General features: G+C 47.3%; 2 protein-coding genes and 1 pseudogene across 2 annotated transcripts; all 3 read right to left on the reverse strand.

Moving 5' to 3' along the window:
- Positions 1–18,249: 18,249 nt before the first annotated feature.
- On the reverse strand, positions 18,250–29,396 carry Efnb1 (ephrin B1). Its single transcript, XM_027431776.2, has 5 exons — positions 29,269–29,396; positions 20,650–20,927; positions 19,597–19,689; positions 19,285–19,410; positions 18,250–19,052 (listed from the first exon to the last, which is right to left on the reverse strand). Exons 1-5 carry the CDS (start codon positions 29,394–29,396, stop codon positions 18,640–18,642), a joined length of 1,038 nt encoding a protein of 345 aa, XP_027287577.1. The 3' UTR covers positions 18,250–18,639.
- Positions 29,397–29,439: 43 nt separating this feature from the next.
- On the reverse strand, positions 29,440–89,846 carry LOC113832007 (annotated as a pseudogene).
- A 726-nt stretch (positions 89,847–90,572) lies between these two features.
- Stard8 (StAR related lipid transfer domain containing 8) lies at positions 90,573–103,290 on the reverse strand. Its single transcript, XM_035450242.1, has 13 exons — positions 103,227–103,290; positions 100,268–100,349; positions 99,264–99,327; positions 96,737–98,181; positions 95,997–96,170; positions 95,092–95,251; positions 94,431–94,629; positions 93,870–94,080; positions 93,500–93,614; positions 92,260–92,484; positions 91,138–91,355; positions 90,856–91,032; positions 90,573–90,690 (listed from the first exon to the last, which is right to left on the reverse strand). The coding sequence occupies exons 3-13, from the start codon at positions 99,318–99,320 to the stop codon at positions 90,573–90,575; spliced, it is 3,099 nt and encodes a 1,032-aa protein (XP_035306133.1). The 5' UTR covers positions 99,321–99,327; positions 100,268–100,349; positions 103,227–103,290.
- Positions 103,291–144,179: the final 40,889 nt, after the last annotated feature.

A 144,179-nucleotide genomic window follows, 5' to 3' on the forward strand; every position in this document is an offset into this window, starting at 1 on the left:
GGATTTGTGCCGTTATCACAGGAGTAGGTGTGTCTAGATCAGCTAGTTATAACGGTGAGCTTGGCCTCCTCTTGATCTCTCATTCCTGCCCTTTTGTGCCCTTCTGCCTTTGCCATGAGATGACACAATGTGAATGCCCTGTCCAGATGCTAGCACCCTGCCTTTATACTTCCCAGACATTCAGAATCACACATTAATTAATTTCTGTCCATTTAGAATTATCCAGTGTTAAGTGCTCTGCTATGGCAGCAGAAAACAGACCACGATAACCCCACAGAGTGTCAGGGTGATTCCTGGGCAGGCCTGAAGGAGCTTGCTCTTGCAGTGTTCACTCTTCTCTATGTGTTGGAGAAGCTCAGGTAAATCTGACTGTCTCTGGCTGGGCCTTCGTGTCCTCTGCTGGTGCCAGATGACACCAGTCCTTCTTGAGCTTAGGGTGTAATCCCAGATCATAGGACAGAAGTTCCAGGATAGCCGCCTTCTGAATAGATATCTCTTGTCAATTACAGTCTAGTAGAGAGCTGTATGTTCCCACTTGAGAAACACTCTCCAACTGAATGCTAGCTACGAAAATGCCTTTCAGTTGCAAACTGTAGTTGTCTTTATAAGAAAATTTTGTTTCATCTATGATTGAAACAAAAGCAATAAAAAAATCTCATCCTTAAAGAACCCGTGCCCAGTCACGGTGGCACAGGCATTCACAAGGCTGAGGCCGGAGCACCACAGGTTCAAGTTCAGTGTGGACTACATAGAGCCAGTCTAAGCTATATGGAAGCCCTTATCTCAAAAACCAGACCAAACAAACAAAAAGGGGGGATGGCAGGAGAGATTGGGGGCAGGGAAGGAATGGAAAGAACTTGTGGCTCCTAATGATACAGCAGTAGACCCCCCAAGATGCCACAAACCGTAGAGAATCAGTGGACCAAGTGCTTGCCAATATGCTTTGGACAGAGGCCCACTCTCTCAATCTGTTAGATACGTGTATATTTATATCTGGGGACCTAGCTATTCCTTCTCTTCATGTCCCATTCTGTCAGTCCCAGTCCCTCTGGCAAGCTAGACAAGACAGACCCCCAGTTTTTCTACCAGGGATCCCAGAGAAGGGCTGGGCTGGGATTAAAGATAGGCCTGAGTCAGCCTAAAGTCCGACCTCTCACCTCCCAGTGGGGCCAGGTCCTGTGTGGTAGACCAGTCCCAGTAGAGTTTCCATACCCTGCAAAGAGGAGAGAAGGTCTCTGAGGCTAAGCCTTCTGCTGCTCTTCTAGGTATATCCTCTAGAAAGTGGCCACTGGGCTCCAAGCGCCCTCCTCCTTCCCGTGTCGCCTGTCTCCTTCCATGCCAGGTGAGCTCACCTGGGGAAGACAGAACTTGTTGTGCAGGTGCTGCTGACAGGAAGGAGGGAATATCAGAGAAGGATGTGACGGGGCAGGGAAAGATGCCTTTCCTTCTCTTTTCTCTTTCCGGGGGAGCCCTAGCCTAGCTTGGGGAAAAGAGTGCGGAGAGGTTCTAAGGGAGGCTATGTGTACCAGAGAAGACTGGCTCACTCAGCCTCAGTCAGGGACTGGCTGTCCTATGACCTCACTGTCAGGAATGTCAGGTTATTCCTTGAGAAGTAGACAGGATCCCTGTTGCTGAGCGACTTGGAGAAGGTTACTAGTGAATAGGTCCTTTGGAAACTACAAAGCAACGTGCCCTGAGCATAAATGTCAATTCACCTGGAAGCACAAACTCCCAACTTTCTGTGGGAAGTCACTCCTGTACCTATCTTGTGTTCATATTTGAGCAGGCTTCAGAAGCCTAGAAGGGCTTGCTAAAACACAGACTACTGGACCCCACCCACATTCCTGACTCAGCAGTACTCGACCGGAACCCAAGAGTGTACGTTTTCAACGTGTTCTCAGCACCTGATCCTGCCACCCTGGGCCACACCATTGGGAAACCACTAACAGCCCCTGCCTCATGTATCTGCTGATGTTCCAGCTCAGGAGCTTTAGCTACTCTTAAACACAGGTAAACCAAGTCCCCACACAGGCATGCCAGAAAGGTCTCGTGGAGAATTTGCCCTGTCCCCAGGCAGTTCCATGGCAGAACCTGAAACAGGATCTGAAAGTAAGTCAGGAGTCCTGTTGACTCAACCTTCAGCCACACTCACACACTCAACCACAGCACGCTCTCGCACACACGCCCATCTCACACCTGCATAACCTAGTGGCTAAATGCAAAGACACGGGAACTAAACTGCTAAGATTGGTCAGGTGCCCAATTTTCTGCCGTGTGTGTGTGTGTGTGTGTGTGTGTGTGTGTGTGTGTGTGTGTGTGTGTGTGTGTGTGTGTGTGGCCTTGGACAGGTCGCCTAACCCCTCTGACTTTTTGTTTCCTCATCAAGGAAATTGGGGGCAATAATAATACCATGCAGTGTTGCTGGAAGACTTGGTGAGATAACAAAGGGAAAGCCCTTGAAACACAAGGTCAATGGTGACTGTAGCTTTGAGCAGTAGGCTGCAAACTCCCAAGCTCTGGTAAGGGAAAGGAGAAGCTGGGCCCTTGGAATGCTATAGCTCAATACAGACTCACTTGGAGGACAAGGGATGTAGACTCTAATGGCAGAGAAGTGTCTAACTTCCTCACTGTGTACCTACAGGATGGTCCTTGAGCTACCTAGGTCTCACTGTCCCTACATTGCCTCACAAGGTGGAGGCAGTATCCACAGAACCATAGGTCCAGTACATAGCCCAGCTTTATCCTCCCCTGGAGCTACAGATGCTGCTCCTCCTTCCTCAGCAAGAGACTATCAGAGACTTGCCTTCTCTTTCATAGCTCCTCGAAGAGCCCTGAAGGGATACTGCAGAGGATCCCCAACAAGCACGTGCAGTCCCTGACCCTGCTTTTTCTATCATGCACGTAGCATCTTCTCAGCATAGCCCTGGGCAGTAATGAGCACAAAGGACTATGGAGGCTTCCAGAGGTGATTCTCGCCTGAGGTACCAGAACATGAAATCCCATGTTTCCTGCCAAGGGCTATGGAAGTCTGGGAAGCAGACGTGAGAACAGCCCCCACATGGCCTCCACTTTCTTCAGGTTTTGGCTTCAGTATCATCTTCTCTATAATACTTCAAGCCAGCCTTGTCTCTCTTTTCTTTTTCTGCTGGGGAGGCAGAGGCAGGCGGTTCTCCGTGAGCTCGAGGCCAGCCTGATCTACAGAGCGAGTTCCAGGACAACCTCCAAAGCCACAGAGAAACCCTGTCTTGAAAAACATAAAACAAAAAAATCTTTTCCTTTTTTTGTAGCTCTTATCACCTTCTCTGTTAGTCTATAAGTTACTACAATGTTCGCCATTTATTATGCATGTATCTCTTTCCATATAGGAAAGTAAGCTCTCTGTGGGCAGGAACATATTCCATGTTGTTTATTTGAAAGATCAACACATACGATAGGCCGGGGCATGGCAAGAGCAGCCTGCCACATTACTCTGAGTGTATGGAAGACTCTAAAATGCAAGCTTGACCAGCCCCCATTCCTGCTAAACCTCTCCCCGTAAGCTACGTGATAATACTTCACTTGCCTGGCCCTCCTGTACCACTCACTCCCACAGCTTCATCTCTTAGGCCACTAACATATAACATACGCCCTGTCCTCTAGGAAGCTACTCTCATGCTTCTGCCTTTTCTGTTCTCTTTCTGACCCTCAGCACCTCCAAAGCCTCCCAAACCTTTAATCAGCCTCGCCTTTCTGCTCAGCTTCCCTCTTGGAAGCCTTTTCCAAAGCGAGCATGACTTCAAGCACTCTCTGCCTCTCTCTGATCCACCCTGACCCTTGACTGCCTCAGTGCTTCCCAAACTCCCTAAAGAGGCTTCAGCCCACGGTTCAGGTTCTTGGCTCAGGGCATCGGCAATCTTCGTGTAAATCTTCCTCAGAGTCAGAGGCCCCTTGAGGGTGGGGACCCACCACTTCTTAGTGATCTTTAGGTCTCCAATGCCCAGCCATACTGTAGTTTCATGACAGAGCCATGGCTGAAGGACTAGATAGATGTCCATAAAGGCTGCCATGCACAGGCACTGTCATCTACATTAGCAAACATCCTCAGGGAGAAAGTGTTTCCTAATGGCAATATCGTGTGTGCTAGGATACCAGCTTCTTTTGCCTTGGGCTAGAATTCTATCACCTGGATGAGGCCAGTCTCATTATTATCACCTGGAAAACCATCATGTCTTCACTTTGCTGCCTGCCGTCTCGACCTATTGTGCCTGCACATATCTATCTATCTGATCTGTCGCCTGTATGCATGCATCCCCTAGATACTGCCTCTGGACCTGTCTTCTGTGAATCTGAGACAGCTCAGGAAGGGATAGACTCAGGCAGCACAGGTGTATTCCCAGACCCATGAGCCAGATGGATTGATGTGGCAACTTAGAGCTTTGGAACCTCAATGCTCTCGTCTGTAAAAGGTGGGGGTGACAATGATCCCTTCCTCATTGAGTTGTGAGATTAAATCAACTGGCTCTCCATAAGCCCTGGTGACAGTAAACATTTGTTACATGATGGCACTTCTTATAACAGTCATTCATATCATGTTATTCATGAAAAGATTTGAACAGCTGAACAAATGCAATAAAATTGAAAATGATCAAGTATGTATTTGAAAAGAAATCAAGATAAAGTAAAATGAGGTTAGGAAAAATAATCAACCTGGAGACATGGCATACACATATACAAGATGCCTTCGGCCTTGGCTTGCCTGGAAGTCACCAAAGCAAAGGAAATCTCATCGGTTATAAGCGTCAAGACATCTGGGACATGGACCAAGGATTCCTGAGTAGACCTCTCCTGCTCCTTCACAGCAGGGTACCAGGTTGACTTTCACATGATGTTCCCCCCCCCCGAACTCACCTACTAGAAGGACCTGTGGCAACTGTTCAAGAAAAATGACAGAAAATGATATCGACCACATACGATATGCCAAGCATTAAATCCCAAATAAATACAGGGGGCAAGTGCTATTATTACCTTTGCCATACATAGAAAACCAAGGTCTGGTAAAAAAATCAGTTGCCCAAGGACACACGGGCAGGATGTCATAGGAGGTAACCCATGTGTCTCTGTTACTAGAGCCCAGTTTGATAACTACCATCTTCTTCTGCCTCCTGAAAGGTTCCACGTGGCTCAATGTGCAACTCTTTGCTAAGACTGGTTATGTTATGTTAAGGATAGCAGGTGACTTGAGGACAGACTCCACGGCGTGCCTGATAGTACTCTATGCTCAATACTATTTCTTCAAGCTGAGCCAGCAGTCAAGAAGGGGCATCAGGCATTTCCAGACTGAGTTTTCTGAAGCAGTCCTGCACCTTGACAGTTGTGAGTTGTTCATGCACAGCAGGGTCCTGGGCACCTTTCCGAGCTAGGCAGAAGGGAGCACTTAGACGGATGAAGAAGTCCTAGGGGAGATGCTCACAAAGGACCAAAGGGTAATCCTAGACAGGACATTTCCCCACTGAAAACAGTCTACAAACCCTCCAACGTGCTAAATTCCCTACCATCGAGCCAGGCCTGCAGCTATTTCTGTCTGGAATGCTTTCAAAGCAGGCGTTACCAATTGCCACTGTGGCCATTTAAAAACTCTCAATAAAACACCCCTAGAACATCTAATTTAGGCAATATAGCTTCCCGGTGAACCCTCCAAGATGAATTAGTTGCAAATTGCACCCGCAGGTAACTGAATGATTTGACCTGCTGTATTAAATTGTTGGAGAAAAACCAATTGAATGCTGGGGGCCGTCTGCCAACACTGATGATCTCGGGTTTCGGGTAGTTGATCTTAAGTCCTGCTTTCTGACAATAATTGGGCAGTAGGATCAATTGTCTGTTACAGTCAATCCTTGAGCACGACAATAAAGCCATATCAACAGCAGAGAGGAAAATACTGATCTTTCTCTTCTCCCTTGCAGGGGGCCCAGCACAAGCATCCAGTATGCCCAGAAGTCACATGGAGTCATTCAAACTCAAGTTCTGAATAAAGGGGGGGGGTTGGTGGTGGCAAAATCTATATACCTCTTAAATGTGGTATCTGATTTCCCAGGAGACCAGCCTTTCCTGCTAGCCCTGATTTATAGTTTCAAATGCAGTGTTCAGTAGACAAGCTTCTGCAGAACCCTAGCCTCTGGGTCACAGAAGAGTGGAGAGGAATAGTTCCAAAGGGCAGGACTAGGTGCCCAAATGGTTAAGGGCCTTTGTACTAGGCCAGTTCTAAGGTACCATTTAGCTTCATAGGGATGATCACACTTTAATGACCCTCTATATGCCACCCCTGGGACTGGCCACAGGTACAGTGCTTTAAGATGTAAGCCTTTGTAGAAACAGGCTTTGTAGAAACAGGCATGTAGACAGGGAGCAGGGACAGGGGGTCATTCTATGTGGTGGGAGCTGCTGGGAAATGACTCGAAAGCAAACAAACCACTTGCGTGTTCCTGGTGCCCTCAGTCCTGCAGTGCATTGCAGTATGAGGAACAAGAGGGAAAGGGGGAACCTGGGGTGACAGTTAGGGAAATTCAATTATGCTGGAGCTACCGAGGCGTCAGGGGTTTCCAAGGAAGGTTAAAAAATGACAGTGTGGTTGAGAGGCCAAATGTAGAGTCAGACAAAGTGTCTTTGATGCTTGCTCTGCAGGCTGCTAGCAAGGTGAACCGTGGTGAGTTGCATAATATCTCTGAACCTCAGATAGTCATCTAAGAAATGAGACAACAGCAGTGATGCCACGTAAAATTGTTGAGCTTACGTAAACTACTCACATGTTTAGAAGAGTGCCTGGTGTAGTCACTGCTCCCTCAGCGTTGGCCTGCTTCTTGATGAGCAGGCTACTCAGTGACACTGAGCAGTTGTGCTCGTTCTGGCCTGCCCCTTGAGCATATTCTGAGCATGCTCCCCACTCACCCACAGAAATCCATGAACTGGGCGTGGCTTTTCTCCCACTTTATAGATGAGCAAACTAAGGCTCAGAGAATGTAAGCAAGTTACTGGAATGTGAGGAAAGTAAGCAGGACTTCCGTGTGTAGAAGATAAGTTAGAGGGGTAACCAGGAGTAGGATGAGCCTAGGGGACAGGCAAAGGAGAGGCAAGGCATGTGAGAGGCTGTGGGGAGCCAAAGAGCAGCAGCAGCAAGAAAGAAAGAAAAATAGGAAGACTGGGTGTGGCCCGGGCCTCTGCTCCTCTAGGCTGGAGCTCTTAAAGGCCTACCTGGGCCTCCACCAGCATTGAGAGAGTTATGCCCCATAGGGGAGGTAAAGAGCACTCCCTTCTCAGCAGGCACAAGGATCTAGGTTTGAGTGCCAGCAATGAAAGGAAACATGACACTTCCTGTGAACACCAGGAGACAGAGGCAAGAGGATTTCAGGTTCCAGGACAGCATAGGCTGTATAGGGAGATCATGTCTCAACAAACAGGCCTTGTCAAGAAGCTAGACAGAAATGGGGACTAAGTAGCTCTGTGTTCCAGCTATGGCCAGGACAGCTCCAAGCAGGAGAGGAAACATAGAAGTGGCATGATTGGAGCCAATAGCCACTGACTTAGTGTAACAGCCTAGTCCCGTCAGCCCTCAGTTTATCTTATAAGTTTAAGAGATAGCTCTCTGGTGTTTCTGACTAGGGTTGAGTGTGTTAGCGCTGTAAGGGGAAGCAGAAGCATGTGAAAGCACCAGGTGGTGATGTCCTCAGCCAACCAAACTTCTATCTGCCTGTCACTGATACAGCCTATACCTTGTTGCCAACGCCCGTGCCCCCTTTGCCCCCCACCCCGCCCTCAATCACTGTCTCCATGAGACTGGGACTGCCTTCCTCTTTCCCACAGAGATTCATGGTGTGTTGGGGCTGAATATCAAAGGGTAGGGATGGATGAAGGAGAACTTTTTCTGGCCACCACCAACAGCCACAACTCTTGCTTGCTTATCCCCACCCCCATCCAGGCTAGCTCCCCAGTGAAGACTGAATAAACACAGTTATCTGGGCCATTTCTGGTGTTTGGGGTAGGGCAGTGGAGAGCATGCCACCCCTTGAGTGTGGGTGCAAAGAGAAACCTCTTCCACACATCACCCATGAGACAGCAAGTGAAAGGAGTTCATCTAAGCGGCAGTAGATCTAGGGCCCAGACTCTATTCACCGTTTCCTTTTTAGTGTGGATACTAGGCAAGTCTTTTATCCTCTCTAAGATGTAGGATTCTACTAAAAGTTGATGGCTCATTTCTTCCCCCAAAACCCCAGCTAGGATGCACTGGAAGCATGGGAGAGTGGCTGTCCCAGACCCTGGCTCTATGCAATGTCCATGGCTCTTGTCTTTATCTGAGTATCCACAGACAGAAGCCATTCTCAGCAAATCAGGTTGGGTTTGAAAACAGAGAGCCCTGGGTTGGAAACTCCAGCTCTGTCACTAAATGACTGTGTGATCCTGTGTGAATCCTGGGCTTTCTCAGCCACAGAGAGCCCCTCTCAATAACCAGGGAGAATACTACATTCCTTGTAGGTTTAGGGAGATTTGAAGAGACAGTGTGTTTAAAGGACCAAAGTCATTTCTGTTCACCCCAATTTTCAATTAGCTGGGGATACTGTCACATCAAAGAGCAAGCTTGGCAAAGTAGAGGACAATAGTAACTGCTACAGACTTCCAGGACCTCTACCTCAACAGAAGGCAAAGGGCATAGTGAAGACCTCGAATGCAAATGGAGAGAGTTAGCCACAGGCCTGAAGAAGGGGAGGTAGAGGAAAAGGGGACCTTGGAATGAAAAGGAAGGGAAAGGGGGATGGAGAAAGGAAGTTTATTATTCTTCTTGCAGACCAATCACGGGACTCCTGGAGTGTCGAATTCTAGCTCCTGCAGCCAGATGTGACCTGTTCCTGTTATCATGGAATATTAATCAGAGGAGCCCTTGGGTAATTGGGGAGTTTTGATTAGAGAACTAGTCCTTATAATAATAAGCAGGCAGGAGCCTGGGGATAGCCACCCCACCCCTGGCCGCCCACCTCTTAAGCTCCTTGCTTTTGAAGCCCAAGGCCCCAGACTATAGTGTCAGAATGCAGAGAGGGGCATGGCCCCATTGCTGGTGTGGGGACCAAGATTGGATGGGGGTGATGGAGGCTGCAGGGATAGTTGTCTACAAGTTGAACTGTACTGGAGTTCTGAGGGCCTCTGGCCTGGCTCCACTCACCTCCCCATCAATCATCACATTAGTTGTTCTCTGGGATTTCCCTCTCCAGGCCCCTTCCCAGTCAGCCCTCTGCCAGTACTGCTGCCTCAGACTCAGGCCCTACTGGGACCCCAGCTCCATTGCAGGCTGCACATGGCCCCCGGGCTCTGTATATTTAGATGGTTAATGAATCTTCCTGTTTGGCAAGGCCATGCTAGAGCCCAGGATAGCGGGAATGAGAGCTAAAAATGGGGAGCGTGCAGCCCAATTGGCCCAACCTTGGACACTTTCTCATCATAGGGAACCCAGAATAAAGATGCGAAAGAGTCAAGGATATCCAGCTCCAAGAATATAGTAGGTTGCTCCTCACCTGACACCTGTTGCCCCAGGAGATCACAGTAGAAGGACAGACCTAGACTCTCCAGTCCCAACTCTTCTTCTCTCCTGAACTTTGGTGGCCTCTTCTCTGCATTGAAGACACCAGGTAAAGTTTATTCTTTGACCAAACTCACTCAGCACTTATCATGTACCAGGCTCAGTATCGGGCAGTGTGGAGCACCAAACAAGAAAACTACACTTGGAGAGAGCATGCTTTAATGACAAGAAACAGACCCATGGCCATCCAACTCATGTTGCGATTGTAGTTGCAATGGTAATATTTAGCAGTTATGATGTGCCCAGCACTCTGTAAGGGCTCGACATGCACTGTTTCTTAGTATCTTCTAGCATCTCCAGGTCATAAGCGGTTACCAAGAGGGCCTTCTATTTACAATCCAATGTGAGGCAAGTGACACACATGCAAATCTCCTGAGGGGAACCAGGAGGATTTTTATAGGTGGTGTTTATTATATGCTACACTGACTTTTTAAAAAGTTACTGTCAGGAGGTGGTGGTACACACCTATAATCTCAGCACTCAGGAGGCAGAGGCAGGTGAGCTCTATGAGTTCGAGGCCTGCCTGATCTACAGAGCAAGTTCCAGGACAGCCAGGGCTACACAGAGAAACCCTGTCTCAAAAAGAAAAATAAAGTCACTAGATGTATGTGTACACACAGACATATACATGTACTTATTTTTTTGTGTATGTATACACATATATGTGTATACTCTAGTCTGTTTATATGTATATGTGTTTGTGTGTATATGTCAATTACGAAAAGCATTTGGAATGACATAGGAGAGGTGTCTTTCAAGATGTGTGCCAACTTTATGATATTAGAACAACACTTCCAGATACATGGCTGTGACAAGAATCCCCATATACATGGTCTTCTCTGGTGCTGGGCCTGACTCTTACTATCCAAGTAGCCTTCAGAGGGCCCTCATCAGTTCAAAATTCATCAATGTGACAGTATAGAAAGGAGCCAGCTATTGTAGTGACATCCATCAAACAGAACCTAAAACTCCAGTGTCCAGGGAAAGAAACAGTCTCTGAGTCCTACATGCAACTACACATCCTTTTTTGCCCTCCCAGCAGAATTCAAGGATACTCTGGGTGCTAATGTGCCTGCTTTAGTACTGGTATTCTGGCTGTAAGAGGCTGGCTAAGCAGGGAGTAGGTGGAGAACATATTGGCTCATTCACTATGGACCAGCTTTTTCTGAAGCCCAGGCCCACTGCTCCAGAGGTGCAGATATTCTTTTTTTTTTTTTTTTTTTGGTTTTTCGAGACAGGGTTTCTCTGTGGCTTTGGAGGCTGTCCTGGAACTAGCTCTTGTAGTCCAGGCTGGTCTCGAACTCACAGAGATCCGCCTGCCTCTGCCTCCCAAGTGCTGGGATTAAAGGTGTGCGCCACCAATGCCCGGCTTTAGAGGTGCAGATATTCTAGTAGGAAATAGTGGCCCCTCACATGGATGCACACTTGTTGCTTGCTACAAGGGGGTTCTGCTAACACCATCCTATTCCTATTCAACAGATGTTAAAAGGCAGACCTGAGAGAAGAGATGACATTTGGGTATCTGTGGCAGTCATATCTAGAAGCAAGTCTCTGGATCCTGACTCCAAGCTCTTTCGAGGGGCACAGTAGCCTGGGAGTACATCCAATCTTGCTAAATTGGGGCCTAGAAGAGCTTGCAGCCCACCACTTCTGCCCTCCTTCGTCCCCACTCTAGTGTGTGAGGTGGCAACTTATCTCAGTCCTATCTGCTGGATGTGAAACCCCAAATGCCGTAGGGGTTAACTAACTTGACTGATAATACCTCATTAGAGCACAGCAAAGCTGGTGTGTGAACCACGGTAGCCTGATCCAGACATTGGACTCTTAACTACCACACCACACTGCTTCTGTAACCATATGGCCGCAATCAAAGGTCTGAGTCCTTGAGCCTAGCCCCCATCAAGCTGATAACAGTATTTTGCTTCACTAGTCTAAAATTTGAACTCTGGATTCAGGTCTTGTGGGTTGAAACCCATGCTGTAACTTTCTAGCCAGGCTCCTGAGAGCAGGGTACTTTCCCTCTCTGACTCTCCATTTCCTCAACCATAAAACAGGCAAATCATAGTCCTGTCTCAGATAGGGACCTCAAGGAGAGACATCAGTATAACAGGAGGTGTCAATGAAGGCATACACATGCAGGGTTGAGCAAGGTGCCTGGCCCATCCTAAGTATTCAATAAATGTTAGTGTTTATTGCAGGGTTATATAATGGGACACTGCTTCCCTGGATTGGCTGGACAGCAATGTGAGCAGTGGAGGGCAGGAACAAGGCCCAGGGATGACTGCCCCAGCCCAGCCAAGCCCTTCGACTGAATCAATATTTCAAAGGTTTATTGCCTTTACACCAAGCTGTCTGCTGAGTATCCCTCAAGGTGAGAAGAAGTTGGAAACAGGTTCCTGCCCTCTAGAAGCACACCATCTAGTATAGGCAGATATAGGTGCTGGCAGCCAACATAAGCAGAAGTGCTGGGAAGTCAGAGACGAGTACCGGCCTGGCTTTCAGGAGTGTGAGACACAGCCCTGAAAGATCAGTGGGAACTTTTCAGGCCAAGGGCCAGGAACTTCTGGCTGTGGAAAGCATGGAGGCTTAAGGTTAGGTGCCATGAGTAGGTTGGTGGTGCAGCTGTGCACGTGTAGGGAGGGGTGAGGGTGGAGGTGAGATGCTAAAGACATGAAAAGGTCTAGGTAACCCAGGGCCCTCTAAACAATGCTGAGGAGTGGAGGGATGACTGACATTGGAAAGTAAGCAGAGATGGACAAGGACCTTCCTCTCTTTTCCTCCTTTGGTGTTCATTTTTATTTCCTTGTAAAGTTCGTTTCAGAAAATTCCTCTACCTTGTTCAGCTAAACTGAATAAAGGGACTTTTTTTTTCCTTTTTTCCATATGTCAGCTGGAACCAGAGTTCTCAGGACCTGGGGGCCCCTGGCCTTGCTGGTAGGAGCTCACTGGAGCAGTGAGAATGAACACACCTGGGGAGGCCACGGAGGCCCTGGACTGGAGCGGTCTTGCTGGGGCTCAGCAAGCCTTCCGGGCTAGGGGAGGAGTAGTTTGGCCTGGATCAGAGAATGGGAGGCAAAGAGACCAGCTATCAAACCCTCCTGTTGCCTGTTTCAAAGGAGAATAGCTCCCTTTCCTGGGCAATGCCCTAAGTCACAGACACCTCTGGCCTTTTCTTTCCAGATTTCACACTCCCAGGCCCCACGGAGGGGTGCCTAGGAGAAACTATAGTGCCAGAGAGAGGGATCCCTGAGCCCATAGTAAGCAAGCCAGATGGGAGGGGGACTGGTGGGTGTTGAAGAGGCAATGGACTGGAAGTCGGGAGACCTGGGTGCGGGCCAGTCCGGTGAACTCTCTGCGTGACTTGGGCAGTTCCTGGCCCCCCCTCTCCAGGCCTCAGTTTTCCCATCCATCTAACAAGGGGGCTGGACTCCAAGGTCTCAAAATGCCCTAACAGCTTGAAAGATTCCATTCTCTTCTCTGAATCTGCCCAGGGGGAGGCCTTGGGGGCTGGGGCACCGGCAGGGGCTGAGAATTCCATAGCAATTTGCATGTGAAAGCATGTTACTGCCATGGCTATTAGTGTGTGCAGGGGGACTGAAGACAGGGCAGGGACAGCTAACTGTCAGACTGGCCAGAAAAGCCCAGGAAGCCTGGTAGGGGGATGGAGGGAGCCTGCCCTGAGGTGTGCTCCAGGAGGCTGGACAGCAGTTCTCAGCATCCTGGGGAGCGGGAGGCCACTGGATCTCTAAGCCTCTGCTTAGCTGTGGATTGCCCAATTCAGAGTCTGCCACAAACCAGTGGGTCGAAGGCCCTTACAGATGTTGTCAAGCTGTTATGCTGATGAATGGCTTCAGAGCTGTGTGAGGTGCCCCAGAAGAGCGGTCCCCAGGGAGAAATGCATACTGTTAGTGCACTTTTTAAGGCAGCTTTGAACCAGGATTAAGTCTCCCAGGGCCACATTTGTTCAGGTAATCACCTTGAACAAACTTACCCAGTTTGTCAATATAAACATTACACATATGCAGATGTGGTTGGCTCAACCCCCTCCAGCCCCTTGATTATTCACACCTGCCCCCTCTGTCTGGTCTCCTCTTCTCCTTCCCCTCCACCCATCTCTGTCTCCACCTCCAACATAAGAAGTGAGCGCTTGTGTGCCCATAGGAAGAGTCTTCTAGTCTCTGGGCCTCAGTTCTTTTGGTCTAGAGAGATGATCAGATGCTAAAATTCAGTCAATGTGGTCATCCCTTGTTTCTCCTGACCTGGAATCGTCACATGGACCCTTTCTCTAGGGATCTGGTCAGAGAATGGGAAGTTCCTCAGAAACCAGCTCCTCTCCATCACCTTCAGCCACGTGGCTGCTGGGAAAAGCAGGCTGGGCAACTCCTTCCCATGGGGCTATAATGGTGGGAGGTGCACCAGATGAAGCACACTAGTATGAAAGCACATCCTAGGAACCTTGCAAGAGGCCAGCTTTGGTCAGCTATGAAAACTCTATGTAGAGCACCAAGGTAAGGCAAACTATCCACTACCCTGCTCTCTGAAGAAGCTGCAGTGTGCTGTTTGTTGGGGAACAATATATGCATGAATGAAAGACTGAGGTTAGAATCCCGGTACTGAATCTGCATCTGTTTAAGCTGCCTCTCACATGCCCATCAGCCAGTCACCAGGCGAGCTGAAATAATTTAGCCAAGCACTAAAAGACTTTTCTAGAACATGGGACGACTAGGATCAGGAATCTCCCTTATGTTGTTTATGACTGTAATCGTTTTAAGAAAAAGAACAAATCTAATACTACCTCTACCTTATCAGAGAGGGGAATTAATACAAAAAAAAGCTCACAAACCTGGAATACTTTCCTCTGGATCAAAAGACCAATGGCAAAGTCCTTTCACCTTCCCATAGACCTTCATAAATTCCTTATTCCCCACAATCTCCAGCATTTCCTCTTCCCCTTTTCCTTGCCAGCTGAATAACCAACCACTGGAAACAGAACCTACAATTATTTTCTCCCCCATGCCCTTCGATTGCTTTCATTTGGGGCTCTGTGACCCCTATCTTGGGTAGCTGCTAGTTTTCCCTCTCAGCTGTTTCCTAAAGGGGGAGCCAGCAGAACAAGTACCAACTGGGACCCTGGTTCCCCTGATCTGATGGCCAGCTGTACAGGACACCAGCAGCAGATGGACAAGGACAGTCTTCAGGCTGCCTGAGCTGGGGTGCCCCTAGGATTGTGACACGTCCAAGCAGGACAGGAAGCCAGGCAAACAGGTGGGTGAGCTTGATTTTCAAGAGTGATTGATGCCAGCTGGCCAGAGGGCCACTTGCTTAGCAGGGTCCAATCTAGGACATCCCCAAGTGGGTCGCAACCCTCCTTTGATTTTTGGACCTATTTTTATGCCCCATCTTAGAGGTTACCAGGCCATCCACATCCCACAAACATTGGGAATGCTACCTAGGATCTTCAAATTGCCTGGGTGTCAACAAGTTCAAAGAAGCTTTTGGCCTTCAATTCTACAAAGCCTGGCCCTTTCGGGGGAACCAAGGCCTGGGTAGCACCTGCTCAGTTCAGTTTCATAGGTCAATTGGGTTCTGCTTGCAGAGGAAGCCAGGCAGCCCCACCCTCACCTGGGAAGCATCCTCTAACCCTGACTCACCAGGAGCTTGGGCCTAGCTGGGACAGGAAGGAAAGTAGAGGGTGGGGCTGCTCTGGAGCTCTACCATGGGAGGACCACCCCTTCTGCCTCCAGCTAGCTAGGCCTGGTCCTTCCCTGACCAGACAAGAGAGTAAGGGAACTGGGTGAGGACTCTTGCTCCTCAAGGCCTGCAGGAAGACAAGAGGCAAATGGGGGAGTGGGGAGCAGGAGAGTCATATGTTTCCACTCTCAAAGAACTTCTATTTAAATCCTTATACCCCTCTTTACCTGGTGGATACTTTTGGCTAACTTAAACACCGTGGAGGGTTTCAGTTCCCTCAGTCAAATATAAAGCAAGTCATTTCCTTACCTGCCACCTTCACAGGGCATCTTCTGCAGCTCAGAGTGCCAGGTGGGGTCCTGGTGAAGGATACCATACCACACAGTGTACTAAGCAGTTACCAGCCACAGCACTCATGGCAGGGAACGAGCTTTCTGGGCTTGGGTAGACTGCCCAGACTTTCCTTGGTCTCCTGCTAATTTTTCTTTATATCCCCACATCTTAATTCCAGGATCCTAGCCTCCATCCCTGGCCCACCCCCATCACACTGGGGCAAAGGCAACTGACACCCTGGGCCAGATTAGGCGACTGCTAAGGGACACTCTACTGGGGAAGCATAGGTAAGGCTCACCTGACCTGAGGTCAGGCAGAGACCCCAATCTGCTGAGAGCTGGCCCTGGTCAGAGACCCTCGGCCCAGGCTGGGCCCCACTCTGGGCAAGCAGTCAAATAGCAGAGGCCTGATCTGATCCAAGCACTTCCTTTGGTTAATGAGAAACCAAATAAACAGACTCTGCCCCAGCTGGCTCCAGCAGCACCCCAGGCTGGCCCAGCCCTTTTCTAGCCCAGCCTCTTTTCCCTCCTCTGGCAAGTCCCACAGTCTCAAGGCCCTCCTCCCCCTTCCTTCTCTATGTGCTCCCCACTTCCCCGGGAGTTGGGCTGTTGTGTGCCTGCTCCACTAGGCTTCCTGCTCTGGATCCCTTCCTCACCCTCCTCTTCCTTCCGCCTCCTCCTTTCCTCTATCAACTTGTTACCCAATTTTAGCTGGTGGGATCTCACTTGTCCTCCTCCCCTAGTATGTCTTAGCCAGTGCCAGAGGCAGTCCCCTGACAAGGCCTGCAGGCTGCTCTGGGCCCTGCCAGTCTCCACCTCTTGTCAAAGGATGGAGGCCAAACCCTGTTTAGGGCCCTTACCACACTCTCTGACCTGAACAGGTTGGTTACTCATCTGCAAGTGGAAGGGAGCCCAAGCATTCAGGGCTGCTCTAGCTTCAGGGCCTCCACTGCCAGCCACAAGCCATCAAGTACAGCATGGTGGCACCTCTGATGTGGCCCCATTGTGAAGACAGGAAAAGACTTGTTTTGGCTGAGAGGTGAAATGGGCAGTCTGAAGTCACCCTAGTGCCCAGTGGGCCATCTTCTGACATTGTTTCTCTCCAGCTCCAGGGACAGGACAGGGTTGGAACCTGCCAGCAGGTTCCACATTTAGCCCCAACCAGCTGGTGACAGTACCCGAAGACACACCCGGGTTCCCCATGGGAACACCCCCTCCCCATCAACCCTTTCTGGCTGAGCCTGGTGCCAGACTGGGCAGATGCCTATGGCCTGTGCCACAGAGGTGACAGGATAGACAGGGTGGAGGGATGGACTCAGGTACCAAGACAGAAGAACAAGGAGGCAGAGACACTCAAGTGGTGGGAAGCAGCAAGAAGAGCATGGGCACTTGAAACACCTTGCTTCACAGGACAGCCACCTGCCCTGACCACCAGCGATTAGGCAAAGGAGATCTCTCACATGCAACTGCAGTCACACACACAGACACACTAGCACACCTCATTCCCCGACATCACGACACTAGTTCACACTCATTTCTCCATGTGGTTAATTTTTTTTTTAGTTCTCATTTTTTTCTAAGAAAAAAGCAACAAGAAAATAATTCAGAGTTTATACAAAACATCTTTACATTATTTCTTCCAAAAAGACTAGTATTTACACAAATGGCAACAGAAACAAAAAACAAAAATCCCTTCCGACTGCCACCTGGAAGGGGCTGGCTGTTTTGCTCCCTCTCCCACCTGGCACTGGGGTGGGCAGCTGGCCAGGAGGCAGTGTGGAGGTGGGTGGTGGAAGGCCCAGCTCCTTCCATGGCAGCCCTGGGAGTGCCTGCAAGGCGCAATTGAGTGGCAGTCTATTAGCAGCCGTGCTAGCAAGGAGCTGGGGTCAAAGTGCACTGCAGACTGGCCCAGCCCCAAGCAGCCTCTTCCTCTTTCCAGGCCCCAGCTCAAAAACTAGGGGGGGTGGTGGGAGCCAAATTCAGTGAGTGGGTGTGTGTGCTTTCTCGTACTAGAGCCCAGAGAAGGAGTCGGCCACCTGGCCTTACACCCGCTTAGATCTCCACCTTGGACCTCTGTTTCCCCACAAAACTAAAGATGCCGAAGGTGAGGAGAGAACAGGGTGGTGGGGGGAAACTCCCAGCTCTGCAGGGCAAATAGCCACCTGGGCACCTCACCTCCCTCCACCCCCCATGAGGTCATCTGCCTGCAGCAGCTCTCCTGTTCCCCAGGCAACAGCCAATTAAGACATTAATTACCGTGAGAGTGAAGGAGGCAGGAGATGCCCAAGAATCCCACAAGGAAGGGATTTTTTTTTTTGGTAGAAGGGTGGTAGTACTACCCCACTGCTAGGAACAGCATTGTATTACGAGGGTCAGGAAAGGAGGGTGGGACACCTTGCCCAGTGGCTCTCTCCTCTTCCCTCACAGGCAGAAACAGCCCTGGTGTGCCCTCCCCCACTCCCCTGAAATACTGAGGAGTCTATAAAAGAAATGCAATCCTATGCTTCCTGGCTGGCCACATCCTGCCCCGGGCCCTCTTACACTGGGTCATGCCAGGCTCAGAAAACCTGGGGAGGGGCTGCCTTGTACATTTTTTCCATAAAACAGATGAAAATGAGTTGACAGCTAAAAAATGAACACAAAAGCATTAAAAACAGTGATGAGAGTGGACAAGCAGTCCTGGGAATGGGTAAAGGGGATGAGGAGGGGGCAGGGCCAGGGGGCGGTCTCCCTGCCTGCAGTCCATCAGTGTCCAACCCTGCCCTCCAAGAAAGGGCGCCCCCACAGAGCCCAGAGGCCTGGCCAGAGGGGGAAGGCACAAGAGCATGGGGATTGGGGGTACAAGCACCCCCCTCCGAAGCCCAGGGGGCAGGAAAAATGGGGGATTATAAAAGCCAAGAAACTACAAAACTAAATACAAAGGTGGGCACAGCTGGCAAGGGGAGGGGTGTGGGGGAGAAAAGAGAGGCCAGTCCAGGCCATGTGTCCTGTGGAGCCTGAGGCCATGTCAGACCTTCAGACCTTGTAGTAGATGTTCGCCGGGCTCTGAGGTGGCATCTCCTGGACGATGTAGACAGGATGCCCGTAGTCCCCACTCACCTTCTCATAGTGGGGGCAGTAGTTGTTCTCTGTAGTCCGTAAGGGGATGATGATGTCGCTGGGCTCAGTGCCTGCTGTACCACTACCCCCTTTGGGGCTGGCTAGGGTACTGAGCGAGAGGGCGGCCGCCCGCTGCTGAGTATGCTTGCGATGTCGCTTGCGTAGCTTGAGTAGTAGGACTGTCAGGAAGATGATGATGAGCAGGAAGATGACACAGCCAGCACCCACAGCTGCGAACAATGCTACCTTGGAGTTAAAGAAGCTGTCGGAGTCCCCGCTGCCACCACCACTTGCACCTGGGCCACTCTTCTCTTCCTGGTTCACAGTCTCTGAGGAAAGGGAACGGGATCAATTGTCAGTCAGCAGAAGATGACGCAGTCAACATAATGGCAGCAAGCAATACTGCAGCTGAAGAGACTATCTGTGTCCCTGCTGCCACCCACTTCCACCAGAGATATACAAGTCTCGGGGAGGGAAGGGCAGCAAGAACTTCTTCAGGTATGAGACAGACCAAGAGGGTGTCTGAGAAATGCCCTCTGCAGAATACCAATGTATACTTACCATGCTTGCCATCAGAGTCACCCGGGGATCCCCGACCAGGGGCCTGTGTGGCTGTCTTGACAGTGTTGTCTGACTCCTTGCTTGGCCGGCTGGTAGTCAGCTGCTCAGGAGTCACAGCATTTGGATCTGAGGGCAGAGAGAAGACATATGAGGGAGGACTGCCAGCATGGATGTGTTTGCCCTCAATTACCTTAGGTGGGTTCAGACTGGCCTGACTATTAGACCTCTGCCTCTCCAACCTTCTGACCACTCCCCCACTACCGACACACCCCCAACCAGCTGCCAGTACCAAAGGCCTAAGCAGTCACTCACCTTGCCCAACCTTCATAACAATCTTCATAGTGCGTGTACGGCACACACCTCCCTCCCGGTTCTCCAGCCCTTCCAGGCTCCCATTGGATGTTGCTGCAGAAAAAGGAAAAAGAAATCAGAAACTGAAGTTTTCAGTGTATCTTTTTTTTCTTTTTGGACAGTATCATCGAGAGAGAGAGAGCAGAGAGAGAGAGAGAGAGAGAGAGAGAGAGAGAGAGAGAGAGAGAGAGAGAGAGAGCACCAAGAACAACCATTAAGAGTGGAGCATGTCAAACAGCTCCTACCTACTTACCCACCCCAAATCCTTCTCCTTTCCTCCCAATAGGAATTAACTCAGTCCTACTAGGCCCATGAGCCCCTCTGCTAAGGGCCAGGCCTTGGTCCTGGGATAGCACTAAGGTATACCTTCTCATCGGGAGATGATGCTCAGAACAAAACAAATGGAACTGGTATCACTACAGGGGCTTTCCTAGATAGGCAGGAATCCTAGATAAGTGTGAGGAGAACCAGGCTAAAGTCTCCATCTTATCCTATCAATTCCTTGTATGATATAAGGCAAGATGCCAATAAACCTCTATGGGGGGGGGCGTCAGAGGAAGAGGGCAGTGGCTAAAGATTGAGCCAGGGCCTCACACATGCTAGTCACACATTACCACTGAGCTATATCCTCAACCCTATTCACCTCTTGGGGCCCTAGCAACCCCCCCCCAACAAAAGGCAGAACAGCTGGCTGATCTCAAAGGATTCTGCCAACTCTGCCATTCCCAAGAAAGAAAAAGAAAGCAACACGGCTAGGAAGTCTTTCCCATCAATGCCCTAGAGCTGAGGCAAGCTGCTGTGTGATGAATGTTGGGGCCAGAATTCCAAGGCCAGGCTTTCAGGAGGGCATGCAAGTCTTCAAAGAGGATCAGATCAGGCAGCACTGTAAATGAGAGCAGGTGGTATCACCGTACTACTCAGAAGCTGCCACTGCTAGCCCATGGGCAAGGAGGCTTCGGGAAGGCAGAGCTAAGTCTAGTGAGAGAGCCAGAAATGGGTGGATGGGGGACTCACACGTAATGTAGTAATCGTGATACTTTTTGAACTCCAGGCCCATGTAGTTGGGGCTGAACTCCTGGAACTTAATGGTAAAGCGGATTTCCTGCTGTGGCTTGTTGCAAGTGACCAGTACATTGGGATCAAGCACAGTGCTGCAAGCCGCTGCCTGCTCTGGCCGCACCAGGTACAGCTTGTAGTACTCGTAGGGCCGCCCTGCTTCTGCTCGGGGGCAGATGATGTCCAGCTTGTCTCCAATCTTCGGGTAGATCACCAAGCCCTTCCCACTTAGGAACCTGCAGAGAAGAGAGAAAATGGTCAACAAGGTTGGGATCTCTGGCTATCCCCAAACCAGGGGTTATGACAGTGAAGGCCAGACCAGTCCTACTGGGTGGAGATATCAAATCAGCCTTCTGTCCTTCCTCTATCCTTAGGCTGGGGGGGGGGTGGCAGGGAGAGAATCATACTGCCAGCAGGGTGTGGAAGGGGTGGCCCATAGGCAAGGCTGCCAGGCTTTCAGTGCTTTGCAGGGTGGGGCAATGCCTGGCTAGGGGAGCCCTTTGTCCTAATGGGGCATTTCCGCAAGGGGGGGGTGACGTGGCCAAATGGGCCATGTACCAATGTGTCAGGCCCAGGCTGCCTGGAGGTGGTGCCCTGTTCCCCATACTTCCCAACACACTCACATTCCTTCAAAGGCTACTGCTGCTATTTACACACACACACACACACACACACACACACACACACACAGAGAGAGAGAGAGAGAGAGAGAGAGAGAGAGAGAGAGAGAGAGAGAGAGAAAGAGAGAGAGCAAGCCCACACATGTCTTAGCCACCACCCCCGCAGCTCCCAGCCAAAGGCTAGGGGAGCTCAACCTGCCTGGAACCTGCCCCCCACCCCCATCTTGGTTATCTTGGGCATGATGGAGAGATAGGAGCAAGCAATGGAGCCAGGATCTGACGGCCACCATCTCTTGTTAGGAGCAGTTCTATAATATCATTCTGGAGATGCACCCACCCCCACCCCCCCCCACCCCACCCCCACCCCAAGAGCCTAAGTCCCCAAATTTATCCAGTCTCTCACTCTTAAGATATCTAAAGGAAGTAAAGAAAGGTTACTCCTGCCAAGGACAGCAGGTATCAGACAGGACCTTAGGAAGCCCACACACCTGTAATCTAACATCTGACGTCTACACTGCAGCTACTACAGATCCCACTGTCTAATCTGGAAAGCACAGTGAAGACACGAAGCTCTGTTGGCCATTTCTCACCTTGTGCAGGCAGAAGCTGAGAGCAAGGAGAAAGAACACATGTTGGAACCAAATTCCAAAGCTAGGCCCTTAGGAGCTCTATAGTCTTGGCCGAGCTACACAGTCTCTTTGAACTTCAGTTTCTTCACTTATAAACTAGGGCCCCTAACACCTAGGACTGGGGGTGGCTAAGCACCTAGAATGCAGTGGGTACTCAATAACATTGAATCCTTCTTTGAAATAGTCCGCCAAGAGGCAGGAGATCAGATACCAACATTAAGTTCTGTGGTTTCTTAGGCAAGATCTAGGAAGAGAAGATACAATTTGACTCTCATGGACTTGATTATCTGGTTTGGTTCCAAAAAGTAAACAGCCCACACTCTAGCCATAGACAGCTCCAGGCTATCTGTAGGTTACATGTGAAGACGGTGCTTCACATAGGCTGGGGGAGGGGGGGTGGAGAGGCATCAAGAGGAAGAAGACAGCCCTTCTAACCATAATACCATGATGCTCTGAGATGGTTTCATACACAGATCAGGATGAAGGTGGGTACTAGGTAAATGATAAAATGTCAGTACATAGCAACAGTGGACAGCAATGGGTGAGACAGAAGCCAGGCTTGCTGATGACTCATACAACCTGCACAGGAAAGAGTGAGAGTGTCAAAAGAGGTGGAAAAGATATCTAGGGCTAGATGGAAATTCCTCAAGAGCCATGACAAGCATGTGGGTTTCATTCCCTTGGTGACAGACCCTTCTAGCAGAAAGAACAACGGGGCGCTAAAGGCAATGCATACAAAGAATAAAGTGAAGAGTGTCATTCAGTGTGTTGGTGCAGAACCCCATTTCACAGGTTACTACAGTATGGTTCCATTTGCTGAGAGCCACAACACAGTGGAGACAAGTGTATTGAACGCTCTGGGCAAATGTCTTCACATTGTCAGATATGTGCCCTTGTCCTGACACCTCGCTAGGCAAGGAGGGGATCTGACTAAGTGGCTGAAGTAGATGGGAAAAAAATCCACACAACTACTCCTCCTTCTATGTCATGTGATGTTCCACCAAGCTGAGAAGTGCCATCTTGATGTACAGGACACTTGCACTTTGGGACACTTTGTCCTTTGGTCTCTACCTCTATAGAGCTGCAGTGGACAGAAAGTAAGCAAACAGGACATGGAGGCCCAAGTAAACATCTGAGATGGAATGGCCTCATCCCATGCATTTTACAAAGCCCACAAGTTTCACCAAAGCTTCTCTAATTCAGAGGGCACTTTTCACTTTCCTCCGGCTCTCCCCAGGTGGCAAGAATGAGACCATTTTTAACATTTCAGAGCACAAAGGAACCCTAGAGACCAAGCCTAGACTCTTAATATGAAGAAATGGACGATCCGATCAGAGAAATGCTCCCATTGATGAAAGTTGCTTAAGTCTCTAGGGCTCTAACAGGACCCCAACAGTGTCTGATCCTTACTCAGCTGCACCTCAGCACGACATATGAGTGTAGCTTCACAGATGACATGAACATGGGAGACCGACCAGTTCACTTCTAACCACTCGTCCCCAGCTTTCTCAGAGAAATACGTCTGCTCTGCTACACTCTTTCATTGCCACCCACCCAGACTCTGAAGCCCAGGACTGAACAGGGCTTTTAGCTACTTGGGGTTCTACTTTGAACCCAGACACATTGAGGAAACAGATGTCTGCATGGTGGGGGGAGGGGGAGAAGAAAGGACTATTGCCCCCAACACCCCTTAGAGTGTCTCCAACCTCAGTGAACAGACTTCATAAATATTCATCAACTCATTTGCATAGCAGCCGGCAGAAGAAAACTCACCTTCTCCTAAAGTGTGGAAGGGAAAGGACTCTAATGAGGCCTGTATCCCTGACCCCCAATCCCACGATTTCTTAGCATCTTTCTCTAACTGGACAAATTTCACTTAGGCCCATGAGAAGTCCAAGAAACTACATGGGATCACCACAAGGGTTGGGTGGCTAGCCAGGGAAAGCAAAGCCCAAAGCCAGGCAGTGTTAGTGATGCTTTACAGGGTCACCCTGCCTGTCTCCCCCTTTTCTCACCAAGTTGTGAGTGGGAGAAGAAGAAAATGAAAAGGCCTCTAACTTAAACTCTCTAGGTACCACCTTTCAGAAAAGACTATACCTCCCCATCATCAAGCCAAGCTTTCCTGCCTGGGGCCACCCCCAGACAAAGCCCTTTTCTAGAAAATAAGGGGATTGACATGGCCCTGCAGGAAACCTAAAGCAGGTCGCCATGGCAACCCGAGGCCTTCCCTCCCTAGCCTCTGATAGCCTTGAGACCCCAGGGAGCCACCCCAGGGAGCAAAAGGACTTTCAGAAGGCAGCTGGAACTAGTTCACCTCCAGTCTCGTGGCCTGCCCTCTCCCCTATTCCCTAGCCCAGGTATCTCCCTCAAGCTTTCTGATTAGAAGTGCCACTGTAAACTATGAAAATGGCACAGGCTCTGGAGACAGTAGCCCCCAAGGCCCTGAAATGATGACACTAAAAGCCCTCATGCCTGCTCCTTTAGTCCAGATGAGCTCCTCTCTGCCCTGCTGTATGCCACCTATACTACAGGGAGAGAGCTCCCAGCTGGGACACTTGCCTAGAAAGCTATTCTTGTCCCACCAGGCCTATACTTCCTCCCTCCAACCTTTTCTTCAGGCTCTAGCAGAGAGGTTTAATGGGGGGGGGGCAGCTGATCCCCAGCCATGGAAGTATAAATGTGATAGAAGACTCTAGCCACAACTTTGGTTTGGTGACCCCACCACTACCACCCCAGGCCTGCTCTCACCCCAGGATGCTAATACTGATGAGGGACAGACCCCAAGCCAGAACTCAAGTCTGCTCTCATCCCTGCTAGGGTGGGGAGCCCCCAAATTAAAGGCTCTTCTTTCACTCCCCCAGCTCCACCCAGCCCCCGAGGCAGCAGGAGCAGGCCTGGCGTGTCCCAGCAGTGCCCGCCCAGGCGTGGGTGGGCAGGAACAGCAGCTGGGCCCTGGCACACACACAACTCTGTTGGAGGCAGGCAAGCCAGAAGAGTGCTAGAGGAAGTCACTCTCCCCACCTACATGAACTATGCCCGCCTCTTTGTCCCACCTGACCAAAGCTAGTCTCCTGGGGTTTAGTCCACCCCCTGCCTTGCTTTCCCTGGAGTTCCTAAGAGGAAGAGATTCCTGGCCCAGAGAGGAACCAAAGGAGCTACTCAGAGCTGGGAGGGGCAGAGTGCCAGTCGGTGAGTTGGGCTAGGTCACCTGTGCAGGGTGCCCTCAGAGCTAAGCCTAGGAAAGGTAAATGAAGAGGCTGGAACACTACTTACCCTACACAGGCAGGGCCTGAGTCAGACAGCAGATGCAGGCCCGCCTGGGAAGAGAGTAGGGGAGAACCAAGGGGCAGCAGAGGACTGCTTCAAACCCCATTTTGAATTTCTAATCCCTGCAGCAGGATGGCATGGAAAGAATGGCATACAGCACAGCTTTGCCCGATTCAACAAGTCACTGGCTGACCTCAGACAAGTCATTTCCCCTTTCTGGGCATATGCCTCCTTCTCTGGAAAATGGGGCCAATGCCGACTTCCCAGGGCTGTTGGGAGCACCCGATGAGATCATATATGAGAATACATTGTAAGAAGCAAGGTACTACCTGCCTATTACTTAGCATGCCAACAACAGTATCATTTAGAAGGAGCAAGATGAAAATGCTCACACTTCTGGTTGGCTGGCACCCTGACCCCTAACCACCACCACCACCACCACCACCACCACCACCACCACCACCACAAAAACACACCGGGGAGAGGGGACTTTCACAGTCTCAAGATGCTGCTGGAGAGCAGCCCCCACTTAAGATCCCCTTATAACCACAGAGTGATCTGTCCCTCAAGCCTGGTATTCCCAAGGCAACCAGCAGCCTCCTGGTTGGCCCACTGACCCCCTATGTAGCCCTAACCCCAGAAATCAGTGCTACACAGCAAGCAGTATCCAGGGCCCAGCCATCGCCATGCACCCAAGCTGGTAAGGCAACGGACGGCCCCCAAGAGCCCAAGAGAAGAAAGGGAACCCCCCAATTCAGTTCCCATAGAGATTCCTATGAGATTCCTCATAGGTCCTTCTGGCCCTCGCCTAGCTTCCCTGGGTGGGGTCAGGGAACAGGAACCTTTGGGAACTGCTGGGTTCCCAGAACTCTCAGGCTCTCACCTGTGGCCAATCAGACATAAAGTAGAACAGTCAGGTCCCTAGCCACTATGGAAAAGGAGTCCCTTGGGTTGGCCTCCCCAGGACTATGAACTAGAACAGCTGTGAGGGGGCTGGGGCCAATACTTCAGCTTGGAGAAGGCAAGCATGAGTTGGGGTCTGCAGCTGCCCCACCCATGCTGGATGGAGTCAAGGGTCCTGGATGCCAAACTGAGCCCCCTACCCCACCCCCATTGTAGGGAAGGTTTGTAATGTGATCTCAAACACATCCCCACTCCTTAGAGGTGGAGGAACCTGAGTGGGGGGCAGTAGAGGATCAGAATGGGACCCAAAGACTGAACTGCAGCAGCTGGACTTGGCTGAGGACTCAAGTGTGAGGCTTACCGGCTGCCCCAAGTTCCCGAGGGGAAGCAGCCGGGGGAGGTGGCTTCCCTGAGACCATTTTGGCCATGCTCCCCAGGCCCCAAACATACTCACTCTGCTTTCCACCCATCCCCAGCGGGATTAAACCCATCTTCTCACCCGGCACTCTTGGGGCAAATCTGCCAGGAGGGGCCCAGGCGGCAGAAGCTGCCATCACCCAGGAACTACCTACCACCCAGACAGCCCCTAGCAGCAGTTCAAGAGACTGGGAGTCTTAAGCAGGCTCTTCCAGCTCCCCAGGGCTGGGGCTGCGTGTGCCCTGGAACCTAGAAGCAGACCCCATCACGTCTTTATTTTGATTTTTTTCCCAAGGAGGAAGCAATTAAGCAGGGTTTATAGGCACTGGGAGATATTTAGAGGGAGGGGTGCCAGCTCCTGACAGGGCTGAGGAGAGGGACCAAAAAGCTAAGAGAGAAAGAGGGGAGGGATAAGAGAAAATGAGCCTGCGAGGGAAAGCACGGGCATGTGCGAGAAACAAAAGGACTTGAGAAAAAGAGGCAGAGAGTGACTAAGAGTGAGAGGGAGTGTGAGAAAGAGGGAGAGCAGGCGAGCCTAGCTGGAGAGGGAGGTGAGCTCCACTCTCACGGGGTATTAGAGGGCAACAATGCCGGCCTGAGAGGGAGAACTCAGGCTGGACATAAGAAAGCAGAAAGACAGACAGTGTTTATTAGAAAAAGCAGTGGCAACCCAAGGGTTGGGTGCGGTGGCACAGGCAGCCCCCAGAGCTGAGGGCAGTGCCTTGGTCCTGTCCTCCTGCCCTGCACCTGGTGCCAACAAACGCAGACATAGACTGCATTCCAGACCCCTGAGTATAGATGAAATGGGGGTGGGGGACCACCAGGATCAGTCCAAACTGTTCCCAGAATCTGCTCAATTACAGAATAAAATCCAGGCAGGTTCTACTGAGGCCAAAGTCAGTCCCATCCCCAGCCCAGAATGCCTGTCCTCAGCTTGAGGTGGACAGGGTGAGAGCCCAGGGGACACAGCCTTCTCAAGCTTGTAAACCGCTCTAGCGCTCTAAAGGCAGAGAACACAGAAAAGAGGGGCGCTCCCATAGATCTGGTTTCTCCCAGCAACCTCAACTCTGCAGGAGGGCTCTTCTCCAGCTGTGGAGTTGCATGGTATCTCAACCCAAGAGAGCAATTAGGTCACTCCCATGAGCCCCTAGGATGGGCTACCCTAGGGGGATTGCAATTCTCTTAGCTAAGGAGCATTTCCAGCCTCCAGTGAAGAACTGGGCACTTCACAAGCTCTCCCATGGGCTTAAGAGCAGCCTAGAGGGGTCTCATGAACAATTGGAGCCCTAGCAGTTAAGGCACAGAGACCAAACTGGCTTCTAAGTAAGGTAGAAATCCTTGCCAGTCCCTTACCTTGTATGGAGACAGAATCCTTCACCCTTACCCCTCCTTTAGCCACCAATGGGTAATGGGACCCTACCTTAACCCAAGGAGAAAACAAGAAGCCCTCTTCTCTCACTTTTGGGATGAGAGATGCAACATCCCTGGGACTCAAGGGATGAAGTCAGGCAAGAACCTAGGAAGTTAGCAGAGAGCCCACAAGAGTGGACAGGAGGAAATTCCAGAAACAGAAACCTGGGAACATGGAAGGAACAGTCACCCTCCACCCCAGTTTTCCACTAACTGTGTTGTCCTCACACTTCCCGGACTGCCAGAAAATGGGAAGAGCGATTATGACCCTGACTTCCAATCTGAGTCCTAGATGCCAAAAGAGAAAAGGGTCCAGAGGTCACAACAGCCAGAAACCACTGAGCCACCGCCCTGAAAGGTGTGTGTTGTTTAGAGATGGGAGGGGGCAGAGTTAGGAAGGGGAAGGAGAAGAAAGAAAAGGACCTCCTTTATATCACTGCCCCCTAAACCATTGGAGAAATCTAAGCAAGTCTCCAGTCTTGTGTGTGTGTGTGTGTGGGGGGTCGACTAGGACCTGCCTGGACAGGAATCACACGTTCCCCACCCACCTCCCTTGCTGGCTCCGCTACCGTTCTCAGCCCTGGCTGGCTCTCGAAGAAGCTCTGCTGCCTAGCTCAATTGGACCCCCGACGGGCGCTGGATGGAACCCCCTCCTCAAACAAACCCTCTTCCACTCCGCCCTTCTCCACCCGCCGCCTTTGTGAGCCTGGAAGCAGCGCCAGCCTTTCTACCTCCCCGGCAGGGAGAAATGGAGGGGGGGGTTGCAAGAAGAGACGGCAAAGAGAAAGACAGGGAGGCAAACAGACAGGGGAAAAAGACAAATGAAAATGGGAGAAGCTGGAGAAGCGATACAGATGCTACCACTCGCCCCGGGCACTAGGTCCCGAGCCGCCCTGACACCTAAGCAAAAGAGGAACCCTATGATGTGGCCTGGTCCCTCGTTCAGGTCGATCTCACCCCTGGAGTGGCTGTGAGTGAAAACCACCACGTTCCCAAGGGCCCCGGAGTGGGCTGCTTACTCGCCCCCACCCAGCTTTCGGGTGCGCTCTCGAGCGCCCAGACGTCCTAATCTGCCTGGTGTGACCATCGCGACTCGATCTGGGACTTGAGGAAGCTAGGGCCGAACCGAAGGATCACAATCCAGCCAAGTGCTCCCACCCCACCCTTCTGCACCCTGCCCTGGCTGCCCCGCAAGAAAACATTAGAAAAGGCCAGATATAAAATCGGGCGCCGCACCTTCTACGGACAACCCCCCACGCACTTGGGGGTGCACGACCTCACCCCAAGGAGTGCCTCCCACCCTCAGGGACCAGAGCAGATAAGTTACTCACTTAGGGTTAAGAGAGCTCCAGGACACGGGCTCCAGGTTCTTGGCCAGCGGCGTGGCCAGCCGGCAAAGCGTCAGCACGACCATCGCCACAAGCCACTTGCTGAGCCAAAGCTGCCCAGGCCGGGCCATTTTCCCGGGGGCAGGATGCACTTCAGGATCCCCTGGCGCCTCCTCAGCAAAGCTCGCCTCGCCTGCCCGTGCCGCGCAGCGCTCGGAGCCACTCAGGCGCCCATCCTCCGCAGCCGCCGGCCTTGAAGCACTCCCCTCCCGCCGGCCTCGGGGTCGCTCTCCTGCGCCCGGCTGGCCAGGAGGACTCACTGGGCAGGCGTCCCCAACCCGGGCATGGGCTGCGGCCTCCGAGGACTCTCTCCCCTGGCCTCTCCGCCGCACGAGGCGCGACGGGGGCTCGCCGCCCCCGAGTGATCCCGCCGGATTCCGCTCGGCTCCCCCAGACTGTTTGAGACCGCGAGTCCTTTTCCCGACGGGGTCTCCCCGCAGAACGTTCAGTGGTTGCCCCGACGCCTCGACGGTCCTGGGATTGACGCCTCTGGGAAGAAAACGGGGGTATCTCCCGACAACGCAAGCTCGGTCCCCAGGCTCCCGACTGGGTTCCCCTAGCACGGACTCCGTTCCTCCGGGCCACAGTGGGACTCCGCGCCGCGCGTCCCACGACAGCTTCTACTTTAGCACCGGCCCCTCTCTGTGTACTTAAAAGACTAGGACGACCCTGCTGAGCAAACCAGTCCCATCAATTTGCGCTTCTGAAGCCTCGGCCGGGTAGCCCGGCAGCCCGGTCGCCAAGTCCTTAATCCCCGGCTATTGAGCCCGAGTGTCTGCAGTCAGTGCGAATCTCACACACCCCCCACTGCTGTCCAGCGCGCATAGACTCCCTCCGCGGCCGCTGAGCTTTCTACTCTCCTGCTCAGGCGAGCACAAGGCCAACCCTGCTCCGTCGAACCAATAGAAAGCTCTGTGACGGGGTCCTTGCCCCATACCACGCCCACAGAGCAGGAAGGGGCGGGGCTTCGGGGAGCTCTTAAGGACGCTGCGCTCTCGATGGCACGAATCTGAATGTGCGGCTCTTGCGGTTATGCTAGGGGCCCCGTTTAGTCTCGTTCCCAGGGTGTTCTGGGGAAGTTGGCGCTTCGCAAAAGCTGCTGGCCTGCTCTCCTTTACACACACCTGGTCACCATCCGGCCCACCGACCGAGACCAGACAAGCCCTGTCCCAAGCACCTCCAGAAAGCACAGTTCTTGCATTCTTTTTCACACAGGCGCGCGCGCGCACGCAGACACACAAGCACACACACACTCACACACACTCACACACACACACTCGGGCGCGCGCACACACACGCACGCACACACACCCCACATACGCATACACATACTCGCGTACCAGCCGCAGAATCCCACTCTGTGCTCACTTCTGTGGCCAAATCAGTCTGCCTGCTCCTAGTCCAGTATCCACAGTCCGTTGGACCTTTCTGTCCACGAAATGCACTCCTTCCTTTCATTGACCACAACAAAAGTGTCAGTTCTGGGTGGTGGAGACTCGGAAAAAGTTCCGTGTCCAAAGGGAAAAGGGAGTTCATCTAGAGACCAAGCCTTTAAGAATCTCATCCCTGACAGTAAGCCCTGTGGGGGGCACCCCCCACCGCGCGGGTACACAGATTTAGAGTTAAGTCTTGTCTGAAGGCACACGAAAGGGCCTGGGGTAGGCGAGTAGGGACAGAAGGTCATGGCTATACAGAAGGGCTGGAGGGCAGAGAGGAAAAGAAGCAGAGCAGAAACCTTTTGAAAGAGCATAAGCGGGCATCTGGGCCCTGAGATTCGGGACTCCAGCCTTTCTCGGCCTCGGCCTCACCATCTGGGGCTTTGTCTCCCAGCCCTGGCCCATTCTCTCCGCCCCTCCTTGTCTCTTTGCTTATAATTTGGCTCAATCCCATAGCACAGACCCTCCGGTCTGACCTACTCGCCTTCTTCAGGTCCCAGCGGACGTACCCACGTGCCAATGTCTCCCCCTGCTGGCCTTCTATAGAGTTGCGGGCTCCCGGGACAAGCCCAGGCCTCCTACCCAGAGCTTGACATACAAGCCTGGCACTTGAATTAGAGCACACAAACAGGGACAGGCCTGGCATTAGCAAGAGCCGTCCCTCGGTGTAAGAAAGATGGAAAAGAGCTAGGGGGAAAGATCTGGATTTGGGACTTGGTTTGGGAATTGCCAAGGATAGAAAGACTTGCTGTTAATGCTCTTCCTCTCTCCCCTTCTCGGCTGCCTACTCTTCCTCTCCACTTTTCTTTCTCTTTTGAATGAATCCGGGTTCGAACCTAGGGCCCCAGACTTACTAGGCAAGGGATCTATGAGGAATTAAGTTCCAGCTCCTCCTCACCGCTTTTCTATGAAGATAATTGGCTGAGCACCTTTCCATCCTCTCCCTTGATGGGAGCTGGAGCTACCAAGTAGTCTTTCACCGCATGGTCTAATGATCTCTGTAGTTGTAGTGGGGACATCTATGTAAGGGAGCGTAGGAAGGAAGAAGTTGAGCCCTTCCCACCTTTGGAAATGGAGACCTTGCAACACCCAGTGGCTCTGGGTACACAGTCTAGGGTCTCTGTGTTCCCAGATGACCTCTGCACTGGGATGTAAGCAGAGCAGAGAGACATGACAAAGGGAGAAAGACACATCAGCCATCCACCTGAGAGCCATGCCATCAAGAGGACACCACGAGTGACTCTGAAAAGCAATTAGCTGCTTGCAAAGTGCCTACTAAGCATCAAGAGCCACGTCGGATGGTTTTCTTTTCCCACCCTTTGAAATTGTCTCTGCTATCCCTGTTTTTACTTAAGAGGGACACTAAGGCTAGGATTGAAGAAGCAAGCGGCTTATCCCTGAGGAAAGAGAACTCAGTTCCTCGTGTCTCTATCCCCAGTCTCCTTTACTTTAGCACTCTGGTGGACAAGGACATTTCTTGGCCATTCTCCTGACAATCCAGATGGACACGCTTGCAGCCTCTCCATGCTTACTTGCTCTCCTTGGTTCATTGGGAGCAGTGAGCTGTGTAGTGCCTGAAAAACAACCGCCCCCAGCATGGCCAGACCACTGCTCTTCACTCATAGGTCCCAGAAGGTCACCAGGCCTGGGAGAGGTCACTTTCTTTGTCGCCAAGCTAAAGTTCTTCTCAGACAAGATTACCAGGGCTAAGCCAAGATTGGCCTCAGTCTTCCTCTCCCTGACCAACATGTCCTGTGCCCCTCCAGAGGACAGTCCCAAACTAAGTGGAAGCTTCAGGAATGTGACTTTGCCACCAGACTTGGGGAAGCTGGGACGACAGTAGTTTCTGAGTGTGCCAGCATCTAATTCTGGGAGGAGGGGACAGTGATGGAAATGAGGAGAGGACTCATTGCTCCACACATTGCTCACCTCTGGTCATGGCATGGCCTGCCCACGCTAGCTATAGGAACTCCATGCTAGCTATAGGAACTCCATGCTAGCTATAGGAACTTCAGGGACATGGCCAGACCCAGTCTCTGCCTCAGCCAGAGCTGCAGCTGAATGTTCCCGCCCATGCCTGACAATGGCAGGTTCTCGATTGGTTGTAGTGATCCAGGTTCCCGACTGGGGGGAAACAATTATTCCCTAAGGGAAGCCCCAGAGGCCTGTGGGGAATGCTATTCTCCTATCCAAGGCCTTGCCAATCCACAGACTGCACAGCCCAACACTCACAGGTCACTGTGTCAGCACACACACACACACACATGCATGCCTGGGGCCAAGACCTCTAGTGTTTCCTGAGTGCTGGCCAGGCGAGGGATCTGAACAAGCCTTGTCCATGGGGGTGCCAAGCATTGTGGGGCTTCAGGCCCAGGTGTGTAAAAAACATATGGTAGCAGCAGGAATCCTCAGACATTGGGCAGCATGTATACACACACACACACACACACACACACACACACACACACACACACACACACACACACACGCCATGGAGCTGTGCCTTCTGGTCCCAGATGCTCACACCCATAGGAGGGAAGGGGTGTCTAACTTTCAGCTCTATCCCCTTGGGCAAATCACCTCACCCCTGTAGGCTTCTTACCGTTCTTTGGCCTGGAGGTCATTCCTCCTTCACAGCCCCCTGCCAATACTGAAGGAGCTAGTGTGAAGACAAGGCTTAGCCTCTCCCCTGGCCTACCAGGGGGCTTACTAAATGGAAATTCTGTTCTTCCATAGAGCCTCTCATGGAGATACTCTCATCCCTAGTGGCACACATTTGCACAAGTTCACACATGTTTTGTGTGCCACACACAAACTTTCCAATTCCTCTCTAGTCTTATACACACACATCCACACTCACATACAAACTCTCCCTCCTTGCTGAGTAGCAGCTGGCAAGGTGAAGTTCTGCAGGCATCTAGAGTCCAATCCTCTGGCGCTGGTATTAATTGTGCCTATACTGGTGCAAACGTTACCTCCTTTCTCTTTCTGAGGGTCTTGTCCTTGACCTCCCTCACCCACCTTAGACACAGAGCAGGGAAGCTATTCACACAAGGCCACACTGCCAGAAGTCAGGCCATCTGGACAAACAACTTGACTTTCTTTCTTTTTTCTTTTTCTTTTCTTTTTCTTTTCTTTTTTTTTTTTTGTTTTTTTGAGACAGGGCTTCTCTGTGTAGCTTTGGAGCCTATCCTGGCACTCGCTCTGGAGACCAGGCTGGCCTCGAACTCACAGAGATCTGCCTGCCTCTGCCTCCCGAGTGCTGGGATTAAAGGCATGCGCCACCACCGCCGGGCACAACTTGACTTTCTAATCACCTATCTGTGGCTATCCCAGGGCTCTGGGCTGAGGAGTGGCGTTTTGATGAGCCACCAGGACAGGCCAGAGGTAATACCTGGAAAAGCAACTGAAGGAGCATGTATCGTGACTCTAGATGCCATGCCAACTGGTGAACCCAGTGAGGCTGGCCACCCGCTGATCTCAACAGTCATCTCTGGCACCCCTGTGCTTCTTGTCCCCTTAAAATACACATCATCTGCCTGCACCCTCCTACAGTTGTACACACCCCTTCCTTCCAGACAAAGAAGAGCCACCTTCATTAGACACCTCCCCAGCAAGAAATGGCAGGTGACTGTTTTCACCTGGTGCTGCAACACATTTGTTTAGTCCTCACAACATTTCTGACATCATGCATTGCCCTGCTTTCAACATAAAAAGCCCGAGGCTTGGCATTCAGTATGGCTGAATCCTGCGTTCTGCTCTGCCATCTTTAGTTTGCAAGGGCCTCTATTTCTTATGGAGCTTATCGCCACTCCTACAATGCTTCCCATTGCCTCCTAGCTGAGGGCAGCTGGTCTCCACATTGGACCCAAGCTAATTTGCCTCCTCCAGTGAATTTCCTAGCTTGTCCCAAGTGACTGTCTCTAGATCTGTCTCAGGGTGGGCACAGGCTGCTCCCAAGCCATCTCACTCTCCCCCCCACACCTGTTCCAGGACCCTAAAGCTGACTCACACAGAGCCAGCCCTAGGCTACTTGCTTGGGAAGTATGTTTTACAACAGTCGCCAGGGAATGCGGGGGGGGGTGGGGGTGAGCGGGGGGGGTGAGCGGGGGGGGGTGATTGCAAAGGCCAAAGGTTCAACCACTCTCTACCCCTAATCCCTCCCTGTTTCTGCTCCTGCTGCGTGCTTGGTTTATGGGTGTTTGCACTGAGGTCACCCGGATCTGTCAGGTGACAGCCTGGCTGTGGTCAGGATGCTGGCAGGATGAAACCAGGCATGAGAAGAGCCGCCATCAGGCCCAGTTCCTTGTCCCCGCTATGTCTCTATCCCACCCCCCTTGTGTCCCTTTATTCCTAGACACCTGATCCAATCTTCATGTCCCATTCAGGCAAATGGCCTGACCTTGTACCCGAAAGAGCTTGGAAAAGGCATAGGAAGAGCATAGGAGAGTCAGTGCCCAATGGGTGGATGAGGTTCGGGCTTGCAACTGGGAGCCTGGGCTTCTCTGAGGCACTGCCCCTGGCATCTCAGCCTTGTATCTCTCTGAGCTGGTCTCAGCTTCCTCTTCAAGGTCCTATGTCCTGTCTGCTCTCTGGTGCAGCAAGAGGTGACCCAGGTGGGGGAAGCCTGGAGCACTGTGGCCCGGGCCACCTGTTGCTCCCTCACACTGGTTACCTGGGGAATGTACAAGGAGGGGCAAGACATTCATCACTGTCTAGGGCTCAGGAATTCATGGGATGGGAACAGCAGCTGTCCCCAATTGTCATTGACCCAAGCCTGGCTCCCTATCTCAGAGGAGGAGAGCAATGCTGCCTGAAGAAACAGCACCTTTGCCCAGGCGGAAGAAAACACGGGACACACCAGGCTCTGTGTTTACAGAGAATAATGTTGCTGTGGAGGAACAACCCAGGTTGAGCAAGCAATGGAACAGTCTAAGGAGCTGCAGCTGCCTGCAAGAGCTAAGCCCACATAAGCCTGTGCACTAACTTCTTGCCTCACACCTCAGCAAACAGGCTAAAGGGTCAGATCCTAGGGTTTCTTCACCGATAACCTCAGGCCTGTGGGAGACAGGTCACGAGATACAAGGGACTTCCTTGGACAGATAACAGCCCAAACCCACTTTGCCAGATAACTACTAGCAGATATGGGGCCCTCAGGGCCGCTGCCCTCCTACTGTTCTTGAGTCAATTCAGACAACATGGCTGACACAGGAGCCTCCCTTCCTAGTTCATAACTTAGCCCAGGTGGGGTTTATGCCCCATTTCCACCTCCACCTACTCCCCACAAGACCCCAATTTCTTCCTAGACCTTTACTCTACCCACCAAGTCCCCGCATCCAGGCCTCTACCTCCACGAAACTGCATATGGAGGTGAGGCTGAGGGGCTGATCTCAGTTAACAGCCCACCTAGGGGCTTCATCACGGAGAGCTTATACTCACTTCCCAGGCCTGGCTTGTCTTTCACAGCCCTTCCTCAAGACACAGGGCAAAGCAATGGCAGCCTCTGCCTTATGACAAGGGCATGTGAATGCTCTTCCAGGGAGTTGTCCTAGGTTAGAGGTGTGAAGGTAGAATGATTAGGAACCCCTGAATGGAGTGTACCAGAGTGAATTAGAGTTCCAAAGTAGGAGAGGGAAGAGGTGGCTCTCAAAGATGGGAAATCAAAGAGATGGACTCCTTGAGGAAACACTTTCCTTGCCCCAGTTGCTTCCCTATTCTTCAAACTCTGTCTCCCTCCAGTGGTCAGTTTGGGGATTGCACTCTCAAAGTTGACCCAGCAGTGAGCCTGATCCCTCACAATCCAACAGTAGTTCAGGAGCCTGCCAATTTGCAGTGCTAGCTGGGTCTGAAAGAAGCCAGGAACGTACCCCATTTTCTCATTAGCCTCTATCCCAAGATGGGAAATTAAATTATAAAGTCTTAAGCATTCACTTCTGCATGGCCTTCTTTGAAGGTGCTGGCTAGTCCTGCCTCACAGTACTGCCTGAAATTGCCATTTGGACTCAGGTTATTTATGTGAATCTTACCTATCCCATTAAATACTGAACTGAAACAGAAACCTCTGACTGTTTCTTCTTTACCTGTTGTGCCAAGGTAAAGTACAAGGACCAACATACAGGGGGCACTCAATAAATGCTAATAGTGATGATGGTAGTGCTGACAGTGAAAGCTACAATTTACTGAACACCTACTATGCTCCAGGTGCTTTGTATACATTCTCTCAAACAAAATGTATTTTATATACAGACAAGGAAGTCAAGGCTCTCAGAAGTCAAACAACGTAAACAGCATCTCCTGCCCAAGGAGAAGCAGAGCCCGAGATTTGACCCAGGTCTCTCTGGTTCTTAGCTACAGGTATCTCCAACTTCTATGTGACAAATACTTCCTTTACCCTTGAAAGGGAGGTAAGGATGACTATAACTCAGTTCCTAACAACATAGCTGATGTGATCCCCAGGGAGGCTTGTGTGGTACCCAGCACATGGAGCAGCTTGACATACTTAACTTCCTTCTGTCTCCCAGCCCAAGGCAACTCTGCTCTACTTTGATCAATTGGCTGATGAACAAATCTCAGCTTAGATGCTTCGTCTCCCTGATTTGCCAAACAAGGAGGCTGTCTGTGGTCAAAGACCCCTACAGTCAGCGTACCCAAGAAAACATCAAGACTCCAGGGCCAAAGAAAGTGATTCTCTGAGTTCGTTCCAGTCTCCTAGTGATCAGCATGGGTACAATACACATACACTGCTGGCCTTCCGCAGGAGCCTACAGTGTTCTGAGGCCTGAACCCTAATGAGACAGATGAGAACCAGGGTTGGTGATGCATGCTGGTAATTACAGTAGTTGAGCTACGAAAATAGGAGAAATTAGAGGTTCAAGGTCATCCCCAGCCACATAGTGACTTCGAAGCTAGACTAAGATACATGAGGTACTGTCAGAGAGAGACAGAGACATAGAGAGGAGACCGACAGAGACAGAGAGAAGAGACAGACAGAGACAGAGAGATGAAACAGAAACATTGAGATGAGACAGAGACAGAGAGACAGAGACATTGAGATGAGACAGACAGAGACAGAGAGACAGAGAGATGAGACAGAGACAGACAGCAGAGAGTTGTATGACTTCCCTTTCTTGATGCTATGCTTTTCATTAATATTCTCAAGTCAGCAAGTACCACACAGAAGAGGCCCCAACCAATCTGACCTTACTCTTAAAATCTCTATTTTATGTGAATGGGCAGACTTTAAGTATTTCTGTACAACACACAAGTTCCCAGTGCCCACTGAGGTCAGAAGTGGACATTAGGCTCCCTAGAACTGGAATTAGAGACGGCTGCAAGCCCCACATGGGTTCTAGGAACCAAACCTGAGGCTTCTGCAAAAGCAGCAAGTGTTCTCAACTGCTGAGCCATGTGTCCAGGGCCCTGAAGCTTCCTCTCACCTGGCCTCACTTGAGACATTTCTTTAGTGAGTAGCCTGCTAACCCCGGAGGAAGCCGAGGCAGGTTACTCTTGCCCAAGGAAGCTTGTTCATGAAGATCCCTTCAGGAGCTCAGTTATTGGTAGACCTTGGCAAGAAGACTGCATGCTTTGGCATGAGCCAACTGTGAGGGTGGAGGTGGGCACACCTCCTTTCTCCCTGCCTCCATACTGACTTTGCCACTGCCTGGCATTAAGGCCCAAGACACGGTAACTGTGATCCCTCCACGCTTTTTCTTCATTTGGTGAGGAACACACTGATTACTGCAGAAAATCTTGGCTCTACCCCCTAGAGTCTCCCGGGACCCACTGCTGAACAAGAGTGCATGGGGTCACACTTTCAGAAGGAACAGTCCATCATTGGCAGCTCGACTTCCACCAGTGACTGACAGTCTCTCTTCCAGCCTGGCTGATTGCTAAGACTGATGGCACTTGCCTGCCACTCTGAAAATCGACACTTCAGGTCAGGTACTCATTAGAGAAGATGGGCTTGCATGCTGCTGCCTGCTCATAACGGAACCTCCAGAAAAAAATAAAACACACACACACACACACACACACACACACACACGCACGCACGCACGCACGCACGCACGCACACACACACACACACACACACAGAGAGAGAGAGAGAGAGAGAGAGAGAGAGAGAGAGAGAGAGAGAGAGAGAGCTAGCAGCCTGCCCAAAGGGCATTCAGGTCAGCAAGCCCTGCTCACACACTCACCCACGCCTGATGAAATCAGGTCACTGGAATCAGTAGTGCCCAGGTGGACATTACGGGAGCACATGTCACCCCACACAGCTCATCAAGGGTTCTGGACAGGGAGGGCTGCTACCCAGGCTTCATTGTGAGGGGATAGGAGCTTACTCCACAGTCACTGTGAAGGTTGAATGACCTGTGAAAAGCATTTACCTGTCACATGTCATAGGAAGGTTGGACCTTCTTAGCTGTCACTGACTGCTTCAAATATTTGTTCTCCATTTAGATCTCATTCCTGCTTTTCATTTTCACTGAAACTGGGGTTTGGAGTCGACATTACTTTGCATCATGGTTTTTCAGGTTAGTCCTTATTTTATGACAACTTTACAGAGATAGAATCTGTATGCCATAAAAGCCGCTCCTTTAAAGTGTACAAACCCAAGGGCGAGGGCATGCCTCACCAACAGAGTGTTTGCCTGCCATGTTAAAGGCCCCGGGCTTCACCCCACAAAAATCAGCCAGTCAGCCAAGTGATCAATCAGCAGTCTTTAGACCCGTGTGTTTCAATGCACTTGGATCTCTGTGTAAACATCACCATAGACTAATTTTAAAAGGTTTCACTACCGCCCTGATAAACCTGAATCCATTATTGGGCACTACCTGTCTCATTCCTCTTTCCTCACTCCAACTCCAGACTCATCTTGTTTTCTTCCTCAGTAGATTTGCTTATCCGGAATACATTGTATAAATGCTTATACTATGTGGTCTTTGATGGCTTTTTATGTGGGATTTATTTTGGAGATTCATCTATGTTGGATGGTATTGCTACACGATATTTTACTGTATGGATTGATGATATAAGTTTACCCCTTCATCACTTCGTGAACATTTGGATGGTTTCTGCTTCTGGCTATTAATCACCACATTGTGGGGCTGGAGAGATTGCCCAGTGGTTAGAAACACTGACTGCTCCTGCAGAGGATCTGGATAGACTCCAGCGCCACATAGTAGCTCACAACTGTCTGTAACTCCAGTCTCAAACAATGCAATATCCTCTTCTGGATGGAAATGGACACACACACACACACACACACCACACACACACACACACACACACACACACACACACACACACACACACACCCTTCCAGATGAGGTTCATCTATCAAGGATGAACATTCAAGAACAGATGAGAAAGGATTTGGGAAGTGAGTGTATTGTAGGCAATTGTTTTTATCTTACAAATAAAAACATTAGAAACCATGAAAAAAGAACCCAACATCTCCGTCTGAGTCCTGAACCAGAAAGAGCCAGTGTTTCCACTGAAAACCTCCAGGAAGATGCTGTTACTTAGGCAACGATCAGGCAGGCCTTTGTTCTCCTCAGCAGACTTTGAGTGATTGGATAAATCTCATCCACATTAGGAAGGGAGTCTGCTTTATTCACTATACCCACTTAAATGTTAATGTTGGGGCTCCAGGGTTAAGAGCTCCTGCTGCCCTTGCAGAAGATCAGAGCTGGGTTACCAAACCAACATGTTGGCTACGGCCATCTGTAGGTAACATCAGATCCAGGGGATTCAATGCCCTCTCTCTTCTGGCCTCCTCAAGCACATGGCATGCACATGGTGAACAGGCATACATGCAAACACTCAGACATATTAAAAATTAACTCTAATATAATGCACAATCCTCATAGAAAATTTCTGGATAATTGTTTGAGTTTGGTGATATTGCTATTTCTTTTGTCGGTAAACTTCAGGGCTTTATTATACAGAGAGGGATAGGTTCATGCCTTTGCCCACCTACTCCAAAGTTTAAGTCATTACTATTCTGAGATTCCCAGCAACCCCTCATGATTTCCATGTGAATTTTGAAGACAATGTAATCAGGAAAACTCTTACATTTTCTTTACTTATACAGAGATATCATTATTCACAGAATTTACTTTTGTATAGATGTTGAAAATTACACTAGAATTTATCACTAACCTAACTTCATTCTGTCCTTCTTAAACCTTTTCACTAAATGTCTCCACTGTCCCATTGATTTCTTGTTCTTCATTTCGTGGTGAATAAAATATCTATGTCTCTCTTTGGATTTTCTGTACCATTCTTGTGAAAGAAGACCATGAAGACCGTCCAGGAGATGCAGATGCAGAATGATGGAGACAAAGTCCAGATGATGGAGACAAAAAGTCTACTCATGTTAAGACACAAAGACCTCATGTGTCTCTAGACTCACTGCAATGGCAGATGGACGTCACTAGTGAGCCTTCAGCCAACTGGACAGGTGATATGGACATAGGAGCAGTTGAGGGCACCCATGCCAATGTTAGAGGCTCAGAGTCAGTGAAAATTTGTGACTTCTAGGACTCACAAGGTTTTGGGCAAGGCTGTCCTTTGAGAAAGGGTAGTAAGTAAGGGAGGAGCTAGATGAGCACAGCAGCAGCAGCATGCTGTCAAACTTGTTTCTCAGCCCCTCAGCACAGCAGTGAGCTCACCAGAGATGCCCTAGTGATTAGATGCTCTAGATGGAACTTACACTCCAGGGAGAGGAAAGAAAATGAAATGAAGGGGGGACCAAGACACTTACAGATAGTCATCTGTGGGAACCTATCTTTGTGGGCCTTCAGTCGGATGCAGCCGCCTTGCCTGGTTCATACTTAAGAGGGGGAGTGTGGATTAAGAAAGAGCAGGTAACTAGATGCTTAAGAAAAAGATAGAGACATGGGATCGCGTCTGGAGGGTAATTCAGTGAATACTGAATGCCCCAAGTTTATTCTTCAACATTCTTAAGTACCCGAACTAAAAGGGGGGACATGTCAGAAGACTTCTATTGACATGTGTAAGGAGCAAAGAGACTTTTTTCCCTTAATCCTCCAAGCATTTGGTAACCACACCTTTTATCCCACCTTGAGGGTCAAGAGTAAACACACCTGAACCCAAGTCTGCATATTTAGATATGATATATGCTGCCAAGTCCAAAACATCCCACAGTAGCCAAGCCTTAGACTTCTAGGTCTTTTGATTTACTAAAGGCAGTTTTGAACTGTCTGAACTTGAGGCAAGATGAAGCAGAGCCATCTTTATGGGCCCCAAAAGTCATCAACAGTCTAATGAGGATAAGGCAGGAGAATGGAACAGCAAAGGCTGGAAATGGTGGGTGGGATCCCTTCAGAAACAGGCATAGTGGTACCCTTGGGGAGCTCTTGTATGAGATGAGATAAGGACAATAATGGAGAGCTGCATTATCACTACAGTTTACCTACACCACAAGGATGCCTATGAACTCTCACTGTAGCCCAAGCTGGCCTTAAACTCACAGCAATCCTTCTGCCTTGGGCTCCCTAGTGCTGGAATTACAGGCATATACCACCATTCTTGACCTTGACTAATGACCTTACTGTGGGAGCGCCCTCTTTCTGTCTCACCTGGCCTTTCTTGTCCTTTTGCCGTGTTACCACACCTGAGGGCCTTCAGGTATAGACTTTCAATCTTTCCTCGTTTGTTTTTGTTTGTTTGCAAGTTGTTTAGTTTCTTGTCAATATGACACAAGTAGGTCATCTGGAGAGAACCTAAAATGAGGAAACAACATCATTATACTGATAGTTTCTTTGATTAATGATTGATAGAGGACATCCAAATCTACTGTGGGTAGTACTACCATAGGCTGGTGGTCCTGAGATAAATAAAAAGCAAACAGAGGGAGCTGTGGAGAGCAAGCCAGTAAGCAGCATTCCTTCACTGTTCCTGCTTCCAGGCCCCTGCCTTGAGTTCCTGCCCTGACTTCCCTCGGCAATTGTATTAGTTACTTTTCTGTTGCTGTGATGAAACATCATGGCCAAGGCAACTTAGAGAAGACAGCGTTCATTTGAACTTACAAATGCGGTGGGTTAAAATCCAAAATAGCAGTAGGCATGCAGCTGAAGCAGCAAGCTGAGAGCTCACATGCTGAACTGCAAGAACGGAGCAGAGAGAGAAAGACAGCACTGGAAACGGTGTGAGGTTTTGAAACCTGTAGGCCCAGTGCCAGGGATATACTTCCTCCAGCAAGGCCACACCTCCCAGACTCCCCCAGACAGTGCCCACCAACTGCAGGCCATGTTTAAAAAAAAAACACGGGATTCTGGGGGACATTCTCACTGAAACCACCATAGCGATGGACTGTGATGTGGAAGTATAAAGCAAATAAACTCTTTAAACTCTTTTCTCCCCAAATTGTTCTTGATTACTGTGCTGATTAGGCTTTTATTTCCAACTTGATATGAACTTAGGAAGAGGGAACCTCAATTCTGAAAATGCCCCCTCCAGACTGGCAGATAGGCAGGCCTGTGGTGCATTTTGTTGATTACTGATTGATGTAGGGGTGCTGTGCCTACCAGAGCCTGGGCTGCCCTTGAGCAAGTGCTCTCAGTTTATAAAAGAAAGCAGATTTAACAAGCCATGGGAAGCGAGCCAGCTAGCAACACTCCTCAACAGTCTCTCTGCTTCAGTTCCTGCCCTGCTTGAGTGGCTGTCCTGACTCCCTTCAATGATGGATGTGACTCAAGAGGTGTAAGCTAGACAAACCCTTTCACCACCAAGTCGACTTTGGTCATAATCTTTATCACAGCAACTAAACTAGGACAGTCATGTTATTTATCCTATCAATAGAGCAACCTAACTGGAACAGTTTGTTGCGTCCTGTTTTTTGAGACAGAGTGGCCTCAAATTTACTATATAGCAGAGGTTGACCAACTCTTCATCCTTTTACCTCCATCTCCCAAGTGCTAGAATGACAGGCATACAAACCTCCAATCTTGAACTTTCCAGCCTCCGTAACTGTGAGAAAAGTAAACATATTTTTAATGTTTTGTTCCAGTATGGGGTATCCTGTCACTGCAGCAGAGAACAGATCAAAATCACCTCTTAGTGTGTGGTAGGTACCAGGAACATGCAATTGTCTTCTTTTGTATCCTCATTGATATTTTAAAACACTAACAATTCATTTGTTTGTTTTGGATGCTATACATCCATCATAGAACATATGGGACACTTTGTAAAGTTGAATAACAACCACCCTCATAAACTCCCGCAGGCCCAAATAGACCATATCTCCACCTTTTTGTGCATTTCCAGCCAGGTTTCTTTCTGTGTTTTTTTTTTCATTCCCCCCCAAAAAAACTTATTTAATCATACTTTAAATACCATAAAGTTCATTTTAAATGTGTGATATGGTGGTCAATTACTATATTCAAAAAGATGTATGCTCATCATTATTATCCAGTTTTATGTTTTATCATCCCAAAAGGATATCGTGTTCCATTAGCGGCCACTTCTACTAGCCTCTATTCTAGCCTCAGCCCTACATAACAATGCATCATTTGCTTTCTGCCTCTAATCAATTTGCCTGTTCTAAATATTGAATATAAATGGAGTCATATAGTTGTGACCCTTTGTGCCTGGCTTCACTTAGAATGAGTTCAAGGCTTATCTGTGTTGTGGCATGTATCAACATTTCATTGTTTTCTTATGGTCAAATATAATATCCTGATTTATCAATAGACCATATCACACTAACTCCTTTTTTAGTTGACAGACATTCAGATTATTTTCTTCTAGTTGTTATGAATAATCCTGCTGTGAACATTTGTGTTCATGTCAACATGTATTTTCATTTCTCTTAGGACTGGATTTTCAATGTTGAATGCTAAATGTGTTTAATATTTTGAAGGACAGGCAGACAGCCTCTATTTCTTTTCTTTTTATTTTTTGAGACAGGGTTTCTCTGTGTAGCCCTGGCTGTGCCAGAACTCCCTCTGTAGACCAGGCTGGCCTTGAACTCATAGAGATCTGCCTGCCTCTTCCTCCAGAATGTTGGGATTAAAGGAGTGTGCCACCACCTCCCTGCTTAACCTCCATTTCTTTCTTCATGGTTCTAATGATGCTGTAACACAGCCCACAGCACTAGCCTCCTGAAACTTTCTTGTCGCCCCCCCCCATTTCTTGGTGAGAACTGATTTTTTAAATCATTCTCTCAAAAAAATCATATTCAGCTCAATATTGAATGTTCTAAGCCTTGGACATGAACATCAGAATAAAAATGTGTCATACAATACAGAGGGTAAGTAGACACAGCTGGTTAAGTTCCAAGTGACCTCAACTATCACAGAGAGGTAGGCCAAATGCTGAGAAAACACAAAGGAAAAGGAGAGCCAAAATGCCTGTGGCATGCTAAGGAGAACTTGGGAAGGAAGGGAACACTGGCAATCCTGGTAAGATGGGTGTGGGCCTCTGGAACAGATGGAGGAGAGATGTGCATTAATTTGAGGCAAGAAGATGGGCGATCTGCATGTGGCGGCACACGCTTTTAACTCCAACATTTGGAAGGTAGAGGCAGGTGGATCTCTGCAAGTTTAAGGCCAGTCTGGTTTACACAGTGATTCCCAGGTCAGTCAAGACTACACAATGGGTCTCTGTCCCAAATTAAAACAGTAACAACAACAATAAAGACTGGCAGAAGCATGGAGGACTCAAGAGAATGATTTCCAAGAGGCTGCAAATAGATTGGCAGCATGGCCAGGAGTCCTAAGTCCTTTCGGAAAGAGCTAGTTATGGCATTGGCGATGTCCTAAGTTGAGATGATGTCGTGAAGGGATCAAAGTGATACATGAAGGATTCACTATGTAACCTACTTAGCTTTAGAAAGAATATGGCCGGGAGTGACATGGCTGGCTTTGCAGACTTTATGACATCTTTATTTGCATTTTTATTATTTTTTTTACATTCCAATCCCAGTTCCCTCCTCTCCTTCCACTCCCCACCCCATTCCCCTCTCTTCCCATCTGCTCCACGGAGAGGGTAAGGCCTCCCCTAGGAAGTCTACTAAGTATGACATCTTTTTAAAGAAGAGTAATGTGTGTATGGTTTAAAAATCAAAGAGCAAACGTTGTTTACGATGACAATCAACAGTCTCGCTCATCCTCTCATCTCTCGTGACAAACCTTCCCTTCTCTCGGCTGCTTCTCTTGGTAATGAGTTCCATTGTTTATCCCTACGAATATGCTTAAGCTGTTGCCTCTTAATGTGTCAGCTGAAGATATAATCTCCGCTACTGCTATCTTCTCAGTGCACACCTTATCCTTCGTTCCTTCATTGCTTTATGTGGAGCTTCAGCTAGTATACTTAGGCCTATATTTCTTGTTCTGTCAACCCAAGACAGTATCTCTTGACTCCCCATTCTATGAGATAAGAATGCTCAGCAGCCTGGCTGGCCCTCAGCTCTATTCTTCTTTTCTACATCTTATCTTCAGTTGCACGCACTTTAATTTAATTTTATTTAATTTCACATTGTTGACACTGTATTTCTGTAAGCACAGTTAAATCACCCACGGCTTCTCCATAGCTTGAGTTCAGAAGTTGGAAAGAAGGACATGGAAATGTGGCTCAGAGGTTACATTCACTTGCTGCTCTTGCAGGGGACCAGAGGGCCAGGGTTCAATTCCCAACACCCACACTGTGGTTCACAACCATTTGTACCTCCAGTTCCAGGGAATCAGACATCATCTTCTGACTTCTGTGGGCACCAGGTTGACACATGGTGCACATACATACATTCAGACAAAAAAACCACTTCTACATGTAAAATAAAATACACAAATCTTTAGAATTTGAAAAATAAACAGTAGGTGCATGATTGAGGCTTTATATTTTGGTCCTTTCATAGCCCATCTGTATACTATGCAATGATTTTCATGTCTTCCAGTGTTTTGTTTGCCTAGAATTTTCTTTCTTTGCATTGAAAAATGTACTGTGTTAACACCTTTTTTGTTGTTTGTTTTGTTTTGTTTTGTTTTTGAGACGCCCCCAATATATAGTCCAGAGTGACCTGGAACTTTTCACTGTGGCTCAGGCAGGGCTCTAGTTAAGACCTTCCCACCTCAGCTTTCATGTGCTGCTTTGAAGAGCGCATACACCACCACAGCAGTTGTAGCTGGACAGTATTACTGTACATGGAGATGAAATGTACTTTTTATCCCCTCATGTATAGTGGACATATTGGGCATTTCTACTTTTTTGCTAGTATGAATCATGATGCTATAAACATTCATACACAAATGTTTGAACATAGGCTTTTTTTTCCTTGAGGTACATAAGAAGTGGGATTTCTAGGTCAAATAGTAATTCTAGGTTTAACTTACTAAGTAGCTGCCAATTACTTCCACACTGGCTGCTTCATTGTACATTGCAGCAACTACATAGTTCCCAGCAACCCGTGTGTGTGTGTGTGTGTGTGTGTGTGTGTGTGTGTGTGTGTACATGCATGAGTGTAAGTGCCAGTGCACATGCATATATACATATGTGTATGCACATGTTTGTATGTTTGCATATGCATATTTTTATGTAAATGGAACATGACAACTTCTAGGGTGATTTCTCTAGAAAGCCATCCACTTAACTTGTTTATTTAGTTTTGGACATAGAGTCTTTCACTGGCCTGGAATTCATCAGGTAGGTTTGGCTAGGTGGCCAGCTAGCCCCAAGGATCTGCTTATCTTCACATTCCTTGCACCACAATTACAAGGTATTTATTCACTTGTATTCTAGAGATCAAACTCAGGTCCTCAGTCTTGCAAAGCAATTACTTTTGCTGACTGTCTTCCAAGTCCACCTTTTGTTGCTTTTGGTTTTTAAAAGTATGACCACTCTAGAGGAGGAAAAATGATAGCTCTTCAGCTGTTGTTTGAATTCTCCCAAGGACTAATGATATCGAACATCTTTTCATGGACTTGTTGGCAATTTTTCTATTTTCGATCTTCTCCAGAAAAAAAAAAAAACCCAAATGTGAGTTCTCTTTATGTTTGTCTGTTTCATTGGACTGTGCACACACTGAAAAGGGGGCTGTGAAATCTATGCCTGTAACCTCAGCATGTCACACAAGGCAAGCATGGATGGGCTGTTCAATGGCTGGGAAAGTTGGGGACCAGCATGGAGAAACTTTAAACTTTGTGCATTCCTCAGCAGAGCCTCACACTGACCTGCTTAAAGTGGAGCATCAATCTCCTGACCATTGGTGTCCTAGGAAAAGGAGAGGTTAAGAAGAAGCAGGTCCCACAGGGAGCCCCAGTCTGGTAACTTTGGCCATGCTCCTTTCATTTCTTTAGACACTCTAATAACTTTCCACCATGAGGTGTTAGTGTGGACCATATTGGGAATTATTTCATCCTTGATTTGGGTAAGTCCCTCTGTATACTGGAAGATTTATTTCAGGGCCATTTCTTCATAGAAAATGTCTTTGGCATGCCCAAATCCCACTGTCTGAATGTGATTCCTCTCACTAGTCTCAATCAAAGCCTACCCCTGCTCTCCCGTGCACGTGCGCACGCGAGTGCGCGTGTGTATGTGTGTGTGTGTGTGTGTGTGTGTGTGTGTGTGTGTGTGTGTGTGTGTGTGTGTTGCATGTGCGTGTATGTGTGTTTTCAGAGCATTCATCACAGTTTATATTTAGGGATCTTTCTGAATAATTGCTTGCCTAATGTCTGTCTCTCCTAGCAGGCCAGAGTTCCATAAGGCAGAATGTTAGATGCCCAGTCTTTAACACAGTGCTTGACCCATAGCAGGCTCCATAAATATTGATTAAATACAAGGAAAAAATAATGATCAGGAGAACAAGGGCCTGACTCTAATTCTTTTTCTTTCCACTAACCCATTGTGCCTTCCTGATGAATATTGTACCTGGCAACCAGGTGGAGCTGAACAAAAGTTCATTTCTTCTCCCCCTCTCACCTGAATATCCTTCATCTTTTCACCCTCCAACCCCAGTTCCTCTTTCCTCCCCTATTTCCATTGCTAACCAGTTTTCCAGGAAACTCCTGAATGGTTTGCAGATGCCAAACCACAGTAAGTCTGCCTTAAGTGTCCAAGACCCATCACTCACCTTGCAATCAGAGCCTGGGTAGAGAACTCAAGTCTATGAGGCAAGTATGGAAAACAACAGGGAGATCAAGAACTTTCTTTGACATTACTCATTAGCCCCAAATGAAATCTAGATAAAGTTTCTGGAGAACTGAGCTACACTGTGAATCCAAAGGGAAACCACATGGAAAAACAACTAGACAGCATCTCCATGTTCCAGTTCTAAATCGGGAAAGAACACAGAAACATGTCTACTTTTATTCTGTGTTACCAGCCTCTCAAGCTCAAGTCACTCTAAACATCCCTAGCGACCATTGTCAGGGTTTCTGCTTATGTAGCTCCAGACACAGGGAACTCACTACTATTAAAGAAGGTTATAGGTGAGTCCTCTCTTGTGTCAATTAGGTAGTCTTTCTCTCCATATTATGCTATCAAAGTTCAGACCCCATCTCCATAGGATGACACTGGTTCTGCAGAATGGTCTGTCCCTTAGTGGGCCCATCTGAGTGGGAGGACATAAAAGTTTGAAGGACTCCGTACATATGTATATCTATATCCATATCCGTATCTATATCCATAATATCTGTCTGTCTATGCCTAATATGGAAATGAAATACACTAAAATGTTAGCAATGTTTACATTGGATATAGTGAGGCTATTTGTAATTTTTTTTCCTTCTCTGTAATGATCAATACTTGCTAACTTTTGTGCATTAAATCCATGAGATAAGAAAACAGTGGCCTGGGATATACTATGAGTGAACCTTAGTAGCACTGTACTATTATAATGGAAGAAACTAGTCACAGAAAGCCATCTATTTATTATAAGACACCATTTATAGAAGTTTCCAGCATGGGCTCTATTGTTGGAAAGCTAGAGCATATGGGGGGAGGCTAAAGGAGCTGCCTATATGGTGTGAAGCTTCCCTGAGATGAAATGAAAACATTCTTGACTGTTGTGTTGGTTGGTTTTTGTCAGCTTGGCACAAACCTAGGCATATCTAGGAAGAGGGAACCTTAGCTAAGAAAATATATGTGGTGGTTTGAATGAGAATGGCCCCTGTAGGCTCATATGTTTGCATACTTGGTCCTCAGTGCGGGAAATGTTTGGGGAGGATTAGGTGGTGTGGCATTCTTGGAAGAGGTGTGTAACTAGGGGTGGACTTTGAGGTTTCAAAAGTCCTCAAAGTCCACACCATTCCACTCTCTTTCTTTCTGCCTTATTATTATGAATCAGATGTAAGCTCTCAGCCACTGCTCCAGCACCATCCCTGCCTGCCTGCTGCCATGCTCCCCACCATGAAGCTCATGAGTCTAGCCTTCTACAACCATGAGCCCCGAATTAAACTTTTCATTTATAAGTTGCCTTGATTGTGGTGTGTTTTTTTTCATGGCAATAGAAAAGTAAGTAACTAAAGCAATGTCCCCATAAGACTGGCCTGTATACAAGTTTCTGGGTCCTTTTCATGATTAATGATTGATGTGGGGGGGCATCATTCTGGAGGCAGTGTTACTCCTGTTCTGTTTGTCATGGGCACTATAAGAAAGCAGGCTGAGCAAGCCAGTAATCACCACTTAGCCATGGCTTCTGCTTTAGTTCCTGCCTTGAGATTCCTGGCCTGCTTTTGTTCCTGCCCTGACTTCCCTCAATGGACTGTCACTCAGGATGGGTAAGCCAAATAACCCCCTTTCTCTCCACATTGCTTTTGATTATCTTTTTCACAGCAATAGAAATCAAACTCTGATAATTGTGATATGTACTGAACTCTGCAAATATAATAAAAACCATTAAACTGTATACTTTCAGTTTACAAAGCATACACTGCATGGCTTAGGAAATATAATTCATATTATATCTCAAAAGGATAATGAATATAACTTTTAAAATATGTGTTGTTTTTAGAATCTGTGAGGATGTACTGAAGTTTTTGTTTGTAGTTTTCACTGTATAATTTGGTTTTTTTTTTTCAAGAAAGAAAGGTAAGCATGGAGAAGAAAATCAAGAAAGAACAAAACAGGATTTAGAGTTCTCAGCTATGATATGGAGATAATGACACTGCCCCACAGGGTAGCTGTCAAGTCACTAACAAGTTACTCAGCAAGGCATGGTAGAAACTGTCTAGTCAGGCATGATAGCCTATGCCTGTGACCTCAGCACTTGGGAGACTGGGGAAAGAGGATTGCCACAACTTGGAGGTGAGCCTAGACTACTTAATAAGTTTCAGCCCAGCTTGGACTACAGTGTGAGACCCTGCCACAAGAAATATGAAGAACAGGAGATAAGAGGGGAAAAGAAAGAGAATGTGGGGGGAAAGGAGGAAGGAGAGAGGAGGAGAGAAGGAAGGAGGGAGGAGGGAGGAAGAGGAAAAAGAAGGGGAAGAGAGAGAAGAAAAGAAGAGGAGAAAGAGAAGAAGAGGAAGAGGAGGAGGAGGAGGAGGAAAGAAAGAAAATCCAGGGCTGCGTGAGCAGGGAGCCACCAGTACGTGGCCACTCCCTTCCCCTACTTTAGAGGCAGAGCATCCAAGGGCCCTGGCCTTGCCATTTCACAGCTTAACTTTTGGAAGATGGCAGAGCAGTGGTTGTAAGGGCACAGCAGCCAATCTATGTTAGCGCTTAGTGAAGCCATTCTGCTCCAAGTGCTGAAGGCTTCCATTTGATTCACTGCCTCACTAAATGTTTCCATGAGCCTTGGAAGAAGATGTTATCTTCATCATCAGCAAGGTTAGGTGACTAGCCAGCAAGTGGTGGAGACAGCTTTTGCAAGGCTTGGGTCTTGATGTCACATGACTGACAAAATAGAGTTGGGGCTCGAAGAGTATGAAATAAGAGTTGGGGCTCAAAGCAGTATGAAAAGGGCTGATCAGGACAGTCTTCAGCAGCAACCAGGGCTGATTGCCTTTGAAGATAAGGGGACAAAATTTCAATTAGGCAAGACAATGGAAAGCAAAGCAGAAAAAAACAACCCAAAGATGTGTATAATGGTCAATAGAGCCTTGAGGGAAGGAAGCCTAGTCAGGAATCAATGCTACGGCTCTAACCTTTACTGCTGACAGTTTCTCTTACTTCCTTAGACTTCAGTTTTCTCATCTGCAAAATTGAGGGGGTTATATAAAATCCTTTGCAAAGCTGTTAGGTGAATTTGATGAGAAAATTCAGGTACGACTCCTGAAATACTATCCATCGATCCATATTCCTTCACAGCGGTCAGGCAGGCAAATCAAGGATGGAAGTCACAACCACAGGTGCACTCGGAAATTTTTCCTGGAAGAGAATGGAGAGCTTGATGATTTGCAAATCTGGGAGTGTCTCCAGCCACAGCTGCATTCTACAAAGATCAGATTAGTGCAATCATAATAGAGACTCTCCTACTGAGGTCAAAGAATTCTGACATTTCTTTGATGTCTGGACACAATGGAAACATTTTGTACTTGTGAACTGGATAGAGTGAAACAGAGTACCTAAAACATCTGCTCTGGAACCGGTGTCGTGGGAGGAGGACAGCCAGAGGTGGAGTCCTTCGATGTTTCCTGTGCCCTAACCTGCTACAGCTTCCTAACAATCAGAAAGTCAGGCACACTCATCTTTAAGTGATGAGGTCTCATTTTACTTTTTTTTCTTTGGATCTGACACAATGAGAGAGACTTGCTGAGGATACTAGAGGCTGAGAAATCAAGAAAGTGAGGTTGAATGGGAATAACCAGTCACAAAGTGGCAGGAGAGAGGCTGAGACTGAGCCAATGAAGAGAGGTAACGGAAAAGAGTAGGCTAAATTTGGATGTCACTCTCTCAATATCAAACTACTCCTGAAAGAGTGACACCAATTCACTGAGGAGGTCTTCATGTTCACGACCCATTTACCTTCCATGGAGCTTCACTTGGCAATCCTGTTGTTCTGGAGTCTAGCCTCCAATACCCTAAGACAGGACAGACTCCTCACCATAGCAGAGAAACTGTTGAAAATGTAATGTAACTCCAAGCTCCAGTCCCTTCAAGTTTCCAAATGAACCCTATGGGTCATGATTCCTCACAAATCAATCAGGCTGTCTGAGTGTTCCGGTAGCACTGCTTCAGCCTGTACCACCACCAACCGCAGAAAAAAACAGATGGAATGCTCACCAATTCTTGCTCTTCTATCATCTCCTTCCATTGTTCTTCTACATAATCCTTACTGCCTTTGGCTTTTCCTGGCCATTACTGCAAGGAACCATGGAAAGGAACCAGGTGAACAAAAAAATCAACAAAAAACACAAACAAAAAAATAAAAAATTAAACCAGTTAACCCTGTGGCCTTTGGGGGGACAGGAAGGTAGCATTTGACTGGGGGAGTAGTATAAGCAGGAGTGGGCTTCCAGGACACAGTGGACCAGTGCATTGTTGTAGACATGGGCATACTGGGTCTTCTGTACAAGAGTTACCTTAATTGCCCTGACAATTAAGGATGAGCATCAGCTACCAGTGGGTTAATGAGACAGATGAGGAAGATAGGGCAGGCTCCTGGAAGGACCAAACAATCCACCAATATTCTATATGTGAACCCCAACTACAAAATGATTTTATTGCTACTTCAAAACTGTAATTTTGCTACTGTTATGAATTGTGATACAAGTATCTGATATAAAGTTTGATCTCCCAAAGGATTCTGGAACTACAGGTTGGAAAACACTGCTCCCCAGTCAGGGCTAGGCACCCCATCCCTCTTGGGCCCAGGACCTGCCTGGTGTCACCAGGCACTCAGAGTTGCCCATAGTTCACAGCACTGCACGCGCTGGCATTGACCCCTGAGCTTGGATGACCACAAGCAGCTGTGCACACACACTGTGGGATGTGGTCTCGGTGGGTGGTGCAGGCACGACACAGACACTGTTGGAAAGTCACAGACCCAAAAGGGAGGAAAAGCTTCCTGGGCTGTGCTTGCAGCTGCCCCTAGCGATAGAAGCAGCCTAGTAGCTACCTGGACTAAGCAGCCTGTGAGGACTGGTCTTCTGGATGGAGGGGAAGCTGAAGCCAGGAGTCAGCTAGACCTTGGTATAGTCCACAAGAGGGCAGTAGTACTCCGCAGGGAATGTGGGCCTCAGGGGCCAGGAAGCTGCTGGAAGTAAAACCCACCCTCACAACTGCCCCCACCCCAGACTTTTCAGGGGCCACTGGTTTCTAGGCCTTTCCCTTCTCAAGGCTATCCCAACCTTGTTCCTTCTCCTGCCCACTCAGTTCTGCCCAAGCCCTTGAAATAACGAGGCCCCTTTCATGGGGGCCAGTGACTGGTCCAACAAATATTTACTGAGTGTTTAATATGTAACAGCCCCTGTTGTTACCAACAGACATAAAGCAGAGACCAACGTCAGTTAAGAACCCCCACACTTGCTGAACAAGGACTCTACATGAGGAACACATATAGTAAGTCACCAAAACAGTGAGTGTGTTTGAAAGTGACCAGTTCTTTGGCAAACAGTAAAGCATGAAAGAGGCAGGCAGCAGGGACTGTATTGTGCTTCCACTGATCCGTCCGTCCATCCATCCATCCATCCATCCATCCATCCATCCATCCATCCATGCACTCAGTCTTCCTCCCACTCCACCATTCATCCATCCATCCAATTACCCAATCATCTGTCTATCCATCCATCCATCCATCATCCATCCATCCATCCATCCACCTACCTGTTGTTGGAGAGTTTTATGTCAACTTGACACAAGCTAGAGGGAAACTCAATTGAGAAAATTCCTTCATAATATCCAGCTGTAAGGCATTTTCTTAACTAGTGAGTTAATGGGGAGGGTCCAGCACATTGTGGATTGTGTCATCTCTAGGTGGTGGTCCTGAAGTGTATAAGAAAGCAGGTGGAGTAAGCCACGATGAACAGTCAGTAAGCAATGTCCCTCTAGGCCGCTGCATCATCTTCTCTTTCCTGGTTCCTGACAAGTTTGAGTTCCTGATCCGACTTCCTTCTGTGATAAGCCATGATATAGATGTATAAGCTAAATAAATCCTTTCCTCCCCAACTTGCTTTTTGGTCATGGTGTTTCAACACAGCAATAGAAACCCTAACTAAGACACCACCCATTTAATCATCACCAATCCGTCTGTTTGTGTGTACATCTGTCTGCCTGTTGATCCACACATCATCCATCCACGTGCAAATTCAGTTGTTCATTTACCACCCATACATCCACCCAACTACTCAGTCATCCATCTTTCATCTACCTACCCATCCACTTGTCTGTCCATCTAATCATCCACCCATCCACACATCCATCTACCATCTGTCCATGCAGTCTTCTACCTACTAATCCACCCACCAATCCATTCATTCACTTATCCATCCTTTCACAGACACTCCCACCCAAATTTCTCACATTTGTTCATAAGCTTTCTCAAGAGTGGAGGAAGGTAAATAGCAAGCATGCCGATGCACAAGCTGTGTTCAACTACGCCGAGGGCTATGAATGTGATTAACCAGGGTGAGGTCATCATGGGTGGATGTCTACTCTAGTAGGGGGTCAGCAACAAAGTCTCTGAGGAGCTTAAGTGCTTGAATAAGACTTCCAGAAAGGAAAAAGTTATCTACACAGAGATGCATGTGGGCAGAGGAAATAGTGAACAGTTATAATGGTCCTGATGGGAATGGGTGAGCATTTTCAAGAACCAGCAGTCAGCAAGGCTGCTGTCGAGTTGGAGGGGTCAGTAGAGCCCCTGATGAGATGGACCCTCATGAGGTACTGGCCCGGTCCTGCTTGCCCTTCTTCCATAGCTTCTTCTGTCCCCAGCCCCTGTTCTCAGTGTCCGATGCTCCTTCATTTATTCTGTTTTCTTTCCTTCTCTACTTGGAAGAGATTCCCTCTTTCTGCTTTCTATTCTGCCCATTTCCACTTATACTGCTTCCTCTTCTATCTGTTAGATGTTTAGACTTGTCTCAGGCATTTCTGCCCCTGAAACCATCATTTCCTCCACTCTCTGCCAAGTGACCACCATACTGCCATTTGGGATGCCACCAGGGCTCTTCCCTGTTCACTCGCCATTACTGAGGGAACCCTGATTAGTTTCTTTTCCTCCCCTGACTAATATGCTTAAATTCAGCGGACACAACGTCTGAACTGAGGTTGTGCCTCAATCAGAAGTACTTGGGCCCCCCACAAGGGGCACCAGGGAGCCGGTCTTCCGTATGCCACATTTCTGGCGCCACTGCCGCGTTGTGGGGATTGGAAGCTCTCATCTCCGTGTCCAGGGTTCAATTCCCAGTCAGGGAACCATCTACTATAGGTGCTTCGATTAATCCTTCGCTCCTATACCCAGGTCAGAAGACTGATTTGCATGTCAGGACTGCTACGGACCTCCACTAGAGTTTCCTTTGGCTTCGCCCTGCCCAGGCATAGTTCACCATCTTTTGGTTCCTCGGCAGACTGGAGAGGCCTCGATAGAATCCTGTACTGTTATTTTTCGTCACTTCCTCCCCGACTTGCCCTCCAATGTAACCCTCTTTGGCCACCACATCTCTCCTTTTCATCTCCACCTCTTTACTTGACAGTATTGGGCAGTATCTGCCACGGGTGGAGGTAGGACCTTTCTTGAGGTCAGAAGGCCCTCTGTCACTTTTTCATCTCTGGGGCTCTGACCAAACTAACTATTCCAAGACTCAGTTTCCCTAGGAATTAAAAAAGACTTGCAGTGTGCATCTATTACTTAGCAATGTGTGCTGTTTATTTCACAGTGTTATCAATCTGCCCACAGGTTACTTATTTTAAGGCCTGCTGAAGCTATACCCATCTGATAATACAGAGCTCAAACACTTCACCTTTAAGTCATCAGTGAGGCTTCCAGAAAGATATGAACCCCAGGTTTGTCTGAATGTTTATAATTATTTCATATTTCATCCGGGCTCCACTGTGCTTATGCCCAATCCCTGGCCCCCCATACACACACATTCAAATTAAGGTTCATATGATGTGTGCTTTTCCAGTGAAGACATGAACAAAATTCTACTCAGTCCAGATAGAGTAGCAACAACAACCAAAGAAACAATTCCATGTGTAGCTTAGTCAGCAGTTAGTTTATTGGGGTTACTTAGAGGAATATGGGTGACTTGTACTTACAAGAGCATGGATGTCTCAAAGGCAGCTGCATCACCAGAAATCTCATCCAAGAAATCAACAGTACTCCAAAAGCTGCATCCCTGGTGCTACCTCCATTACTCATCATACAGCTTTGGGGTCAAAGCATCTCCTCTCTCAATTATCTTTGCTTTTATAAAATTTGGAGGGGCCTGTGGGTTTTGAAACCTTCTGAACCTTCCTAAGACTTGTGAGGTTTGTTTACTTCCTGAGCCTTGTAAGTTTCATTTACTTACTGAGTCATAAGGAGCCACTTTTCTCCCTTGGGGAAGGAATTTTCAATACTGGGGCAAACTCCCACACAACACATGACCACCCTTCATATAGCTTAGAAACATCTGGAATAAGGTGCCTTTAATGTCCAACCCTGAGTCTTCTACCCTGTCCAGCATAGTGAAGTAGGTAGCCAATTACATTTGGAGCTGCCTTGAGATGTGTTTACATTCTGCTTCTGCTACTTGTTACTAGTCAGAACTTGTCCAGACCACATGATTCTCAGCAGCTTAGTTCTCTCATCTATAAATGGGCAAAGGAGTACATGAATTTTAGGGTGTTGGCCAGACTCCATAAAACACACAGGCACCTAACAGGTTGCCCAATATGATCCTGGAGTAAAGCATGCATTTAATCCCTATTGACTGTGCTGCCTCATTCGCTCTAGGGTTTTGCTCTACCAAGTCTCTTCCATAAATGACACAACCTCCTTCACCCTCTGTAGGATCCATACACTTCAAGCCCTTAGGCAACCTTTCTTGGTCAATTGATCTATTACTCTGTCATGTCCTGTGTTGGGTCTCAAGGATAAGCACAGGGAAGTGTTTTCTCATATGGGAGTGACCAGCACAATGTCTGCTGTAGAGAAGCTTGTGCAATCCACCCAGGGAGCTTGGGGCAGGTTGCATGCACATAGGTTCAATGGAGGCAGAGTCATGGCAGAACAGGATTGAGGTGCTGTCATCTGGAAGCAGAAAATAGGGCTGAAACAAGCCCAGGGAATGCTGGGTGAGGATGGCATCCACGCTTCTGTTGCATATGAGGGAATACATGAACACTAAGTACTGCTGCATGCCAGGTGCCATGCCCTGCTCTTTCCCACTGAGAATTCCCTGTCAACCTCAAAGTTCACTTGTGAAGTGTTGGTATCCTCTTACAGATGGAGATCTAAGAGTATGGGCAGCAGAGAACTGAGGCCCACCCTTCAAGCCCGCTTTCTTTCCATGGCAGCCCAGTGCAAAAGATAGGGAGGAGTCTCTGACCTCCTGCTGAAGATTCTAGAACGGGTACAGGATCATGTGAACAAAAAGTGGTACTTGACAGCCATTGAACATTGAGTAACTGTATTTCAACAAGGATGCCAGAAGCCAGCTGGCTGAAGGAAATGGAGGCAGAGCAAAATTGGGGAAGGGCTGCTGTATGCACATTGCTCTGTGTTATAGAGGCTGCTATCCTTCTTCTCAGGCCACCCCTAAAGCTGTCTGGAGATGGCCTAGTCTACCCTGTCCCTTGGAGTCTAGCTATCACCAACAAGGGCCCTAAGGTATCCTGGGACTGCTGCAGCACCTCAAAAAACAGGCAGAGAGTAATGGACCTGGGATTGCCACGAAGTCCGGTGGTCACAGACTAACTTTCACAGGCCATAAGTTATTTTACTTTCATGGCCCCTTCATTCATCAATAATATTGACACTGCACTTTATAACTGCATTGATACAAAGGTGTCATCCAGCCTATATTTATCATTCTATATTGATTATTACTATGTTATTTTTTTCTGGTGTTCACTTAAACTAACACTGAAACATTTTCGTGCTGGATTGTGCTGAGTGGTAACTTTGACTGGCAAAACTGGCATTGCTGCTTAGAGGACAGAAGTACTTACATGGGGACAGCTACATGTCATTCTCTACTCTCTGGGGACAGGAAGCACATGGGCTCTCTCAGCATTCCTTGCATCCCTCACTAGGGTATAGACACTCTTTCTCATTTCTCCCTCCCGAGTGAGTCTTAACCGGACCCCACTTTAGTTGGGTTCCATGATCAGACAAGAGCAGGCATGTTCAGAGTAGTCTTCTCATTTCTCAACTGTAGTCCAGAGTCTGTGCAAGCAGATGCCTGTCAGGGCCTCTCGCCGTCACCAGGGATCTTGGGCAAGCTTCTTGCTGTCAGCCGAGAGCAATTTATGGCACCTGAGTGGGCAGGGCTGAAACAAGGCATGAGGAAGCTTGAGGGAGAACCTAAGGCTCCCAGCCTTCTCCCTTCTGAGGGGTGGGGGATGAGCTGCACCAACTTGAGGCTGGCCTCCTTCCAGTCACCTTCAGGGCCAGGGGACATCTGAATCAGTGGTGGTTTCAGGCTGTCCATGAACTGGAACACATTGTCCAGGTCATTGAAAAGCAGAAACATAAACAAGCACAGGAAATGGCTGTGTCCTGGCCTGTGACAGCTTTATGAGAAGGGGAAGCAGGGAAGATGGCAAAGAGTGTGAGAGAGAAGTCAGGGGACTGTGGCGCTGACAAAGGACACAAGTTCCAGGGCTCAGGGAAAGAGGGAGGCATCTCAGAAATAAAACAAACAAACAAACAAACAACTCTCCAGTATGGTTAACATAACTTACCCACCTATTTTCCCATTGGATAACTACAATCCTTTTTAATTCTCATCTTAGAATCAGGTTCAAAAGGCAGTGGGAAAACAAAGTTTGCGCTTTATATTTATATATTTATATTTATATATTTATATTTAGTAGCGAAGCTATATGTGAACAAATAATGTCTGGTCGACTTCAAAGTACTGGGTAGGTGGGAAATCAATCAAATGCAGCAACAGGACTGAGGGTGAGTGAGACAGAGTGCCTTTTCAAGACTTCACACATCTTGGGAGTCAGATCCATCTCTTTCCTACCTGTAAAAATACATCTGACTTGTTTCCAAAAGGTGGGTATCATCAGAGCAACTAGCACTCAATGCCTAGAATATGCCTCACAATACATACATATGTGTATATACATACACACATATACATATTGTCTACACATTTACAAACCTTTTCTTATGATGCTAGGCACTAGAGCCTGGCATCTGCATTGGCTCACCTACTTTTTATAGCAATTCTGTTACTAATGGCCCTGTTTTGTAGGTGAGAAAAACTGAAACCCAGAGAGGCGATGAAACCCCCATTAGGTCAGTCACAGTGGTAGCATATGAGGAAGCCCAGATTTGATGATTGGTCTGGTAAAGTCCGATTCCAAAGAAAAGCTAGGATTGTGCAGGATGGTGAGCATTAGAGACAGTGGGAAAATTCAGTGGTAAATGGAACACTGCCATAAAATTATCAGTGACAGCCAAAGCATGGCAGATACACCAGGGAGCAGGCATGTTTAGAGAGTGACAGGAATTCACCCGAAAGAACGGGTATAGAGGAGAGATTACTTCAAGGTAACACTAAGAGAGAGCTCGAGGAGTGAGCAAAACTGGAAAGGACAGAGTCAGTCTTTTGGAGATGAAAGAGACGCCACGTAAAAATAAAGAAACTAATGGAAGTCTATGAATAGTCTCATAAAAATAAATTCAAAATTATCATATAAAAGAAGTGTCATGAGTTACGAGGATACAGATAGCCAACTAAATTAAAACAGGAAATGATATTTGAATAGAATGAGAATATTAACAAAGTGATTCAAACTATGAAAAAACAAGTTCTTGATTAAAGAATAACTCATCTAAAAAATTTATATAGAGCTTACACATCAAACTTGATGAAGCAGAAGAGAGGAAATAGAGACTGTGAAAATAGCTCATTTGAAGTTATCCAGAATGGACGGGGGTTCTATAGGACTTATGGGTACCATAAAGTGAACCAATGTACCTGTCATAGAAATTCAAGAAATTAAAGAAAAAGAGAAAAGATGGAAGAAAAATTATATAAAGAATTAATGCTCAAAACTTGCCAAATTTGGATAGGAAAGTAGGCACCCAGATACATGAAATGGAAAAACGAACCTGCATATAGATACATTAAGATAAAACTATCTTTTTATGTAAATAGATTTTAAAAATTTATTATTTGGCAATTTCAATGCATGGATATAATACATTCTGTTCACAACCTACACTCTTACTCCTCCCGTTCCTGCCACTCCCAACTGAATACCCATATCACTTCCATGTCCTTTTATTTGTTTAAAGTTCAAAGACAAATGAAGACTGTGAAAGCTTGAAGAGGAGCCTGACTAATCGTGTGCAAAGGAGCCTGGCTGAGTCTATCTGTATAGATTTCTTTTCAGACACATTCTAGACTGAGAAGGGATGGGGTGATGCAAAGTATTGAAAGAAAAAAGTAGTCAGCCCAAAGCTCTAGGTCCAGCAAAACTGTTCTTTCAAAGGAAGTGAATGAGAAGGACATTCCTTCATCAACAAAACCAAAGGTATTTGTCTCCACTTGGCCCGATTTACAAGAAATGCCAAAGGGAGTTCTTGAAGTTCAAACAAGAAGTTGCTGGACAGCAAAATCAAAGTATATAGAACTGTGAAATGACATAAAGATTTCAACAGCCACTTTCAGCAATGACAACAAAAGACCCATAAGAGAACTCAGTGTGAACTGAACTGGAATCCAGATGCAGAGGACGAGTGATGAGCAAAGGGGTCCAGACTGGGCTGGTGAAGCCCACAGAAACAGCTGACCTGAACATTGGGGAACTCTTGCTCCCCAGACTGATAGCTGGGATACCAGCATGGGACTGATCCAGACCCCAGGAACATGGGTTTCAGTGAGGAAACCTTGGAAATCTACGGGACCTCCTGTAGTAGTTCAGTACTTATCCCTAGCATAGGTGTGGACTTTGGGAGCCCATTCCATATAGAGGGGTACTCCCTGAGTCAAGACACACAGGGGTGGGCCTAGGCCCTATCCCAAAGGATACAATAGACTCTGATGACATCCTATGGAAGGCCTCACCATCCAGGGGGAGCAGAAAGGATATGTGATAGGTAGGGTTTTAGTTGGGGGTGGTGGTGGTAGGAGAGGACAGGAGGGGGAAGGGAACTGGGATTGTCACATAAAACGATCTTGTTTCTAATTCAAATAAAAAAATCTGAAAGAAAAAAAAAGAGAACTTAGTGTTACAATGCTAGAAAATAAATGGATTAACAGACATACTCAGAGCACATCTCTCAGCGATAGAAAACGCATTCCCCTCCAGTAAACGCGGGCCATTCACCAGATGATAGATTACACAGTAGGTCACAATATAACTGTTAACAATTCGAAAAAGACTAGTGATACCAAATTGCTGGTGCTTCCTCCTCCTCCTCCTCCTCCTCCTCCTCCTCCTCCTCCTCCTCCTCCTCCTCTTCCTCTTCGCCTCCTCAATAGACTGAAACCCAATTATGTGCTAATTAACCTAATGATCTTTTGCAAGTTAATTATTATTTGTGCGCAGTGCTCTCACCATGGGAGAGGGTGGCCCACATGCTGACAGTGTGCATGTGGAGGTCAGAGAACAACTTTCTGGAGTCAGCTCTCGTCTACCTTTATGTGTGCTCATGAGGCTCAAGCTCAAATCATTAAGGCTTGCCTCATCAGGCAGCAAGTGCCTCTACTGCTGAGCCTTCTGGCTGGCCTAACCTCATACTCTCCAATAACCAGTGAGCCAAAGGAAAGAAACAAAGGAGAAACTAGAAAATATGAAATAAAAATTAAAATACAATGTGCCAAACTTACAGGACACAATAAAAGCAGTAGCGCAGTAGTGAAACAATTCATCTCTCTTCCCCTCCCTCCCTCCCTCCTCCCTCCCTTCCTCCTCCCCTCTCTATTTAGATGATGCTTGGGATTGAACTCAGGGCCGCTCACACACTAGGTCAGCCTGCTACAGGATAATTATTTCCCTAGTCTAATGACATCAAAATTGAAACATGGGTTCACTAAGTTGAAGTCACTTGGTAGGCTGGAGCAGGATATTAAACCTGTGGTCCTCCTGTCTCAACCTCCCAAGTAGCTGGAGTTACATGCCTGCGCCACAATGACTGACTCAATATAGATCGGGGGATATAACTCTCTGTGGTAGATTATTTGCTTATCATGCATTAAACCCAAAGTTTCATCCACAACAACAACACACACACACACACAGACACACAGACACACACACGCACGCACGCACGCACGCACACACGCACGCACACACCTTCCTGCACACATGTGCACGTACACACACTCAAGATTGTTAGGAAAACAATAGTTAAAAAAGATCAATGAAGCTGAAGAAGATCAATAGACACACTAACATGGAGGGGGAAATCTCAAACTGATACTAAGAACTGCAGGCTACTAAGGAATGCTGAGAGTTGGAGAAATAGTTACCCAGGGATAAGCCTCCCCCAATTGGTTATTCAATAGCAATTAGTCAGCCTTGAAGAAACATTATACGGACTGAAGAAGTTGTAGTTAGTTATATGTTTACGCATGTATATGTTTATGGAAACACACATATATCACAAAGAAAAAGAGACCATGAATTGCAGAGGGAGTGAGGGGACTTGGAAAGATTAGAGGGAAGGGAAAGGAAGAAATGATGTAATTATATCTTAATTTCAAAAATAAAGAAATAATTTTAGTGACAAAATTCAATTTATTCAACTAGTAAAAATTCTCAAAAGGTTAGGAATAACATGTACTTCATTATAATAAAGGTCACATACAACAAGACCACAGCTGTCATCATGTTCAGTGAAAACCGGGAACTTTCTCTAAATTATGGAATAGGGCAAAGATATGTACCCTCGTGGCTTCTAGTCAACATACTACTGACAGTTATAGCCAGAACAATTAGGTAAGCAAACAAAAGAAATGACATTCAATTGGAAAGGAAGAAATAAAATTACCTCTTCTCACACATGACATGATTTTATATATAGGAAATATAAAAAAAAAACCGTCAAACAAAAAAAAAACTAGAACTGATAAACAAATAAATTTCCAGAAGAAAATGTCAACATACAGGAGTCACTTCTGTTTGTGTAGACTAGCAATGAACTATCAAAAGGTAAATAAGGAAAATCTAATTTAAAGTACCATCATATATAGCATAGCATTTGGAAATAAACAAGAGGCCAAAATACTCCCCCCCACACACACACACTGAAAACTGCACTAAACTGGTTAAGGAAAGTAGAGAGAACACAAATGGAAAGATACTCCTTGTCCAAGGACTGGAAGACTTAATGTTAAATTATTCATATTAACCAAAGCAATCTAAAGGGGCCTAGAGAGATGGCTCAGCTGTTAAAAGCACTTGCTGTACAATCTTGAGGACCAGAGTTTAGATCCCAACACCCAATCCAGCATCCAGTGCAAATACCTGGAACCCCATTGCTCACTGCTGTAGGTTGAATAGACAACGTTCCCTCCAGAATTAAAACTGAAACTTCATCCTCAGTGCAAAAATGCTAAGAGGTGGGGCCCTTGAATTTAAGGGCTCTCTATCCTCATGAACAGAACTAACATCTTTATTTAAAGGGGTGGGGTTTAAATATGGAAGGCATTCTCTTTTGCCTCTCCATCCTTTCTGCTACTTGAAGACACAGGTCTGGAGGATGAAGCAACCAGGTGCTTTCTAGGAAGTAGAGAGCTGTTCTCACCAGCCACTGACCCTGCTGACACCTTGCCCTTGAACTTTCAAACCTTCAGAACTATGAGAAATACATTTCTATTACTTGTGAATTATTCACTTTGTGGCATTTTGTTACAGTAGCACAGACACTTACTAAGGCCCTTTCTATTTGGGAAAAATAGTGATTTATATTATTGTTATTTGAATTTAATGAGAAACTGTATAATCCATGATTTGAATTATATGCTGAGAAAGTTTTAAAATTATTTTTCCTTTTATTGAAAATAGATTTTTTTCACATAATATACCCTGATTATGAATTCCCCTCCCTGTGTGCCTCCCAGTTCACCCCCACCTCTTCTCCCATCCAGATGCTTTCCCTCTCTGTTTCTTTTTTTTTTCTTTTTTTTTTTGCTTGAGATAGAGTTTCACTGTGTTCCTCGGGCTGATAGCAAACATTTCTTTTTCTTTTTTTTCTTTCTCAAGACAGGGTTTCTCTGTGTAGCTTTAGCACCTATCCTCTCTCTGGAGACCAAGCTGGCCTCAAACTCACAGAGATCTGCCTGCTTCTGCCTCCTGAGTGCTGGGATTAAAGGCGTGCTCCACCAATACCCAGCTCCCTCTCTGTTTCTCATAAGAAAATAAACAGGCTCCTGAAAGATAATAATAAAATAAATAAGACAAAACAAAAAAACAACACATAAAAATTGGACAAAACAAACAGAACGAAAACAGCCCAAGAGAAGGCACAAGAAGCAGAGATCCACTCATTCACATACTCAGGAATCCCATAAAAACACTAAACTGAAAGCCATAATATATCCAAAGAACCTGGTGCAGACCTGTGCAGGCCCTGTGAATGCTGCCCCCATGAGTTCATATGAGCTTTGATCATGTTGGATTAGAGGGCCTGGTTTTCTTGGTGTCCTTCATCCCCTCTGGCTTTTAGACTCTTGTACCTTGAGCCCTGAGGGGAGGGATTTGAATGAGACATCATCCCATTTAGGTTGAGTGTTCCAAGGTCTCTCACTCTGTGCATAATGTCTGGCTGTGGGTCTCTGTATTTGTTCCCATCTGCTGCAGGAGGAAGCAATGCACTGATCTATGAGTATAACAGAATGTCATTAGAAGTCATTTTAGTGCTTTTTTTGTTGTGCTTTTAAGAACAGCAGTATTTGGTTTTACTCTAGGCCCTTTGGCTATCTAGTCTCAGGTTGTTAGTTGCCCAAGTAGTGTCAAGTATGGGTTCCATCTCATGGAGTGGGCCTTAAGTCAAATCAGATATGGGTTGGTTACTCCCATAAGCTTTGTGTCACCATTGCCCTATCGTATCTTGCAGGTATCACACCATTGTACATCCAAGGGTTGAGTTGGTATTTACCTTTCTCTTTTGGTAGCATTTAGAGTTGCTTCCTGTACCAAAGATGCTAGAATTTTGAGTCCCTTTCTCAGCATTCCTTCATTTCCCTCAGGCTTCGAAGGAGGGAAGCTACTTGAGGCCACTCCATACGTGAACAATGCCGAGAGAACTGTGGCATAAGAAGGTCTTAGCAGAACCAACTTCTTGGGTCATGAGCACTCTGAAGAGCCCCTGAGGGCTGGATAGTGTGGAAAAACAACATCTGAAGAGTCAATTTAAGTATGGTTGAAAAGGGACTTAGAGGATGGCTCAGTCAGTGCCCATGGAAAAGCCAGGTGTACTGGAGAGTGTGACACCCAGTGCTTGGGTATGGATAAGGAAGGTGTCCAGAACTCACTTACCAACCAGTGTAGCCAATAAGTAGTTTCCAGATTCAGTGAAAGACCCTGTCTCAAAAACTAAGGTGGGGAGCCATAGAGGAAAACACCAGATGCCAACCTCTGGTGTATACATACACCCATGTACACAATACACAAACATACATATATTACACATGAACATACATATACATACAATTAAAGACAATTAATTAAAAGGGGAGAAATACTAGGAAAATTCTTAGTTGTAATAAAAGGCATAGATCTATTCCCCTGGTGAGTTGTACCACAATAAAAGAGCTTTTCTTAAAGGTTCCCAATTAGTGTAAACATTCCCATTGCCTCCTTACAATAACACCTCCAAAAGGGGGCACCAGCTCACCATTGGCCAGAGTTGCCGGTACAGCAGGTATGAGAGTGTTTTGTGCAGCACATCCACTTGCCAGAGACATAGCTCAGTTCTGTTCTTTAAAACAAGAGTTGGGACTGAAGCCTTAGTCATCTTTCTTTTTTTAAGATTTTATTTATTTATTTATTATGTATATAACATTCTGCTTCCATGCATATCTGCACACCAGAGGAGGGTACCAGATCTCATAACAGATAGTTGTGAGCCACCATGTGGTTGCTGGGAATTGAACTCAGGACCTCTGGAAGAGCAACCAGTGTTCCTAATCTCTGAGCCATCTCTCCAGCCCCTAGTCATCTTTCTTAAGGAAGGTCAGACACAGAGGGATACAATAGATGTCCCTCTGTGTCTGACCAGTGATCCCTGGGAATCACAGATTCTTGCACCCTGTGCCATTTTTAAATGGGAGCTGAATATCCTCTATCCAGAGGTGATAGCCAGTAACCAGCAGGCTTGGGAGTTTTCCTAAGGAAGCACCATGGTCCCTTCAAATGTAAGCTATTCTCTGAGCTGGGTGTCCTTCTTTCAATGGCTGTCATGTTTTTTGTTTATTTGTTTGTTTTTTGATAAACAGTCTTTATATGAAACCCACATTATCTAAAAAACACTAGGAAATCCCAACATTCCCCATCCCTATCCCCAAACCACCAGACCTGGACTCCATCTTGGAAAATTGGCCCTCAGCACTCTCCCGGGTCTGACAGGCTTATGGAAGCTATGGGAGCAGTGGGTGAGAAGGAAATGTCTAAAGGAAGCTGTGAACAGTCACACAAAGGTGCTGTGCTCTCGTGTCTAAAGAAAACCAAGGTCTCCAAAGTGGTGCCTGCCACCATAGGCTCTCTGCTTTCTACCAGGGTCTGTCAGAAATGTGGCTCATGTGTGTACTTCTCCAAGTCAGTGAGGACCTGCCCTGGCAGTGGGCCTGCACTGTGCAGGTAGGAAGTTAATGAGCTTTGCAGACTTCACTGTGTCCTGCAGCTTGGGTGTGATTGCCTATTGTGACCAGCAGTGAGTGAAAACTCCACTCTTCCAGTTGCTCAGGGAAAACCTGGGAGTCATTCAGGTCAAACCTTCTATGCTCACAGCACACTCAGAGCCTCAGCATGCCTTACCCACTTTACCAATATTCCTCACTTGGATGACTCCAGAAGCCTATTGGCTGGCCTTGCTCTTCCACTCTAATCCATTAGGGAACATGAACTCCAGAAACATCTAGATTTCCTCTCTGCTCAAAACTCCATCGGCTTCTGATTTCACTCAAGTATATTACAATAAATCTTTCTGCCAAAAGCTGCCAAGCCCCATCGCCACATGTGTGCTTTACGCCAGCCGCCCGCCCGAGTTACGGCCCAAATGAATACACAGAAACTTGTATTGAGTTAAAATGCTGCTTGGCCAATGACTAGGATTCTCATCTGTTAGCTCAGTCTTAATTATCATAAATCTATATATTTTATAAGACTTATAGAGGATGCCTTCCGCTGGCACCCTCTCTTGCCGGTGGCTCACATGGCGACGCTGGAGGATGCGAAGGAGGAAAGGGGACACTTACTGTTTCTCCTCGCTTAAATATGAGTATCCTTGCTATGTCACTTCCTGCCTGGATCACCACTTCTCTACTACATTTCCCAGAATCCTCTTTGACTCCTAGTCCTGCCTAACTTGCTGCCTCATTGGCCATACAGTATTTTATTTATCATCCAGTAAGACAAACACATACACAGAAGCACTTTCCCCATCACAAGTACCTATCATTGTTTACAAGGAACTGCCAGTTTTACTGTTTGCCCTATCTCTAACTACATGTGCCTTCACTCCCTACCTCTAGTGCCATCTGCTTTGACAATAGTGGCCCCTTCGCTGTCTCGTGAGCATGCCAACAGCATTCCCACCTTAGTGTTGTTACCCCTCTCAGTTTCCCTGATAGCTTCAGTGCTTGCTTTCTGCCCCATGCAGAGATTCTTATACTCCAGTGTAGACCGCCTTGTGTGAACGCAGCGTGCATTCCCTTTCCTGACCCAATGATTGTCACTGTGTTATTCCCATATTTTATCACATCTGATGGACTGCTTAATTTACATGTTTATGTTTATTATCTCTCTCCCCAACTACAGCCAAAGTCTTAGGAGGACAGGGGTTTCTGACAAGTTTGGTCTTTGCTGCTTCTTCAGTATCTAAAGCACAGTGGCTGACACACAGCACATACTCAAAGACCAAATACTGAATGCATTCTTCTGCCTGTCTGGCTGAGAAACTCTGCCTCCTGGGCAGATCTCCAACAAGGAGCTAGAAGTCTAACAGAAAAGGACTGTACCCCCATGGACACAGTGCCTGAGGCACCAGGTGTATCAGTATTTGTTCAATGGCCAAACATGGCAGGAAGTTGATCAGAACACATACAGGGACCAAATGCTGAGTTTTCCTACTTGAAAAATGTTTGTATTTCAAAGGTGAACCTGTAATAGTGGAAATCCAGGACTTGTGACAGGCTCAAGGAGCCATTCTCTAGAACTATTGAAGTCTTTGGAGTGATGATCCAGCCTTCATGCTCATATCCTTTAGTTCAAGTTCATTTGCCCAATGCTTACTTATTGAGTATTCGCCACATGCTGGGTTCTGTGCTGAATGCCCAACCTCATCCCCCAAGAAAACACAACCAAATCCTCATCTTGACTTTTGTAACTTCTGTAATTTCTCTATTTTATTACTTTCAGTGTCAGAGCCTAAGAGAAGTGTCATGGGATATTTGTACACTGAGTGATGATGTGTTGTTGTGATTAGTGTAATAAAAAAAACTAAATGGCCAATAGCTAGGCAGGAGAGTATACGTGGAACTTCTGGGCAGAGAGAGCTCTGGGAAGAAAGGAGTCTCCAGCCAGATGCAGGGGAAGCAGGATGAGCCGTATAGAGATGAAGTAACAAGCCAGGTGGAAGAATGCAGATTTAAAAATATGGGTTAATTTAAGTTATAAAAAGTAGTTAGGAACAAGCCTAAGCTGAGGCCAAGCTTTCATAATTAATGATAAGTCTCCATGTCATTATTTGCAGGCTGGTGGTCCTGATGTGAAAGTACTACTTCATATGCTACCCAACGTCTGGCTATGTACACATTAGGCCTGAGCAAGCAGCTTCCTGGTGACAGTGGTCTCTCAGGTAGGCTTGGCAACAGAGGCACTGCTCTTTTAAGAGGCCCTGCTGTGCAGCTGAGCACTTGAGCAGCCTGCACTGGATACAAATGCCTGCCACAGGCAGACACAAGAAATTCCCAGAGTTGGGGTAGTAGATGATGCTCCGGGGATGGTACCCACCAGCATAAGGCTAGGCTCTCACAGAATGAAGGGAGCAGAGCCAGCTGCCAGTGCCATGTGCTGCTACGTGGAGCCCTAAGGCCATAGACTCGGAGTTTAAGATTTGGCTGCAGATGAGCAGAAAGTTAGGTCCAGACTGAGAAAAACCTCTGAACAGATATAGTATGTTTAAAATGTGTTTAGATGCTGAAAGAAGAAAGTGGGTATAGACAGTCATAAAAATAATAATTAGTTTAAAATAACAAAATAAAGTCTTTAAAGAAAGAGTCATAAAAATAATAGTTTAAAAATAACAAAATAGAGCCTTTAAAGAAAGAGTCATAAAAATAATAGTTTAAAAATAACAAAATAGAGTCTTTAAAGAAAGAGTAAATTATTATAAATGGAATAATCCATGTAAAGATGGAAAATACACAGGGTGCCTAGATCCTGAATGGTGCTTTGTTAACTTAGAATTCTTTAAATGCTGATGAGTGAACGGCAGCTGCTGAGAGACAGTGGAGTGTGTAAGAAACTGCTGAATAAAACCATCCTATATACTTTAGGGATGTCTTGGCTTCAGAATGGAAATCAGGCAATGTGTTGTGTTTACAGAGAGGTTGTGCTTTTGTTTCCACAGGAAATGAAAAGCTATGGATTTCTTCAAAGTTAATAAAAATCAGATTTGATCAGGAGAGACCCCTGAGGATCTTAGCTACAAACATGAAGGGAAAAGCCAAGAAAATCTACAAGACAGGTGATGTATATGCTAACCCCTCTACATGGGAACAGCTCTGAGACTGGATGAGACATGATAAATCTTATTGGCTACAGAGTCTTCATGACAGTTCGGTTACACAGTTCAAACAGATTTATAAAGTTGACAGATGTCTTTTACCTGCTCAAATACAGAACAGAGAATCATCTTTATCTATTTTTGCATTTTGCACGTTCCATACTTGGGTTCATGCAAATATGTATGTTACCTTTAAAATCTCATGTGTTTTCAGAAAAAAAGGGCCAAACACAAATGAAGACAAGTAGCCCAGGTGATCCAGACTCTCAGAGTGCCTCTGTTGCAGTTTCCTCAAAATTCTGCATCCAGAACAACTTCAAAGCTGTTAGCTGAAATGGTCCAGCCTCACAGACTACTCCAGCCAGGACTTCAGATAAGCTCCACACTTTCCCATCACACAAAAACTGAACAACAAATGATACAACTACCTCTCCCAGGAATTGAGCATCATCCCGATTTTCTTAGGGTCTCCTAAAGATGCTGTCACCTTCAAACAACAGGAAGCAGAGAACATGTCTAGAGAACATGACACCCACATTCCCAAGAGGTGGGGTGAGTGGGTTTTGGTCATTTGGTGGATTGCAAATGTTTATCATCATTTAGGGGTTTTGGTTGCAAGTTGTTGTTGTTCATGTCAAGGAGATGCCATGGAGAAACTGTAGAGGTTGGATGTATGGTACAGAGTAGAGGTAACCGAACCATGTGGCTGAATGTAGATAAATAAACACAGATAAATTTGAGTTATGAGTCAGTGGGATGTTCCTAAGCTAAGGCCAAGCTTTCAAAATTAATAAGAAGTCTCCATATCAATATTTGGGGGCTGGCAATACGAAGATAGCCTGACAAGAAAACATTGCTACAGAGAAGGAAACATACCCAGGGACGAGAGGTGCATCACGAAGGGCCAGGATATGCCTCTGACTTATATGGAAATGGGTGAAGCCCAAGGCCTTTCCTTCCCAGTTTGTCCCCAAAGAGGTACTGACAATAGCTCAAAGATATGGCCTGATTACTCCACATGCTACTCATGGCCCAAATATGGGCCACCTTCCTGGGAGTCATCCTCCTGAGTTGTGTGGTGCACATTCCTCAATGAGTATCCTGTCCTGTTGTGCTTCCTTGCTGTGGTGTGGGAGCCTTGAGTATCATGTAATAGACAGTGCTTTATGTTAAGTCCACCAGACAAATATGGAAAGAGTTTAAATCACAGAAGTGATTTACAAGTCAGAGATAAGTACAGGGCACAAGACTAATGTACTTTAGTCCTACCTGGACAGTGGAGGGTGGGTAGTGTGTGGGTTTCTTGGAAGAAGCACAGCCTTAGAGTCATGCCAGTCCTTAGTGTGGCAATAGGGAGAGGCTAGGAAGGGATTCAAGTTGTAGGCAGTATGAACGAACATGATGGGTTGAAGAGTCTTGCAGATGCTGGCTTTCACACTGCATTCTGGATGCTGTGTTCTAGTGGGAAGATGGATTGGAAAGAAGTGGGGCAACAGGCTTGCCTTAGACTTCTCTTCTTGGTAAGCCTCAGGAGACCTTAGCATAGCTAAGATGTTGGTTTGTTCTGCAATCAGAATGTTTTATTTTCTTTAAGGGAACCAGAGGGGTTCAAGAGTCTTCCTAATATATTTGTCGGGTTGTCTTTAGATCATAGTGAACATCTCGGATCACATAGGAAATTTTGCCTCAGGTACCTAGCAAAGGGTTTTAGATAGGGGGTGATATCCATGGGCTAGTGTTTCAGAAGGCTCTCTCTGGACCAATATGGAAAGGAGACAAAGAAGGGAAAGAAGAGCCACAGGAGAATCAGCAGAGATGACTGCCAGTAGACAGGAGCAAGAGAAACAAAAGTCCTACCCACAGCAGTGGTGCATGAGGGATGGCAGTGGAGTTTGGGGCTGTCTTATCTTTGAAACAGATCCTATCAGTATACCATCTATCATGTCAATATCCTAGTGCTGAGTCTCCTTAGTCCCCCAAATCCCACCCTGGGCTTGGTCTTTGCATCAACCAGTCCCATTCCAGCATCCTCACTTGATCCCTTCCAGGCTGCATAAGACAACTGTGTGGTGTCACTGGGGGGCTGCATTTCTGGCCTTGTTCCAATCTGAAACCTCAATAGGATGGGGTCCTGTGAAACCCACCGTCTACAATCAATTTCTTCCTAATGGAGCTTCAAGCCTTCTCTTTTATGAAGCTTTTGATGACTTCCCATTAGAGGGGATTTGCTGGAAGGACTGGCTGGTTGCAAGACAGCACTGAAATGATGAGATGGGAAAAGGTGCCTGGACTAGAATGAAAGGCAAATAGTGACTCTTGTTCCAGTGCATTAGCCTCATTTCCTTGCCACAATGAAGTGGAGAGTCAAGTCACAGGGTGACACCCCTTTGCCAGACTATTTCTATAGGCAAGGCTGACAGATACATCTCTCCACATATATACACTGTGTAAGCTGAACAAAATCTCACAGGCACACAGCAGAGATTTGAGCTGTTCCAAATGTTCATAAAAGGGAGTCCATGGCTCCCCCATATGCTTGGAAGTAGGCACATGCAGTAGCACACACACACAGAGAGAGAGAGAGAGAGAGAGAGAGAGAGAGAGAGAGAGAGAGAGAGAGAGAGAGCATGGCATTTTGACCTGACTGCTTTTGATGCATCCATTTAGACACAAGGAACATTGTGTTCTGACGGCTTTGATGAGATGGCTTTCACACAAAGAGATTTTTATAAGGCCTAAAATTAAACCATTAAAGTTTCAGCTTCAAAATGAGCATTATTATCCAGCACTATTTGAAAAGGACATTTCCATCTTGCCACTTAACCTCACTCTGTTGATGACCTTAGCACTGATAGGCCTTGATAGAGGGATTTAGGAATCAGTAGGTCTGTTTGGGGCTTCCGGAAGAGCACATCACCTGACAATAAAAATAAGGCCATCTGGTGAGCAGTGTTGGCAGAATGGTCCCCAAAGTGTTCTTGGTGCCTCAGTGTGCTACAAATGGCCATGCAAGGATATGCAAACCACACCAACATGTGTCCACACAGCAGCACAGAAAAACCCCGGGCACTGAGACAAGCATGTTCTCACATGGACACACAGGCCCACAGCCCTTTAGCATCTGGTTGACTGGTGGAATGACCTTGCCTTGTGGGAATGGCGAAGACTCGGCCATTGCTGGAGTCAAGCTGAGAGGAGGGCACAGGAGTCATGCAGTGAGGACAGGGTCACAACCCTTGCAGCATCACATACAGCAGAAGAAGCGCTTACCTAGATGCTGCTAGGGCTGATTACACTCAGAACCCAAATGCAGCATGGAGAACTAGTGCTGCAGCTTGGGTACCCAGCTACTCATCACTCTGTGGCTCTCATCCGGAGCTGAATCACAAGTGTCATCAGTGTCATGAATTGGAGCAAAGGGGCATATATGTGGCAATGTCATAGGCCTTGTGGCTATGCATACCTGTTGCAGGCCCCTGGGACTATCTTTCCTTGGATACTTGTCCCATATGGGAAAGAGATAGCCCATTGGGGTAGGAGACTTGGCTCTGAGCTCAACTCTGCAGGACGTTGGCTACTGGAGCAAGAGCAGGAGACAAGAGGACAGCAGTCCCCAGACATCATTGAGGTAATGATCCAAACCTGCCTTTTAAATAGGAATGCAGGGCCTGTGGCTGGGGTTGACATTCTCTTATTAAGAATAGGCTGGCCAGAAATGTGGGTAGGGTACTTGTTCCTGCCTGAGTTCAAGACCTTCCCACAGCCCCTCTCCTTTCCAGGTACCCAGCATCCAAGCTGCCTTACAGCTGGGGAAATGAGTCTAGTAGGGTATACTCTGTCTCTCCCATCTCTGCATCTCGATACACACAGAAGCATTGTACTGGTCCAACTGGACCCTTCTCTCATTGTCAGGGGAATGTAACACTGCCCCTTATTCCTTGTTGATGGTACTTTCCAACTCTTGATTGACCACTGGACTTCTCACTTTCTTCTCTTCAGAGGTGTTAATAGCTCCTTCTCTTCAGCCATCTGCCGCTGCCCACGAACCATGCAAGGCCCAGGTACTCACAGACCTGCCTTATGGTCTGAAACCTGAGGGGCAGTTCTGAGGCACTGGAAAGAGCAGTCATGGGTATGCCCTCAGGGTTGCATCCAGAGTGGGAGAAGCATAGCTCTGCCAGGCCACAGGACAGCACAAATGTAGAAGTCAGAGGGTGGCTCCCAGGCCTCCTCCCTGCCCCTACTAATGATTACCAGTGGGCCATATCTGAAGGCATTTGCCAGACCTCTGATAAATGAGCTCCCACAAAAAGAAAGGAGGGAGGGAGGGATGACACCACCCCCATCCTCAGGCAGATTGGCCCTCTCTATTTGTCTTTTACAACTCTCACTGCCAGGAAATTCATCCTGATGTCTTAACCAAAGTGTCTATGTGATCAATTGCACATCTGGGAAGTATTCCTCACTGCCACCCTCATCTCCAGTACAAATTAAGTCAGGCTCCTCTTGTGAGGCCTTGAGGAGAGATGGTAGGGTTAAGTAAACAGAGAATGGAAAATGAGATCTCTGTGGAGGCACCTAGATGAGGAGGGAAGCTTTGAGGTAAGAGATGGGTGATCTGGAATGATTAACACTATGCTACTTCCTCATGAGTTGTTGGGCGTGGAGGTTCTAGGGACACCCCCCCAACAATGGTTTGTGTTATATTATCATTCCTCTTAGTTGCCCAATAGAAATAGATGAGAGGACCCTGCTGTTGAAGACATCATACACTTTGGTATTTTACAAAGGGCAGAAGAAAACATTCAGGCTGAAAGAGCAAGTAGATGAGGAGGCCCCACAAACCTTGCTGAATGTTCAACAAATAATCTCTCTTTAGTCAGAAGCATCCATGAAAGAAACCTTGGCAATTAGAAGATATTGGCAATCTTGCAAAAAGTAAGTAAGCTGTCTAAAAATATTTTCCATACACAGGCGTGTGAGTCAAACAGCTGAACTGCCAGGTGCATTCATAGCAGAGAGAATTTGTTCTCTGAAGGGGTACAGGTGCTAGGTAGACTTGATGTGAATAACAGGGTCAAAACCACCTGCCAAACTCAAAAGTTGAGCCACTCCTGGGAGTTAGAGTTTGAAGGCATCTGGGACCAAGTCCTTGGGAGATGATTATCTGATTCTGTGTTCCAATTCTGCTGGGCCACTCTCCTTATTGTAACCACAGGAACCTGAGACCCTGAGGACAAGAAGCCCCAGCCTACAGCCACCTACTAAGACAGGAGGAAAGCCTGAATATCAGTGTTCCAGACCCTCTCTAGCTTCAAGAATGTTTTCTCTGCCGGAAAATAAAAAGAAAAAAATAGGAGGGGGGGAAGATTTTTGTCTTTTGATAAAAAGGTGGAGGTAGAGAGGTGAATACGTGGATTTGTCCTGAGTACACCATTGTCACATGGCTGGCTGCAATAGGCCAGCGAGATAAGAGGTCAGGCGCTGTTGATCTTATCTTTATAGACTTATCTCCTGCAGCCAGAAGTAGCAGAGCAAGGCAGTGATCGGACAAGGATCTGACCCCCTCATTCTACATCCTGAAACTGCAGCAAAGGTCTTAGGCCTTGGAGGAAGTAGGTGGTTTGGCATATGCACCAGGAGCTTCAGAATAACAACAAATAGGACAAACAAATAGGAAGAAGGGGATTTGTAGAAGGAATTGCCTTGTGTGATTACAGAGGCTGAACTACTCAAGTTCTGTAGTTGCCATCTGGAAGCATAGGCCTGGTAAGCTCTCTGATCCTGGTACGAAGGACTGAAACCTGGGAGAGCCAGGAGTGTGAGCTCCCAGCTAAAAGCCAGCAGACTCAAGACCCAAGAGAAACTTGTATTTGTGCCCACATTTAAAGGCTGGAGAAGGCTCAGCTCCACGATCCAGCTGGAAGCACTCTCTTTGTCCCAGGAGCCTGGTGGTTGTTCAGGCTTCTTCCTGATTGGATGAGGGTAGTATGTGTTATTCAGTTTACTAATGCATATTAGTCTCACCCAAAACTGCTGTCCCTCACACGCTAGAATAATACTTGATGAAGTTTCTGGAACCTCATAGCTCAGATGTGTCACTGCAGACAGCTTCTGGAGTGATAATGGAGGAGCCCACCTGTGGGAGAGATAATAGGGATAGATTTTTCAGTCCGTAGGCCAAGTACCCAGAAGCAAATAAGTGGCTGTGGGGTTTTTTTTTTGTTTTTTTGGGGGGGAGTGTTTCGAGACAGTGTTTCTCTGTGTAGTTTTGGAGCCTATCCTGGCACTCGCTCTAGAGACCAGGCTGGCCTCGAACTCACAGAGATCTGACTGCCTCTACCTCCCGAGTGCTGGGATTAAAGGCATGCGCCACCAACACCCGGTATGCATGGAGCAGAGTGCATGGAGCAGAGTGACGACCAGAAGCTCCCAGAGTGGCTGGGCTAGAAAATGATGAGGAATGGGTAGGTTAGATTCACCACAATGCTCACCAGTCCCAGATGGCATAGTCCTTCTGACCTTTGCAACTTGGAGAGGGAAATTGGTCCATGGAACAGGGGTGATAGGAGCCCTATACCTGATCCTTAGAGCCTTACTGGTTCTAAGTAAGTTCTGTCCAAGGGAAACAAAGACTATGAGGAGATGGATTGTATTATGCTTGTTTTTCAAGGCTGCTGAAACAAGTAACCTCAATTTGGGTCACTGAATTCATCAGGGATTTATTTCCTGGAGGTCATAAAGCCAAAAACTAGTATTGACAGGGCCCCAAGCTCTCCTGAGGACCCGAGGAGAGCTTGTTCCATGTCCCTTCCATAGCCTCTAGTGACCTTCTCTGTGGCAGGTGTGGGGAGTGGCAGATGACCTGTAGACACAAGTCCCAGGCCATATAAGCCCCGGGTCCTATATAACAGAGGTAGCAGTGGTCAGTTCCTTGCTCTGGATTGCAGTGTGTTAGGATCTAAGGTTATGTCCATTTTAGATATGGAGGGATTGAGACACAGAAAGCTGAGTAAATTTGCCCAAGACCCTTCAGCTACGGAGCAATAGAACCAGGACCTGCATACAGACGCTATAGATCCAGAGTGTGATTGCTTCAATGCTTTCCCAAATCAAACACCTGGCACCCGATACAGCCTGATAAGGGCACTCCAACAAAGGAGTGAATTCCTATTAAGTGTAAGATAAAGTCCCTGCCGCAATGTCTTGTGGTCTTGTGCAGGGAGACAGATGATAAACCAATAAACAAACAAAAAACAAATAAATAGCATACTAAGTTGTTAGAAATGCTTTGCAAAGCAGAATATATGCTGACAGTGACAATTATTACCTTTCGTTTCCACTGTATGTGGTCATGTGTTTTGTTGTATATGTGGTGTAGACTGTAATATTTTGATTATGTTGCTATTTTAAGCAGTAGAGATACCCTTATGGTGTGTACTTTTAAATGAATTGGAATATTTTCTCATTCAAGCTTCCCAAAGCTTTCTGAAAAATATCATCTTCACTAGATTAGGACTTTCTCATTTCCAACCTCAACTTTCCTATGTTAAGTCTACTTAAGTGGTATGGAGATGAGATGGGGAAAAAAACAAAGAAAAAGGAGGAGGAGGAAGAAAATGGAGAAAGGACACAAAGAGGAAGAACAAAGAGGGAAGAAATGAAGCACTCCCTGCCCATGTCTGCCAATAAGCCATTCGTGTTGTATCAGGCGAGGAATTTGAGGCTCTGAGGATCAAGGAATATGAAAGAACCAGAGTTTCCTTGAAGGTGAGCATGTCTATGAGATGCCACATGAAAGATTGAGGGAAAAAAATCAAATGTTGTCCTTCAATGCCCAGACTGGCACAGTGAAGACTAGTTAAGGACACATGTGATGTGTCAGAGTCAGGAGCTCTGGATTCTGGTCCCAGCTCTTGCACTCATTGGACATCTGTGGATAAATTGCTGGACTTCCAGAGCTTCAGTTGACAAATGGAACTGCTAAGCTCTGACCTGTTTCCTCCCAGGTTATGGTGAAGCTGACAGAAGATGCATATGAGAAAAGCCTTTGATCTCAACATCCCTCCGGATGCTTAGTAAATATACAGCTGTCCAGGCTAGTGAGCTGGTGAGCACGAGGCAGAGCACAGGTAATTGCAACCATCAGTAATGTCAGGGAAACCCTGGATCAGTGGTTGTCAAGCCTGGCACCATATCAGAATCACCCTGGGAGCTCTGAAACCTCCATGTGTCCAATGACCTCAGTTTCTGGGGGTGACACCCAGACATCTACATTAAAAGGGACTCATCCATCATTGGAGAAGTTGAAATTAGAGGAGCTCAAGGCCAGCTTGAGCTGCATATTAAGGACTTGTCTTAGAAACATAATGAAGAGAGGAAGGAAGAAAGGAAAGGATAGAGGGAGGAAAGAAGGAAGGAAGGAAGGAAAGAAGGAAGGAAGGAAGGAAGGAAGGAAGGAAGGAAGGAAGGAAGGAAGGAAGGAAAAGTTCCAAGTCCCAATGTTCAGACATGGATAAGAGTCACTCCCCTAAATTCCCAGAATAGAGATTGCCTCTGATTCGGAGGAGGGGGCACTAGCGCTGAAATGATAAGGGCTCTCGCAGAAGGCAGTGCTGAAGGGAAGGTTGCCTGAGTCTTAGAGCCAACTGATCTCCAAACTTATTCCCAACTTGCTAGTACCATGAGCTTGTCTACAGCATCTCTCTTTTCTAGAGCCACCAGGTCTTTTTTTAGCCTACATTAATTGTACAAACTTGTGAGATTCATTGTGACATTTTTATACGTGAACTCTGATCATATCACCCCCTCACACTGTCCCCACCCCCTTCCCACTAATTGTCTTCCTTGTCCCAAATAGTATCCCTTGCATTTTCACTTCTCTTTTTTATTTTTTATTTTTTGTTTTTATAGTTGTAATTAGACCAATTTAAATTAGAAAGAAGCTTCTTTGACATGTCAATCCCAGTTTCCTCTCACTCCCCTCCTCCTCTGCCCCCCACCCTATCCCAATCCTTTCTGTTCCCCAGGGAGGGTGAGGCCTTCCATGGGGGATCTTCAAAGTCTGTCATATCATTTGGAGCAGGGCCTAGGCCCTCCCCCGTGTGTCTAGGCTGAGAGAGTATCCCTCTGTGTGGAGAGGGCTCCCAAAGTCCATTCATGTATTAGGGATAAATACTGATCCACTACCAGAGGCCCCATAGATTGCCCAAACCTCCAACCTGACATCCTCATTCAGGGGGTCTGGATAAGTCCTATGCTGGTTTCCCAGCTAATATTCTGGAGTCCATGAGCTCCCTGTTGTTCAGTTCAGCTGTTTCTGTGGGTTTCACCAACCTGGTCTTGACCCCTTTGCTCATCACTCCTCCCTCTCTGCAACTGGATTCCAGGAGTTCAGCTCAGTGTTTAGCTGTGGGTGTCTGCTTCTGCTTCCATCAGCTCTAGGATGGCATATATCACTTCTCTTTTTATGACCTAGATTCTGCATATAAAAGAAAACATGAAATATCTGTTTTCCCAGTCTGGAGTATTTTGTTTATATTATGATCTCTAATCCCATCTATTTTACCTGTAAAGTGACCCAATTCTGTTCTTTCGAGCTGAATAAAACTCCCCCATCACACGCACACACACACACACACACACACACACACACACACACACATCTTGGCTGATTTGATACCTTGGATACTGTGAATAACTCACAAAAAACACAGATAACCAGGTATATATTGGGGTAACTAACTCTGGCAACTGGCTTAGATTCATTCATTCATTCATTCATTCATTCATTCCTACACACACACACACACACACACACACACACACACACACACATCCAACAATCAGAGCCATCAAGTCTGTTTTTTCAAAAATACATTTTTAATTGTCATTTTGTGCGTATGGTATTATTGGAGGCATTATAGAGGTTACAGGCCAACTTTGCGGAGTCAATGCTCTCCTTTCACTTTTACTGCATTCAGGGGATTCAACTCAAGTTTGCAGAAAGTGCCTTTATCTGCTGAGCATTTCACTATAAAAACCTTCAAGTTGGCTGGGCTTTGGTGGCGCTCGCCTTTAATCGCAGCACTCGGGAGGCAGAGACAGACGGATCTCTGTGAGTTCGAGGCCAGCCTGGTCTCCAGAGCGAGTGCAAGGATAGGCTCCAAAGCTGCACAGAGAAACCCTGTCTCGAAAAAAAAAACCTTCAAGGTGTAAAAGGTTCAATGGTGCATGAACTGGGAAGATGGTAACTGACAGCACTCTAAGCCCTGCAGAGTTCCAGCATTTACTCTGAAAAGCACCTTAGCTACAATCTGGCCCAATATCCCATGAAAAGTCTCAACAAAGCATCAGATCAACCTTAAAGGGTTGTCTCTGTGAGGATACAACTATTTTTTCACTGCTGACAATCCCTATAGCCCTTAGGAAGGGGACAGCATGTAGCCTGTACATCTAATTACTCCCTTACCTGCAGGAGGGAGGGAGTCACAAAATAAATACAAGAGATAATCACACTAGTGGTCCCTTCAGTTTGTCGTGGGTTTTGCGAGAAAGGAGAAATGAAATGGTATGCTTATGGTTAACAAAATAGATGCAGGAGCCCATTTCTGGGTTTCTCTAGCCCCACAGAATCCTTCTGTCAATCCCAGTGGCAACTTCACTGTTGGCAACTTCACTCTCCAGATGAGGCAACTGAGACTCAAACAGGTGGCAAGCTTCACCTGAGGCCACACAGCTAGAACAGAAGCACCACATGCAAAACCCAACCAGGCTCGATGAGTTAATAAATCACAAGTGTTTCTTCAGCAAATGTTTCAGGAAGACAATGACCACAGGCAGAGAAAGAAATAGAATCACTACCTCACTCCAGATGTTTAAAAAAATGAACTTAAAATTATGTAGACAGATGGCACAAGCCCCTCTATTATATAGACCACTCGGTGAGAAGGTTTTTATTGTAGATATGAGGGAAAGGCTAGCCAGAGGCATCTGTAAGTTTCCAGAACAGAGAGAGAAAGAATCAGACCGAACATGGCCAGCAGACTGACCTGGTCAGAGCTATCCGTGAGAGAGAGAACTGTAGGGGATATAGAATAGAGAAAGCATAGTAAGAGAAGCAGGGATGTAGGGAGAGAGAGGGGAGAGAGAAAATGAGAGAGAATAGCAGGGTTAGAAGGGGAATGAGTAGATGAGGGGAGAGAAGCTTGTGAGCTGGAGAGAGGTAAGGGTAAAGGAGGAGATGAGAAGGGCTAGGATGGACTTCAAAATGTGGAACAGGTACTTGTCATACTGAGGGAACATGGAGGCAGGCATCACTTTGGTATGCTAATAGGCAACAAGGGTAGCCATTTGTCGTTGTGATAAGGGAAATGACTCTTTTTGGTAGAGGAGAACTGACTTCACAAGTTCCACCAGAAATCCTCAATTTCTGGATATTTGGACTGCCATTTGAAGTTTGGGAACTGGAGTTTCTTTTGGACCTAACAAAAAATGAACTTGGTAATCTATATATCAGAGCTGTAACCATTAGCAGCAAACAACAGTAAAGCTTCATGATTTCAGATTTGGTAAATAAGTTTTCTTTTCTTCTGAGATGGGAACTTCTGTCTCAGAAGAAGGTTGACCAGTTTAAAGGATGACTTCTTCATAACCCTGGTTGACCTAGAAAAATCTATCCTCCCTGCCTTAGTCTCCAAAGGGCAGGGATTACAGGTATGTAGCACACCTGCCCTGATTTTAAAAAGTTACATTTTTAAAACTAGAAATCATGAACAACCAAAGGAAAAAATATAAATTTGAGTTCATTATAATTTTAAATTCTTGTGCTTTAAAAGATAGTATAAGTTAACAACCTACAAATTGGAAAACTACCTATGCTTTATATACCTAATAAAGACGGTGATCCGAACAAAGGAGGAAAATTTACAGTTCAACAAACAACTCAATTCAAATCTACATAAATGATGTGAATAGACATTTCTTAAAAGAAAATACATCAGTTCTAACAAATCCATGAAAAGATGCTTAATATAATTAATCATTAAAGAGACACTCAAAAGCATAAGGAGATACAACTTTCATACCCACTCTGATGACTATAAAAATGGAGGATGTGGAGAATAGGAGTTTTACATACTCCTGGTGAGAATGCAAAACGGTGCAGTCACTGCAGAAAACACCTGGTAGTTTCTTGAACTGCTAAACACAGATTATTTGTGTTTAAAGCCAGAATTTTATTTCTAGGTTAAAAATTTAAAGCAGACACTCAAATAGTACGTCACAAATGTTTGTAGTGTCATTGTTCACAAAAAGAGACAAATGGTAGGAATAAATCAATACATAAATAAATGCGTGCTATCACTTGGGTGAAGCACAAAAACATTAAGCTCAGTGACACAATCTCGTATTTGTTGTGGAATATAAGTTAAAGATGTGTTACATTTGTTTATGCTGTGGAATATTTATTTAATGATGCAAAGATGTATTGCGTTCTTTTATGTTGCATTTGTTTAACTCTGTGTTACTGTGCCTGCCTAAAACATCTGATTGGTCTGAGAGTTGAAGGGTCGATAGCTAGGCAGGAGAGGGATAGGCAGGCCTGCCAGACAGAGACTAAATAGAAGGAGAAAAGGAGAAGAGGGAAGAGAGGAAAAAAGCAGAAGAGGAGGACAACAGGGGAGATCTATACAGCCACACAGCCAGCCACGGAGTAAGAAGGGAAAATAGAAATATAGAATAGAGAAACATAAAAGCCGAGAGGCAAAAGATAGACTAGAAGGGCTGGAGAGATGGTTCAGAGGCTAAGAGCACCGACTGCTCTTCCAGAGGTCCTGAGTTCAATTCCCAGCAACCACATGGTGGCTTACAACCATCCGTTATAAGATCTGGTGCTCTCTTCTGGTGTGCAGATATACATGGAAGCAGAATCTTGTATACATAATAAATAAATAAAATCTTTAAAAAAAGATAGACTAGAAAATTTAAGTTAAGAAAAGCTGGATAGAAACCAACTAAGCTTGAATGGTAGTGTCTGTGAAAGGATGGATAAGTGAATGAATGGATTGGTGGATGGATTCATAGGTAAAAGGCTGCATGGACAGATGGTAGATGGATGTGTGGATGGGTGGATGATTAGATGGACAGAAAATCGGATGGATAGTTGAATTACCGAGTGATTGGGTGGATTATGGGTGGGTAAATGAACAACTGGACGGGTGGGTGGGTGGATGTGTGTGTAGATGGACAGATAGGCAGATGGATTGATGGTGGATGGGTGGGTTGATGGGTGTGTTGGTGTGTGAGTGGATAAATGGATGGATGGATGATGGGTGGTGTCTTAAGTTAGGGTTTCTATTCCTGTGCTAAAATACCACGGCCAAAAAGCAAGTTGGGGAGGAAAGGATTTATTTAGCTTACACATCTATATCATGGCTTATCACAGAAGGAAGTCGGACCAGGAACTCAATCAAACTTGTCAGGAACCAGGAGAGAGAAGATGATGCAGCGGCCATAGAGGGGCACTGCTTACTGACTGTTCATCGTGGCTTGCTCCACCTGCTTTCTTATACACCTCAGGACCACCACCCAGAGATGACACAACCCACAATGTGCTGGACCCTCCCCCATTAACTCACTAATTAAGAAAATGCCTTACAGCTGGATATTATGAAGGAATTTTCTCAAATGAGGTTCCATCCTTTTAGATAACCCTAGCTTGTGTCAAGTTGACATAAAAGTAGCCAGCACAGGTAGGTAGATGGATGAATGGATAGACAGATGATTGGATAGTTGGATGAATGGATGCCAGGGTGGGAGGAAGACTGAGTGCATGGATGGAAGGATGAATGGATGAATATTGGATGGATGGATGGATGGATGGATGGATGGATGGACGGACGGACGGATGGATCAGTGGAAGCACAATACAGTCCCTGCTGCCTGCCTCTTTCATGCTGTTTGCCAAAAAGCTGGTCACTTTCAAACACACTCACTGTTTTGGTGACTTACTATATGTGTTCCTCATGTAGAGTCCTTGTTCAGCAAGTGTGGGGGTTCTTAACTGACGTTGGTCTCTGCTTTATGTCTGTTGGTAACAACAGGGGCTGTTACATATTAAACACTCAGTAAATATTTGTTGGACCAGTCACTGGCCCCCATGAAAGGGGCCTCGTTATTTCAAGGGCTTGGGCAGAACTGAGTGGGCAGGAGAAGGAACAAGGTTGGGATAGCCTTGAGAAGGGAAAGGCCTAGAAACCAGTGGCCCCTGAAAAGTCTGGGGTGGGGGCAGTTGTGAGGGTGGGTTTTACTTCCAGCAGCTTCCTGGCTCCTGAGGCCCACATTCCCTGCGGAGTACTACTGCCCTCTTGTGGACTATACCAAGCTGACTCCAGGCTTCAGCTTCCGCTCCATCTAGAGGACCAGTCCTCACAGGCTGCTTAGTCCAGGTAGCTACTAGGCTGCTTCTATCGCTGGGGGCAGCTGCACGCACAGCCCAGGAAGCTCAGGGGTCAATGCCAGCACGTCCAGTGCTGTGAACTATGGGCAACTCTCAGTGCCTGGTGACACCAGGCAGGTCCTGGGCCCAAGAGGGATGGTGTGCCTAGCCCTGACTGGGAAGCAGTGTTTTCCAACCTGTAGTTCCAGACTCCTTTGGGGGCCGAATGACCCTTTCTCAGGGCTTTCCTATCAGATATCCTGCATATCAGATATCTGCATTGCAATTCATAACAGCAGCAAAATTAGAGTTTTGAAGTGGGAACAGAAATCCTTTGGTGATGGGGATCAGAACAACATGAAGAACTGTATGAAAGGGTCACAGCATTTGCAAGGTTGAGAACCACTGCTCTAGAGCATGGCCACACCACTTTGCAACAGTGGTCCAGGGACTGATAATGCAACCTGGTGGGCTTGCATGCCTCTGTGCAAGCATGCTTGTGTGACTGACTAGTCTGCTATCCTGAACTTAAATTTCTTATCTAATTAATTGGCTCATTTTCTAATAGGTAGATTTCATGTCAGTAACTGGATGTCTAGATTCCCCTAGAACCCTCAAAGCCGTGGGTATCTAGCTCTGCACCCATGTTCCTACCTGGGCATGAGAGCTGCGACAGGCATAAGCTCTGTCCTCCTGGGTGGAAATCCACTCTATAGCAACCTGGTCCTTGGCTAATACTTGTTCTCCCAGGTCACCTGCCAGAATCCTATAGGAATTTTACTTGAAGACTCATGCAGTTTTCCTAGAAAGGAATGAGTGACCTTGGTAAAGTGGCTTTCAAGGAAGGTCACCAAAGGTGGGTCCCTGAAGGGTGGCTGAATGAAGGGGTGATACAGTTTGGGGTGACAGTAGGACACCCTGAACAGGCACCCATTCTTCCTCTTCTAAAATCCTTCCCCAGACAGGGCAGTTTACAACCTAAGCTGTGTAACTAAGGAAGATGAGGTAGTATCAGCAAGACAAGTCAATAGCAAGGGACAGATCGCTGGTGGGTGCTGGGCAAGCATCTGACTACAATGACCTGTGCCTGTGGTTGTGTCCTCTCCATCTACAGATGAGAGTGTTGAGACTTTGTGCGTTAGGTAAGTAAGCCACATGGCTAGAACTGTGTAACAGTTTTGAGGTTCCCAATTCCTACCTCTGGCTCTCAGAGGCTGTGCGTGGGCCTGAGAGGGAGTCCAGACACCTGCTTGTGATTCACTTGAATGGAGACTTGTGTCGTCATCATTAACCTCCAGGACTCATAGATCAGAGGGCACTGAAGAGAACTTGAGAACCAGCAGCCTAGCGCCATCTGAGAACTTGCATTTCTGGAAAGTTCTCAGGCTCAGTGGTCACAAGCCCTATGGGAGGTGTGGGTGCTTAGGAATTGTGAGAGTCTCTGGAAAGATTAGAAGAAGCATACACTCAGGTACTAAGCAGCTGGGGTACTCGGCCCATGACTAGCTGCAAAGGTCTCAAGCCACAGAAGGAGGAGTGTTGATGTGTAACTGGAGCCTGAGTTCCCAGCCTCTCTCACTACCCCCTGCTCTCCTGATGCATCAGGGTCTGCCTAGGGCTCCCTCTACTCTGGCAACCAGCTCAGAACATATGAGGTATCATAGAGAATGCTGGTGGATTGTTTGGCCCTCTAGGAGCCTTCCCTGCCCTTCTTGTTTGTCTCATTGACAGACAAGGCGCACTGTGTTCTGGAAGCCCACCCCTGCTGATGCTACCTCCTGGCCCAAAGCTACCTTTTTGTGCTCCCAGAAGCCGGAGGCTAACTGATTTTCTGCCCACCTGCTTCCCTTCCAAGATCCCATGTAATACTGATGAGGAAGAGCCGAAGACATGCATAGATAAACAGAAGCAGAAGGACAATGAAGGAGGTGATAGAGGTGACCTGATGGGGACCCTAGTCTGTTTTGGCTGTGGTTGTTGTGATGCAGGTCGAAGAACTCCCACTTAAACACTCAGGGAACCAGGTGTGTGAGAAAGCATGATTCAGAGGTTCCTATTGGAATTCTAATGAAGATGAGCTCTGACAGGCACCAGAACTTTTGTATTCCAGCTGATAGAACCCCTGGGTGAATGCAAACCTTACAGGATTCCAAAGCCTGTACACTGGTGTGCCATTTCACAAGCATCTATCTCAGGAATAGGCTACATTGCCTAGCCATTTCATCAGATTCTCTCCTTGAATGATTTTATAGCTCTCATTGACTTGCCTAAGTAGACTATGGTGCTTGTAAAATGCCCATACCTACATTGCTCAGAAATGTAAGTTGTATGACTACCTTCTTTAGATCTGTCCTTGGAACTCAGAAGGCTTATTTTGTTTCCTAGATTGACAGTTCTTTTAATATACACAGTGTATATAGTACTTCATGTAACGTATCAATGTCATTTTCAGTGACATTAGTATTGACCTCATAGAGACAAAGGATAAAAATTGGGCTTTCTGGTGTATAAAACACGTTAAGAAGTTAATATAGACAGTAGTTGCATAACATCAACTTTAGGGATGACTCAGTTTACCATAGTGGCTTCACACCATTTTGCATCAAGACTTACATTCCACACGGTGTTTTCTTGTTTCTGCAATGGCAACCTGTGACCCTGACTACCTCATTTTTGCTCGCCCCACTTTTGCCTGTTTTAGTGCTGCTGTTGCTGTTGCTAGATTTGCCAATTTTTTGAAAAGTCTTGTCATGAACTCAGAATCAAGCAATTCATGTTGGAGTTCACTGCTCTATCTCCTGTCTCATGTCAGGATCACTTGTATTGACCACTTTTGACAGAAGCACAAATATCAATAATGGAAGAACCATCATTCCTAACTATTGGGTTCATCAGAGTCTGTCCAGCCCTATGACTCAGTCCCAATAAAGTATGAGGTTGGGCTGTGCGTGGGTGGTGCACATCTTTGATCCCAGCACTTGGGAGGCAGAGGCAGGTAGATCTCTGAGAGTCAAGGCCAGCGGGGTCTACAGAGTGAGTTCTGAGACAGCCAGGGTTATACACAGAGAAACCCTGTCTCAAAATAAAATTAAAAAGGTGGCCCTGAAGATTTCATTTGGAGAGGACTGGGTAGTCTGACCATTTCTGTTGTTTTGAATGTAATTCACATATCTTGCTCTGTATTTTTCCTTTTGGAGTAACATTGACTTGGGCAGGATCAAACTTGTAAGTTGGAGAAATAACTTCTACTACCTAAGAGCCAGATGGAATATCATGAACTACAAAACTCCCATCTGTCTTAAGGAAAGCAACACGCTCTTCTCCATTTACCAGCACTCTGGCCACAGAGATCCAGTCCTGAGGCTTCACCCCTGTAACAACTGCAAGCCCCTTACAGTCTCTTGGGCTGATCCCACTGTCTCTGGGACCCTCGGCAGCAGCCCTGGCCTCCTCTGATTTTTGAACATCCCCTGATAGTAGCAACAGTAGGATGGAGAAGAGGCCCGACAGAGTTCCCTCAATGACAGAAGCTCTGAGGAGTCAGGACCATAGGCCAGAGCTTAAAAGTTTTATGGCCACACCAAAAATGACAAATTAAAGGTCTTTCATTTGGCAAGGTCAAATAGAATCTGGCTTAGACACCCCAATGCTTTGTGGCACAGGACCCCACCTCAAACCTCTAAGGTCTGCATAGGAGTGGAAAGAGAGAGATTTGAGCCAGTCACAGCCCTCCTTAGGGCTGTTATGAACTCCTGAGGTTATGGTGCAGGCTGGTGCTCAAATACAGGACCCTGGCCTAGTCATGGGATAAAGTTTGGAGTTTTTGTCTGAGTCCGGGCTTCTCCAAATTCTGCCTGTCTTCCCAATCACATTCTCAAGACAAGAAGTCTTCCCTTTTTCCCATGGTGTTACCCCAAGTCCTGACACCATATTTTGGGACTCAGCAGAAGGCAATGAAAATGCTCACAACCTGTGACCTATGTGTATGAGTTGCAACCCCAGGCCCCAGTCCATTGTCTCAGCAAAAAGACATTTACAGAGCCAATGTGCATCTCCAGTCATGCTTTATTGTTTTGCAGAGGGAACTTCTGTGGCCTGCCCTTCACCTCTCCTCTTTAATTAGAATAGAGGCACCTTAGCCCAGGCCCTCCAGACCCTGCTCCCACCCAGAGATTATAATGTACTCAAGAGGGAGTAGCTGTATGTGCATGCAGATATGTGTGTATATGTATTGGTATATACATATGTATATATATACATATACACATATATATTCTGGCTATACAGTATTTATAGGTACAGAGAAAACAAGATTAACATTACAGTGATAGCTGCAACCCACCACAATCCAGTTTACTTAGCCAAAGACAAAGAAAGCACCACTTGGCCTCTGAATGGCTGCTAGATTTCTATCTGAGCAATCATAACCACTGGGTGGGTAGATTAGGCTGGAATCAGGCCTTGTATGGATAAGGAAAGCCCTTCCCTGTGTTTTGTTCAGGTTGTGTACTCTTATAGACCACCCTCCTTGGGCAAAAGGCATGAGATTACATCTGTACATCTTGCTGCCACTGTCAGCTTTGTCCTGCCCTATGTCGTGGAAATGACCCAATTTGCCTGTAGCTATGGCCATGATTGGCCAAAGGCTGCCCACAACTCTGGGGAGTAACAGAAAAACTGTGGACCAAAGCAAGGGAGGATGCTTAATTGGTGTCTTGGGAACTGAGAAAGAAAGATTCTTCACCCTTATATCCCAAGCTATCCCAATTCGTTGTATTAGCTACTAAGGGCCCATAGGGCCATTCTCGATCTGCCTCATAGAAGTCAGCATCATGTTTACACAAATAAAATGGATTGTGATCATTGGTGCTTTCCTGTGCTATACCCCATCTGTTGCTCCAGACCTGTATTAAGGGTCAATGTTGGCCCCAAAGGCAGGATCAGTACCTCCTATCCAAACTCAAAAGAACCCTAGCACCAAGCAAGAGGGCCTGGATTCTTGGTTGGGCAGAGAGCCCAGGTTGCACAGTGATCTCCACCTTCTTCCCCTTGTCAGTAGGCAGCTGCTGGAGATCAAGACACGGAAGGGTCTTCTTGGTCAGGTGAGTAACAGCGGTCTTCTTGCCACTAAGAAGATTCTCTCCTCTTGGGAGAACAGAATGGAGTATGGGGATGCAGGTGGGTGAAGATAGGTCACCTACAACCTCTCTCTCCTCTTGTGTATGTGCAGAGTAGCATTAGGACATAAGCAGACAGGCAGCTGGGTCACCTTGGCCTGGCTCTGCCCCTCAGGGTGTCTCAGTTCTTACTCCCACTCATTTCTTTGGTAGCAGAGGCCTGGGCAAAACCAGCCTAAGGCTCACAGCTTTGTTTCAGGGCCAGCTGCCTGAAGTGTAGGGAAAGAGTCCCGGATCTTTGCCACTTCCATGGCACACAAGTGCCCAAAGACTTTGTTGTACCAGTCAGGAGAACGGCCCCTGGGGAGGAAGAGGCAGGCAGACATGAGAAATTGGGTTTCCACTGGAGCCTTTGTCAGGGAGAAGGAAGGAACTCTCTTCCACACTGGGGATCACTGACATAGGGTAGAGGCAAGGGATGGGCTCAGGGGCAAGGGAGTGAGGCAGGCAAGCCAAGCTTGGTACCTGAGGTCAGCACGGCAGATATGAGTGAGGCGAGAGCGGCCCAGGCCACAGGGCTCCATGAGGTACTGGGAAGTAAGCATGAGGGCCCGCACTCCAGACTCTGGCACGGGTTGCTCAGGATCCAAGGACTGGGAGACAAGGAGGCACCCACCACGAGGCAGGTCTGAGCGCCACATCCTGGAACACAGAGAGCAAGACCCCATGTTCAGATCCTTGCTGTTGGCACCTGCCCCTCCTCTTAAGTCCCTGAAGCACAGTAGGGTGGTAGCAGGAGCCCCTCACCTGAGCACCACAAAGTCACGGCAAGGATGGGGTGCCATGCTGTCTGTGACATAATGGTAGAGCTCCACCCCTGGCATCAGAGCTTCTAGCACTTGGGCCCGCAGTAGGTCCTCATCCCACAAGGCCCGTTCCCGTAGGACACGATGCAGCACCACAGCTGGAGGGGCAGCTACTTCTGTGGATGCCTTCCACATCCGCAGGGGGTGCCCATCTGGTGCCTACAAGGAAAGGGGTGGGGATAGGAACACTATCAAGGTGAGAGCACTCCAAATTCATGCCAGGCCAGACCTCAGGCTACAGGGCCTGGAGCTCCCTCCTTTTAGCTACTGGACTCCTTTGCTGACCAGAACCAGAATCAGACAAACAGAAAGACACCCCTGTTTCTCTGTCCTTCTTACATTTCTGCACTGCAGCCTCCTCTAGAGCAAAAAGCAACAATGGATGCCACACATTCAGATGCTTACTGTGCCTATGGCAATGTGGGCACAGCATGTGATATTTCTGGATTAGGGAAAAGAAGGGGCATTTTGCATGTTGTCAGGCTCTTTGCAAGTTCCCTACCTTAAACCCATAGGGAAGGTTTAGTCATGACCATTCTCTACACAGAAATGTCTGGCTTGCGATGCCACTCAAGATCAACATCCCAGAAACAGCAAGCAAGGCTACTAATACTAACACAGGGGCACTGTTAGGAGCCACCTCCAGCCCTGGCCCTGACTGGAGGTATTGGATAGAGGAAGCTATAATGTGGCAACTAAATGGGGCCTGGGAGAGGTCTTACTTGGGGGCAGATCAGGCCAAGTAGCAGGACAGCACAAACTGAAACACAGTTGGGGTACTACAAGGGGCTTTGCCTGTCCAGGGCCAAAGGAAACCCAGGCATTTCAATGAGCTATCATGATGCCAGTGAGTCTGAAGTAGATCTGTTGAAGAGAACTCAGGAAGGTGGCCCCAGAGAGATGCACTGGCCTCATGTGGTTCCTGACTCCTTCAGACACTAGTTCAGCTGGCTGCCATGCCCCAAGTACCAGGCACAGGCCCAGCAAGGTTGACAGAGCAATTCTATGGGGCAGACCCAGTGCTCTCTCCCAGCCCACAACAAAACGAAGATGTGGTGCTCACCTTCCTACAAGCCAGCTCTGTATGCTGGGGCCCCGGCACATTGGTCCAGCCCTTGAAGCGTTCTGCAGCATCCCGAAGCAGTTCCTGCACACTCTCCTCCATATAGAGGCTCAGACTCACGCCAGCCGCCTGTGCCTGTCTCAGCTCAGCCAGGGCAGGTCCAGGAGGGCTGAGTTCAGCTGCACTGTACGAACCACACAGTTGCACCACCATATCCTGGGGCACCTGGGAGGGTACACACACACACACACACACACACATACATACGTGCACTGAGTGGGTGCTGTGGAGAGCAGGGCACCCCGCAAATATCAGTGTTAAGAGTAAAGTAGAGAAGCACGGCTACTGCACCGCAGCGAGGTAGATAAGAAACTGATGAAAAAGGATCACAGATTAGAGCCTGTGGGGTATGTGTCAAGCTGGGCCTCTTGCCTGACCTGGGGTCTGTGGTGGCTGATCTCAGTTGTCAACTTGACTAAAACTGGAATCAACTAAAACCAAGCAGCTGGGCACACTTGTGGAGGATTTTCTTTATTGGATCCTTTGAGGTGGGAAGAGCCACCCAAAATCAGGGTCATTTGAGGCCAGAACACCCACCCTAAATCTGGGCCCCACCTTCTGGTGGCAGCCCACATGAAAGGACATGTTAGAAAGAGGCTTTTTGCTTTTATCCTGCTTGCCCTCACTCTTGCTGGCAAGTTTATCTCTCCTGCTGCTGAGGCATTCCTTCACTGGCATTAGAACCTATTTTAGGATTTCAACAGAGACCAAAGACCAGCGTCATGGACTGAACAACTACCAGACTCTTGGCCTTTCCATAGGGAGACAGCTATTGTTGGACTAGTCAGACTATAGCCTGTAAGCCATGCTAATCACACACACATACACACGCACGCACGCACGCACGCACGCACGCACGCACGCACGCACACACACACACTCATTTTATCAGTTCTGTTCCTCTATTGAAGTGGTTCTCAACCTTTCTAATGCTGCAACTATTAATATAGTTCCTCATGTTGTGGTGACTACAACCACAAAACTATTTTCATTGCTACTTCAAAACTGTAATTTTGCTACTGTTATGAATCATAATGTAAATATTTTTGGAGATAGAAGTTTTCCAGAGGGGTTGCAACCCACAGGTTGAGAACCATTGCTCTAGAGAACTCTGAAACAAGGTCCAAAGGTCGGGCCTGATAATTTTCATAATCAGGTACCATGGCCTTGCCAGACTCACCTGGAAAAGTTTCTTGCAGTCACTGATCATGTGTGATAGGCCTTGGGTGGCAGCCATGTTCTCACTCAAGTCCCTAGGGCCTGGCCGACCAACGAGGCTGCGTTTGCTTTTGATCCTAGAGGGAGATGGGGACAGACCAAGATGGCACCAAGGCACAAGACAAGATGAGTAACAGCTGCCTCTTAGTTCTTAGAAGCCAGCTTGCCATTCTTGACTATAAAGTTACCTGGTATCTTTTGGGGAAGGGATGCTCCACCGTGGCTAAGGCTAAAAACCCTTGGTATAAGGGTAGGAACAACACTAGTAGCTCCCCAAATGCCATGAAGCCAAATTCCCTTGGACTGGCCTCAGCATCCACTACCCGGCTCACCTGGGAGAAGGGCTGTCCTTCTTGGAGACATTGAGGTGGAAGATGGAGGGTGCCAGGCACACTGCCAGGTTGCCAGCTGTCATCTGGTTTTCTTCGGCAGAGGCTATGTCACTTAGGAAGTAGAGCAGGGTCTGTAGCACTTCTCGGTTCTCATCAGGGAGCAGCAAGGTGGCAGCTTGTGCGGCTGCCAACCACTGTTCTTTGGGGAGGACTGCAGAACAGGAAGGGCAGAAGGGCCTTTTTTATTTCTCCAGAAGCACCAGTAGTCTCAAAAAAAAAAAAAAAAGGTCAGATGGGATCTGGTGGCTAGATCACGTACTGCTCTAATGCTCAGGGCAGCCTTTTGGAAAGTTCTTTCCTTATGGCCTCAGTCTATCTTACCAAAAATGGGTTTGAGGGAGAAGTAGACTGTGGCCCCTCTCCCAGTGTCTTTTCAAATCCAAAGAGTAAATGGTCCCATGAGCTCATGTGGCCAGCTGCCAGGTTCATTTCCCACAAGCCCTCAGGATCAGGCAGGCTAAGTGTGGGGCAGGTTAATAAGGAGGGCTATGAGGAACTTACGCTGGTAGATTTGCAGGAAAGTGGTGGTGAGCTTGCTAGTGAAAATGGGCTCAGGCAGGTCCCGGAAATACTGCTTCAGTAGGTCAGCCACATCATAGGCCGACTGGCCCTCATAGCAGACGTTGTCAGGGGAGGTCTCATTCATTTGGCGCAGGCTCTGGATCCTGGACTTGACCCCAGACTTGCGGAAGATGCCCACCTGACCCATTGAGAGGAAGGAATAATGTGATATGCAGAGGAGAAGGGAGACTGTGAGGGCAGTCCAGGACTAGGGTGGCAGGAGCATAGGCCATCTTGGAGACTGGGAAGCCTGGCAGGCTTCCTGATGGGCTCAGCAAGTCCAGAGAGAAAGTTGTTTACAGCCTGATGCCAAAGAGAAAGATAGCTGTCGTGGGGATGAGGGTGAACAAGTGGCCTTAGGCTAAGACAAGCTCTGAGACTAGGGAGACTACAAAGCCTGGGACATAAAGAAGCTGCCCCCAACGTGGGCAGAAGGCCTCAGTCATTAAGAAAGGAAGGGAACCTTGGCATCAGCCCCACCGAGTCTTGCAAGGAGAGAAGAGGTTTCTGGTGAGTAGCCCAACCCAAGAAGAAGGGCCGAGCAGTCAGCCCTGGGCCTTTCTCACCTCCCAGCACCACATGCTCCCTGAGGAGTACTCACCTGGTCTAGGCACTGGCTTCGTAGGTAGCGCATGGCCTGCTGAATACTCTGGGGCAGAGGCTGGCCTGTTCGCTGCACATGGATCAGGGGTGGCACTCCAAACACATGATGCCCCCGGTAGTCTGGGGTCTTATTCCTTTTCATGAACTTGGGCATTGACCTGTTTGGGGGTTAACAAGCAATCAGGAAAGAGAGCTAGGTTTGAAGGCTATGTACCATCTAGAAGTGAGAAGAGTAGAGAACACATTAGGTCCCCAGAAACCATGTTCAGTGAGCATCTGCAGAAGCCACAGGGACATAGGAGCCCTCATTGATAATTCATGTGCCCATCGATAGATCTTGAACTTAGGGGAAGAGCCATTAGGAAGGAAAAGTACACCTACTGACTCAGCCGACTCCAGCAAGAAAGAGCAGTGTTGTCTCACGGGAGGAATACGGCAAAGGTACTCCAGGCAAAGAGGACAGTATGAACAAATGTGAAAAGGCACAGAGAGAAGGGCAACTTGTCCCACCGGCCATTGGATGACACTGCTTGAGAATGGATAACTAAAGAGCCAGAAGGATGGGGCTACCCCAGAGCATGAGAGGATCATGACAGAAAGGAATTGACAATGGGAAGGCACAAGGCTGTTTATTTACTCAATACACGACAACCCAAGTGTACTTTAGGGCAGCCTCTCTGATGGTGGAATGGAGGCTGGGATGGAGAAAGGACAGCTGGAGGACCTGGGGATTTCCAGACTACATCTGTCCTTACACGACCCCTCCAGTCTCCTGGAATGATACCACTCCACTCTCTTGTGGGTTCAGCCTGCCTTTCTGTCCTGTGTCTGGGTTGTGCTCCCAGGACACAGAACCTAGGAAAGTCCATAGCTTCTGTCCTGCATGGCTTAAGAGACACTCACCATACCCAGGCCTGTTTGTGGGGCACAGTGTACTTCTCCATGAAGCCAGTGAGCCGCAGCAGCGAGCCCTTGTGAAGTAGGTTGATCTGGCCCGCAAACTGCCGATTGATTTCCAGTGACTCTGAGTTGAGGCTAGGTCGGTGGGAGTTCTGGAAGCTGTGCCAACGGAGTTTCCTGAGGTGAGAGGGGCAGAGAGCACCAGAGACACAGGTTTGCTAACCCTTAGAAAAGGCCATGCCCTTCTGGTCCCTTTTATCTCCCCAAGAAAAAGAAGAATAGGGAGGTGGGGACACATTGAGTGCTATGATGGGGCCTTGGCACGGCAAAAGCTTGGTTTCAGCTTTTAGGCCACCCAGGGTTCAAGAAGCTTTCATGGAGGGTGGCAACAAGCTCAGACACACTTAGTCCTAAAAGACAGTGCCAGTCTCCACCCTGTTCTAAGGTTACTGTGGCAAGAAACACTCTTCATCAAAACTGAGGGGCAGAGACCATCTCTGACACCCTGCTGCTAAGACAAACGAACAAAAGCCAGAAAAGGCAGTGTTTTCTCAAGGCCACACCACAGTTAGATGCTGTACTGAACACTCAGAACTCTCCTTTTCTCTTGGGACTGGCTGCCTGGAAATAATCTCCTGACCCCCTGAGAACTTTCCCCTGGTCCTTACAACTAAGAAAGCAGAACAGAGAGAAGGCAGAGACTGAGAAGGGACCCCACCCCCAACCCTACCCCAAACTCCCACCTGCAAGGTCTGGTAAGTGAGGCCCCAACACCTGAATCACGCCGTTCACGGGGCACTGATGCCTGGAGTCCTACCAGGGCTTCTGCACCTTCGGCCTCATTCATGGAGTTGCCACTACTGTCAAGTTCACTGGAGGAAACCGCGGTGTCAGAAATGGACTGTCCTTCTTCCACAGACAGACTGGAGACAGAAGTAGGCTCTGTAGCTGAGTTTGCTTCTTGTTCATGATCCTGTGCCTGGGCTGGAGCCGGAGCCTTAGCCTCAGTCTCAGCCTGGACCAATTGTTTGACCACAGTTGGGGTCTGAGCCAGGGTTGTAAGTGGGACTTCATCCTTGGCTTGAGGTGGGAACTCTTTGTGGGCTTGAGACTCCGCCTGGCCTAGATCTTCATCTTGGCCTTCCACCTCAGCTGTGGCTATTTCAACTGATGAACTAGCTTCCTCTTCCTCCTCCTCCTCTTCTTCCTCATCCTTATCTGCAGGCCTCAGCTCTGGGTACATGGTCTGAGACCAGAGCTCTACCCGTTGCTGCAGACCCCACACGTGCTCCAGGATGTCATCTAGATGGGCATAGCTGCATTCACCCTCCTCATCTTCAGCCTCAGCCTCAGCCTCAGCCTCAGCCTCAGCCTCAGCCTCAGCCTGTATAGGCTCAGCTGGGTACAGCTCAGGCAAGTTGTCGTAAGTGCTGGCATGGCTGCCCGTGGACCCACAGGAGCCCCGGCGTCCTTCATAGCCCCAGCACCTACCTGGCTGCCAATCTGCCAGGTGATGTTCATCATCTGGACAAAGACTTTCAATGGACAGAGAACGAGGGAATGTGCCTGGCTTATGGTCCCCAGGCACATGTACCAGGTAGTCACGCCGGCGAACAGGCTGGGGATGCCGGAGTGTGGCTATAGGCCAGGCCTCCCAGGCCTTCTGTGTCTCACCATCTCTACCCCTGGATGAAGTGGTGGCCCTGTTCTTGGCCCTGTAAAATCCAGCTGAGAGGAAGCCACGGCAACTGCGGAAAGATGACGCTTTGGTGGCCTTTTCTGAGGTGGTCAGGCGTTTCTCAGGCTCTGTTTGCTGACTGTCACCCTTTTCCTTCTTCCGCAGAGATTCGAGGTGCTTGAGGAAGCTTCGGGAATAATGCTTCTTTACTTTGTCTTGAGAGCCCTCCTGGCCCTGGCTGGGACGAAGGAAGGACCGGTTACTTGGGCTGGGGACACGATCTATCAAGGACAGGTCTGCTGACTCTGGTGAACGGCTCACAGAGATGGCTGGCAAGGAGGCAGCACTAATCTCAGTGAGGACACTTTCACAGCTTGAGGTCCCCAGGAGGCTAGAAGTTGGTGGGGCCAGCAGGCCAGAAGAGCCCATGGGGGACCCACACTTGCTTTCCTGCTCAAAGGCCCAGTGGCTGCTGATGGTGCATTGCTCTTCCTCTTCTGAGTCTTCATCCTGGGGAGGCATCATAGGGAGGAGGTCACAGAAGCCCAACAGACAAGTACCAGCTTGTGCCTTACTCTGCTTCCAAATGCTTTAGGGTGAGGCAGGGTAAAGAACTTTGCTTTCTGGTGGAGGTCATGGCCTAGGAATGGAAAGCTGGCTCTGGGAGTTTTGTAGGAAACTAGGAATCACAGACAGAGCCTAGATGTATGGTGACAGTCATCTAATTAGTCCATTACCCTCATTTCACAGATAGGAAAAGTGACACAAATCAGAAGCTATTTGCCCAACATCATTTACTATCATGGTTATGTCAATGACAGAGATTCTTTAAGGTTTAAGGCTATAGTCTTAGATTAAAATTAGGGTATCTAAGAATGGGAGGGGATTTTAGGTTTTCTAATTCATTTTCTCCTTGGCAAGGTGAGGAAACCAAGACAGTGGCAGAAGTGCTCCCAGGCCAGTGCTTTGTCATTTTGGCTACCCTACCTGACTGCAGGCCTATGGTGGGGAAAGCTCCAGAGAAAACCAAAAAACTTGTTCCCAGGAGACAATGAGGCCATGAGGCTCACTTTCAAGGCCATATACAGACAAAGAGGCCTTATGGTTTCTGCAAGAAATGGACAAGTTGGAAAGGCCTTAGACAACTATCAGTCCAGTCCCCTGACTCATTGTAGTGGTGGGGAAAATGAGGCTATGGACCAAGGAAGTAAGATCTTAGGAGGTAAGGCTGTGGTGATCCTGACTTTGATCTTTCTGCTACATTGTCCTGTCTCTTCTCCTATTCAAGGAATTTTAGCCATGACAAACTGAGAAGTAAGTGGTTTTCTCTTAAGTAAGTGGACTTCTCTACTGAAAAACAAAAGGGAGCAGTGGTTTGAATAGGGGGCAGGGGCAGGCATGAGCCAGGTGCTTGCTCTCACATGCTCCCATAGGGGAGGCTCATCAAAACCCTAAGTGATCTCATAGGGCCTGCACCTCCACCCCCACACTAGAGACCCTGGACTCCTTGGAGAACAGAGCTTGTTCACAAGTGTTCCAGGATTTTCCCAGATACCGGGAGACCACAGACCTCACCCCTTTCCGGGATTCACCTGTTTGCATTGAAAATGAACCTCAAGCTTCATCGAAGCACAATTGTTCAAGGTCATCAGCCTCCTGCAACACAAAGTACGCGTTCACCCAAGGTCCTCAATTCCCAGAGGCTGCTGACATAACCTACCAAGACACTTTTAAGATGCCACCCACCATTTCCCATGGTCGAGGGGGTCAAAACTCTTCCAAGTACGATGCTAAGAAGATTAGAGCCTCTGTCCTCCAGGTGCTGACAGATACAGAAATAAAGCACTACAAATGGGATAGGTTCAAGGAAAGAGCATGCAGAAGGCACAGCAGACACACTGAGGATGAGACCAGGAACTTTCAGGAAGAGATGAAGTAAGGCTTCCTGCAAAGCTGAGGGGGCATTCTGAGGGCAAGGGAAGCAGGGACAGCTATTCCAGACTTCTCCAGGAGCCTGTGATAAGGTAAAGAAGGGCACAGTCAGTCAACAAAGAAACTAGTGGGAGAGGTTGTGATCAAAGCCAAGGGAGGTCAAAAGAAGGATGGCAAATGTGTCAGTCTGAAAAGGTTTTGTATTTTTACATATAGGCAGTGTCAGATTTTAAACAGAGGAGAGTACCCACCTGGGGTTAAAAAAAAAAAAAACTGATTCTGGTGTGTGTAGAGAGGATAGCTTTGTAGGGGAGGAGGGTCAGAATACAGAGGCTAACCAGCAAGGTGACTTTAATAGATTCTAGGAGAAAGCATGGTTTAGCCTTAGGAGACATCAGAATTAGTTTAAGTAGAAAGAGGCTGAAACCAAGGCATGCTTTGAGGGATTTGAATCAAGAGCAGATGTGGGTCTTCTAGGTACAGTGACAGGGGTAGAGGAATGTGTTACAGACACAGTAACCACAATGAGCAATACGAATGCAGAAAATGAGGCTCATTAATTAATTATGCTCCCCTCTAATGGAAGGTACAAGGGGGTTGTCATTTCCACAAAGAAGCACAAAATGGGCTCAAGGATTCCTAGGCCTGGCCCTCAGCTCCCTACCTGCACAGGGCCCCCAGAGAGTCCTGGTCCAGAAAACTGTAGTCCTTCTTCACAGAGCCAATATCCAGGGGGAACACACCTTCTGTGTGGTGGAACGAAGCAAAGATGAGTCTGGTAGGGGTTCAGAAATGGCCCCAGATACTCTTGAACTGTGGGAGTGGGAGGCAAGGAAGAAAGGAAGCAAGAAGGCAAGGGCCACAGTAGAAGGAAAAGCTAGAAATAGGTGGTAGGGTTTGGCTTTTAAGGTCTCTCTAATCCTTAGACCTTAGACCCACATGGGTCACATATCAGCTATAATTTTATGGTTAGGGGTCACCAGAGCATGAGGAACTATATTACAGGGTTGCAGCATTAAGAAGGTTGAGAATCACTTAGAACTTGAGAGCCATGCCTTAGAGTCTAAGGTGAAGGCTTAAGTCTCCAGCTGCAGGTGCCCAGAATATGGTAGAGCCTTTAGGAGGTGGGGCCCAGTGGAAGGAATGGAGTCATTGAATGGGTTTCAGAACTTCACTCTTATCCACACTATCCCTCCTGACCCTTCCGTCTTAGCCCACCACGAGGGGTGAAGCATTTCCACCATGATGTTCTACCTGGCTACAGCCAAAAGTAACAGGACCGAACAACCATGGATGGAAACCACAAGGCCAAATACATTGTCCCTCCTTTTAAGTTGCTTATCTCAGTGTCTTAAGATTTCTATTGCTGTGAAGAGACACTATGACCATGGCAACTCTTATAAAGGAAAACATTTAATTGGGTGGTGGCTTACAGTTTCAGAGGTTTAGTCCATTATCATCATGGTGGGACATGGCAGTGTGCAGGCAGACATGGTGCTGGAGAAGGAGCTGAGAGTTCTACATCTTGCAGGCAACAGGAAGTGAACTGAGATACTGGGCAGGACTTGAGCATATATGAGACCTCAAAGTCCACCTCCACAGTGACACCCTTCCTCCAACAAGGTCACACCTACTCAAACAAAGCCACACCTCCTAATAGTGCCACTCCCTTTGAAGTATGGAAGACAATTACATTCAAACTGCCACATTCAGGTATTGTGTCACGGGGAAAGAAAGCTAATGAGCCCAAGGGAACTTAGGGAGGTCAAAGTTGGTAACTGAAGGAAAAGCCAGAGAATGTCTGGGAGGTCTGAGCTGAAGTGAAGAACCAAGTAAAAGAGGTCCAGGTCTAGACAACAGGTCTGAGACTTTCAATGACTGCCAAGAGTCAACTTGAGTTCTTCTCTTTCGGTTGATTTCTGGGCTTTCCCACAGGCAACCTCCTACATTCCCAAAGCAAATTATGGGGCGTAGGGAGAAAGAAAGGGCAGAGACAACTTCATATAGCCATACCATGTCTAGCCAAATCAGTGGGAGCCATCTCCCCAAGACTCAGGGAAAGGAACAGAAAAAGGAAGATATGCAGAGAAAGGCAAATCCATTCACACATTTACTCATTCAACTGACACCAGTTCATGCCAAGCACCGTGCAAGGTAGTAGTGAACAACACAAAACTGGGGTCCCTGCCTTCAGGGAGTTTCCACTCACACAGGCAGCAGGGAGTCAACAATACATAAAACCTAGATACCACAACAAACGCCATGGAAAACCTGATCCAGGGGACAGGACAAATAGAGGCTGATGCAGGTGTGGCTACTTGATGAAATGGAGTCAGCCCAGGTTCTTCTGGGGAGATTTCTAAAAGAGAGAAGGCCTGAAGGCTGAGAAAAAGCTGGCTAAGCAGAGAAACTAGAATGAGTTTCAGTCAGAAGTGACACAAATACCAAGGTTCTGATGAGGGAGAGACCTGGGAGTAGGAAGGAGTCAAGGGTGGAGTGAATAAAGAACAGTGGTCAGCCGGGGTGCAAGATTTGCACTTATCAAAGCACATGAGTCATGTGGTCATGTGCCGTGGACAGGTCAGGGGCAGTGAAAACGTAAGCATGGGGGTCAAGAAGGAGGCTGGTGTTTTATTCCGGGTGAGCAGTGGTGGATCACAGCAGACATGGCAGTGGAGGTGTTAAGAAATGGATTCATTCTGGAAGAAGACAAGACTCTCAGATGTTTAGCCATGGAGAAAAAAGGAATTCAGGATAACTCCTGGCCAAATGGGACCCAAGCAACTGAGTGGATGGCTGTGCCTTTGGGGGTTGTTTTAGGCTTGGCAAATCTGAGGTACCTGCTGGATCTCAGGGTAAAGACACTGAGTTGGCGGCTGATTAGATGAACCAGACGTTCTGAAATGAGGTCTAGACAGATCCACATTCAGGAGCCGTCACAGGAAAGATGAATGAGCATCTCACAGCAAAGCAACGTGGAGAAAGCAAAGGGTCTGGACTGAGCCCTGGGATACCCTAATATTTTGATGCCAGGTAGAGGAATCAGAGTCAGCAAATGGACAGACAGCAGCAGCCAGAGATGAAGAGGCAGGTGGAGGTACTTCAGAAGACAAAAGGAATGTCTATCGGTAATGAATACTATTGAGAGATAAGAGTAAGGTGAGGGCTGGGAAGTGGCCATGGAGGTCATGGGTGAGTTTGACAGAATGAAGCAGGGGTGCAGCAGGGGTATGTGAAGGACAGGAAGGAGAAACAAGCACCAAGAACTCTACAAAACCCAGAAAAAATTAAGAGAAATGAAGGAAAACAGAAATGAGGCCATCGCTGTGGGCAAAGTAGCATCCCAAATGAGCCACAAGGATGCACAACTCCTCCTTCACATTGTCACCAGGAGGCACACAATGAGCAAGATGGGGGCCTTTAAAACACGCCTGGCACCAGAGTTGGAAGCTGATGAGCGCAATGTCATAAGAGTTCTGAGCTTCAGGAGTGATGTCCCTGCACAAAGCTGGTCAGGACCAGGATACACACCAGTGAGGGTGTAGTCTACCCATTTTGTGGATGAAAAGCTGCAGAAGAAAGCAAGTTTTGGAAGAGGATAGGGAGAGCAATTAAGGCTTTACCTTCAAAAAGCTGAGCATACTGAGGGAATCCTGTTGCCCGAAGCCATTCACATGCTTTTTTGGCCTCCGCTTCTAAAACAGAACAGAGGAAAAGAAACAGGCAGAGTTAATCCCAGCACTTGAGAGGCAGAGGCAGGTGGCAGGTAGATCTCAGTGAGTTCAAGGCCACCCTGATCTACAAAACAAGTTTCAGGGCAGACAGAGCTGTTACACAGAGAAACCCCGTCTGAAAAAATAGCAGGGTGGCACACAGCCAGTAGGCAAGCATACCTGGTTCTCATGATTCAGGAATCGCAAGGAAGGCACAATGTGATTGGCCACTGAGGCACAGTCTGTTCCCTTAGCTCTGTTTCCTGTGTCAACCACCGCTTTCCTGAATCTCATTAGCTGCCTGTCCCAAATCCCTCCCACTCTCCCAACCCATGACCTAGACCAGAACACAGCACCAACAGCAGCTTCTAGGACTGTCAATCTCCCAGGCCCTCTGGTTCAGCTAGGAGATACGAAATGTCCAACAATACTACTTCCTTTGTCACTGTCATCATGCAGCCCACTGAAAGGCAAATATCATTTTATACATAATCTCCTGTAAAGAAGGCTCTACTGTTCTCATTGTAGCAGCCATAGAAACAAACTGTGAAAGGAAATTACTCAAGTCAGGCACAAGACATGCCTATAATGCCAGAATTTAGGAGGTAGAGGCAGGAGGATTGTGAGTTCAAGGCCAGCAATGGGCTTGAGACACTGAGAAGAGGGGAGGAAGGTGGGTGGGTGGGAAACTTGTCTAAAATCTCACAGCTGACAAAGTGGTAGTGCTGGGTCTGGAGTCCCAATTATTAAGTCTGACTCTTCTCTGGGCTTCCAGGCCTTGTGACAGCAGCTTCCCCTGTTCCTTCCCTCCCCACCTACTCATTTATGTCTAGTCCTCCTCCCCCAGGGGCTTCCCAGAACAGTCCTACCTCTCCTTATGGGCTCAGCCTATTTGTGGAACACTCTTGTGCTGAACCATAGGCTGCCACAGTGCTGGCCTGTGGTGATCTTAGAGGGTGATAGCTGAGTTTGCCTTCCTCTTCTGCTCTGGGAGTACCTGACACAGACCCGGATACCCTGTACAGCCAGACAGGAGCCATGGAAGAGGCCCTCCTGACCACCTGAGAGGCTGAACACTAGCAGCAGAGATCTGCGAGTATGCTGCAGCAGCTACTTGTTCCCCCATGCAGACACTCCCAAGGTACTGCCAGGGCAGGACAGCATCCTGCAACCGTGGACTGTGGCATTGTAGGCTTGGCAGGGGAAGGCTGCTGGTCTCAGAAGATCTTCTCTGACCATGGAGTCTTGCCCTCAACATTCCCTCCATTTTTTTAGTGTGTGTGGTGGCCCTGCTGACCAAGGAACTCTAAGGAGAGTGATGGGTTTTTTCCAAGACAGGAAGAGCTCTATCTTCTTAGTGCTCACTCACCAGGAAATGTAGGAGGAAACCCTGGCAGCCAGGATTGACGAGAAAAATAACTCTTAAAATACTTCAAAAATGCAAGTAGACGAGGAAGAGAAGGGGGGCGCTATCGAAAATAGTAATAAACCCCTCCAAGGATCACACACTGATAAGAATTGTGGGGAGGAAAAGAGAATGTCTAGCAAGCTTTTGTGTACTGGCAGACTTCGGGGCAAACAGGTAGGGCATGCACCAACTCAGCATTCACTCTAGTATCTGGCTCTACATACAGCTGCAACCAAATCGTCCCAGGGTTGCGCGCCATGAGGATCAGTACAGGCTAGTACACCTATGTTATGCATGCAGGTGTGTGTCCTTGTAGTGCAACTTTCTAAGAGCAGCTCCGCTGAGACTTCTCAGGGTCAGAGCCCTGCTAGCAGTACCTCAGCTTGTCTGACAGGGGGCGATGCAGGTCTGGTAAAAGATTCATCTCCCGCAGCCAGTGGTTCAGGGCCAAAGGAAGGGGTAAGAGAAAGGAACTATACACACCAAGTAAGGGAGCATCTGAAGCGTATGGTTTATCTACTAGGACAACTAAGCTGGCTATCACAACCACTTCCTTGTCCTCTGTTTCTACCATAGTTCCTACAGAAGGGTCTGAGCACCCTGCATGGCAACCAGCTTTGCTTTCCTGTAATTAGGACAAGAAAAATCTGAAGAAGGGACCTGGTCAGACTTTGCAGAGAAGGGTGAACAAAGGACAGTGACCTCTAAACGTAACAAGTCCTATGGTCACTAATCCTCTGCGCCCGTACACACACACACACACACACACACACACACACACACACACACACACACACGCTCCTTGCCAGCCCTGTATTAATATTATTTCAAGCAATGGTGCACAAGCATGCACAAAATAAAAACAGTAAGTATCCAATGTGACCCAGAATTAAGTATCGTAACGGAAGCTACAACTCTGATCATTTAATTCAGTGTTCGGTGTTCTTTTCCTTGACATTACATTACCAGCCCTCAGATTCTAGACAAGCAAAGAACCAATTCTAAATTCTGAAAAATGTTTCCAGTCACCAACTCTGACAATGGGCAAGTTGTAAATCTCTCTACTGCCTCCACTAAAAGGAGCATTGAATGAAACACTAGGGGAGAGAAAAACCATTGGCACACTGTGCCAAACATCCAATAACTGTGTTCCCTCCCAGATCTGGTTTGCAAAGTCCCGAATAAAAGGGAGAACTAGAGAAAGTGGCCTGGCCGACATGAGCCTCTGTGACTGAGGAATGAGTCCCATCAATCTCAGAATTGGCCCAGGGAAGTGAGGTTAAGCAGCAGAGACTTTGGAGGGCTGCTAGACAAAGGAAAGGAGCAAAGGAGTTTGGGGTAGGTCTCAGGACTGAATTCCTCAGCAGCCCTCCATAGCAAGAATCCAGAGAATGTAATGGGTTATTACCCAGCAGGATGTCAGGGACACTGACTTCTGACAATACGCCATCTCAGGAAGGCCTGGAGGCCCCGAGGCTCCCTCTCAGATGGAGCATTCAAGGGACACATGTCTTGGTGATTAAAGGGTGAACTGAAGTACTTCGCTTCATCCATCTAACATGTCCCAGCCTGCCAGGCTAGGTCACAAGTGACCCACACCCCCACCTACATTTAAGTCAGCTCACCTGAGGCTGGAACCAGCACATCCCAGACTAAAAACTGGCTTATGTGCCCAACAGGAAGAGTGACACTGGGCAGGCTGAGGCGAGTGAGGCAGGAATGTCTGAAGCCCCTGCCTAACCTCTGTGTCCAGATGTGCAGATTCCAGGGCACGACTGCCAGCAGTTTAAAACTGTTGTATTCTGCAGCTGCTGCTCTGGCCAAAGCCAGGACAGTCAGGAACAGCATTCAGCTGGCACAAGCTAGATTCCATCTGTATTAAAGCTCAGACTCTCCCAGGGGAGGTGCCTAACTGATTGATACAAGCTTAAGAGTCAGGGCACAGGGTAATAGAAAGTTCCAACAGGAATCGGGCCTCACAGCTCTATCCACAAGTGTTCTGCAGAAGGTGTCAGAAAAAGAAGGGGGTACTACAGAGCAGTATAGCAGAAGACTTCAGAAACCAATGACAATATATGCATCTCTGTGTATGCAAGTCACATACCATGGACCTTCTTAGCACTGAGCTTTTTTGTTGTTGTTGTTGTTGTTGTTGTTGTTTTTGTTTTTCGAGACAGGGTTTCCCTGTGGCTATGGAGGCTGTCCTGGAACTAGCTCTTGTAGACCAGGCTGGTCTCGAACTCACAGAGATCCTCCTGCCCCTGCCTCCCGGGTGCTGGGATTAAAGGCGTAGCACAGAGCATTTTTATGCAGAGGAGGGACCAAGGTGAAAAGCAGGGGCCCTGTTGCTGACATTCTATGAACAAGGGAAAATTTCACACACTTGTGGGGGAGGGAGCACCAATATCTGTCTAAGAGGATAATGCCTAACTAAATCGAGGGAAAAATTCTAATCAAGCCAGTTTCCCTACTTACTGCTTAAATCATCTTTGGCACCTTGCTTCCTTCTCTAAACTGTGGTTGCCACATTCATACCAGGGGGATTAAAGACTCTTGCTAGAACAAGGCCCTCTGAATCAACTAAGCAAGGCACATTTGAGCTCACAGAGACTGAAGCAGCAAGCACAGGGCCTATGCAGGTCTGCACCAGGTGCTCTGCATATGTATTATAGCTATTAGCTTTGTATTTTTCTGGGACCCCCGACTGTGAAAATGAGAGGGTCTCTGACTCTTTTCCTCTAGTGGGGTTGCAGTGTTCAACTTCAATATGATAGCTTTTGCTTCAGCTTATTATATGTTATTTTGTCATGCTTAGTTGTTATCCCCTAGAAGCCTGTTCTTTTCTAATGAGAGACCGAAAGGGAGTGGATCCAGAGGGGAGGGGAGGGGAGGGGAGGTGGGGAGGAACTGGGAGGAGTAGAGGGAGGGAAAACTATAATCAGGATATATTGTATGAGAAAAGATTCTATTTTCAATAAAAGGAAAAAAAAGAGTCTCCCACCAACTTCCTTGGTTACCACATGGGTGTGATCAAACCTTTGGTGGTCTTCCTCCTCCTCTCCTTCCTCCCCTCCTCTTCCTGTTTGTTTCTGTGCTGGAGATAGAATCCAGGGCCTCATTTGTCCAGGCTAGGCAAGCACTCTACAGCTGAGCCATACACCCACAATCTTCCTTTGCTGGTTTTAAATGTGACAAATAAAACATCATTATAGAGGGATAGTTTGGTTAAGGCTATTTGAACTTTGTAACCTCCTAAGACTTTAAGACCCATGGGGATGTTGTGTTAGTTACAGGGAGGTGGGAAGAGAGAGTTAGGAGGAATAGATGAAGGCTCCAGGCCACTATGTTGCAGGAGACAAGTAAGGACTCACTCAGCCAACAGCATGAACCTTAGTCCAGGAATGGGTAGCCCTCTTCACATACTTATCTGCCTTAAATTAAGGTCCTTCTGTCTAGATACTCAGTGGCCTATGAAAGAGCTGCCCAGGCTGCAGGTTCATCCTTCTCTCCTCAATCAAAAAAGTCCATCTCAGGCCCAGGCACCAGGTAAGACAATGGGCCTGAGGAAGGAAAGAGATGTCACAAGGCCTGACATGAAAATGTCTCTTATTAGTCACTCCTTTGGGGGTATGCCACCTCATTTCTCCCTCACCTTCTCCTCTGTGTGCCCATTAGCTCCTGGGGAGATTATTAAAATGCCAGTACCCCAACTAATTAAATTAGAATCTCTTGGGATCAAGTTGGATTTCATTTGTTTCTTTGTTTCTGTGAGTTCTACAGGTGGTTCTAAAGAGCAGGAAAGATAAAGGGCTACTATGCTGCCAGTCTTGGCACATACACACGTAGAGCCCTAGAAAAGATGCTCTCCAGAGGCTAGATTCAGGCCTGTTTGAGCCACTGACTAAAGTTTGCCCCAGGCCTTGAGGGTACAGGCAAAAGGATATGACCAACACTAATGTGAGTGTGGATGGTGGGGAGATGGGGGGGGGCATCTGTGGGTGTTGGTGAAGGCCACATAATCAAACCATTAGCTGTTCAAACTGTTCCCATCTTTCAGCAGACATGGTGGTCTCCTTTACCTTACTTACTAGCTTCCTGTTTGGAAAGGCATCTTCCCCAGGATCCTTATCATAGGTCAGATGCCTCACAATCAGGGTCTGGTATTAATGCTGGCCTCTAACACTTTTAGTGGCAACGGGAGGAAAAGGTAGTATCCCAAGGATACTGGAATACCACTGTCTATGGGACAATGTAAGTTCCCAGGGTAGGCTCTGTGAAGCCCTGTGTTGGGCTAGGAGAGGGAGGCAGGCAGTGGAGCTACATACCACTACAGACCTATAGTGAATGAAGCTAGAAGATGCTAAGCCTGCCTAAAAATTTCTCAGTTCATTTCTCTGGGCCAATCCAAGGTCCATTTCCTGTTTTCACTCCCCACCCATGGAGAGGAGCCTTTTCAAGACAGAATGGCCGTAGGAGGGGGACTTTGTAGCTCAAAAGCTACCATCCTTGGCACTGGCCCAAATTGCTCCTTCTGTGTCCTCCTTATGGACAGACTTTACCCACCTAGTCTCTGAGCCTAGCACCGGAATGTGACTCCTAGAGGTATAGCCAAGAGATGCTGTGACAGGTGACTAGCTGGTTTTCCTATCTCTTTGGGATAGAGGGAAAGGGATTTTCGTGAGCTATTGTGTATTCTGGGGCCACAGAAACTTCCCTTCTTGACCATGAGATGGAAGAGGGAAGGCCTACTGAAAGGCCCAACACATTCACAGCCGCTTTCTGCTATTGCTGCTCTTAGCTGGAATTGCCACTCTAACTCAGTTCTGGCAGGGGAAGGAGGAGCAGGGAGGAAGGGAGACAAGACGAAAATAGCTCCCATCCCACATTCCAAACCTTGCTGGAGGGGCACCACGGCAAGGGCCGCTGTATTTCAGCCGGCCTACTTTGGCAGTACTAGACACTGGCTGGCCTTCTGCTTGCTAGGTCGTAGGGCAGAACTGGGGGCCCTGCTGCACCTGTTCAGATGCCAGCCCGAGTCTCTGCCGGAACTGCAGCTGGATGCCAAACTCCTCGGCCCATGTGAGCAATACTTTTGGAGTCTTCCTGTCACAAATGAAGGACCTACAAAGCAAACAGCTTAGGAGGGTTGTATGGAAGCGGGTGGTAGCAAGCCTTCAAGTCACTGAAGGTTTTGGCTAACTAGTGTGCATGCACAGACCCTCTAATGTGCCTCTCCTCGGATACTCCATGTCCGTACCTGCTCACAGGGTAAAACTTGGATTCCCATCCGGGATTCCCATCCAGGGACAATTCTCTTCCCATTAGACAATGTCTGGAGACATTTTTGATCATCCCAACTAGATGTGAGGGAGAGGGGGTAGGGTGTCTGAAGTGTCCGTTTCAGCCTTGCCAAGATACTTCAAGCAGCCATACCAATTTGGGAGATATTCTAGTGGTGACGTAAATTGATACCTCTGTCAATGGCGATCCCTTGACTTTATGGGTCAGCCAGAGAGGTGGCAGCTCTGGTGTGGAGTCCTATATATGTGGAAATTATACAAGACCTTCATGCACACTACTTGTGGTTCCTCTCCCACTCCCCAAAGTAGTGGTCTGAGTCCTGGAAGTAGCTGTAAATAAGAAGACTCACATGAGCTGTGAGGTTAAGTAAACCCTGGCTCACTGGGGCTGTTTGAAAACCTGGGTCCAGAGGCAGTCTGGCCTGTGGTCTCCTAGGCTAGCAATGGACACAGTGGGGCCAAACAGACAGCTGACATTCCTACCCAACCCAGGGTTTCCCCTGTGACAGTGAAGGTCAAAGCTGCCACCTGCTCTGTTGCAGTTGCTCTATTAGCTTTCTTGCCCCCAGGGGCTCCTGTCCCCAACTTAGTCCCAGGTGCTCTGACAAGGTCACCACTGACAAGGAAAGACATTTGTTTTAATACACTATGTGCTATTCCACCCATTCCAGTCTCCAGCCTAGAGGCAAGAGATGCCAACCAAACTAGTCTAAGGCAGAATCTGGAGCAGCAGTAACTACTCTCCACTGCAGTATGGGCACAGACCTTTGGGCCAAAGATCAGGCAAACCACCTTACAGTTTTAGCTCCCCTACCAATCTGTGTGTAATCTCAGGGAAGCCACTACCTCTCTTTGAACCTAGCTTCTCATCTTCTGGTTGTTATTCCTCAACCTCTAGAGTCAGCGCTTCTAAATGGCAGTGGGTGGTTCAGCAGAGGAGCTGTCCGGGATTGTGGAGGAAGACGCATTCGGTCTTAGGTACCCCAGAAAGGGAATGAGAGGGAAGAGCTCTGCTGATGTTCTTGCCTCAAAAGCTATCCAATACCTGGTCCTCCTGTTTCTTCCTACATACTTTGAGTCATACGCTTCTACAGGTTTCCCATACACAACTACATTCTAGATTCTCATGCCTGGAGTACTTCAGTCCTCTATGTTTCTAGTGTCCAGTCTTCCTGGCAACGGGTAACCCTACTAGCTTCTCCCACCAAAGACTCCAGCCCTAACCTGGTCACTCTCCTATTCTGCAACCTAATCAGCTTCATTGCCCAAAGCCTAGGGCAGAAATTGGCATACTCTAAACAGACACCCAAACTTCAGGCTAGAGCAAGCCTTCCAACCCATGAAGCCTCCCCAGATATCAACATTGGTTAATGAGTGAAACTGTCTTCCCCATTTGACTGGTTGCTCCATTTCACTGGATTCGATTAGTCTGGGAGCTCCCGGAAGCAGTGTGATAGACAATGCCCAGTTCTGGCATTGCCCAGACCGGAAGCTCTGCTTCCCAACTTAACAGTGTCCACGCTTCTGGCTCTAGCTTCTGTTATCCCCACAGTATGAAACAGAACTGAGCATCCACCTGAAGCGCACGGCTGCCATACTTTAGGCAGCACTACTTGGCAGAATGCCACACCCCAGGGCTGAAAGCAAAGAACCAGGAACATCCAGGTAGAACAGAAAAGGAAGTCTGCCTAAGGGTGGAAGCATTCTACCCCAGGAGAGCTATTAGCTCTTCCACTCAGTTTAAGTATGGGCAATCACCTGAGACATTCAGGAGCACTCATTCCCTCCTATGTCCCTCTCTTAGACAGCAAAGACATGGTGTTCGCTTATTTTGACCCTGTGCCACCACCTCTTCATCCTATTTCCCTTTCCTTTTGCTGAAGCCAAATATAAACTCCTGGGCAGGAAATGCCTTAAAGTAGCTTGGCCCCACCCTGGGATCCAGAAAAAAAAAAACTGTCTCTGACAGAAAGGAAATGGGCCTGAAAGAAGTGACCTCTTCAAGAAGCAAGCAGACACAATTCCTCCCTTCAGCCCTGCAGCCAGCTAGCCAGAGAGAGGGCTGACAATGTGAGTGCTTCGGCCATGGTAGAGCCATAGGAAAGAGAACTCCAAATGGTGACCTATCAGCTGTAAAAGGCCTACAGGAACAGCAGTGTGGGATAAGGTGGGAAGAGTGAGGCTAACAACCTGAAGATATAGATTTCCGTCCTGGTTTTGCTCCTGGTGAATGGACTGTGCTCATTAATGGCAATATGTATGACACCGAATTTAACTGTTTACAGCAATGAGTAACAGACAGTAGTAGTTACTGAAGAGTTACCGTGTTTCCGACCAAGGACTGTACAGATGGTACTCCTCAGCTTGCGTAATTTCCCTGTGCTTCAGTGTCCTTATCTCTAAAATAGGGACGTAATCACAGAACCAACATGATGTTTTTGCAAAGACCAAATGAGATAACAGCCCATTTATCTTGCATGTGTGGTGGAGGGTATGTGCCTGGGTATTTGGGGTGCTCAAAACAGGGACAAGCACTGGCATTTCCACTGATCTCACTGGCCCCAATCTGTGCCCACCCACATGTCCACTATGAACCCTTAGCATGAAGTAGTCCCCATCCATGGGAAAAGCACTAGAACCCTTCACATTCCATCTGTTGGTCCCACCAGCCCTGTCCAAAGCAAGGGATGACTATTGCACAAGCATAAACCTGAGATTGTAAGAGCTCAGGGCTCTTCTACTGGAGTACATATACATATAGAGCAAGAAACCTGCCTAAATGCCAGAACCTTTTCGGCTGATGGGTCCCCATTTCAGCCGCTTTTGGATTTCCCCTCCAAGACCATTCCCTGTGAACTGTGGATGTATTCAATTACTGGTACACGATCACTTAGTACTAGGCCGATCACTTAGTACTAGGCCGTATGCTAGGCACCAAGGTCTCAAAACACAACAAAAGCTGAGCTCTCCCGACGTATTTGGCCAGAGATGTTGTCTGGCCCATCCTACTCAGGAAAGCAGAGATGCAGACAAACTGTCCTTTGAGGCACCCCTGAAGCTTGTTTTGGAGACAAGATAACAGGGGATAAACTCCAAAGAAGAGGAACTGGCAGCTAGTCCAGCCTAAGGAAGGAAGCCTGCAGCCCCCAAAGAGTCTGAGATGGGTAAACTTGGTGGGGGTGGGGAGGCTAGATGTTCTGGACAACTCCCCCACCCACATAATCCCAATACAAGCATGGGCTACATGAGCTGGAGGGATCTCACCAGTGTTAATCCACCCAGTCTTCTGCCTGCCCCTACCCACCCACACTTTCTAAATAATGCAACTGGTTGTCAAGACAGCACATTAAAATGTCTCTTCTTCCCCAATGACACCCAGCAGCCTGCTCCCCACCCTCAGTGCAAGAAGGTGCTAATAAAGCAGACCTAGTGATGATGCCAGAACCACCCCCAAATCCCTCCTGTGGGCCCTTCCCAACTCCAGTGAGGCTCTATTTTAGAGTCTCTAACCCAAGCCTTCATGTTTTTCCTCCAGTGATCTGGGGACTGACTTCCCAGAAAAATGAATTGCTTCTAGAGATAATGAGCATTTGGAGGGAGAAGAGAGGTCCAAACTGATGCCTCTGGACCAAGCATCTAGAAAGAGTCAGCCATTAAGGTTACAGAAGGTATAGTCAGAATACCTGGGTCTTTATTTTATCACCCCTCAGTTGCCTGAACTTGGACATGTCTTTTCTTTAACTGCTCCTTACTCATCTTCTTTATATATAATAGCTCTAACTGCTTTACAAAATTGTCACAGGGGCTAAGTATGGTAAAAATGTGTCAAGGATATAGAAGACATCACTATTATCATCATTACCACAGTCACAAATGCCACCAAAGATGGCCAGAGGAAGGAGCCCTATCAGTACTACAAGAGAAATTTCATAGATGTGACAGAATCTGAAGTCACGGGAAGTCCAGACCCAATGTATGGAGGTGGTATTCTGGAGCTCTGCACAACCCCCAGGTCAGTGAAAAACAGCAAACAAGGCTGCACTGAGTACTACTTAGTGACAATAGCACAAAGATATTATTTATATAGTTGGGCTGAATACTCAGCAACCTTGGGAGGTAGGTACATGTCTCCTCATTGTTGGCAATTGCAGGCTCAAAGACATCTAGCCACGCAGGGCTTTGTCCAAGACTATCGAAACAGAGCTCATGTTCTTCCCAACACCCTCTTGCTCCGGACACCTGTGTACAGAACATTGCTCTACTCTGGGCTTTTTCCCCACATTCCATTCTTCCCTTTCCTGTCTTTCTTTTTGACAGGGTCCGATATATCTCAAGCTGGCATCAGATTTTCTGTGTAGCTGAGGACCAACCTTCAACCCCTGATCCTCCTGCTCCACATCCCAAGTGCTGGGATCAGGTATGCATCCCCACATCCGGTTTATGTATGCAGGGGGTTGTACTCAGGACCTCGTGCATGCTAGGCAAGTATATTATCAACTGAACCACATCCCCAAGTCTCTCTATTTTTGTCCATTGAGAAGGTCTTGCTGGGATACAGGGTGCATGAATCAGTTGTTTAGAGCCAAGACCTTCCTACAGCATCCCTGACCCTGTCCAACCTGATTTGACCTCAGCCTGCAGCAAAATGGTGGGCTACTAGTACATACTTCAGACAGGCCAGTCTTTGGCCGGCCCAGATAAAGAACAGGAAATCCCAGGCCACCTCCCCTGGAGGTCACTCCTTCTACCACAGGAACAGAGTTGCAGCCTAGGCAGTGGTTCCTCTGTGGTGAGGAAGCTGCCGAGTCAGCCTCAGCTGCCTTGAGTGCCGGGTGTGGTTTGAGGAAAACGAGAGTTGAGTGTCGAGACCTGGGTTCCAAATCTTGCCTCCTTGGAAACTGTTCTCTTCCCCTCCTGAGCCTCAGATGGGTTTGCCAAAGAGCACACTGAAGGGATCAGGGCAGCTACTTCACCGGGCTGTTCTGAGACCACAGAGGGACCACGGAAGTGAAAGAGTCCAGAAAACTAAAGAGATGGTACTGGCTGCTGTCATCAACGCCTGCCACAGGAAGGAATGACTGAGTTGGTATTTCTCTCTGCCTGATTCACTCTTAGAGTCCCCACTGCAGGCATGGCTTACACCCATTTCTGGCTTCAGTACTCCCTAGAATACCCGCCTTTCCTTCCTTCCCACCAGCTGCAGAGGGCAAATGGCAGAAAGCAGTGTTCAAAGCCCCTCACCCAGGTAACATTATAATCAGCACATTTAGTTGAATATCTACTCTCAACAACCTTGTCATCTATCAAGGAAGAGGACAGACACCAAGAGAAAGGTCTTGCTTTCCAAGGGTCCCCCAATTTTGCAGATTGGACCTGAACAACAAACTACCTGGGCAGGACTGTGTAAAGTGTCTCTGCTCAAGATTCCGGGGCCTTAATGTCTGCTTGGTGGGATCATCAGAAAGAGATTATTAAGATAGCCATCCTGAAAGGTTCAGAGTAAAAATAAACTGAAAAGAATCCGGTATATCCCACTGTTGAAAGGACCACAAATAACAGCATATAGAGGGGACAATGATGAGGCAGAGGAGGAAGCTGACCCAGGCCCAAAAGGAATATTTGCAGGAGCTGAGATATTTTAGGCTGGAGAAAACAGAGGATCTGTGCTCAGTCTTCAGATTTCTGAAGGCAGAGAGAAAAGGAGGCTCTAGGTAGTTTCAAGGGGCAGAACTGGGTCTCGGGGTTACAAGCCGCAAAGAGATACTATTACATTCAACAGCAGACAAAACTTGCAGTCATCCCACTGATGGGAAGCAACAGTTTACAACTTACATTGCTCCAGGGTGCTGAAGCCAGGTGAATAGTAACTAGACAAGCTCAGGGGGGAGAGAGTCTAGCTTCAGAAAGTGTGGGCCTTGTGTCCTCTAAAGGCCCTTCTTCCCTAGACCGTGTTTGCATACCTACCTCTAGGGGAGACTGTGAGAAAAAATAAAGGTGACTGGCACAGGCCAAGCCTCCCTGATTCCCACAGAGTCCTGAGATCTCAGGAACACCTTGGGCTCATATTCCCCAGAGGGAAAAGTCACTCATTAACTTGTGACTGAATGGGTCAGAGGGATACCTCCCAGGACAGATGCAAACATGGGGAGGAGCTAGGGAGTAAACTGCCCAGGCCTAAGAGAACTCCAGCTGTGACAGTGCTGGATGCAGGCATCCTAACCTGACTCAGGCCGTGGGGGTTTAGTGGCTGGGCCTGGGAGAATTTGTAGCCAGACCTATATCACCCTGTGGATAAGCAAAAGGTGTTAAGTGGAAACACATGCTTGCACGGCTGGAAAGGGGCTGGGAAACCCTGAGTCCATATACCTGTCCCACCCAATTTATAAATGTAGAAATTGAGGCCCAGGGGTAACACATGCGTTTTCCTGAAGTCACCCAGAGTCAGAAACAGAGGCCAAGTTTCTGACTCTATTAGACACACGGGGATCATTAAATGTTGGTTCCTCTCTTGTGCTTGTGTCCTAGAACTTTCTAAATGATGTCTGGGTTTTGGCTTGACTCTTCTCACCTCCCACTCCCTGTCCAGATACAGGTTCTCAGTGAAAGACTTTTTCTTCCATCCACCCCAGAGACCCTCAGCCTCTCAGCTAACTGGCTCCAGACCCACCCCTTCCCCTTTCGCAGCTCAGCATTTGGGATTGGACATTGGGCTTCACACATGCTAGGTAGGTATGAGAGCTGAGCCTCCCCCCGCCATTTTGAGGCAAGGTTTTGCTAGGTTATCTGGATGGCTTTTGAACTTACTCTGTAGTCCAGACAAGCCTTCAACTTATTATTCTTCTGCCACGACATCCTGAGTAGCTACGACTACAAGCCTGTGCTACCAGACTCATTTCTTGTTCTTTTAGGCTCCTGGAAATACCTGAATCCCTTTCTGACTCTAATGCCTACACAAACTCAATGCCATCTAATACAGTATATGTACTTGAAACAGTAAGAGTAACTACTTCAGTTTGTTCAAACATCGGACAGAGGGGCAGAATTTTAATTAGCTCCAGAAGTTTTCATGACTGAGTATTTGCCAGTAATCCCTCTGGGAGGAGGTAAAAGTTTAGGATGGGGTCCCTTTAAGGTTTGGAGTGGACAGCAGTTAGTTAATAGCCATCCTGTAGAGGTGACTTTCCAAGGTGGTTATTATGTGGCTCAATCATTAACCAAGCAGTGGCAGGACCCCAGGCTTGTTGGAAAGGGGCCACTCCTTTCCCAAGGACAGGCCAAGAGCAAGAAGCCGTAGCCAGGCAGGACATTTCAGGGGTCTTTCTCTCCCTGCGAAGACAGCCTGCAGTGGGGTAGATGAGGGCAGAGGCCTCACCCTGCCCACTCGGGGCTGCAGGAGGGCTGGCCCAGAAATGGAGGAAGTCAGCACACCCTTAATGGGGAAGGAGGGAAAAGAGAGACAGTGAAGGGTTTTTATCATAAATGAAAGAGGAAGCTCCAAGCTGGGCTTTAGTGATTAGATGACAAGCTGGGAAAGACGCTCATCCTGAATGCATCCTGTTTTGCTTCAAATTGGCCTCAGGGTCCCAGAGCTGGGGAGGGGCCTGGAAAGAGAGTAGCCTCCCAGGAATTCTCCCAGGCCTGCTGACCTCAAACTCCTGGGTGGCCTCTGAGCATGAGAGGCTAGTGGGAATTAAATCTCTCCTTTGCTACTAGAGGAATGAAGACACAGAGTTTCTGGAGTTTCTACAAGAAGCTTCTACAGGTCATCATGGGCTCAGGAGCCCCACTGGCAGCTAGCATCTGCCACTGGAGATGTAGCATCTGTAAAATGAAGATCCCAAGTTCCATAAACCTTCTAGCCTCTCCTCTATCGTTCAGATCAAATGTCACCCACTCATCAGTCACCTTCGCCTCAGCCAAAAGCAGTTCCCCTCTGGTCTGAACTCTAGAGCAAAACAATTGGAAACGTGAATAGTAAACAAACTTCTGGTGACACTAAGGGACTAGGTTTGGTGTGACAATGATATTGTGGTTATTTTGTTGCAAATCCTTGTCTTTTAGAAAGACTTATTGAAATATTTTTAGATGTACTGATATCATGTCTGAGATTTGTTTCAAAGTAACAAGAAAAGGAATGAAGTAACTAGGGTTATGGTCACTTGAGATCTGATGGCACCATTGTTTGTCTTTTTAAAAACATGTTTAAAATTCTTCGTAATTTCTTTACACCTTCATGAGGGTTTAAACCACTAAACCCCTAAACTGGATAACAGATTACCTGTGGGTCCTCCATGAGAACTAGTCCCAAGCCTGAGTTTAATGACTAGTCATCTATACAGCAGCTTGTAGTTTACAAAGTACTTAGCCATGAATCCTCTCATTTAACCTGGTGAAGTGGACAACAGAACAAAACTAAGGGTTGGAGGCATTGGGAGAACAAGAGACTAGATTCAGACCTCCATGTGTCTAGCCCTCCAATCCCTTGTTCTTTGTGCTGTGGCACCAGGGACTGCTAAAGAACTTAACATTGGATTCTCAAATCCCAGCATGTGGCTGCCACAAACAGGAACAGCAACTGCTCAGCATGCAAGTCAACATGGAGGGCCACACCAGAGGAAACCCAATACACAAACTCAGCACTTCAGACTTGTGCCTGTGGCCCAGACTGGAGACCTCTAATCCACTGCCTCATATCCACAAGGACCCATGTGCATAAGCAAACACACAAGCCCAGCCCCGAGTCACAAATAAACAAAGCGCTAATAAACCCTTGACAACAACAACTGCATGACTAAAACTGTGCTCAAAAATCTCATTGGGGGTTGTGGTGTGGGAGGGAACTTAAAACTCCCCAATGGCTAGGGCATACCTCAGTACTGGAGTGATGCCTAGAATGCACCAGACCCAGGGTTCCAGTACCAAATTAAAACAACCCCCACCCCTAGATCCTCACAGACCTTAAGACATTGAGGAGCACATGCCTCCTATTCCAAATCCTGAAATCGCTGACACCTTCACCCTGAGCAGCTAAGTAGCCCAAGGACATAAGGCTACCCAAATTGGGAGCTCAAAGAAAAAGTTTTCTTTTTTACTCAAGAATAAAGCAACTCCTTCTTTCATCCCAAGACCCTTTTCCCATCCTTCCCCAAGAACTTGCCACTCATGGGGCCCACATTATCCATGGCTGGAACAAGGAGTTTCAGAAGTTAGCTAACAAAAGGCCAAGAAGCATCTTGGCCTGACTTTCCCCCTCCTTCCCTTGTGACTGTTTTGCTGTCATGTCCCTGCTGCTCCAGAGGTTTTTAAATTTCAGTACGGATGGACATCCAGAGATGTTAGAAGGGGTAAATATGAGCAAAGTACAATAGCATGCATGTATGGAAATATTATAATAACGTTCATTATTTTGTAGGCTAAAAATTAATAAGGATAAAGAAACAGAAGGTCAAACTTTGGTCCTCTTGGTACCCCCTTTCCTTTTCTCCCCTGCTCCAGCTTTGGAAGTATTAAGGCGTCATGATTACAAGACTCATTGCCCCCTCCTCAGCATTCACACAAGGCACACAGGCCACTTTGCCATCTTTACATCTCTAGATATCATCTCCAAGCAATCTCTCGGAAGGCAGCCGGGACCCGCAGATGCTCACAGAGACTTGGTGTTCTTCAAAGAGTTGTTTGCAATGCGGAAGGAGGGCAAATGAGCAAGGGAGAGCAACGTCTTTTCAATATGGAGTTTCTCAGCCCTATCTAGAGAGGTTCAAGGAGCAGAAATTCCAAAGCCAGAGCCTGGTGGAAAGACCAAAGCTCTGAAGTAAGGACCAACACCAGATACCCAGCAAAATGGCAGCTACAACTTCAGGATGAAAACTTTACCCCCAGCGCCCCCCCCCTCCCCGAGACAAACATCATTCTCCCCATTCCACTCTTCCCACTGTGCCACTCACCTAGACACCACCTGAAGTCATCTCAATGCCTTGGGCTGCCCACCTCCAGTCCCCACAAAAGGAATGTTCCCCTTTCATCCCAGGAAGGTGAAAACAAGAGAAAACCCAGACATCAAGGATACAGACGATGCAGGCAGGGACTGCAACCCTTAGAGTGGGTGTGGGTGTGGGCGCTGGTGGTGCAGCCCGAGTCAGGGTTTGAAAATAGCCCTGGGTGATTCATTACCCTCTCCTCCCAGGATTACTGGGTACTCTGAGTGAGACCCAAGCAAATTAGGACAGCAGTACTTTGGCTGAACGTCATGTCTAAGTACAATCTCTGGGGTCCCCAAAGTGAGAAACCTAGTGTCTGGAAGAAAAGTCCCATTCCTCCTCACATTCAGTCTGATTGCTGTCTCACCCACAGTAGTTTTCCAGCTAGTCTAGCTGCATAATCATCATAAGACTCGCCAACCGCCTAACTCTAGTCGCCCCAAGTGTCTCGGGGCCCCTCTGTCTTTACCAGTTAGGAGACTGGGCCCAGGCACCAAGTTAGCCAATGTCGGAGCTGAAGACACTGGACCTTCTGATACTGAAATCTAGCTGCCAATTGAGGTACCGTTGAAAACACTTGACACTCACGAAAGCATGACTCGCCTAAGGTCACATGAACTGGCGGAACCCCGGTTTCCTGCGTGGTAATTCAGAGCTGAACTTGAGCAAGTATTGGAGGAGAGTACCCAAGTTAGAGCTCCCCCAAACTTCCATGTAATATCTGAGCTTTCCTAATCTAAACGTATGTGGGACTTGAAGGCAAACTGAGTCCCAGAAAGATGAGACTTCTCCAATAATATTTATTAACTTGCTCAACGCAGCTACCTCAAAGACTGTACACTCCCAAGCGTTGTCCAGGTGGGAGGGTAGTGAGGAGGGCGGGCGGGTTGGGGGATCTGGAAAGTTCAAGGGGCCGAAGCCTTCCTGGAAATGCCCCCCGAAATAGGAAGGTAGAGTGGGCGAGCCCCCCACTGAGTCCCCAGGAAAGTCTTGGCGCCAGTCAGGCCCGGGGTCCTCAGGCCACCAGACTGGCCCATTTTGCGGGGCTCGGATGGGAGAGTGGCGCCGGCGCGCTCAGGAGTCACAGGTTTCGATAACTCTGAACCCCAACCCCTGAGCAAAGGCAGCTCGGCTACTTTCTTTCCTGCCTCCCGCGTCCTCAACCCAGCTGAACTGCCATGAGACCGGCGGGACCAGAGCTCCAAGGAGGCTAGGCGGGCCACCGGATCCCATGGCCCCCGTCCGTCTGAGTGTCCCCCTGACGTCGCCCCAACTCTTACTTGGCAGCCGCGTCCACACAGAGGCAAAGGGACGGGAGGCGAGAGCGGGCAGGACTGCTCGATGAGGACACGCGTGGAGCCAGGGGTAACGGTGCCAGCCAGAACAGCAGCTGCCGCAGCTGCTTAGCCGTTGTCAACCGGACTCCGCTCGCCGCGCAGGTGGGGAGGGAGGGAGCGTCTGCGAGTAAGCTACAGAGGTGCTCCGCCCACCTACAGGTCCCTAGACCAATGAGGGCTCAGTCCTCTCCCCCCCTCCCCAGTCTCCCCAGAAAGCGGCCCAAATGGGGTGGGCGGGGCTCTGCCAGCCAGTTCCTCCAATGCCCTGAGCTCCTGCCTTCCCCTCAGGTCACACTACTGGAGCCAGGAGGCACAAGCCCAGGGCCCAAGACAGTTTGAAGGAATAGAGCTTGAAGGAGCGAGTTAGCCAGGCACACAGACTTATATTTATTGAGTTCTGAATGTGTCTGGCACTTGCATGCAGGCTTCAAATATAAATGTCATGTGCACGAGAGGTTAGTTTAATTTACTTGTGCAGGATAATTTATATTAAATCCAGAAGACTGCTTGGGTGAGATACACAATTAGAGACAACCAAGTGAGAAGGGAAGAAACCCAAATATAACCAGGAAGTTGTCATTCCTACCTTATTCAGGCACCAGCATTCTGTAACCTCCCCAATATCACCCTCTGCCCCCTTGCAAGTCCAAACTCTGCTTCCATATTGAAACACATGTGGAACTTAGGGCAACCAAAATTAATTATGGCAGGAGAGAGCTTCCAGGAGTTCCGAAACCAAATACCCCCAGAAAGCCTATTCAAATTCAGTAAGAAACAGTGTTTAAGAATTGGTTTCTTCCTTTGCCTTCTCTGTGCCATTTCCATGTAAGCTGACAACCTTAATTTTACTATGGAATTGAGGACTCCTATTTAGCCAGGGCTAGGAGTATCCAAGCTCTCAGGGCACTGCCACTATGTTTACAATGACAGAAACTAAAAGGAGGTGACTTACTCTGGGCTACTCAGCAAATCCATGGCAGGCCAATACTTGAACATTGGCATTTTCGCCATACCTAATAGGTGAGCAGAATGGAGCTAAGGTCATTAGACTACAGGAACTGCAACGATCTCACCAGATTGCTAGAGTATCCAACACAGCAGTTTGCTCAAGGTCATTGGAGGCAATCACAGAACCAGGCATCCTGCCTCCAGTCTACTAGGCCAAACAAATTCCCCCACCTTCTTTTCTGGCTAGCCCTCATAAGAAGCAAAGGAGTGACAACAAAGGAAGGCAACCCCTAGAGTGCTCTCCCCCCCCCATGTGTGCTCTACCCCCAGTGTGTGCTCTCCCCCTAGTGTGTGCTCTCTATTCTTCTCAACAGAAAGTCTACAACTGGTATCTTGTGACAATATTTTCCAAGTGAGCCAGGTCCCCACAGATCTTAAATGTGGTTGCAGCCTATACCAAGAGGCTAGACCCCTCATGATGTATAGGAATCTTCTTTCCGGAGGCAAGACTGTATATAATATTGTAAGCATGCTTCAGGGTCTGCATTGTAGCCCAGTGTGTATTGCTGTGCACAATGAACTTAAAAGTGGGGAACCTGCCACGGTCCAATCCCTAAGAACAAGAAAACAGAGCTGAGTTTATCTACCGTGTGGCACTGAGCACAATGTTTTCAGTGGTTTCCCAGTAATGTTCACTAGTAGGTGAAGAAATGTTCAAAGACACTTAGGATTAACTAGGAATAAGTTATAAGCATCCAAATAATGGGAAACCCAATTTAACATTTAGTAGATACTACTTTTTAGACAGGCTCTCTATTCAGGTTGCCCTCAAAGTCACATTGTTCTTGCTTCAGCCTCCTAAATGCTAGGATTATAGGTTTATGCCAACACCTGTAATTCAGTAGGTTGTTCTAACTGTATTAAGATAGTTTGGGTTCTGAAATACATGTGTGCGTGTGTGGGGGGGGTGTTTCTGTGGGGGTGTGTGTATACAAGTGTGCACACGTGTGTGGAGACTAGAGAACAACCTCCAGTATCATTCTTCAGGTGCTGCCTACCTTCTTTTATTTTCAGACAGGGTCTTTTAGTGGCCTGGGGCTGGTTGGCTAGACTAACTCTGTGCACCAGCAAGCCCCAGGGATACACCTGTCTCCATGTCCCCAGTGCTGGGATGATAAACCCACTACTATACTAGTATGTGAGTTCTGGAATAAAACTCTGGTCCTCGTGCTTGTTACCAACCCAGCCATCCCCCCAGCCCCTCTTTGTTTGTTTGTTTGTGTGTTTATTTTGATTTGTTTTAAGCAATAAAACCAGAAACTGCTGCCAGGCATTGGTGGCGCACGCCTTTAATCCCAGCACTCGCGAGGCAGAGGCAGTTGGATCTCTGTGAGTTCGAGACCAGCCTTTTCTACAAGAGCTAGTTCTAGGACAGCCTCCAAAGCCACAGAGAAACCCTGTCTCAGAAAAACAAAAACAAAACAAAACAAAACAAAACCCAGAAACTGCAAAGGGTCAAAGTACAAACAGCACCAACATTGTAAAACAGCATGAAAAAAAACTACAAAACCTAGAAAATGCTATAAATACAACACCAGTTCCACAGTGCCTGACATGCTTAATGAAAACATATTTTTATTGCAACATACTCTTTCTTGAGAAGCCCACACCCACATTTTTGGTATGTACTGTCCTTGTTCTTTAAATGCCTCTCTCTTCCCTAATGCCTACACTTAAACACACATTAAAACATTTTTCTTAATAAACACCAACTTTGATTCAAAACCAAAAGAAAATTTTGATGAATGAGTGAACACAATAATTAAAGAAAACTTTAGTCCTAACATTTATAATGCATAATCATGCTACTTTGAAATAGCTCAAGGTCATTTCTTTGGGTCTTAAAAAAATACTCCCTTTTATCTCAAGAAATTCAGAAAGACAAGTGTGTTCAGCTTCTTCATAGGGACAACATAGTTCAACAACACCTTTGACAGACTGACCTCTTTCTTCTCCCTGCCTCAACCCACCCTGCACAAGATGGATATTCTGTAATGATGCCTGGAAAGGATGGGGGGAAGTAGTGTCTTTTCATAGGAACCTTTCTGGAATACAGCCTGATCAGCTCTGGAAATAAGCACAGCCTGCAGGTCCTGATCCCCCCCCCCACTTCCCACAAAACCCACTCTTGCCTGGGTGTTCTGTAGTGTTTCATTGCTACTCTTGATGCCAGCATAATCATCAGGCAGGGAAACAGCGGTGAATGAAGCAAGCCGGTGGCTAGCAAAACTCAAAATTCAACACCCCCAACCGTGTGTGTGTGTGTGTGTGTGTGTGTGTGTGTGTGTGTGTGTGTGTGTGTGTTTAGGTCTGAAGCCTGAGGCTTCCTTTATTCTGCCACTATCACAGGTGAACTTTTTCATATAAGAGGAGTGTAATGAACTCTGAAGCCAGGTGTTCAGTGTAGAAAGCCCAAATGTAAACGTGATTCTATGCAACATTTTCCTCACCTATGAAATGCAAAGGAAAATTACGGTTGTTGTTAACTTACATAGCTGCTGAGCAGATGCATCGGGATCATGAACACTTGAATAGCCAGTCACTGGAACTAAATCCTAGGTATCGACAAAGCCACTGAGCTGTGGTGGACAGTATCCTGGCTCAGGAAGTATGAGAGGGGCTACTTCTACCACTTTCTGGCAATGCCACCCAGAACAAATCACTGTGACATTGCAATTACCAGTCTTTTCACCTATACAACAGAAGCAGTGTGTGATAGCTAGTGGGCAAAGCAGACACATTGGATGTGAGACTTTCCTGTAAGGCTGGCCACAGGCAGCAGAATAACACTGAGGGAGCCAAATTCTCCTGACCCACAGTGGTAGTGGGTTTTTGTTTTCTTCTTGGCTGTGCAGAGAGTATCTTCAGATCCAATTACCTAAAGCCTTCCTCTAAGACCTTTGGATCCTAATAAGGGCTAAGATGAGAACACACTCCTCTGTCTGTCTGTCTGTCTGTCTGTCTGTCTGTCTGTTTGTCTCTCTCTCTTCTCTCTCTCTCTCTCTCTCTCTCTCTCTCTCTCTCTCTCTCTCTCTCTCACACACACACACACACACACACACACACACACACACACACACACCGTGCCTGAAACGGGAGCTCATCTGGCCATAGCAGGCAGACTCATGGCCTCACTCTGCACCAGATGAGACGAGATGGACCCAAGGAAAGCACCAGACAAGTCCTTACACTATTCTTTCTTACACTATTCTTTTTCATAGAGTCTCTGAGAGCAGACTAGCAAAAGGTTGCAGGGAACTCATTATGGAAATGTAAAAACATGGAAATGGATCCTTGAGGGGGAAATGGGTTATACTCCAATCTGTACACCCAGCCCATGACTCACACAGGGGCTTCCACGCATTCCTGCAAGTCTCATTCAGGCCCACAAGAAAAACCTGCTTTCTTGTTGGGCTTGCGGGGTGGGGGGCACCAAGCCCCATGAAATGGGCCTATTGCTCATGTTTGCCCAACATGAAACAGCATTGGTTCATACAGAAAAATGTCACAGAGACTCAGATCAGGACTAGGTGGGACTGTCCTAGCACGGCATACTAAAGGCAGCTGTGGGAGGGATGGGAAAGGTGTATGGCACACATGTGCCTCATTTTTTTGTGCTGCCAACTGGGAATGTAGACCAAATAACTAAGTCCTGGGAGGATGAAGGCCCCTGTAGGCTCACAACCCAGGGCATCAGTATGGCTGTGCTCACCTACCACCCTAGAGCACATTGGCAGTAGGAGCTCCATGATGACCAAACACTCGTTTCCTCAAGCACCGGTACCAAGAAGCTTGTGCCCACCTCCTGGCACCTGAGCTAGGCACTGGAAGCAGAGAGCCAGCTTTTTTTCATACACCCATGAGATCTCATCCTCAGAACAAATACCAGGCCTTCCAGACTGCCAGCACACCCCCCCCCCACCAATTCCACCCAATGGAGCCCCGTGCCACAGCAGTGGATCAGGCCCCATTCTACACCAACATTCACCCTGGCCTGACCTCACTGGTCCATATCAGGGGAGCCAGAGGATTGCCGCTGTGGCTAGATGGAGCACCTCCTAAAGGACTGCCACCTACCCCAAACTAACAGGTGGGTCACCCCGGACAAAATTCTTGGTGCATGGTGAATCTGGCACAGGTATGTAGAACAGGATGTCTACCCAGCTATCACACCCACTCCTGCCCTTCCCCTGCTAAGAGTGCTGAGTGGAGATAAACAAAGACAGGCTTATACCTAACACTTCCCCCTCAACACACACACACACACACACACACACACACACACACACACACACAGACACACACACACACACACACACCATCATCATCATCATCATCAAAGTCTTGATCTGGCCCTCAGCCAGGGCTGAGGCTTTCCATACACTGTTATCAACCTTGCCTTTCTGGAGGGCCATAACACTGTGGGGAAGCAGAGGCCAGTCCTCACACACAAAGAGTACCTAATCCAAACAGGTGGGTAGCCTGAGGCCAGGTCCCAGAGGACATGGAGGGAGGGGCAGCAAGGTTCAGAGGTGGATTTATATCTCCAGATCAACAGATCACCCCAGGAAATTGGTTCCTATCAACACACACACACCACACACACACACACACACACACACACACACACACACACACACACACACACACATCCATCCACACACCAAGACATCTGGACCAGAGGCCAGGGTACTGTAATTCTGACCTTATCCTGCTTCTTTTGTGAGACCTGACAGAGTGCCCTGCTGGCTCTGGACATTAGTGTCCCCATATATTCTTTCAAAGTCTGTCTGAGGATCTCAGAGAGCCCTGTAATTTAGCATTTCAAGTTTCATGATAAATCTACCACCAGAAACCCCACACAGTTGCCTATTTCTTCCCTATAATTTGACTGGAAACAAGAGGAAAATTTAGGAGAAAAAATAGGAAGTAGTGACTGGAAATTTTAAATGCCCACAGATTTCTTTCAACTTTTAAAGGGATGAAATGCCAGACACCTTAGCATACACCTGGGGGTTCCAAAGAGAGCTTAAGATGGAGTTTTCAGGCAACAAATACCAGCTAAAAAGGTGCTGTTGTCTGGATGGCAGGAGCCATGTTGTGTATCTGAGACACTTGATGAGAAGGTGAGAGGCTAACCCTTTGAAATTACAGGGGATGTAGGAAACTACTATCTAGATGCTCAGATCCAGAGATAGGGAGTCCAAAAAGAGAAAGGAAAGATAAAAGGACACACCAACAAGGCGCTGGTAAGGGAAACACATTATCAAGGGTTAAGTCATACAGAGAGACAGGAAGGCAGGCAAGAGAGCGGACAGCTTGACGCCATACGCAGTCTTGGAGTAAGAGATGGTAAAGGACATATACTCTTAACAAATGCCAACTGTGTGTCTGTATACAGATTGTTGAGTGGAAGCTAGCAGCAGAGTCCTTAGAGACCAAGCCTGATGTACAGTCCAGAGGAGATGATGGGGCATCTATGGGACTAATCAAGCTGGTTAGGAATTAAAAGAAATAGACATGAAAAGTGGAAGGTCTGAAAAAGGAACTCTCAGCAAGGGATAGAGTTTTGGATCAAAGGGACGCAAGGCTAGAAGATTAAAGTGTAGTGGGACTGGAACCTAGGGAGAACTTAAATTCCCAGAGCCGGCAGGGAGGAAACCTGGCATCAACTCCCAACCCGGTGCCCTTCAGGAGCCAACAAGCAGTCCCCCAGCTCTGTGCCTCAGCCATGTGTTGGTGGGCACCTCAGCTGCACCAGGTGGCTCCCAAGCCCTTCGAGAGTGCAGGAGGAGTTCTGGAGCTCTGGTGGTTGCAGCAGACTGAGCTCCTAGTGGAAACATTTGAGGGAGGGAAGTGAAGAGGGAAGGACTTCGAGGACAACCTAGCTGTGGCTGCCCCGCTCACTGGCCCACAGGTGAGGACTGGACAGTTCCACAGGCCCACTTTGCTTAGGACCTCCCTCTTCTCTTGCTACTGGGCCTTCTTTGGATACCTCTACCACCCAGTCACCCCATCACCATCAGTCCATCTTTCCTGATGGGCCTTTTGTATCTGACCTCCTATTTAAGAAGTGCTGTCATATAACTATTCCTGGCAGTGGGGGAATCTCATTCACAAAGCAGCTTCTCCACTTCCTCTGTGTCTCAAATCTTACCATCCCAGTGGGTAGCATGAAGGGACTTCGTGCAGCAGCCAGATGAAGAGAGGAATGGTGGCGATGCCTGACATCTTGGTTAAACTCTCTGACTCAGCTTCCTCCACCCACTTTCACACTGGTTGCTCAGTGTGCAATGAAGCCATCAATATCAATATTCCAATATCTTGGAATCCTCACACCAAGGATCTCCTAGAGTGGTGGCAATCCTTATAGATCCCTTATGCTACAAATGCAAAACTAAGGGTTAATAATACAAATGATTTAGCCATCCTTTAGCAGGGACAATTATGTCTATGTTGCACGACTATCAGAGGTCTACAAAGCTCTGAACATGGCATCTGGGACAGAGCCCAGGCTCCATAAAGAAAGACTAGCTTTTCCAGGCCTCACTATAAGGCATACAGCCGCCACTTTTACAAGCAAACCTGTTTTCTTGTACAGAGATGGTAGCAGCCATACCTTGACTGTTTTTGAGTAAAGTGGACAGAAAATTACCAGCTCTTAGACTTGGCCACTTCTACTCCAGTTCTCTTGATGGCTAGTCAAGAGGCCAAGATCCTCATTCTGGTTCTGTGAGAATCGTGACATAGCCTGGGCCATGACACCAAGCCTCAACTTCCTTGTTTGTAAAATAAGGATAATAACCCAATGACACAATGGGAGTAATCAACATGGCTTGTAAACAGAGCATTGTTTGTAGCTCTTATCATTTGCAAAGCATGTTCCATAATCCTATTGTAGCACAGGTCTCACACACACACACACACACACACACACACACACACACACACACACACACACACACACACACACCAGTTCCACACCTTGTCCCTTTAACTTAGGGGAGTCAATTTTATTTGTGAATGTAGGCTAGCCAGAGAGTTTGCAGGTGGTGTCTGCTGAGATCTGTGCTATCTCTGTAGGAGACTGTCCGAACTGGAAGGGAATGAGAGGGCTACATTTTGATCTCTTCTCCCTGGAGTAATGGAGGCACACAGTAGGCCTTGAGAAAATATTTAATGATCAAATGAGTGTGTTTTGCATGTGTTTGCTCAAGGTCACACAGTGAGTCTATTTCAGAACAAAGAAATCTGACTCTGTGCTACCTTCCTCCCAGCATTCTATGTCACAGAATTCTTTGTGCCCCTCTCCCAAATGATCATAAACCAGTGATGAGCCCGTTCTCTTCTCTTGCCATCTTCTGGCCTATTCTCAAACATATTCTGCACTAGGACAGTTAGCCATCGGGATGGCTCCTCTGTGCCCCATTTGGTACTGTCAACAAGACCTTGGGCCATCTGAGTTTCCAGCTGTCCCTGTCCTGTCTCTGACACAGGGGCAAAATCTTCCTGAGGAAAATGAGACCCTAGCGGTCCACTTCCTTCAAACCCAAGGGTCTCCTTTTTGCTCTCTGCTTGGGCAAGAGTATGGAATACAACCCCTGGGTGGCAGCAAGTAAGGAGGAAGGGCGGCAGCAGCCATTTCCTATCTTGCAAAGGCACCTCCCTCCCTTTCTGTCCCTCCCCTACTTCCCGAGTTCTGTTGCTGCTACAGGCCAGAACAGTGAAAGAAAATGACTCCAGAGACCGCTTTGAAACCCAGAACTTTGAGCTAGAAAGACCACAGAGGTCACTCATTCCCACAGCTTCCCCACTGAAGGACCGCCAGCTCTTGAAGCAAGGAGTGTTCTACCTAGTCCCTTAGTGTCAAAGGACCATGTCCCTGTACAGAATGAACACCTGGCCAAAAATGTTGCTGTGAATGGGTATGCAAAAAATAAACAAATGACAAGATTTTTTGTTGTTGCTTTACAACAGGATCTTTATATGAATCCTAGGCTGGCCTTGAACTCATAGCAATTCTCCTGCCTCAGTCTCCTGAGTGCTAGGATTACAGGTGCGTGCTACCACACCTGGCAAGGAAAGATTTAATAAAAGCCAAAGTATAACCAGCACTAGCTTTGTGTCATTGCTCAAGTTCATTTAAAGTAATATTTAACATTTACAAAGATACTCTAAAATAGATATTTGATCATTTTGTCATCCTCACTTTACCCATGAAGAAACACTCAGAGGGCTGTCACAGGTATGCAACGTGCTGAGCTCGCACAGCCTGTAAGCAGCGATGGCAGAAGTTGAAGCTGGATTGCTATTCTCACCTACGTAATGGGGAGGCTCACACTTGGAGTTTCTGGAACTTTTTGTTCATTTACCCCCTAGGGGCTGAGGGAAAGAATGCTGAAGATGTAACCTGAAGCTTTAGTTCTAAGCAGGGAATGTCTTTGAAGTCCCTGCTCTTATCTGAAACATCCTTGTGAATTTTCTAGTTAACTCCAGTGTATGTCCCCATTAGTGTTTTCTTCTATAAGCCTTTAGGTTGGTTTGACATCAGAGGAAGATGGTTAACTTCGGTCTCATGGATTCCTTTGTGCCCATACCACTGCTTTGTATCCCAGGAATTCCAGACACTGTGAGTAGGACAGGCCCTCAGTCAGCCAGAATAGCTAACATTTGTGGCGTGCTTACGGTAGGAGCCAAAATTCTGAGCACCTTTGTCATATAATTTTTGTAATTCACATAATGCCTGTTTACTTGCTTGTTTTTGAGATAACATCTCACATTTTATCTGGAGCGGGGCTGGAATTCACTGTGTCACCCAGAGTTACCTCAATCACACGGCAACCGTTCTGCCTCAGTCTCCTAAGTGCTGGGTTTACAGAGGTGAGCCTCTATACCTACCTGGTTCTACTTATGATCTAATCATCAACTCTGAAGAAGTCAAAGCAGTCCCGCTGCCTGGATTTTCAAATGAGAAAAATGCAGCAGGGTAAACTTGCATAATTTGCCCAGTGTCACAAATTGGACTGTCAACTCTGGCTCGTACCCACTATCCATACTGCCTTTCAGGGCACACAAGAGCTTCCCTTATCCTCTTCCTTCCATCACTTCTCCCGTGGGCAATTGCTTGAACATTGACAAGCATTAAACACTCCATTCAGGTGGGCAGATCCTTGAAAGTAGAGATGCTGTTCCTTTTCCCTACCCCAATTTTCTTCAGATGAATGCTAAGACCAGGGCTAGGTGGCCTACATGGCTGTTCCTCATTCACACTTGGCAACTCTTTCAGGCCTCTCAGCTGTCATCTAATGGTTACAGCACTAGCTTTTAACACACAGGTCCTCTGCCACACTTCATGAAAAACCTTAGCTTCAGAAATGCTGCCCACCACCTGCAGGAACAAGTGCACATTTCTAAAGTTGGCATTCAAAGTGCTGCCTAAGCTCACGCCGCCAACTCAATTGACTTTCCCAGAACACACTATGCTAGGTCAACTCTCCCAATATATTTCATGTGACCATATTTCTCCCATGTATGTTCATCTGATTTCCTTCTTATATCAAAACATTTACATGGTAATTCCAAGGGATCTGAAACCCTGCAGTTACTATTATCATCCCATTTTACAGGAGAAGAAACTATGGCACAATGATGCTGAAGTATTTCCCTGTCTACTGCATCGGGAAAAGTCTCACATAATCTCTTATGTATCCCCTATAGATAGTGTAAATCATTCACTCTCCTTTTAAAAATTGTGTGTGACAAGCCGGGCGTTGGTGGTGCACGCCTTTAATCCCAGCACTCGGGAGGCAGAGGAAGGCAGAACTCTGTGAGTTCGAGGCCAGTCTGGTCTCCAGAGCGAGTGCCAGGATAGGCTCCAAAGCTACACAGAGAAACCCTGTCTCGAAAAACCAAAAAAAAAAAAAATGTGTGTGAGAGACAGAGAGGAGAGAAGAGAGAGGGGGGAGGGGAAGAGATAGAGAACGACATGAGTATATGCGCACCACATACGTGCAGGAGCCCACAGAGGCCAGAAGAGACTATCTGATCCTCTGAAATTGTAGTTACAGGTGCTTGTGAGCTGCCATGTGGGTGCCAGGAACCAAACCCTTGTCTTCTGCAAAAGTGGTATGCCTATCTTGACCACTGAGCCATCTCTATAAGCCCCACCATTTCCTTTCTTGCCGATGCTACAGCTCAGCTACATTAAAGGTGATTCCAAATTGAAATTAATTGTCTATATGTCTTTCTGTCCAATAAGAGTGAATTTTCTTGGAACTGGAGAGATGGCTTAGTAGTTAAGAGAGCACTGGCTGCTCTTCTAGATGACCTGGGTTCAATTCCCAGCACCCAGCACCCGTATGGCAGCATATGACTGTAACTCCAGTTCCAGGGGCCTTGATACCCTCACACAGACCTACATGCATGGGCCAAACACTAATGCACCTAAAACAAACAAATAAATAAATAGAAAGGAAACATTGCTCATCTTTTTGAAAAAGTGAATTTTCTGAGGGCAGAGACTACTGCATTTTATTCTTTGCAGAATATTCATTACTCAGGAAGGGGCTTGGCACAGAGTCAGTACTTAGAGAACATCTGTGAAAGGCTTCAGTGAGCAGTGACTGGAGGACTGCCTGGGCAGGTAAGTACCAAGCCTGCAAGCAGCCATTACCCAACCAAATAAATGGTGGCGGAAAGCCTCAGGAGGTCCTTTCCCCAATGTTTGGAATGAAAGGGCATAAATAAAAACAACTCAGTAACCAAGCAGGAATTGCAATCTCCGAGGGGGGGAGGCAGAAAAGAAGACAATCCTGTGATTGCACTGAACCAGGCGTCATAGTCTCAGTATCCCTCCAACTGAGGAAGCATCTAGCTAGTCACAAAAGCTGCAATTCTGGGGCTGCTGTGCTTTCTTCTCTAAGGCTCCCTGGTTGCTTCCGCAGTTCAATTCATATGGAAAAGACTGAAAGGCTTCCGAGCCACCCCAGGGAGTTGGGGTTTGTTGGTTTTGGTCTAAAACACTAAGCTTCAGTGGTGAACTCACTCTGTCCTCTCCTGGCTGACCAAATGCACTTTGTGGAAAAGTCAAGGGGAATTTTGGGTACAACTCTGGGCTTGAGTCCTGGCTATGCTACACGGTAGTTATATAACTTTTAGCAAGTTACTAAACCTAGGTTTCTTCACCAGAAAGTGGATGTTTTCCCCTGTGGTATAGGCCTTGAGAGATTGCGTGGCAGAGCACTTTGCGAATGGAAATGACCTGACACAGATGGACTTGCAGGATTAGTGTTCCTTCCAGTGGTGTGCTACGCCTTTCCAAAGGTGAGTCTCAGGCCTTCCTCAACCTTACCTGGAATGTCTATGGTCCAATTCTAGACACTCGGTAGCCTGGCCTGGCTTAAGTAAAATGAAAGGAGAATTCCTAAGCCTTTACAGCCAAACCTTAGGTCAGAGGTTCTCAACCTGTGGGTCGTGATCCCTCTGGGGTCACATATCAGATATCTATATTACGATTCATACCAGCAGCAAAATTACACTTATGGAGTAACAATGAAAATAATTTTATGGTTGGGTCACCACAACATGAGGAACTGTATTAAAGGGTGGCAGCATTAGGAAGGTTGAGAACACTGCCTCAGATGATTATTGGACAGGCATATGAGTATAGGGTTCCCCCGCCCCCAGTGCTGGAGAAAGTGGCCTCTAACGACTGCAACTCTCAGCAAGTCTGGGAGGCAGCCACTAGATGCAACAGGCATGTCAGTCATATCACTACTCAGAACCTTGTTAAAGAAGGGAAGTATATAGCTGGGGGTGTAGCTTAGTAGTCATTGGCAGAGTGTAGCTTAACTAGCAAGCACTGAGTCCTGAGCTCAGCGACACAGCTAGAAGAGAAGGAGGGGATGGAGAAATGGAGGACAATGAATATCTAGCTTCCCGAACTGTGAAGTAGATCAAACACAAGAGCATCATCAGATGTGTAGGTCAATAGGAAGCACATCCCTAGCCCCACCTCATCGCTTCTTGCTCCTGCCCTGAGCAGGGTGCTCAGTTCCAATGCCCACTAATTCTTCCTGCGTTTTCAAGGAAGTAGTGCCAGCATGTACTCACAGGTGACCCTGATCTTTATCCACACCCCCTGACCTTCGTACACATAACTTGACTTCAGTCAAAACTTGGAGAAACCCCTTGTCCTCTGTTCATCACCTGACAGGGGACAGCAGCAATACACAAGTAGCCCACACCCTGAAATCTGGGTCAGTTTTCTAGACCCTGTCTGTCTAAGTGAGTAGCCTGACCATGAACAAAGTCTTTGGTTTTGCAGCCTGAGACTAAAAACTCTACCCCCCCCCCCACACACACACCCCTGCGCTTAACCATGAAACCGTGGCAGCCCCATCCTTCATATACTCTTCTGGGATTCAAAAGCAATGTATAAGTGGACACTGGGGTACAAGGCCTGTATAGGAGGCCAGCCTGGGGATGGCATCTTCAGTGAGCAGCAGATCCACTTCTGGTCCAGAGGAAGGTTCTAAGGCCCATGCTGAGAGAAGCAAGCCATTCACAATCTTGTACCCTTTGCCTTGCCTGGCCTCCTGATTCAGTGTTCCAGGTTTCTCACTACACCTCAGTGGCTCCAGAGACCTGCTAGGAAGAACTGATTCCACAGAAATCCCAAAGTTTGGGGGGAGAATTTATTCCATAATTTCTCTTTAGGGTCTTGTCTCCAGGTAACTCATGTTGAAGTCCTGGAAATAAAAGCCATCAACTCAGAGGCTCTCAGAGAAATAGCATTAATGGTGGAACATCCTGGCCAGCTAGTGGCGCATGCACACATCAGCTGTGGAGAGGGTGGAATATCAGGCTTTCTCCCAAACCCTACATGTACTTCCTTTACAAATAAGGGTTGGAAGTTAGGCTTTCAAACTTCTGGACCCCTTGAGGAGGAGCCTTGTGAAAATGTCAACTTGGGCCAAGAGCCCAATTAGAAAGACTAGGGGTGGGATTTAGACTCTGCTTGACTGTATCAAGACCCAAGGGTGAGGAACTACAGTCCTTGTCATCACAGGATGGGAATAAAGAAGAGGTCCTTGGCTTGCTGTCTTGAAGTTTTAGGTGGCCCAGGAAGATAAGCTTATCCAGTGAGGCTCATCATACTCAGACACCTCCCTTCTGTCCTGCTCAACCTTTCCCCTACCATTTCTCTACCATAGCCTAGGAGTGTCTGTTCTATATTCTAGTTCACCCAAGGAAGCTCTTCTCTTTATCCAACTTACTGTCCTCCAAGCCTAGTGGTGCTGCCTATATCCCACTCCAGATTAAGAAGAGTTTTGGTTCATTTTTGAAACAGGGTCTTACTATGTAGAAAAGACTCTAAATGCCCCCACCTCAGCCTCTGGGCTGCTGGAATTATAGGTCTGGATCACCATGCCCAGCTTTAGATGTATTGTTCCTGAACTTAAGCCTCAATTACCTACTGACTTATTGAAGCCAGCATGTAACAGTGATTCTTACCATTTCTAAAATCAAATTCAGTTATTTATTTATTTCTAGAGTGGTGCATCTGTGTGGCAGTCAGACAACAACTTGGAATTGGTTCTCCTTTTCCACCGTGTCATTATTTGGGTTCTGGGGACTGAACACAGATTGTCAGGTTTGGCAGCAGGTGCCTTTACCCACTGAGCTATGTCACTGGCACACTTACCTTTTTTGAGCACTAATGATGTTCTAGACACATGCTAACCCTGGACCCATTTCCTTGATCCTTTAGCACCTCTTAAGGTTATTGCCCTTCTTTTATAAATACAGTCACTGAGGCACTGAGAACTTTGGCAAATTGTTCAAGGTCACTCAGTGAAGGAGGGATGCAACTGGTTCTCAAACACAAGTAACTGGGGTAACCTAGGGCTTGTTCTGGTAACCGAGCAACGCTGCATGGATCCACTCTGGCTACATGATGCATTCCCGTTGGTGCACCAGATTTTCTGAGGCAATGTCTAAGCCTTGTGCCATTTCTCCAAATAGCCTACATTGGGGATGTGCTGAGTTTGTTAAGAAAATGCAGACCAGTTGACATTTTCAGAGCCAAGAGGAAACCAGCAACAGCTGTGCTGGGATCTTAGCAGGGGGCTGGGTGTACCTACAGTGTAACACTCCAGGAATTTTCTCCATTTCAGCTTTCACTGAGCTTACTACTTCAGATCGTCCCCAGTCCCCCAGCTTAGCTTGCCTCCTTCCCTTTTCACTCGTTTTTTTCTGGCCCCTCTACCTTTGTCTTCCCCTTTCCTCCCTCCCCTGGCTCAGCACAATAACTTGCTAAACAACAACACTCCTCTATTTCCACTTTCCAAGAGAATTTTGCAGCTGGTCTGACTATCTCTTCTGATTGATCCTCCCTCCTCACTGGACACATTCGTCTCTATTCCGGCCTCACCTACCTCCCCCAGGCTAGTTCCCTCAACTTTAACCTCTCACCCTACAGTTACATTGCAGAGGCTTGCCCCTTCCCATTTCATCTAGCCATCCAAACTGCTCACTGTCTAGACAAGTCCCTTATCTTTCCAGGTTTCTCAGTTTCCCCATCTGTTAACTGTTAAAAGGGACCGATAGAGGTACGAAGGAATGCTTGACATCTGAGGCGCTTTCTCCCTCTCATTGCCAGAAGATTTATATCTGGTTTGTTAGGATACTGAATATTCTTCTCCATAACTTTCTACTTCCTTCATATGAATACACATTTCTTCTTCTTTTTTTTTTTCTGCAGGAAATTTAGAAAGAATCCATTGAACCCAGAATCTGAGGAACTGGATGGTAAGGGAGGTAGAAAACAGAAACAAGGCTTGCAGAAATTTCAAAGTGATGAACATGCTCTAGGACAAGGCCAGGCCAGTGCCCACTTGGTGGAACAACAACATTTGACAAGCCAAGCAATTTTAGAAAAATGGTTCCCTCAGCTAGGTTTGGCTTCAAAGAAAGGTCAAGGGACTGTGAGTCTGGAAATAGACAGTAGCAGGGCATCGGCAGCTCTAGGTGTATAGCACAGAACCCGGAGGTGCTGTCCCACAGTGCCCAGGGTCACCAGCTGCATACTCTGCATAAGACACGGGGTGGGGGTGGGGGGAAGCCAGGGGCACTGGGGACAGAGCTCCCGATGGGCTGGGGTTTCTATTTCAAAGGTGCAGAGACAACATGGAGATTAATAGAGAGCCCCTTGCAGTTTCCGAGATGCTTTCATCTGGTTTGCTTTTACAGCAACCCTGTGAGATAGTGAGATAGGAATGGTTATCCCATTTACAGATCAAAGAGGAGACAGAATTCACTCAAGTTGATTTGACAGCAAGGGTAGCCAGACCTTAGCCCAGAATGTTTTGACTCCAGAGCCAGTGTTTCATTCAAAACCCTCATGCTCCTGTTTTTATTTTTTTAAGGTACTAGAGATAGAACCCAGAATTTCATACATGCTAAGCAAGCACAGTATGGCTGGGCTATATACTCAGGTATCCTTCCTTCTTTCCTTTTCTTTTTTCTTTTTGTACTTTTTTTTTTTACTTTGAGTCAGGATCTTATTAAGTCACCTGTTTACTCTTAAATGTGCAACCCTCCTGCCTCAGCCTCCTGATATCTGGGATTATAGGTTTGGGCCTCCAAGCTCAACAAACTTCTGTTATTTCCCTTTAAAATATATATATATATATATATATAATTTTGTATTTATTTTGTGTTTGTGTGCACACACACAAGCATGTGCACATGCATGCTTGCAGGCTTGTATTCCTGAGCAAGTACCATAACGCATGTATGAAGGCCAGAGGATGACTTGCAGTGTTTGGTCCTCTCCTTCCACTATGTGGGCTCCCAAGTTGGAGCTTAGGTCATCTGGCTTGTTGGTAAGTGCTCTTTACTTGTTGAGCTATCTCACTGAACAACTTTTGCACTTCAATAACTCTGAATGTAATTTCTGGCAACTATAAAATACACACACACACACACATACACACACACAGAGAGAGAGAGAGAGACAGAGACAGAGAGACAGAGAGAGAGAGACAGAGAGAGAGAGAGAGACTCTGTAACAATGGCTAACTCCAGAAAGTGGGAGAATAAGGGGTTGTGGAACTTGGGTTACCTATTAGATAGCCAGTTTTGACCTGGAGCATGTATTTTACTTAATCTATATATGAAAGGAAATAGCTCAAACACAAAGCAGAATATGATCCATGTGATACAGCAGATATATAGTATGCTGGGGATTTGGAAGAGGGCGGAGACAATGCTGTTTGAGCTAGGCTTCCAATAATGGCAAAGGTCTAAACAGACTGAAATGGGGGAAGGGACATCCAGAATCATAGAGTCTGCAAAGTTTGCCATTCTTATTCAGCAGTGGTTGCTAACTGCTGAGACAACAGGCCTGCTGCAAAGGAATTAGGTGCACAAAGTGCGTAGTATTTCCTGTTTCCTTTCCTTACTTCGTGTTATAGTGTGGTACCTGTGTCAGAGCCCCAGGCTTGGGAAACACCTGCTTTGATCCCTATTGTTATGTTACCTATGCCATTCAGTTTTCCCTGAGCAGCTTCAGCTGGACCAGTTCAGCTAGATACAGACAGAAGGGCTTATGGTGACTAGTCAGGGCTCCTCCTCCAACTGCTTTTTGCCATTTTTCCACCAGAACCCAGGATTTTGTGTCTTAGTACCTGATGATCAGATTGACCACATTTTTGGTAAATCAAGGCCAAATCCTTTTCCAACAAAAGATCATAGAAACAACCTAGGCACAAAAATGACCTTAAGAACCACAGACTCCAATATCCCCATTTTAATGAGCAGGGCCCAGAGAGAACAGGCATTTGCTGAAGGTCACAGGGTCTGCTAGGAGTGAAGTCAACACATCCTGCCTGGTTGTACTTTAGTCCCATGATGGTGATGAGTGACCAACCTGTGAACTGGGTGTTTTCAAAGGTGCTTACTGGCAGATATGAGAAAGAAAGCACATCTGGTCTTTAGAGAGCAGAAATCACAAGGCATTTCTTATCCGTCCCCATCACTCTACCAGCAGTTTCTCTCTGGCCACCATGCTGTGCCTGCCTGGAGTGGGGGTTGGGGCTCTGGAATCCGGATTCAACATATGCAGTCTCTATCCCAGAGGCCTGGGAATCCATTCCTTGAGCCTCCACCGATGCTTTTGTGATCTCAAGTCAGATTTCTGGATGGAAGAATAACTCTTTCCTTACAGCCACTCTGCTGCATGGTGGTAATTTAACCATTGTTTGGTAAGTATTATCTATATCTTGTCTGCAGGCTTATAGAGCACTCTCATTCCCATGCTCACACTTAGGTCCTACAATCTAAAAACAGAGCAGTGGGACCTCCATTTAATGGATGGAGAAAATGTGGTACATTTACACAATGGAGTACTACTCAGAGGAAAAAAACAATGGAATCTTGAAATTCGAAGGAAAATGGATGGACTAGAATAAACCATCCTGAGTGAGATAACCCACTCACAAAAAGACAAACATGGTATGTACTCATTCATATTCGGCTTTTAGACATAGAGTAAAGGATTAGCAGCCTACAATCCACATCACCAGAAAAGCTCAGAGGAACCTAAGAGAGACAAACATAGTCCCCTGGAGAAGGGGAAAGGGACAAGATCTCCTGAGCAAATTGGGAGCATGGGGGGAGGGGAGATGGAGTTAGGAGAAAGAGAAGGGGAGAAGAGGAGGACATGAGAGAGCAGGAAGTTCGAGTCAGGGGAAGAATAGAGGAGAGCAAGAAAAGAGATACCATAATACAGGGAGCCATTGTGTGTTTAAAGAGAAATCTGGCACTAGGGAAATGTCCAGAGAGCTACAAGGTTGACCCCAACTAACAATCTAAGCAATAGTAGAGAGGCTACCTTAAATGCCCTTCCTGATAATGAGATTGATAACTACCTTATATGCTACCCTAGAGCCATCATCCAGTAGCTGATGGAAGCAGACACAGACACCCACAGCTAAACACTGAGCTGAACTCTGGAACCCAGTTGCAGAAAGGGAGGAGTGATGAGCAAAGGGGTCAAGACCAGGCTGGTGAAACCCACAGAAAACAGCTGACCTGAACAACAGGGAGTTCCTGGACCCCAGACTGATAGCTGGGGACTCATCATAGGAATGTTCCAAACCCTCTGAATGTGGATGTCAGTTTGGAGGTCTGGCTAATCTATGGGGGCCTCTGGTAGTGGATCAGTATTTATCCCTAGTACACGAATGGACTTTGGGAGCCCTCTCCACATAGAGGGATACTCTCTCAGCCTAGACACATGGGGAGGGTCTAGGCCCTGCTCCAAATGATATGACAGACTTTGAAGATCCTCCATGGTAGGCCTCATCCTCCCTGGGGAGCAGAAAGAGAATGGGATAGGTAGTCCGTGGGGGGCAGGGGAGAAGGAAAGGGAGAGAGAACTGGGATTGACATGCAAAACAAGCTTGTTTCTAATTTAAATTAAAAAAAGGAAATGCAGAGAAATTCCAAGGGTGGTGGTGCATGCCTTAATCCAAGTGGTCAGAAGGCTGGACTACATAATGAGTTCAAGATCAGCCTGGGCCACAAACAAAAAAGTAAGAGGAGAGGTATCACAGGACTGACAGCCAACATTCACCCCCAGAACTGTTTAAATTCTCTTGCCATTCTAGAATTACTTGTTTTGCTTGTTTTGCGGCAAGGATGCATAGCTAACTGTAAGGAAGGATAGAAAAACAGGAAAACTATGCCAACACAGGAAGAGAAAGGAAACCCTCACTCTGAAGTTATTGATTGATATTGGTCAGGTGAGAATCTGAAATTCCAGCACAATTACATTGGCTGTGAGCATTGCCCACAAAGAAGCAATATTTCTTTTTATATAGAATTTTATATAATTTTCTAACGACAATGTTAAAATATCAATTAACTATGTTTAGGCTTAAGCATGCATAACCTTGAGTGTGGATGGGATAAGGGGACTCCTTAGATCATCTCTGTGTCTCCACCTCCCATCCCCTGCCACCCCTGCCAAGAGGATGAATGGGTGCAGGCTGATGAAATAGTTCCCAAGCGTTCTCCCTGTGTGTGCCTCTACATCAGGTATGAGGTTACAGAGAGAGGTGAGACAAAGTTGGTCCTCCTAAGGAGCCCAGCACTTCACTTAGTGTTGCTCAGGTTTTTTTTTTTTTTGTCCTAGAGCTCCCCTCTCCTCCAAAGAGCAAGCAAAGTGACATCCTTTCCCCAGGAACTGGAGGAAAATTCCACACCCATGTCTTCTAGGACAAACAAGACCTCATAAGCAGATGGATGGTCTTAGACACTTCCTCCACAGAGTTTCTGTAATGGTCCTGCCATACTATAAAAACTAAGATTTTGGTAGGGATGTTCTGTCTGTATATGCAGTGACGACCCAGTGACGTGTGCGACTATAAAAGTGGGCGGATCTGATTTTCTTGCAGGGCTATATTTATATTTCTCTGAGACCCAAAGGACTACACTTCTACCCTGAAAGCTACCTATGGTTTTCAGCCCAGAAACCAGAACTGTAAAAGACCTAGAGGTCCAGGAATGTTGAACTTTTTTGCCTCATTTTCTAACTCATCCTTCGGCATTGGCCCTATTAGTAACTGATAGGGGAACATGAGGGCAGGGACCTCTCAGTAGTAGACTAGAGCAGAGATGCCAAAGCCAGGCAAACGCACAGCAGCTCTTCAGGTGGGGTAAGGCGGTTATCTTAGGTGACGGAGGATGACAAGGCCTTTAGCCTGCACTGGGTTACTAAAAACGAGAAGCTTGTACTTTGCAAAGCCTGGATACTGTTTGTTGTTTTTGTGTGTGTAATTAATATCTGTTCCCTCTAGGTTTTAAGGGAAGATTCTGAGTGAGTGTGTACTTTGACTATCCTCAGACAAGAGAGAAATTCAACTCTTTCTTTTGCCATAGTTTAAAGAGAGCTGGGGGTCAAATGTATCAATAACATTGAGGAGACCAAAGTATGACAGTTCCAAGTGAGGATGGGGTGTGGGTGTGAGCAAGGGCTGGAGAGTCTCAACCGAGGGCTCTTTCCTTCCTTAAAAGTCTCCTTTTGGCCTTTTACTCTTTCCAAACCTTGAAGGGCTCCCTGTTTGGTTTTAATATGGAGGTCATTCCCTTCTTCTGTGGAATGTATGCCCTGAGCTATCCTGCTCCGGAGACAAATGGACACACAGTTGGAAGCTTGTGTTCCCAGGAACCCCACTTCCTATGTTTTCATTTTTCTTTGCAAAAATGCAAACCAAACCAACTCTTCCTGTTTCTGGGTTTGGGATGTGGAAGGTCACACAGCAGGAACCTCCAGCAAACAGTTCAGAAAGGGACTGGGAAAGCTGGCCCAGGGCTGTCCTGCACTAGGGGGAGGGCTGTTTGAATGGTTTCAGACCCATCCAAACAGCATTCAGGTTGTGGCAAGGGTCAAGTCTGCTTCTGACACAAGTTTGCCCTGCTCTTCCACAGAAGACCAAAGCCTGGGCGTCGTGGAACAATCAACAGCACAGCACTTGATTTCCCTGTCCATCGAGAGGCTGGCCGAGGAGGTCATCAGGACTGTGGGAAATGATCTAGTCAAGGCTACTCACTCTGAGAAAGGACAGAGTCTGAGGAAAACATTGTAGAAGAGTAGGCACTTGTCTCTATTTAATCGCTCACCTAGCTAGCTATATGCTCTTCTGCAGTCACTTACTTATATTGGGTTTTAATTTCCCAACTTCAATGAGCACATTGGTCTATGCCTACCTAAACCACCATAAAAGTGCAAATGCCAACAGTCAAAAGGAAAAAGGAATATACCACTCTTATGAAACTCCAAGGGATAAAAATAGGATCAATAAGTAGAAGTTGGTTTACATCCAATTCAGACTCAATATTAATAACATTCACTGGGCATAGTAGCGGGTACCTGAAATCTTAACACTCAAAAAGCAGTGGCATATGAATTAGTGCAAACCTGAGCCCTCCTGAACTACATAGTTAGACTCTATCTCAAAACAGCACAGGAGAAGGAGGAAGAAGAGGAGGAGGAGAACTTTGGACTGAGTATGGAATGACAAAGGCTTCACATACCTAGAGTTTGGTCAGAGCCAAAGTGGGCAGATAGCAGGAATGGTATAAAAAGGGAGCCAGCTAGCACTTGAACACTAGGTTCAGCTACACTTCCTAACAATTGCTTTTATGTGAAAACTCGAAACTCCAAATGCTATCTTCGGGAGACCTCCAATTTGTAAAGATAGAACTAATTGAATGAAGCAGGTATGAGATACCCCTCAACTCTGTCCTCTCTCATGGCTCCCAAGGACTCTCTGAGGGCTCTAGGGCTCCACAGTACTTGCTAGGAGAAGCATTAGTTGACATGGCTCTTATGATTTTTCCTATCTTGAGATGTAGGGCAAGCTCCAAGTCCTAATGGTTTAGTGGAAACATGCATCTGCACCATTGATTGAGGTTTTTGCACCCTCAAAGCTATGCTTTAGTGCATTTTATCATCTGAATCTAGTGGGGGCTTTCTGTTGACTTGTAATAACCAGTAGTGCATTTTATCATCTGAATCTAGTGGGGGCTTTCTGTTGACTTGTAATAACCAGTTAAGAACTTAAATGACAGGGAAGAAATTATAAAAATTCACCAATTCTATTGCCAGAAGTTTTTTTTTTTTTTTTGCTATACTATCAAAAATAATTAAAGACAGTCCCTGGAAGATTCACTGTTTATGTGAAGTCAAGGACTTAGGTTTGGGAATACAGAGGTCTGGCGTGTAGACACTATACAGTAATGTATGGTCTGTTGGAGAAACGAGA

Source organism: Cricetulus griseus, chromosome X (assembly GCF_003668045.3).
Source record: "Cricetulus griseus strain 17A/GY chromosome X, alternate assembly CriGri-PICRH-1.0, whole genome shotgun sequence".
In the NCBI taxonomy this organism is placed as follows: domain Eukaryota; kingdom Metazoa; phylum Chordata; class Mammalia; order Rodentia; family Cricetidae; genus Cricetulus; species Cricetulus griseus.

Excerpts from the sequence above, each read along its gene's own strand:
- Efnb1 (XM_027431776.2), bottom strand. The coding sequence starts at position 29,396 with ATGGCCCGGCCTGGGCAGCTTTGGCTCAGCAAGTGGCTTGTGGCGATG. Across the intron at positions 20,928-29,268 it reads TGGAGCTCTCTTAACCCTAA|GTTCCTAAGTGGGAAGGGCT; the intron begins GTGAGTAACTTA and ends TCTTCTCTGCAG. Across the intron at positions 19,053-19,284 it reads TGACTCTGATGGCAAGCATG|AGACTGTGAACCAGGAAGAG; the intron begins GTAAGTATACAT and ends CCCTTTCCTCAG.
- Stard8 (XM_035450242.1), bottom strand. The coding sequence starts at position 99,320 with ATGACCTTGAACAATTGTGCTTCGATGAAGCTTGAGGTTCATTTTCAA. Across the intron at positions 92,485-93,499 it reads ACTGCAAGAAACTTTTCCAG|GTGCCCCAGGATATGGTGGT; the intron begins GTGAGTCTGGCA and ends GTACCCTCCCAG. Across the intron at positions 90,691-90,855 it reads ATCTGCCGTGCTGACCTCAG|GGGCCGTTCTCCTGACTGGT; the intron begins GTACCAAGCTTG and ends CTTCCTCCCCAG.